General features: G+C 40.4%; 1 protein-coding gene and 1 pseudogene across 1 annotated transcript; one reads left to right on the forward strand and one right to left on the reverse strand.

Annotated features, from left to right (window-relative positions):
• Positions 1-589: 589 nt before the first annotated feature.
• Positions 590-12,740, reverse strand: LOC125897581 (spartin-like; annotated as a pseudogene).
• Positions 12,741-26,923: 14,183 nt separating this feature from the next.
• Positions 26,924-109,186, forward strand: LOC125896839 (exostosin-1-like). The gene is made up of 4 exons (XM_049589724.1): positions 26,924-27,468; positions 29,071-29,579; positions 30,723-31,474; positions 109,097-109,186. Exons 2-4 carry the CDS (start codon positions 29,286-29,288, stop codon positions 109,119-109,121), a joined length of 1,071 nt encoding a protein of 356 aa, XP_049445681.1. The 5' UTR covers positions 26,924-27,468; positions 29,071-29,285; the 3' UTR covers positions 109,122-109,186.
• Positions 109,187-144,179: the final 34,993 nt, after the last annotated feature.

Genomic DNA, 144,179 nt, shown 5'->3' on the forward strand with positions numbered 1-144,179 from the left:
GAGGATGATGATGAGGATAGATGTAAAGACATTTATAAGAAATAAGTTGACAGTGGCTTTTAATAGGTTATCATCTACTAAAACGATTACTTTGACATCCCTGTACTCTCTATGAAGCTTCTCTCAATTTTCCACCAAATCTCCTTTATCATTTTATACCTTTCAATACTGATGCTGCTACTTAATTCTTACACTTGAAAGCTTTCATTTTATTCCTCTATGGTCTAAATCCTTGCTGAGAGTCAATGTTTCCAGCTACATTCAAACTGGATTTCTGTCATGGAGCTTCTTAGCAATCGAATTACAGCGGAAAGAGAGACATCCAGCGGCCTGAAGCTTTTCCCTCCTGAGACTCCTCAATTCAGCACTGATCAATGTGGCGTAACCGGCAAACTGTCCACACATTCAGTCAAACCATCCCTCCAGGTGAGAACGGATGGATAAAAAATAGGAGGAGCGGGATGTATTTATGCCTTACAGTAATGTGTTGACACAGATGGATACAAATAGGTGTTGATTACAGCTCGCCAACAGCTTATTCTCATCTGTACGTTCTCTATATTGTTGATTTTCAGCCAGTTCTCAGTGTTTAGTGAACTGATGCACCTGGTTAGGAGTAAACAGAAGGAAAGAAAGAGTAAAAGAGATGTGGAGTGGGATAATAGAGACCGCAAAATAAAAGCAGATTCAGTGCTCCTGCTGAGTTTATTAGCAGAGCACACCTGTTCACAGGCTACAGCAGGTGCCTCTAGCAGACAAGGCCAGACTGAGCGTAAATGTGTGGATGTGTGTGTGTGTGTGTGTGTGTGTGTGTGTGTGTGTGTGTGTGTGTGTGTGCACACTGGTCCAATCACTATGACCGTCTGCTACCAAACACACCCATTTGTCAAGACAAACGAGCGACACAGGAAGGAAGGCAAAAGCTGCGGCCAAAAAAAGAAGGACAAAAAAAAAACCACACAACACAGTGTACTTTATTACCTGGAAGTGGGAAAATGAGTTTTGTCAACAAATGGGCCATCTATTTCCCCTCACATCAATGGACTCATGGCACTTGATTTATCTTCTCCGTATTGGAAGCAATGGAGTGAAAAAGAGAGTGAGAGCGATGAAGGTGGAGACGATGGGCTCCTGCTGCCTTTAAGTCTTGTGGGAAAAAGCATTGCAACAGCTAAAATGTCTCACAGAGTGCACATCAGTTAAGGGTGAAGCTCTGATCGGAAGTATTTCAAATCAGGGCCTCTTTAACCACCCTAAACAAGTCGAGCAGCAAACACAAGCTCTGTTCTCGTGGCGGCAGATGGTGGAGCTTTCCATCCAATAAAACGTATTTTCATTGCACACAAAGCCTTTTTTCTCGCCTGCATTCAATTGGTATTTTCTGTGAATTCAACTGTGTGGGGAGAGTGCCACAAACGAAGAAGAAGCACAGTTCAGTTGCTCGGATTTGCACCTGTGTGTGCAGACATGCCGCTCTGTTTCTCATGACTCTATGGAGCAACGTGCGCATGAACAGAGGTTATGTGACTTTATGATTCAGCCTCCTCAAGCAGGAGAAATGAGGATGTATTTTTAAAAATCTTTTTATACAAGGAACATTGTGTCAGAGTGATGACCCATATCCCTCTGGCTGAGAAGTATTGAATAACATTCATAATCTTGAAAGGCAAAGAAGTTATGATTGTGCTGGTCATTAGCAGCATGATGTCCATTACACATGAACACTGAATATATGGAATAAAAGTAAATGCCATATTTTAATCACATTTTATTCCTTTTTTTTTCACGCCAAATGGAGTTTGACGATAGACTGTAAAGAAGAAGATGGATTGTGGGCTACTGTTTTCGAGTTTGGCATTTTGGCTTTCGCCAGCTTGGTTTCTTGGAGCCACATGGGACCATATTAGGACAATATGGTCCTGACCTGATAGACATAAATTCACATACATAGCCAATTGTTACTAATATCTCTGACCAGCATTTTGCATAATGTCTTAATTACTCCAGAGGGGATCTTCTGATTTAATACAGGCTTGACTTTGATATACAGTCACTTTAAATGTAGTTTTATACCTAGGTTCGGGAACAATGACCATGCCTCAAACACATCCCATTTCCGCCCAATAGTATTTAAGCACACCTGATGCATTCTCTTTCCCTCTGACACATTTCTCACATCCCACCCACCCAATCCCATCTTGCCTCTTACATCTTTTTTCTCTGCTCCTTTCTGCCTACAGGAACCAGCTGGGGCTCTATCTGAAGCCGAGCTCACGAAGAGACAACTCCCCCACTCAGTCTCACTCCCAGGATCCCTCCTGTGTTCCTGCCTTTGACTCAACACGTTCATCACTGTGCTCGACCCTCAACCCTTCATCCCTCATCCACTCGACCCTCAACCCTTCATCCCTCATCCCTTCACCCCACATCCCTCAACCTTTCATCCCTCATCCCTTCATCCCACATCCCTCAACCCTTCATCCCTCATCCCTCATCCATTCAACCCTCAACCCTTCATCCCTCATCCCTTCATCCCACATCCCTCAACCCTTCATCCCTCATCCCTCATCCATTTGACCCTCAACCCTTCATCCCTCATCCCTTCATCCCTCATCCCTCAACCCTTCATCCCTCATCTCTCCATCCTTCATCCCTCCTCCATTCGACCCTCAACCCTTCACCCCTCATCTATTCGACCCTCAACCCTTCATCCCTCATTCCTTCATCCCTCATAAATTTGACCCTCATCCCATTCATTAGTGAATGACAGTTACAATGTGTTGGTTGGACCAGGGATACTGTTATCTACTGATGAATCTGTCTTTTTTTTTTTTTTACAGGGACAGCTCACCCCAAATTCAAAAATACATATTTTTCCTCTTACCTGTACTGCTATTTATCAGTCAAGATTGTTTTAGTGTGAGTTGCTGAGTGTTGGAGATATCGGCTGTACAGCTGGCTGCATGCCCTCTGCCAAATATAATGGAACTAGATGGCACTCGGCTTGCGGTGCTCAAAGCGCCAAAAATTACAATTGAAAAACTCAACAGCAATGTCTCTTTCCAGAAATTATGACCCAGTTGGGGGGAGTTGGGGAGGGTAGGCATTGCTATGCCACTAGTCTGATTGACAGGTCGCCATGGAAGCGACTTTTCAATTACAAGGTAGCCATGTCCTAAAGCATACCGTGCTTATCATCTATGTTACTATAAATGGGAACATAACTGACAAAATGAACATTATGCTGTACTGAAGAAGAGTATAAACTCATTAGGAAAATGTTAATATTTATGGTACCAGACACATTCTGGTTTCTGTTTGTAGTCTGAGTACTATTGACTGGTCACCTTTGGTTCCCTGCAGATGAACAATCCATGTGGAAAGCAAGGAGGTGTAGTACTTGGCTGAAATGCAATTTCAGGACCCACTGGCTATCCTCTGACTACTATTAACTTTATTCTAATTTATCTGCATTCATATGGTAAATGGTCAACACATTCTCACTCTGACCTTGTCACATATCGACGTTCGGTCATGGATCGTCCACATCTATATGCAACCAGAAGGTACCCTGGATGCATTGGTTGTTGACATTCTGGGATGCGGTGTCAAGTTCTGTCTGTTACAAAATACTTCTACTACAAAATCTTTGCGCTGGCTACACCAGATTGACAAAAATATAGGCTGTTGCTTGTTGTTGTTATTGTGAAAATATTCACTGAGGTACAAATGTAAAACTCCTTCCCAACCAATGACATTTTCCCTGCATCTGTCCCATATGAGATAGACAGATGGCCATCAACCGCCTGAGGAGAGTAAGCTGGAGACTGGCCGGCTGGAACCATAGGCTGTCTGAGAGTAGACCTCTACTACTGCACGCAGGCATACCTCCTACAGCTCCTGCTGCCTGGCCATTAGCAGAAAGTAGGTTTGGAGGAGCTGGCCTCTCCGGCTTGTTTATGGTGTTTATATGTTTTAGATATGTCTGTAGCATTGGAGCCAGACACACTGCTAGTGTTCAATGTAGGTGCAGATCCAAGGTCTGAACTGGTCTCCAGTATGGCCAGGCAAGTGGTAATGTTGTTCAGCGTCCTCTGCATCTTGTGCTGCATCTGTCTGGCTGATCCCCAGGAGCTGCTGACACACCCTCTCCCTGTGATGACACATTGATGGCCCTGAGAAGGTGCTGCCACCCTCGCTTGTAGAGCTCTCCCGCTTCATCTGCTGCGAGTCCTTTATTGATGCACCCCAAGCCATCTTTGATCACCTACGTCTGGCATTGTTTAGCTTTTCCATTCCCTCACAGTGAAAGAAAAACTCAGAAGAGCTGCCTAATTAGCCATTTAGCTAACCTTTAGCTTGTCAAAAAGGATCCTTCTTGCTGCTCTATAGAGTTGACTTTAGCAAAATCAAGCAGGGTCATTTTCTCATAGACTTCTATACATTTAGATATTCATTGTGAAACCAGTGGAGTCGCTCCCTGTTGGCCATTATAAAGAACGCAGGTTTGAGGCACTGATGCACTGGCTTTACTTTCAGACCCAGATGCTACGTCCACTTCTGTTACACAGTCTAAGGGTTTGACTAGTGCTCTTTTCATTGTGTCTTCCTGCTGTGCTCTCTTCTACAATGGTATAGCTTGACTGGAGAGTTATTGCCAGCAACTTATTATCTCAATGAACCAACCTTTATATTCACATAATAGTAGTGGATGGAAATTATCTTTTTCTTTTGCTAACTTTCTGAAATTTCTGTTAAAGTCTGCACTACATTTGGATGGAATCTTGGCTTGTGTTGGGTTAGCGAAGTCAGTTTGTACAATGCTTTCAAGTAAAGTTCGACTGCAACTAAGTTTTGACTCACAAATTTGTATTTGTCACCAAACCATCTGGCCAGTTATGACCTACCTCTGCTGAAACGCATCTAATGCAAAAAAGAGCTTCACATTTATGCATTTTCCCATCACCACTTTTGCAAGTACCACAAACAAATTTCACTGTGTCACTTTCTGTTGTGACCAGTAACTGTATCCACATATTAAATTGTAGACGCGCCTCTTCTCTTGCTTTTTTATGTGCTTTAATGTATTACATGTGGATCGAGGTGTAGGTGTTCTGTGCTTGATGTGTGAAGCATCATTGAACCTTTTAAAAAGCCCTTGAAACCAGTATTTTTTTTAAACTTTTAATCACTGAATACTCAGTGTTTCACCTTCTTCACCCTCTGAAAGCTGAGGTGAACTGAACTTTTCACAGAAACTGCAAAGTTAGGTGTTAGAGAGGAAGCAGAGGGGGGAAATGAGAGAGAACTTGAGAAGGAAGCCAATTATGGGGAATTTTAGTTAAAAGGTAGTTTCAGGGCCAGAACTGATGCTCATTTGTTTTTAAGACTAATGAGTGGTTAGAGGGGCTGAGGTTGGAGATGTATTGTGTTTATGTTCATTTATTCTGCACACCTCCGCTGGCTCTGCAGCTAGTCATCACTTTGTTCTGCTCACTGATCAATAATTTTACTTCGTTAAATTACATTTGCAGTATGAATTACATCAAAGGTAACAATATATGAGGCTTGCATTCATGTGCATTTAAAGAGTTTTTCTCACTGTGTGATATCAGTGACAAACAGCAGAGCAATTTCTTTTGTTGTTTGTGCAACTTGGATCGTATTGTTGTCAGTATCCAAGCTACAATGACTGTCACTGGATCTGGTCCATGTCCTGGTATAAATATAATGCTCTGATGCATACAGAACCTTAAAGGGAAATTACACTGTGTTCCAAATAGAATGGTTTGGATAAGGTTTTTCACCTGCTCCAGTCACCTGACTCCCTCGTCCACCTGCTCACTTGTTCCTATTTTCCAAGGGCGCAGGTTTTGTTAAGTACTAAGGGTGACATGTCCCCTCTATCCCTCCTGAGATCTACCCATACAGATTTCCCTCATCAGCCCTGCAGCACATAACTGACCTATTTCCACTCACTCCCTGTCAGATCGTCGAAGTTGCAATGTTGCTTTACTGCCTTATTTGCCTTCAAACTTTTGTCACCTTAACATGGACCTCTACCTCCCTGGAAGCATACACCGTCACTGTGGCATAAATTCACTGAACTCTAACAGTGTACCTGCAGACAGAGGGGTCTACAGTCTGTGTTTGAAGGATATATCCAGGATGTCAAACTGACTCAGCAGCAACAACAGGTTAAAAAGAAAAAGATAGTTAGAAGCTAAAGCCGAACTATAGGCTACAGATCACAGTGTAAAAGTGAACCACCACATCACTGCTGATCTCCACAGAAGACAATGAATATAAAGGGAAACTTTACTGATATTGAACCAGCTGTGTGGCATCGCAGTGTGTGCAGATGAACAGGGTTTGGCTTCTCCCCTGTGCAGCTGCCAGCACCCAGACCTCTGCCCCCACGGAAGGCTGAATATCAGTAAAGTTTCCCTGCTTCCCTTCACTGGTTCCTGTACAGCAGGGTCGGTCTTTATTCACTGTTATAATCATTAAAAAGCAAAAGCAGCATGTGTATACATTCAGTAGGCTATATCTTCAGTAGCTAGCTAGCTAACCCTACACTTTCCAGGGTTTGATTTTGGTTTTGGAACAGGGAAGAAACGTATATCTTTTTCCAGCCTCTGCAGGTAACGAATATCATTAATACACGACGTGCCCCAGGCACAACATTTAGCTCCAAATCCACAAAACCAGCCTGAAAATGAAGGAAATCTGAAACGATTGCATTAGAGTCAATGGAGCACAGCTGTGTCATTGTCTGAGCTGGCGTGATGCTACATTATGATTGGCCAGTCCGCATCTGGGGGTGGGACTTAGCGAAGGTTCAGTTGTGTTCACACAGTAAACAAGCTAAAATGCTACGCTCCCGGGATGATGACATGGATCAGGACAGAATTATCAGTAGGAACTGCACTAAGACTGCAGTGCAGAGTGGCGGCGATTAGAAAGACATATGGGACTCACATGCATGCACTAACTTGCACACACTGCCGGACCATCTACTATAACAAACAAACAGATGGTCTGGTCAGGACGCCTGTATTAATGTTGTGAATGTTGTATATGTCTTAGTCTTGGTACGTCTTGTAAAATACTATAGTTACAATTTTAGTATACGTACATAGCGTGTGTGTGTGTGTGTGTGTGTGTGTATGTGTGTGAAATAATGTCAAGTATAAGTGGTGTGGATTCATGTGTCACGTTGATCAAGATAATCACATATTACAGTCAACATCAACGTCATGATGCATGCTCTCCTGAATGCCTGCTTGCTCCTCATCAAATGGATTACCTATACTGCAGTAAATTATCCCTCTTCACACACTCACTTGAAAATGTATGAGAACGTCACTCATTTGGCTTCACATAAATATTTTACTCCGGTTAGTCACTGAGGCATAGCTCCGGCTATAAATCAAAACTTGTGTGTGTGTGTGTTTAGCACTGAATACATTAAGTATGTATTGCGTGTGTGTTTCCGTGTGTTTGTGAGCCTGCTTTTAAAAGAGAATATTAAAACATTAAAGTTGACAGAATGACAGAGTGTACAGTGCAGGGTGTTGTGGATAATTGAAATGCCAAAACCTCAAGATGGCCGCTTCATTTTAACATGAATTTACAGCTTCCATCAGAAGCCATTAATGCTGAAAATATTTTATGAGGATGCCGCGGGGGAATTTATTTATCTGAGCGAATATTCAGTGGATAAACCAGTCATCTTGATGCTGACAGAAACAGGGTCTCACTGTTTTTGCTCAGACATGCATCAATAGAGGAACAGCAGCGATGGACAGTTGGGATGAATTTCACCTGCACCATTATAGTCCCTAATTCTGCTTAACCAAATACTTTCTCTTAGTGACAGTAAATAGTCATGATGATGACTCTTTTAAAAATCATTGAACTGCTTCTTTTTTTGTGGAGTGCACTGGGCCTATGAAGTGGAGAATGGTTAGGCTACCTACCAAAGATCGGTGTTTAGTTAATCTCCATATTTGACTCCAGTGATTAATTTTTTTCACACAGTGCGTGACCAAATATGGACACCTAGTCATTGAATATCCCATTCCAAAATCATGCTGCTTCAACAGCCTTGCTTCTGGAAAGGCTCTCCAAGATATTTTAAAACCTGGCTACAGGGATTTGTTCCCATTCAGCCCCAAGAACATTACTGATGTCAGCCTATAAGACTCTCAGCTGGTGTTCTAGTTCATCCCAAAGGTGTTGGATGGAGTTGAGGTCGGGGCTCTTTGCAGACCAGTGAAGTTAATCCACCCCAAACTGGGAAAATCATTTATTTATGGACCTCTTCATACACAGGGACCTTGGGCCTCATTCACAACATATGCACAGAAATATTTTTACTTGAAGTGCACATGCAATATTACTGTTGGCTTCATCACATATGCGCACTGGTCAATTTTGTTCTTACCGTCGTGCACATGTCAGTGAGTCAGAGTCATTCTAAACTGAAAGGCATGTGCTGGCTTGGTGCACTCAGCATACTGCAATCCCTCATTTCTCTATATAAGAAAATGTGTTTGCTTAGAAGTGTATCATGTAGAAAGGGGTGACGGTGTTTCACTTATTAGTGAAAGTCTTGACAGGTCGGAAACAGCTGATAAGCAGTTCTCTATGTTGGTCTCTGAAGATGCGCTCTCTCTCCTAAAGGCACAGGCTGCAATATCCTCCACCAAGGCTGGATATGCCATCTTAACACCTGCTTGGAGGTAAATCAGAATCTTTGATGTACCTTTTATATATGCACAATTTCATGACACCAGAAATTGGTTGAAGTAGCCGATCGTCATTGACCAAGTAAATACGAACAAATAGGGCTGCCCCCTATGGGGTGCCGTTTGTAAAGTGGCTCACGCTGAAAATAACATCAACATTTTGCCACATTTAGCTTCAAACAATGTTTAAAAAAGTGTTGTGAATTTTTTAACGTCACCTTTTACCACATTTACAGCAATATTTGTTAACTTAAAAATATATTAAATAGTTAAATCTAAATATTAAATGTGGAACCTAAATGTTAAATGTTAAATCTAAATATTAAATCTAAATCTAAATCTAAATCTAAATGTTAAATCTAAATCTAAATGTTAAATCTAAACCTAAATGTTAAATGTTAAATCTAAATATTAAATATAAATCTCAATGTTAAATGTAAATGCTAAATCTAAATCTAAATGTTAAATGTTAAATCTAAATGTTCTGGGTGAAACTAAATATTTAGCTAATATGCATATTCACACTGCTGGTCACCGAAAGTACCAAAATAAAAGCTCGAGATGGTCAGACTGTGTTTATAGAATCAAATAATGAATTAAAACCAACTTATCGGGGCAAATGGACACTTGAACATACATTAGCGTGATAATAACTACCTAAAATAACAAGAAACGTGTTTGGAGAAATTTTATTTGATGTGTACTTTGAGTTGTTGTTGTATTTAGATTTAGATTTAGCATTTGCATTTAACATTTAGATTTAGATTTAATATTTAGATTTAACATTTATATTTATATTTATATTTAGCATTTAGATTTAACATTTAGATTTAGATTTAACATTTATATTTAGATTTAATATTTAGATTTAACATTTAGATTTAGATTTAGATTTAGCATTTAGATTTAGATTTAGATTTAGCATTTAGATTTAGATTTAATATTTGGATTTAACATTTAACATTTAGGTGCCACATTTAATATTTAGATTTAACTATTTAATATATTTCTAAGTTAACAAATATTGCTGTAAATGTGGTAAAAGGTGACGTTAAAAAATTCACAACACTTTTTTAAACATTGTTTGAAGCTAAATGTGGCAAAATGTTGATGTTATTTTCAGCGTGAGACACTTTACAAACGGCACCCCATAGCCCCCTGACAAAGAATTTTCCTAGTCGACTAATAGTCGTCATTTAGGGCCATTAGTCGACTAGTCGCCCGCATGTTTACGATATTAATTTAGTTATTAAATGATATATTTTGGGCAGGGCAACACAATGGTTTGAGTTGAAGGTGTGAGAAAGAATAGTATCAGTAACATTGTTAACACTGTGCTACATTACAGAGAAATACAAAACCATACTAATGAACCTTCATTAATATAGGCCTATATTTTATCGACAAGTGCACGTCACACACTGAGCGAGCCGCCTGTTAATGACGCTGTCGGCAAAGCAGTAATGATTGTACTAAGTGGCTAAAGGGCATGTAGCTACTTCCATGTTTCAGATGATACGTCATGTTTGTAGCTGACCAATGAAGATGAGTTTACATATCACCTTGGGTTCGACCTTCACCTTCTCAAAATGATCCCGCACTTTGGATTTCCTGCCCGACATGTTATTACTAGCCTGTGGAATAACCACAGGTACCAGCCTTGTAGATTAGAGGCCGTACACATGCTGCGCCTTTAACCGCCTGGAAAATGCGAGGTTGGGTGCTGGGTGCTACTATTGTGCCTTTTTTGTGCCAGCTTTGCTGTAGCATTAACGTTTACGTGAACTGGAACTGCTGTAAGGTGCATGAAAAAACAGTTCCCAACCAAACATACATAAAGGTATGTGGACCAGGGTGTCCACTTCCATCTCTGTCTGTCACTGTCACACCAGTGCTGGAGCTAAGTACATTTACTCAAGTACTGCGCTTATGTACAGTTTTGAAGGCTGGTTTCGGAGGCTTGTAATGAAGTCACCTCATCTGATGATGTTGATAGGCTGTCCTTCATATCTTGTATCTCCATGTTCATGTGATCAGTTGCTGATTGGGTTGCAGTCATGTTATTTGCAATTTCACACCACGCTACCTGTAGCTCTGTTTTAAGGCTGTTGAAGTCCTCTGCTAGTGCAGTTTTAATTTCTTGCCTTATAATCCAAGAGATACGTATCTCCCCTTAGCGATGAGAAAATATCTGTCTTAATGTCTTCGGTAGATATGCTTCCACTTTCTGTATGTGTTGGCGATGGCTGGTCCGAGTTACCTGAAATTTGGGTAGTTAGCCATGTAGCTAGCCGACATTACTTGCGTTATCTGACATTTAGTGTCTTTATGCTGGTCTCAATGAACTTTCAAGAAGTCTTCCTGTAATTTTTTTTTTTTCATTTTGGCTCACTGTTGTCCTGCTGGAGCTCTAAAAAAGACGTCTTACTCTATACCCTGCTCACTCGCGCCATTACGTACAGTTATAACATACCTTTTGTTTATATTTCCATTTCACGCATCTTTATACTTCTACTCCATGTTATTTCAGAGGGAAATACTGTATTTTTCTCTCCACTTCACTTATCTGAAACTAGTTACTTTTAACATTTAAAAACAAATGATGTGCTTATATGATATGATGCAGGACTATACTACTACTCTCCTCCATAGCATACATATGATCTAAAACTGGGTCTACATTAAAGAACTAGAACATTACAACACCCTTAGATGTATGTGTTACCGGTAGAAACAGAATAACATAATGTTCTATGATAATATAATACTTTGAAAGGAGCCACTCTGTAATTCAATTAAGTATTTTTAGACTATAATACTTGTACTTAAGTGAAGGATCTGAGTTCCACACTCATGACTGCGACACACACACACACACACACACACACACACACACAATAGTGTCTCTAATTCTCCTGAGAAGGAGAATTAAATCTTTTCTAGCTGCATAATGGAATACCAACACATTCTCTTTGTGCTTTATGAAGAAGGACAGGAAAAGAAAGAGAGAAGCGGGCAAAGAAATAATCAAACCAACAATAACATTCTACTGGTAAAAGGGAGGAGGGAGTCAAAGCAAGAGACACATAAATTGAAAAGTCATGTGACAGAGGACAACAGCACTCATGTTCATTCCTGAACAATATCTGACTGCCATTCCAACACATTTTATTTCATTTTTTCCCAGGGAACACAACAGATGTGCCCTTATCAGTTATATGAGTTATATCATCTCTGCAGAGGTAGAAAAGAAGAGGACATTGTGTAGTGGGAGCGAGGATGGTGAAATGATTCCCTACAGGGGGAAGTCATCTCTTCTGTCTATTACATGCCATCTTGTTCCAATGGTCAAATAGGACTCCCCTTTATTCCAAAGAACATTATAAGAACTTCAATTTGAGATAAGCTGTGAGCAGCTTGGTGCTTTTTTAGACGCAGCCAACAGGCCTTTGAAATGATACTAAATCAAGTCAGTAAGGATTACAGTTCAAGGTGTCTGTTCGAGGGAAACTCTATCAAACGTAAGTATAGCCGGTACGTCACTTTTTTGAATGGCTTTTTTTTTTGCATAAAAAATGTGTAAAACAGCCATTCACACAGTAACACAGGGGTTCAGATGCTTCTTCCATCCATCCAGGAGGCATCCTGATCAGATGCCCGTACCACCTCAACTGACCCCTTTCTGTGCGAAGGAGCAGTGGCTCTCCTCCGAGCTCTCTTCAAATATCCAAGCTCCTCACGTTATCTCTAAGGCTGAGCCCAGCTACCCTTCTGAGGATACTCATTTTGGCCGCTTGTAACCCGCAATCTCATTCTTTTGGTCACTATCCATAGCTCATGCCCATAGGTGAGGGTTTGGACATAAATGGATCAGTCAGTCGAAAGCTTTGCCTTCTGGCTCAGCTCCCTGTTTACCGCAATGGTCCAGTAAAGTGCTTGCATCACTGCAGATGCTGCATCAAAGCGCTGATCCATCTCATGCTCCATTCTACCCTCACTCGTGAACAAGACCTTGGGATACTTGAACTCCTTCACTTGGGGCAGCAACTCTCGCAACCTGGAACAGGGCAACGTTTTCAGGCAGTGAACCATGGCCTCAGACTTGGAGGTGCTGACTCTCATCCCGACCGCTTTACACTCAGCTGCAAACCGCCCCAGGGCATGCTGGAGGTCACGATGTGATGAAGCCAATAGAACCACATCATCTGCAAAGATCAGAGATGTTACTCTGAGGTCACCAAACTGGACCCCTTTTTCCCCCCCGCCTGTGCCTTGAGATCCTGTCCATGAATATCATGAATAGAATTGGAGATTATGGACAACCCTGGTGGAGGACAACACCCACTGAGAATGTTTGACTTTATGTCAAGTATGCGGACACAGCTCTCACTTTGGTTATACAAGGACTATATGGCTCGTAGCAGCGACCCTGGTACCCTGTTTTCCCGCAGTAATAACTTTCCACAGCAGTCTAACCACTGCACCACCGTGCTGCCAGTAATAACTTTGACATTGAAAATATATATATGGCATAAAAATGTATTTATCTTAAATCAGTTTTATTGAAGCCTTCAAGCCTCAAGCTTATAGTATTGCAGCAGTGGTGTGAAGGACATTGTTGAGTTTACTTTACATGCTTTAAAACCCAATGTCAATCACCTGCACTAACACACAGGAAATAAAGGATTAAACAGTGATGGCTTGTATTTCTCACAGAGCTGAAAAAATCTCACCAAGCTTGCGGACATGATGCTGTCTCCATAACAACGGCCCATGCTCGCCCCGATGAGGTGTTGTGACATTACAAGCATCCTCTGACATTTCACAGTTTGGGCAAAAGGTCAGGAGTCCTGGGCTGAAGAAGAGGAAGGAAAAATAGAGGAGAAGAAGAGAGGGACAAGAGGATTCCTGATTCTCTTTATTCTGAGTGCTGGAGGCTCTCCCTTTTATCGATTGACCCTAATATGTTTCTTCTACACACACACACACACATATACACACTCTGCCAGTGAGTGGTGGTGACACGAAAAATCAGTTTGCACTACAGATGCATTGAGGCACTACAGGGTGATGCATTTACCTCACAGCTTCCTGTGACTCTGAGACTGACTGAGGCAACGCTAGACTATAAAGACAGATATTATCAGTTCAGACCCATTTAGAAAGGCTCGAAACTGAAGGTTGTATTATCAGGAAACATAAGTTTGGTGTCACTGTACTACCATGCCTCGTTTAATAAAGGTGAGCCATGAAGGGGCCAACAAAGAGAGTTTTCCTATATCTATTTCCTGTATCTTTTTTGTCTTTTGTTCTGTATGTAATGTCTTTGTCGCACAATTAATAGCATAGTAGTCCATGGTTAGACATTTAAAACTAGATTTAAAAATCCAAACGAGTCGATTAGTATAAAAACAACAGGGCAGACTGAGTACATGTGCATGCATGTGTCTATGTGTGTATGCAGGATTTTCCCACACATTCATTTCTTTGTGGAGGCCCACCATGATCAAAACATCTGCCGTATCTGACGTATTGATTTTCTTATTTTTGGAGCTGGGCGACTCAGAATGATACACAAGAACTGGCATGTATTTTACATGACTGAAAACAAGTCTGTACAAAGTTTAAAATACTCAAATTACACACACAAAAAAAATATGTTTTCTCGCAAACTAGTCATACAGATTGCTCATATATCCTGATAACGATAAAAATTTTTCAAAGGCATCGGTGCCTGACATTTTTCTTTCTCAAGCTGGCTCACTTTTTATGTTTGTCTGAATTAATTTCAGTATAAACAGGTGAGAATTCTGGACTTCTGTACAGGCCTTTGGGCTAATTGGATGGTGAACATCTGGTTAGATGTCACTGGTTTGTAGCTATTTTTAATTTAATTATATGGTTTAATTATATGGAATTCAGCCTATTTTTGGTGTCCCCGAAAACTGCAGTGAAAGTAAATGTTCTCCCTGTGTCAGCGTGGGTTTTCTTCGGGTACTCCAGCTTCCTCCCACAGTCCAGACATGCAGGTTAATTGGTGACTCTAAATTGTCCGTAGGTGTGAATGTGAGCATTATTGGTTGTCTTTTTCTATGTGTCAGCCCTGTGATAGTCTGGTGACCCGTCCAGGGTCTCGTAGATCAAAGTCCTGTGCTTGTTTGACCCATCCACCTCAACTCTCACTGTGAGTGGACTTTTTTACACTTTATCCCAGTCAACATTCGTATGTGGGGCCCATGTGGGTAGTAAATGAGCTAAAAAAATGGGCCCTATATGAGACTGTCCATGGGTTCCATAATGGCACCATGCCAGTTGCCCACATGGTTACCCAAGTGGGTATGGGCCCAAATGGGCATCTTATCTTGGGCCTACTTGGGTAAAACCACCCATGTGGGCTCTTGGCATTGGGCCACTATGGAATCCCATATAGGACCCATTTTTCAGCTCATTTACTACCCACATGGGCCCCACATACGAATGCTGACTGGGATACTACATGGTATGACTTCCTCCTTTGCTCCCCTAATAATTCCTGCTGCCACTAAAGGTTGCTGACCAACAAAAAGTGTAAATATGGGTCATAATTGCCACTTGTAAAAGTGACCTATGTGGTTGTATTTTGGAGGAGGACAGAGGATAGTTTAGGTTTTACCTGCCTAAGATTTAAGATTTTCCATCATTTCTGCCACCATTCAGAATCATTGGAGGTGAATGAATGTGTGGCAGTCAAAATGTAAAAAACAAAACAAAACAAAAAATATATTAAATTCATAAACTGTGTCCTGGTTCTTGTGGATAATCCATAGACCTCAGTGTAAACACTTTTAACTGAAGCCAATTCCCTCTAAACACAAATTGTCCCTAAAATAATGATTTGAAAAGAATGAAATGCTCCATCCAGTTTGTTTTGTTATTTTTGCAGGCAGCACTCACTTTATTTGACTGCCCATTATGTCATCCTTTGTTACATCAGTGTTAAATGAAGTGTGGTTTTGCTGCTGTCTGCAGACTGTTGAGACTATCTGGCAAGATGCAATCATGCTGTCTCTCTGTCACCATCTTTCTATATCCATGACTACTAAGTTTGGAAAAGTAATGGCCATTAACGCAATAAAGTGTGAACAGTGAGCACACACCATTACAGTCAGTGTCGAGTCTGCATTTTTTACTACCATGCAGCAGTTGACGGGTTTAATGTAACTAGGCTCAAGAGAGCAGATGACACATGACTGCTCACTGTTCCTGTAGCACTGCTTTCACAAAAATGTCTCTATCAGTTTCCTCTTGAAAAGCTTGGAAAATACCTGCATAACGCCTAATTACCTTCAAATATCTGAACAAACTTAATTTGCTGATAAAGAATGAATTGCCAAACTTAACTTTTGGGCTCATTATAGAAACTTTCTTAGTCTGAAATCCTGTCTTATCTCAATTAAGGATGACATTTAGGATTTGTGGTGTTACAGAAACATGTTTCCTAATTGCATTTAGGAAAAATCTTATCTTATCGTAGAATAGATATTTGGCAGTTAATGAGAACTGTCCTAACTCGGGGATTTCCCAGGTTAGGAATTCTACATTAGGATAGACCCAGTCAAAACTCAAATTAATTAACTAATTTGAATTAATAATTTATTCAAATCATTGATAAGGAAAAGGTGGGGTTTTCTCTCCTCCACAGACACAATTAGTGCCTTTGACTTCTCATAGCTAAAATTGAACATCCGTCTTTTTTGTCCACAAAAGCAGACTAGCTAGCCAGTGACAAGTGAGAGCCGACGATATTAGCTTGTGATGTTTGGTGAAAAAAACAAAACAAAACAAAAACATTTACATTTCTAGTTGGGATTTCTTAGGTTAGGAGGTCTCAGATAAGATAGGACAGAACCACAAGTTTAGGAATTGCTCCTGTAATAGCAACATAGGACTTTTGCCATCTTTGAAACTTAAGATTGGACAAGCAAGGATATTTTTTCTGTAATGATGCCCCAGAACTCCTAAAAGAATTGTAGAAAGTTTAAACATCTACAGTTTCATGACTGCTGAAGTTTGAAAGCTCCAGAACAAGTAAATACTGTAAGTGGACCTTGCTGTTTCCTGGGTCAAAGATCAAATACACTGAGCCTTTTAAAAGGGAAAAACAATGAATGAATTCCATAAATCTCCACTCAGGATGGGACAAGGATGAGACAAGTCTATAACAATTACACAAATAAATATGTTGTTCCTTCGATATTCTCAGTCAATTCCTTTTTCATTTTTTACTATAACTTTGTGCTGTCTTTGCTGAAACTGTTACCATATTCTAGAAGCATGAGACAGATAATCTGAAAAAAGCCCAACTCAGACCAAAGATACATGATTCGACAAAACTGTACTAGAGCATTATAGAGAAAAGTAACAGCCTTGTGAACTGGGTGGTCTGAGCTCGACTCAAGCTGGCTGATGGCGTCACCTGCGATTAGCTTGTAGTGAAGTCCGCTGGTCAAGTAAGATGACCGCAGATGGTGTGTTTGCTAGCTGTGGCTGCAATGAGTGTGACTGAACCCAAATACAGCACTCAGTGACAATTGGTAATGACTTTTATTCCTACACAGAATAAACGGGGACCTGAGCTGATGAAGATATTCTTGTGACAGTTCATTCTTTGGGCTCAGAGCACACACAGATTCTTGGTTCAGGGGCCAGGGAATGGACCGGGACGAACTCGAAAGCAGGACCACGAACAAGGACGTGAGTCCTCAGACCCGAACAGTTCGGTCTTCTAGCAGGCAGAGGTGACAGAGAGGGGCTTACTGATGGCGTGGTCAAGAAGGGGAGGGGTCCAGAACCAGAAGAGCAGTTCAGCAAAGCAGCAGAGCCAACAAGGGATGAGCAGCAGCAGGCAACTGACAAGTAGGTGGGAACACTCACGTTGAAGTGTCATCGCAGGAAAACACCACACAGCCACAGGCAGATGGAAGCCAGAGATGCTGAGGCAGAACTCGTGGTCGGGAACAGAAGGCTGGTGAGTTTACCGGGAAACAGATGATGTAAGCAGGTCAGAGGCAGGCAGGTAAGGAGTGCTGGAAAATCTTGCATGTGTGTGAACAACAATCTGGCAAAGAGTGTGTGTGCTGGAGAGCCTTAAATACTAAACTGGCTGATGAGCTGCAGCTGTGGAGGCAGGTGAGTGGAATGGGTTGATCGGGTGGGAGTGGCTGGCAGGTAGAGTGGGAAAACTGGGAGAGCAGGGGAGCAGAATGCAGGCTGTGACAGCGGCAGGTGCTCCATCCCTGCTGAGCCCTCTGCTTCCGTCCTTTCATTATGCCAGTGCTGGACATTGCTGCTGCTGCTGCTGGCTGTATGTGCTTATGCCCCCTCTACACACACACATTGTGACTGACTAATTGATTGGTGCTGCTTATTTATATTATTGTGGCATATTTATCATGAATACAGTCCATCTGATGCTTGTTTTCTTTATTTTTTTCACAGTTTCATCACTGCTACAAATGCAGCTGTAGCCAGTATCTCACTATCACTATCCTCATCCATATTTTAAGATGCAACACAATATATTCAGCCACAAAATAAGCCTGAAAAGCTGGGAAATTAGAGCAGGTGTACAGAGAGTTGTTGCATAGAAGTGATACACCATCTCATCTAGTTGCATTGGTGTGAACCGACAGGTTTTTAGGTTTCAAGTAGCTGCCTATTTAAGGCCTTGTTTACACATATACTGATACAAATAAAAACTTATTTTTATTTATCTCATATCAAAAAAAATCTGTGTTTACACAATCAGTTGTGAAAACGATATCCCTGTTTAAAAGGCAAAAACGGCAGCTTTTGCTGCAATTAGCATGCCAGGCCAGTAGGTGGCGATACACCATATGTCAAACACCATAGAAGAACGTTCTGCGCATGCACAGTGATTTGTTTTCCTGTTGGCGCTAGTGATAAAAACAATGATAAATTTTAACCTTATGTAGCATAGTTAGCTGCTACGCACTTACTAATATTGGGCACAGCAAACGTCTTTGTGCGCCGATGTAGCTGTGATGTTGATGCAGCAGTGCTAAGTTCATTTGTAAGCTCATCAGTAGTCCCAAAAATGCTAACAAAACATAAGCAACCCGGCATATATCCGTCATAGTTGTTGTGGTTCCTGGGCGCCTAATGGGCATGCGCAAACTGGGTTGCAACGTCATCGTTTTCCAAAATCTCCGTATATCTTGTTCACGTCTCCATAGAAACGGATATTTTTTTAAAAACTTTCACTTTGGAAGCCGTTTTTGAAAATCTCCGTTTTCGTCGAGAAAAACGCTGGTTACATGTAAATGATAGGTGCAATTGTAAAGAGAAATACCCGTTTTCAGAAATATATGGAACTGTATAAACTGGCCCTAAGCTTGTCTTGTCAGAAATCTTTGGTCTGAACTGGGTATTAAATCATGTCCCTCCTCGCACCTCTAATGGCATTGGCTAGAATTAGATCACGGCAACAGCCAATCAGAACGGAGGAGTCTCTAAATAGCTGTCAATCATATCAGTCACTGCCTGCGAACTAGGAAGTGCTGATTAACTATGAATCAAGACTGTGTAACTGAATTGTCTATATCTCACCATAAATGTTATTTTAGTGTACTGTTTAGCTGTAAATAAGACAGTTGGTCCGGCTTGTGGGTGGTGTGTGGTACTTCCATTTAACTGTATCCAACATGGCTCCCTAACAAACAGTCTCATTTTACAGCTAAACAGTACACTAAAATATGTTTCTGAAAATATATGAGCATGAAATAGGCAGTGCAATAACAGAATCTTGATTCATATTTGATCAACGCCGCCTAGTTTCACAGTTTGACCACAGATCAAGTGATTGACATGACTAACAGCTGCTTTAGAGACTCCTCAGCTCTGATTGGTAGTTTTCTTTCTCATGCAGTAAGGCCATTAGAAATGCTACAAGGCAATAGAGTCTGTCTGTCTCCTTTAGTGCTGTGATTATTGACAGTTTCAGCAAATATAAAAAAAATTGTTTTTTATATAAAAGTTACGAACTGTAGCTTTGAATAGTTACACTGGATCAAAGAGTGTGGAGCCTTCTTGTCTCCTTCTTCTTTTATTTTTAAATTGTTGTGTGTACTTGTCTAGTCATTGGGCTCTTTGTTCATTGGTTGGTCATGTTAATGCATTAATATAAATGGATATCAGAGGTCAAGTCAAAACCTCTTGAACATGACCAACTCACCCACTCAGATATGATTTATGCAGCTTGTGATGTTAACTGCATCAACATTTGGGCTCGTCATTTAAAACTGATTTTGGTTCCACCATGAAAACATCGCCGGCCACTGATCCACCATGTGTCGCTTCATGCACTTCATGTAGATGAAGTACGCTTTTAGCTGTTCTGTCGGTTTGTTATGATTCTCATGTGGATAATAATTACAGCCTCACTTTTTTGTTTTGTTCGGCACCAGATGGTCGGAAAATGTGGATTGTTTGAAAATTGCACTGCAGCCTCAAATCCTGAGCTGGAGCATCTGAACAGAACAGGACTAGATTATAGCAGCTAGTGGCCCAGCTGGCTTCCTGTGTGTGTGTGTGTGTGTGTGAGAGAGAGAGAGAGAGAGAGAGAGAGACTGGGAGTTTGTGTGTGTGTTACACTATGAGTTAGCTCGAGTCATTAGATGAAACAAACAATCACAAGCCAGACCGGAGCTATTGATTTTTTATTTTATTCAAGTGTGTGTTGGAGTGTGTGTGTGTTGTGTTGTTGGTGGGGTAGGGTGGGAGGTGGGAGGTGGGGGGGTCTACATGTGCACTCAGCCGATGATGTGACTCAGTCAACATTGTTAGCATTTAGATGACTCCTCCACATGGCATACTGAACAAAGATTTAGACAGAGTCAAATCATTTTTCTCTCACACCCAGGAATCACTTCTTGGGTCGCTGATTATCTTCAAAACTATTCAAACTTTTTGTTTTAGTCATTGCAACATGATTTAAAAACTTCACTTTGTCCTCCGGTTGGTTGCAAGAAGAAATTCACCCATAAAAAAAGGATTTCACAAAATTCACCTTAGTATTAAATTCCAGTTTTTATTTATATGATTTTTAAAAAACAAGTCCTTAAAGCCAATTAAGTCTTAATTAACAAGTATTTAGATCCTTTACTTAAAGGAGTGTGTGTGTGGCATTCAGAGCATAACATCCAGAGTCTGAGTCATGGATGTATAAAGACAACTAGATACAGCATTGGAGGTTGGGTCCCGATCATTTCTATGAAAGCTGCTCAGTAACGTGCAAGAAGCCGGAAAAGTCTGACTTCCCGGATGTAAAATTACCCGAATCTTCCACATCCTATGGCCCACAGAGCAAGTGCACCTGAGACTTATGATGGCCAAGTGGGCAACTTCCACTGGCCGACGTGGCTTCTTAACTTCTAGCTAAGCACTCTGTTAATCTGAATGGGGATAAAAGTGATTTAATTGTGTGGCTCTTCTAGACTTTCTAAATCTTATTGGACCAAATAAATCAAATCCCAATAGTGGAATGAATCACTTCACATGGGTTTGTGACACTCAGAAAAACGTATCCGTTGATTCCCAGACGTTTCTTCCACAATGTTTGGAATGTCTATGGGCTAATAACTTTATAGGCCAAATGGCATCATGTCACAGACCCGGATGTTGTAATTCCATGTATAGCTAAAACCATTCTCACTCCGATGTCATCACATATTGACATTTGGTCATGGACTTTCCACGTCCAGACATGACATGCAAGGTACCCTGGGTGCATTGGTTGTTGATGTTCTTGGGCGCCGTGTCAAGTTCTGCCTGTTACATGCATTGTCTTCTTTCAAAATACACTTGTGTTTTCACAGGAAATGTACTGTTTACATGAAGTCTCTTTCAAAGTAAATGCACTTCATCGGTAAAACACAGCAAATGTTTTTTTTCCTCCAGTAACTGACGCATGTGGTTGGGTTTAGGAAAAAAAGAACAGGGTTTGGCTAAATCTTATTGGACACAAACACTGCTCTCCCAGGTGAAAGTCAGTGGTTGTTGGATCCATCCACCACCCCTCCTGCCCACTTTACTTGAACTTTCACCACGTTAACTTTCGTTATTGTCTTGCCACGTTTCCCTCTGCCCGAGCACTGTTGAACTATTATGGTGACCGGCCAGGTATCATACCAATGTTTTTCATTGGTTTCTGACGCCGCAAGCCACTGGCCATGTGCCGGATTTCGATGACTTCGGAGTGAGACCAGGTTGGTTTGGCCACTTAGTAAAATTGGCTTCAAAGCCTATGGGGGCTTGTTCTGAGCTGGGATGTCTGCACATAGCTCTCAACAGGGAGGCAGCTGAGCAAGGGGCTTGCAGCTTATGATGCCAACAGTGTGAACTGCAATATCAATGGCAACAGTGCTGACAGAGCTAACGGTGTTAACTTGGTGGGGAATCAAAAGGTGGTTGCTATGCTTTGGCAATGATACCTTCCCACCACTGTGGGTCAGATCGGGATGCTGCTATCAGTGAATAACATGGACCCCCATAGGTGGGGAAAAAAAGATACACAAAACTATAGAAACTCAGATTACAACACACACAGAGGGAGCGAAAGGGTATTGATACCACACTGTGTAATACAGTACAGTAGTTAATTGAATGTAGGCTATTTACAGTAGTTACACACCATGTTAAAGCTGGATCAGTCTCATCCTAAAAGCTGGTATAGGAGAGAGGAGAGACTTTGCCAACAGTCACCTGAATGATCCCATAAGCCTCTAGATTGATGGTGAAAATGAGGAAGTGGAGGAACTGAAGCGACAGACTGAGACTGAAAACAGATCAAACTTTTGCTCCCTCTCTGCCACTGCTCTGCGACCTTTTCAGATTTATCTTCCCCCTAATCGACCATGAAGCCATCAACACCAGCCGATCCCTCAGTTATCACAGCACAGGTAAATGAAAACAAAACGGGAGTGCAGGAGAGAGAAAGAGACTGGGGATGCTTTAGACAAATGTGGAGCTGTGTTTCCCTATAACCCAAAGTCATGTCTATGGATTTATTCTGCTATTGTACAGCCAGAGATTAAAGATAGGAAAACCTTTCTATGGTGCTGTTTTTTGAGACCTTTATGGGTTTACCATTCCTCAAGCATTTGAAATGTAGGATTTATACTCCTCCCACCTCCTGTGAGTGGTCCGGTTTTGGCACCAGCACAACAGAAACACATAAAACTGTACGAGCAGGGAGATTTAAAGCCATAGGTTCAGAGGAGCAAAAAGGAAACACAATCCAATCTGAAATTAATAAATGATTTTAAAGCCTGATCACAGTCTCATGTAAAGACAGTATCAGGAGAAGAGAGAGGCTTTAGTACAGTCATCTGTACAGTATCTGTTAACCTCCAGGTGAATGACACAACTGAGAACACAATGGGCTGAGGCTAGACACAGGACAGGTCAAGTAAATCTTATTTATGGAGCCCAAAATGATTTCCACTGAGGTCAAACCAGAGCTAAAATGACTGAATACACGTGACTAAACTTTTCCCTGGATTTATGTCTTACAGTTGGGTTCATATTGTAAGAGCTAGAATATTATCCCGTGCAATACAATAGTAAGACACAGGAGATAAACTGAAGCAGATTTCAACTGTGTGGGTGATACATCGTGTATGTGCATTGTATAATAAATATTTCAAATCAAATTCTTACTTCAGAAATTTCAAGACAGAGATGACATTTTTCTAAGGCGCATATACTAAAGTCCAGAGTTCTGCTATGAGTTGTACACAGTGATGGAAGAAGTGGTCAGATCTTTTGCTTTAAAGGTATGACATGCAAAATTGTTGGCTGCTGTTAAGTAAACACGTGAAAGTGAAAGTAAAAGCAAACCTCAGATTAACTCTCATTTAGCGTTTTGCTTCACTTTGTTTGCCTTTTTTCAGTGCTGTGTCTTTTGAGCCACTCTTACACTACCTGTGAAAGGTGTCACACAATTATGCCACCTTGCCGTACTGTACATAAGGTAAGATCGCAGAGAGGTGGGACAGAGTGGTCTCGCCTCTGAGCCAGGAACAAAGGCAGTAACAACCCCAAAATGAGGTCTGTGTAAAACGTAAAGCCAGAGAGTCGTGACCAGGGGCAGGGACGTTGGTGACTACATCGCGGGAGATCTGAAAAGCAGCTGTTACCAATTAGCAGCTAACTCAAAGAAGAAGAACGGTGTCTGTAAACGTCCACAAATTGGGAAAACAATGAGATTTGGGAGCTCCTCACCCTCTGTGCAAAGGGAGAGATTAGCCACCATATAACAGAGAAGATAAATGATTGTCATTGCCATTGTTATTGTTTATAAAGAGCTGCTAACGTGTATGTTTTATGCCACACTAGAGGCCAAAACTGTAGCGTTACGTCATGCCCACTGTGCCTCTTTTGATTGCAGGATGCTGGGATGCAGTGTTTAATCACACACTGCAGTGGTATGATGCCGCTGTTGTTTGGTTCTGTGTAAAAATGCAAAGGAGGCATAAAGAAGGGACTTTGTAGTGGCCCAAAAGAGCGATGTCAAAGGGCTTTGGATGCATGGATTAGAAATACTGATGTGCAATGTGTACGTATCACTTTAATGTTTTAATTACTTTATATACTGGTGGGCAGCTTATGGTTACTTAAAATAATACACCATAAGTTTAGCTGATATTTCATTTTAGTAATTTGAATCTGCAAAGTAACTTAAATTAGCAAATAAATGTAGTGTGGTAAAAGTAAAAGGGAGCATCAAATAGAAATACTCATGTTAAGTGCCTGAAATTGTACTTAATTGCAGTAGTTAAGTAACCTTACCTTTCATAAATGTCTCTGTCATCATTTAGCTATAAAGCATCACAGGCTGACTGGATTAAATAATAACGCTGTTTGCCAATGTCACCTTATGTAACCGATGGACTCTAGTGTTGTCCGCATTGTGTTGCTATGAAGAGGCCCAAACCTTGGATATCTTTAGAGGTGATCTCAGTTTATTCCTGACAGCTGACAGCAAGTGGCAAAAACAAAATCCTCCATCAAATACAACCACACAAACTCGACCCCCTACACAAAGTTAGCACAAAATGAACTTATAAACAGCTAAACAGCGCTAAAACATGGAAATTACCACAAGAGCAATATTGCTTACCTCTCCCTACAACAGCAAAAGGGGCAAGGCAAGGCGGGGACACCCCTTTATAGGTGGAGTAACCCCAGAGGTGAACGCAGGGGCACAGAAACTGAGTATTAAATGTTCCACATATTGAGTACAGAGGCCTAAGTGTGCGTGTAGGTGATAACAACTGAAACAAATTTGGTGTAATTATAATATTACAATTGTACATCTGCCTTTGCACCTCTTCTTGCCTGTCAGTGTATAAGAGGCCCGGTGCAGATTAAATAAGAGCATAAACAGCCTCTGCAATGGCTGATGATAACTACATGGGAGATCAATGGTCTGTCTCATTTTTAAATGCTTTCAAAAAGTGTTGTGTTGTGCAGTATACAGGATGATTTTAGTCTAAAACATCCATCAAACTATGGCTAATACTGAGAAGTGCTCGCTCTTGGTGTGAAATCGATTGAATTGTCAGGTTTCTGTAAATTAAAACAGTATGGTCCTGCTCTATATAAAAACTGCCCTGAGATAACTTATGTTATGATTTGGTGCTATATAAATACAACTGAATTGAAGATGAGATTTTAACGTTTAAGGCAAAGATTTACTTTTGAAATGGCCATGTATTTTCACACAAATCTCAGTTCTTTCACTACAGCAGCTGTTTGGATCTGAGCAACACACATAACACAATCTGAAACCAAAGTGTGGGCTGCAACTGGACCACAAGATGGCGCTGTTTGCTACATGATGCGTCCGCGTGTGTCTCCACAACATCTGTAAACACCCTCTTTAATTTATGAGATAATGACATCTATTTAAATCACGAGCAAATTAATTTTACACAGTCAGTGGCTTCTGTACAAATAACAGCAACATGACTGAAGGGCAGAGAAGAGAAGTGGTCAGAGTTGATTCATTCGGGCCCAGCATTTGAATCATTAACACATTTAATGAGCTATGGCTTAATTAAAAAGCGGTTTAGGTTTGCAAAAGAGTCAGTTCACTAAACCCTGACAAGCCACGACAAATCCCTTTAACATCATTTGCCACCGCATCACCAGAAGCCTTAAGGGGAGACTGCGAAATGTTATCAAGTGCAGCAAATGTGACAGGTTTCATGTAAATCAGCAAACTTTCCAAACAGCCCCAAAGTGCGGAGCGACAGCGCCAAACTCCATTAGAAAGCTTGTTAATTATGAGCCACATAACTTGGCTGATAGAATAACTAATGTTCATACCTTGGGAGTGAATTTGCATGTATTCAGGACATATGATGCACCAGGCAGAAATCATGAAAACAAACCTCAACTTTATTTACTAATGGGAAGAAAAGTCATTTTAACTCTTATTGTAGCAACTACGAGCTACAGATGCATTTCAAAGTGTGTTTTAAAGTCATGTTTTACACCTTTTTAAGATCATGTTTGCCGATTACGCACACGAATGCCAAATTTGCAGGTTTCCTAATGGAGTTTGGTTTGCAAATGAAACACAGGGATGCCACAGTGAGTTCCTGGGTGCTCTTCTGGGACTTCTTTTTGACCTACCTAAGCAATGTCTTATGGCCACCTTTAGGACTTCACCTATCATTAAACTGATGCAATCAAAGCTCCCAGTGCAGCCTGAGAGATGCTGAATCATGGCGAGCTCCCACACCTCACCATCAGAGCCAACTGACGCCCCATGCATGCTCCGATCCCCCCAGTCTGCCAGTTTGCTGCTGTGTTGCTTATCAGCGCTGCTGCTGCTGCTGCTCCTGCTGCTGCTGCTGATGTTACCGGATGCTGCACGGTGGCGCAGCCCAGATCCAAGTGAGGATGTGAGGATGGAAACGTGAGGACAGCGGCTCTCAGTCAGGAAGGAATAACCCCAGCATGCACTTGTGGTGTTAATTTGATCCGCTGGCCTCCTTCAGACCATGAAGTCGCTCCTAAATGGATTTTATTGAAGCGCGTCTCTCCGGATCAGGTGCGCCGATATTTCCATAACTTACCTGGGATGGTGGTTTGTGGTTATATTTCACGGGGCGCACAGGTGGGAGTGTGGATTTAAATTCCCAAACTAACTTTGGATCTTCTCTTTCTGGATTTTTTTTTCTTTTGGAAAGGGGGATGGCAGCTCGTGATTGGAGATGCACGCGCCTTGTTTAACACATCAGTAAATCCTGGATGGATGTTATCACGGCTGTTTGGGCAGATGATTCCGCGTCTACATTCACACCTTGGATACCTGCCGCGCTGACACATAGCGGTGTGCTCGCTCGGTCGGAGTCTCGTGCACGTGAAAATCACTCCGTGGGCTTCTCCAGAGGAAAGTTTGTGACTGGGACGCGGTGGAGGATGAAGCCAGCGCACCTTTTTGGGATCCCTCACGGACGCAGAGCTCAGTGACTGCTCATCACACGTGGTTTTAATTGAATGTATGATTTGTGGATGGATTTGTGAGCAGGTGTTTCAGAGCTGGAGAATGTGTATCCGAACTGTGGAGTCCTGCTCGGGCTGGAGGGGAGAGCAGAGGATATACACATCCCTTCCTGGGACCACAGGTGTTTCCTGGAAACAGGTAGGTCACAGTGAGAGGAGTTTGGTGATGGCTTTTCAGTTGTGGACTAATGTGAGAAAACCGAGCAAAAAAATACAAAAAGATATATTTTTTATTTGGAAAATCCTGATATCGTTTGCAAGGGGATGGTTTTAATTGCATAAATAGCCAACGTGTAGTTTCCCGTACGGAGCTCCAAACTCCATTCAGAAATCTGCAGTTTAATGCTGCACTGCTTATCAAACATCTAAAAGATATTTTTCATTCCGCACTTTATAATGCCTTAAAATGTAGTTGCACTGATGGAAATGTAGGAATAAATTCACTGTCGTATTCACACAAGTTAAACCAGAAACATGAAGCACTGTGAGTTGTTTGGAAAAGTTGCAGTTTTGCAGAAACAAAGTGCTGTGCTTAGTCATATTAGGTTAGAGAAATAGAATTATTAAAAGGTAAATAAATGTTTAATTGCCAAAAGTGTCAAAATGTGGACAGACCCACACAGTATACAACTGGGCTGGACAGCCACAAAAAGGTTGACAGGCACAAAAATACAAAAAAATAAAATAAAATAAAATAAATCACTTTATTTAGAACATCTATGCACATGCTTTGTCATATTTTGTATTTTCTCTTTTTTTCTTTTTCACAATTGTTATTTTTTATCTTATCAATTCATTTGTTTTTATATTTTTAATTTTATATATAATTTCTTTTTAATTCAGTTTTCTTTTCTGTATATAGGTGTGTCTTTTGCACATTTGCGTATGTTCTGCTATCACACATTTGTGTTTGAGGATGTTGTGATTTGTACAACATTAATTTGGACAGGTCATTGTGGTTTGGTAGTCCGGCCTCTGCCCTCTATTAGTGGCACCAGCTGACTGATTCATCACACCTGGTAGAAATCTGTGTGTATCTGCTCTGTGTCAGTAGCACTAACAGAGGTCAAGGACTGAAATGTTTGCTGCTGTTTTTATTCACTTTTTTTTTTTACACTTTCAGCACCTTTATTTTTGTACACTGATGACGTGTTTTTGCACTGATCTCAGCCTGTGAACCTTTTTTTTGTGGCTGTCCAGTCCAGCTGTATTGGTGTGCAGGTAACTCCTCTGCTGTCCTGTCTTGGTTGTCCATTGTACCGACGCACCCAAGATTAACTTTTTTGTTGCCCTAAGTAGGCGCAGTTTCACAGCAGCCCCAAGTGTCAAAATGTTAAATAACAGACCGGTTGAAGTGCTTTATTTCTCACTGAATCATTGAAAATGCCTCACTGACTTAACACAATTCACAATATTAAAATGTGATAACATAATAAAGGCTCAGAGGGATCAACTTACATTTAACACCTATGACCATTTGCGTGTATGTTTTTTATTGTTCTTTCTACTTACTTTGTCACAGACACAGAACATAAAACCTGGAGTCAGTCAGCAAAATGCACGTGCACTCTTTTTGTGCATTTATGTGACTCTCTGAATGGCCACTAGAGTCAATGTGGACCACAGATGATCTAATCTGACATAATAAAGTGTCACTTTGTTTTAATAATCCTAATTTGATCTTTTACTGTTTTCATTAGTTAGTTGATTTATGTGTAATTTCTATGTTTTTTTCTTTTAGTGACTCCAAATCCCAAAATGTCGAGCTGTGGATAAAGAGGCCGCCCCGTGGGTCGAGCTGACCTGTGTCTACCTCCCTGCACCTCCTCTCCTCATCATTTCCTAGCTCCTCGTCCTCCCCTTCCCCTTTCCTCCCCCCTTTTATCCTCCCCTTATTCTTCCTCCTATTTCTATCCCACCACCTCCTCCTCCTCCTCCCCCACCCCCACAGCACACATGCAGGCCAAGAAGCGGTACCTGCTCGTGTCTGTGGGGGCCGGTCTTCTCTTCCTCGTCTACCTGTGGGGTCTGCAAATTGGGGAGTTCCAGCAGCAGCCATACCAATACAACCAGTTTCCCCAGTACCCCCAATACCACCAGTACCACCAGCAGGAGTACCAGTACTACCACCAGAGCCAGGACGTGTACCAGCCCCAGCCCCTGCCTCAGAGAAGCCCGTCCAGACCGCCCAGGCACTGGCCGGAGTCGACCCAGCTGCTGGAGCCGTACCTGGAGGGAGGAGAGCAAGAGGTAGACTGCTGTTTAAATCAGCACCTACCTACATGGGTGCAGATCCGATGACAAGTTTTGCATGCGTGCAAATCATGCCCATAGAGTGCTTGAGATTGCCAGCATATTTCATGATTTCATAGACGCTCATCACCATCACCACGTCATTCAAAAAGCACTACACAGAGAATCATATGCTTACCTTTACTGTTTATTTTTCTTAAACAGCCAATAGTACATGGAGCCAGCCATCACCCTCCTTTTCACTGCTTCGCTGTTAGTTAATGCTACTTCTTGTTTCAGGGTCTCAGGCATGTTATGTCCACTCACGTTCTCATCTCTTGCCTCTCACAGATTCCCAATTCTCCTTATCATCTTCCCTTTTTTTTCTAGTATATGGGACTACTGTATACATTTGTTCAATTTCAATCATTTAGGTTATTTAGAATTGGGGGGGACAATTTGTGTTTTTCAGAAATTGGGGGGGCATGTCCCCCCCCCCGGGATCTGCACCCATGCCTACCTACCTATCCAAATATTTTAATCTATGAAAACAGCCACTCCCACAACACTCGAGGCAGTCTAACAAATTGTATTCCTATGGAGTTTAAAACATGCTTTTTATATCAGCCGCATGTTACAGGTTGCAAGTCTCGCTGAAATTAAACCCAGTTGAGGGTTTTACTCCAATTCAGGAAATGGTCGCTAAATAATTTGTAGGTGTATAAATGCCTGATGTTTTATTGTCTGTCTGTCTTTTATACGTTTAATAATTCTGTTGGAAATACATAAATATCTGCGTCTAGATTTTGATCATGTAGTGCTGTTTTCTAGACACATGCAACCTGTGACAAAGTACACGTTGCTCTGCCTTAAAGGGTTACAAGCCAGGATGGTTGAGAACATTGTGCTTTAGGGGAACCAAAGACAGTCACCATTCATCTTCTCATGTTATCAGAGACACTGCAGCTGAGTCATGAAACAAAGCAATGAAACCCCAGGTTAGACTGATTTCCTCTACTGACAGCATGAAGTAATGTTTTAGAAACTTCACCACCCAGAAATCTTGTCAGGTGTTATTTGTGCTCTCACACAGATGTAAAGAATCGATATAACTGTGCTGTATGTTCAGTTGTCCTAACTGTGTGTGTCTTGTGTGTGCAGGAGGACAGTCCTCAGCTCCATCACCAGCACACCTCGCCTCGCGAACGCCGTGCGATCCGCGACAACATCTACAAGAACAAGCGCTGCCGCATGGAAACCTGCTTCGACTTTGCTCGCTGCCAGTCGGGCTTCAGGGTTTACATCTACCCTCCGCAGAGAGGGGACGAGATCTCAGAGACCTACCAGAAGATCCTGTCGTCCATCGAGGAGTCTCGCTTTCACACCAAAGACCCTACTCGGGCCTGTCTGTTCATTCTGACCGTGGACACGCTGGACAGGGACCAGCTTTCAGCTCAATACGTCCAGAACGTGAGGCTCCGGATCCAGAGCCTGCCCACGTGGAACGATGGCAGGAACCACCTCATATTCAACCTCTACTCTGGCACCTGGCCGGACTACACAGAGGATCTGGGCTTTGAGGTGGGTCAGGCCATGCTGGCCAAAGCCAGCGCAGACGTGGTCAACTTCCGACCTAAGTTTGATATCTCCATCCCTCTATTCTCCAAGGATCACCCGCTCAAAGGAGGGGGCATAGGTTATCTGACGCTCAACGATGCACCGCCTTCCAGGAAGTACCTGCTGGTTTTCAAAGGGAAGCGATACCTCACTGGCATCGGCTCTGAGACAAGGAATGCTCTGTATCACATCCACAACGGGGAAGATATTATTCTGCTGACCACGTGTAAACACGGCAAGGACTGGGAGAAACACAAGGACTCTCGCTGCGACAGAGATAATGAAGAATACTCAAAGTAAGATAAACTTTTTGATCTCTCTACCTTGTTCTTCGCTGCTTCTCTGTCTGCTTTTATTCCCACTTGAAAAGACGGTCAGTGCTTTGAAGATCTATCAGTTAAGAGGGTTTATTGGTGTTTAATTCAGCCCATATGCACACTCTCTGCTGGTTTTAGGAGTTCTCACTCTTTCACTCGAAGTCCCTGTAGTTTTTGTGCTTTTTGTCTCTGCAGAGTTGGTTGTTGCTGGTTTGTCAGACATTCTGGATTTTAGCAGACATTAGCCCCGTGGCAGTTATCTCATTATTGGCTCTTCTTTGCTGTTGGTTGTTTCTGATGCGTGTGTGTTACACATCATTACAGATCCTCACAAGTGCTTGTTGGGCTTGTGGGCAGGAATGTGCACCTTACTGCTGTCAATTATTTTAAATTTGGTTTATTGGCTGAAAAGTCTCCCGCTCGAGAGTGTTTGGGACGGGCTGCTGTGCACGAAGCTCCTCTTCATTTGAATGAAACAGGGCGGATGCTTTCATGTACACACAATTGTCATGGGAGTTGAGCGTCACTGTTGTTGTGCTCCTGAGACAAAATGCTACGAAAAATGCAAGTGTGTGTGTGTGTGTGTGTGTGTGTGTGTGTGTGTGTGTGTGTGGAGTGCATAAATATGTGCGTGTGTGTGTGTGTGTGTGTGAAAGAGAGGGGGGGGGAGGCGGGAGAGCAGAGAGGCAGTAGCGGTTAAGAGAAAGAAAGTTTTGTCAGCTCAGCAGTTGGTCGAAAGAAAAGTGATCTGAGCCGAGAAGAGGAAGTTCACTTTTTGAAAATTTTAGCGAGCGCTGACAGGCAAAAGACAGGAAACCACTGCATGTGGAGTGAAATGGGAACAACATTTAAACTTTTCCTGCTTTTTCTTGGATATCTCACACCAACATCTGTTGCATATTTTAGGTTGCAGAGAGCCAAACGAGAATTTACCCTGCATGGAAGATGAATTCTTGCGATATCACCATATCAGGCAAGAATCCATCTTGTCAGGCTTCAAAAAATGTGTTTATGCCAGCACCAGAAGTGGTTCAAACTAATCAGTGCCCCGTAAGGAGCTACTGGCAGCTAGATGCGTGGCTTAGGTGTGTGACCAGACTGAGAGGCAACTGTCTGGCTGTTCTCAATGGAAAATATATTTTGCTGTTCCTGACTGGCCCATGATGGACGATGATTGACATCGTGATTCATCCAATCACCTGCTATTTTTTTTTTTTTGAAAGTGCCTGCCCTTTTCTTAACTGTTTCCAATGACGCCTTCTTGAATAGTTCTGTGTAACAAACCATCTGGGATATGAGCAGCCACTGACATTTTGCAGGAAGTATCTGTGCACAGTGTAGTCTGCAAATGGAAGGGCAGTGACACATTTTCATTGACTACGTTTACAACGTGCACAAAATATTCCTGTTTTTCCCTTATTCCAAAAAAGACAGTATTCCTAGTAAGCTGTCTACATGGCTAATGAGAATGAATATTTCACTAATATTCCTGTTTACATGCAGCTGTACATACTCCGATGACTGTGCCCTAACATGTGGTTTATCACATCGAATTATGGAAAAGTGGAACGGCTGGAGAAGATTGTGGCATTTTGCTTCTTTGCATCAAAATAGTTTTTTTCAGAGTCTGTGGACTTGTTCAGCTATGCAAAAACAGCTTCCCTCTTTTATTACTTCACCTGCCTTCTTGAAAAGGTTGCTGTTTTGATATTTGCACATGTCCAAAAACCTGTTGATATCCAGGTCTTGCATAATGTTTAAAAGAAAGTGTGTTTCTCTCTCTGACAAGAAATGTGGGCTTTTCTTCTGGGGCATGCATCTCTACATCAGCCTTGCAAAGTGTTGCTTAGTTGGTTTGTGTACAACACACAGAGCAAGGCCATGTGTTGTCCAAAAATGCTATTAAAACCTGAATAATACAGGCATATCCCAGATGGAAAATGTATTTGGGAAAAGGCCTGGTTCTGGATATCCACACAGAATATGCTGTTTGCACGACCTGCAACAAATTCATATTTTCTCATTTAAAATAATAGTGGAATATTAGTGTGAATGTAAATATTGTCATTGTTTCTGCTCGGTTCTAGCACATTATATCTAAAGTGCAACAATGACTGTGAGGTTCAAGGTGTTTGAGAATGAACAGTGTAGTGCCGAAAGCCCTTTTTGTATTATAGGCCAATGCAGCAGGACAACGATCCTAAACATGCAGACAAGGCAACAAAGGGGTTTACAGGGCAAAGCTGTTGACTGTTGACTTGACGAAACTCGATCTGAGTGAGGCAAAGAGTCTCTACAGTGCCACTCTGGCAGAGCCTTTTGGGGAAGACACCAAGTGTTTGAGGGTTGGACACTTCAGATGCAAAGTGTTAAATGTAACTGGCTATAATAACTCTCCAGTCACCAGTAAAATATGAATCCAGCTGATCAGTATCTAACTTTAAACTTGCTTCAACTTGATGCAGACTGCATTGTGAGTGATTCAGCCACTTCTCGTATCCTCTTATAAAAACTCTGCAGGTAATTAGACAGCAGAAGAAGATTAATGTTATTAATCTCCAAGGGGAAGTTCAAATTTTTCACTCTTGTCATATACACACAGCCCTGAAATACACACACGCACAAACAGGACCTATACATGCATTAAATTGAGAGGCGTCAGGGCAGTTGGGGGTTCGGAGCCTTGCTCAGGGTCCCCTTGGCAGTGCCCAGGAGGTGAACTTGCACCTCTCCAGCCACCAGTCCACACTCCCTGCATGGGGACTTGAACTGGGGACCCTCCAGTCCAGTTTCAGTTTCATGTACTTTCCTAAATTGTGTTTTCTTAGACCCCCATCGTGACAATCTGCTCTGATTAATTGCAGCAAAGTCAGCGTTCAGTATGTTTGATCGATCATTGCCACCTGCTGATTAGTATCAGACATATCCCTTTGTCATCTCGGGATCAACCTGGCACCTCTGCTCTTTTTCCTCTTCAGGTTATTATCATATTTACTATAATGTTAAATTCCATTAACGTGATAATTTCCTCTGATGTTAGCTCTGATTTAAAACCCCACAGTCACTGGCTGCATATAATTCACAGCCAAGTTTGAAGTAATATGACCTTAATTAAAGTTTATGTTAATTTGTGTGAATACAGGGCCACATTTCCTCCACTGTTAGTTTGATGTGGGTGTAAACACCTTCGAATTAAAGCTAAAAGTCAGCAGTGAAACCCCACTGTTATTGTTTCTTTTAAAACCTAATGTGCTAATGTGTAAAAACTGTCTGACTGCTAATGGACTGCAGTGTGTGTCTGAAAGTGGAAGGGGTGTCTTTTTATTTCTGTTTACACCACAGGCCAGTGCCAATATTTTATCAGTGGCGGCTCATATGCTGTGAGGATACATCTCCACAATTCTGTAACGTGCAACTTTTTGAGATAAAACACGACAATAACAAATAGGGAATGGAATATGTAATCCTGTGTGCCCTGAAAACAACAACTTGCTTTAAACTCTCTCTCAAATCAGTGCATGTTAGGACATTTTATTGCTTATTTTCGCTCTCTGTGTCTCGTATTAAGAGAGCTGTTGCTGTTAATGTGAGTATGACATTATAGCAGCAACAGCAATGAAGGAAAGCTTTTTTATTTAACTGCAACTGTCTGTATATTAACAGGCGGCTGGAGTGCATAAAAATGTACTCTCTGTATTAATGACTGTGGCTGGTAAAACCGATGGTTTTATGAGCTCTTGGTAGCAGCTTTTATGGCGAAGAAAAACTGTTTTGGTTTGAGCAACATCATTTGTGCTGTTTGTGTTTTGCAGAACTGAAAAAAGAAAATCCGACCGTGATCACCGTCTGCTGCATAAACCACAAAGAGTAATAATCAATAGAGTACATTAATGAACAGAAAGTGCTTAAGAGGCTCCCTCGCTAAATAAACACTACATTAGTCCAGTCTGTGGCTCAGTCTGACATTTGCCTGATATCCAATAACAAAACCTAAAAGCTTGTTCTGACAGAGGCATTGAGTTTAGCTCTCAGTGGTGCTTTCATTTCTCATTTCTGTTTTCTCATTTGTCATTGAAGGATATATTTCATGGCACTCTGAAGGTTACAGTTTTTCTTACCTTTTTTTTTTTTTTTAAATAGAAAATGATTTCTGAAGCTGATGAATTATGAAAAAAGCAGAAATTGATTCACTGTAAATCATTAAGTTGTAATTTGTTCGGTTCTTGAACAAACTTTTCCATCAGAGAAAATGAAGACAAACCAGATGAAACTTCCAGCTCTGCTTTGAACATACTGTGACGTTTGATTTCTCGCAAATGGTTGCCAACAGCGACGGTTAATGCTGTATTGTCTCCCAGTGCTGTAGAGCCACGGGTCTGATTGCTGCATTAAGATTAAGATGATCAGACTGAACGCTTATTTCCACCTGGACACAGTATGCAGACTTCTGGGGACTCATTTATAACACACTGCCTAGGATCCATACTAAAAATATACTCAAAATGTTCGTAAGAATGGCTCAAACTTTCTCTCATCACGACTTTTGCACGGGAAGTGGCGTACACCTCTTTCAGGCCTCGTTTTGTGCGTACGCAATGTTTTTAAATGAGACCAGTGGTCATGTTCGTCATTAAGAAGCACAGATTTAAACACAGTAATTTAATATAAGAATTAACAAATGAATTCAACTACAAATAAGTACTCTGCAACAAGTAGTTCTGACCAGGCAATGTCATTTGACAACTAGGGATTTACAATGTGATCAAATTAACATGACAGCTTCACTAAAAACAACCCATCATTTCCATGGCAACGATTTACCTTTACACAGCTGAATCAACAACAAGTGGGCTACAGTATTTATAAAGTTATGATAAATATAGCTAATTACTTCTGCTGTTCTTAAAGTAATAACCTCTTAAAGTAGTAACCTACATGACTCTTGTCTTGCAGACTTAAGCAGATACTAGAGAAGCAGAGGCTGAAAGATCAGTTCATACTTTCATATCATGATTATCCTGGTCAAAATAACTGCAATTTATCAAAAATCATCAGAATATGCTTAAAGCTCTTAAAATTGCACTTTACCTTAATTTTTGTTGAGAAATAAATATTTTTATTGCATCACAGATAGGACAAATCTTTTTTTCATTAACGTCTTAAAAAGCCAGGCTTTTCAACTATTCGTGGCATCTTATCTTTTCTTATCTTTCAGTTTGAAATATGCCCCAGTTTGATGACGATTGTTTGCATTCTCTGAATCTGGTGCGTATGCAGCCTGTCTTTGCAGAGTCTCTTTTATTGTTGCTTGTCCAGTCGTCTCTTTGGATGCTGCAGGACACGATATTCACGATTATCCCGATATTGAAAATTCATCACAGTGAGCTTATTGCGTGTCTTTCTTTATTGTAATAGATAATAAAACTGTGTATCAACCGTGGGCGGATTATGAGACAATGGGCCCCTGGATGCAGATACGTAAAAGGCCCCACTACTTCTCCTACAGTACATAGGAGCAAGACACACACACTTTGTGGTGGTTTGACCTCTGTTTTGTTGTTGTTTTATGTCTCTTAAAGGGAAATTTCTGTCATTTTTTTGGATGTTTTGTGTCTCTTGTGGTTGTTTTGCCAGTATTTTGTACTTATTTTTGTCTCTGTGCTGTTCTTTTCCATCTGTTTGTGCCTCTGTGATTATTTTGGGTGTCTTCCTGGATGGTGTTTTCAGTTAAATTTTGCAGATGAAGGCCAGGGGGCCCCTGGGCCTGTGCCTGGTTGGCCTGTTCAGGATTCTATCCATGATATCGACCCATTCCAAGTTCATACTATAAGCGGCAAAGCGAGCTCAAAGGTATGTCAGTGAATCTGACTTTTCCAATAAGAAGTTGATTACATATTTGCAATTCTTTGCCCATCACTGGTCATGATGTAGAAAATAATGTACTATTAAACTGAGGGAATGATTCATTTCGATGGATTTTCTCCCACAAGGACAAAAGTTTGTTCCTGAGAGTTACATGAAGTCTCACCTCGTCTGTCTGTAAACAAAGCAGCCTTGCAATCTTTTGAATCTCGAGGTTGTGACTGAGAAAGCCTTCGTGTCTGTTTGCTGCCGCCTGCTCTGGTGTTTTACACACAGCACGTCGATACAGACATCACCCGGTGCAGTCGAGGGGGGATCCTACACAGCGAGCCTCCCTGATGGGAACAGAAACCGACGAGGATCTTGAAGCCTCGGGCGGTCGATAATTGCCCTCCAATTGAATTAAGCTGTGAATGAAGGGGATAGATAGAGATCTCACCTCCCACTGAGCGGCGCTGGATTGAACTCGGGCTGTTTTACTGTACATAGATAACAGCTCGGCTTCACCAATTAGAGCCTCGCTGTACAGAAGTGTCTCTCCAAATAATGTTTGATACCGCAGGCTGAGGGCTCAATTCACAGAGCGGCTGATAAAACACTTAATTCAGTTCGCTGTCACGTCTTTCAGGACAGCTTTCATGGTAAAATAGAGAAGGGATGAAGAGAGAGTGTAGAGGATGGTCAAATGTGATGAGAGGTGTCCTGCTGACTGTACAGTAAATCCATAAACATCTCCCTTCTTCTACTTTTCCTCTCTGCTCATCGACCTCCTCCTTTTCTTTCTCTCTCTATAGGACCTTGAAGCTATTTTAGCTCCTTCTTTCCTCTTCCGCGCTTCAACTTTACTTATAGGCCCCGTGGCAGAGCTGAAACAGATGGCCCTTTAAGGCCACAGGATGTACTTTCTGCAAAGAAATTTAACGTTGCCAAGTTTTCCTGAAAGTCCTCAATGCATTTTAAAAGTTTTACAAAGGTGGGGTACATTTTTATTGATTGAAGCAAGTATAGTGAGTTTCTGTATCTTTGTATGTCACACTGACAGACCACAAGATAGATAGCTTTGTTAGATTGTTCTCTCAGCAAACACCATGAATTGATCAGAGATCTGAGGATTGAGATAGCAAAAGAAAAACATTCATCATATTGTTTTTATTAACTGATTTTTTTGTTTTGCCACTTGGGGGGCTGATGAACTATAAAATTAAGGACAATATGTCATACAGTGGCCAAGTACTGAACGTAAGTACATGTAGGTATTTTGAGGTACTTGTAGTTTACTTAAGTATTTCCATTTTCTGTTACTTTATACTTCTACTCCAACACATCTCAGACGCAAATATTGCAGTATCTTCTCTGTAATTGTACAGGCCTTGCAACGGGAGCCTCTGCTTTGCCCCCAAATCCATTTTTTTAATGCCAAAAATAATGCCAAATATCCATGACAGTTCATCAATCCATTTTCAACCACTTATCCAGGTTGTAAGGGCAGCAGGCTGAGCAAAGTATTTCAGACGTCTCTCTCCCCAGCAACGCTTTCCAGCTCCTCCTGGGGGATCCCGAGGCGTTCCCAGGCCAGATGAGATACGTAATTTCTCCAGTGTGTTTTGGGTCTGCCTTGGGGCCTCCTACCAGTGGGACGTGCCCAGAACACTTCTAACAGGAAGTGCCCAGTAGACATCCTGATCAGATGCCCGAGCCACCTCCACTGACCCCTTTCGATGCAAAGGAGCAGCGGCTCTACTCCGAGCCCCCTGTGGATGTCTGAGCTCCTCACTGTATCTCTAAGGCTGAGCCCAGCCACTCTACGGAGGAAACTCATTTCGGCTGCTTGTATCCGTGACCTCAGTCTTTTGTTCACTACCCAGAGCTCATGACCAAAGGTGAGGGTTCGGACGGAGATGGACCCAGAAATTGAAAGCTTTGCCCTCGGGTTTAGCTCCCTCATCACCACGATGGTCTGGCCCAGACAGCCAATCTGCCAATCCATCTCACGCTTCATTCTACCTTCACTTGTGAACAATTGCCCAAGAATCCATGACAGTGTTTCCTCTAGATTAATTCGGCAGTGGAGCACGCCATACCATGAGCTGCTGCAGCGCACCACTGTGGGTCCACACTGAATGAAGCAAGTGTATGTAGTCAGTTCACATGTCTAGTAACAGCAGAACTGTCGAGTGTCTATTATCTAAACTGCCAAAGTCAGTGAAACAGGTGGCGTGACGATAACATTGTTGGAAGGCTACCAGTTACAAACAAGCTCTGTTTTGAATGCTAATGATGATGTACGTGCAGATGTTTCCAGTTGCCTCCCTTTCAGTGCTGCTAAATTTGTGCGAAATTTAGTCTACTCTTATCTACTGTGGCTTTGCATGGTGGTGGTGTGTGGCTGTGAGTCACTCATCAGGATAAAGAAATCAACTCACCAGTGTGTAAACTCTCCTCCTGGCAACTTCTGCTAGCTAGCTGCTAGCCAGGTCAACGTTTTCAAATGTAAACATCGGTAAACAGCAAGGAAAGATGGAGAAGACTGACACAGCCAAATTAGCATCCTGCTAGTCATTGTACAGATGTTAAAGATTAAACTGGACGACTTTCATGCTGCATCAGTACCAGCTCAGTGGCCTAGCGGTAGAGTGTCTGCCCTGAGACTGGGAGGTCGTGGGTTTGATCCCCTTTTTCTACAAGCAGATCTGACAGAGCAGAGGACTCTGGGAGAGAAGGATAGGAACACTATGGTGAGTAAGATCTGGTGTAATGGTGGTATTGTGAGGTGTTGTCCTGTTCCTTCTGTGGATCACTGCTATACACCGTTCAGAGGTGGCTGCAGTGCCCATGTTCAGGAGGAGGGACCATGCGGCCATCTTGTTGGGGTTGAGATGTGTGGACAGCTTAATAATTCCACAGCCATAAACTATGACTTACCAGAAGCATCCAGAAACATGGACAATTATAAAGCAGCAGGCAATATTGTAAGAAGACACAAAAAATGACTAAATGACAGTGCACACGTTAAAGGAGCTGATGGGATCACATTTCACAGGAGATATACTTTGTATAATTACATGTGATGAGCAAATAAATGTTTGATTGATTGGTAACATGCAGAAGGATTAGGTGTTTATGTGGTTTTAGCTGAGCTAGACGAGAGAACATTTGGTTAAAACAGATCAGTAATGTTTTGCCCTCACTGTTCTCACTGTGTTGATTAAAAACTCAACTCCTCGCATTTTCCCCTGGTGTTCTTCACCACTGTTTTAGAAGAAGGAAGTAACATGAGTAACAGGCAAACCAGTTTTAACGTATTTTCTTTTTGAATAAGTGCTTTGCAGTGAATCTAATTTCTGTTAAGAGTTTTTCTGACACCATGAAAAGTTGACTTTCAGAGATAGTTATCACAGTCACGCTACAAACATATAATGATCTTGTAGAGCGTGATATATTGCTGGAGATAAAACTACCCAAATGTATTTCAAGAAATGAAAATGAACACAACCTTATACATCTATAGCAGTAAAATGTGGCATACAATGGTAATACTTACATACGTTTACTTCAGTAAGGCTCTGAGGGCAGGATATTCACATGCAGTGGAGAATTTTCACACTATGATATTTCTACTTTTACTTAAATGCAGGATCTGAATACTTTCCCTGCCACTGATGTGAGCTAACACTTGTTTATTGATATTTTCCACTCAGTGCTCACACAATCACTTTGTCATCATTTCACATAATGTGTTTCCATTGCTAATTATTTCATAATAAGCAAAGTAAAGACACTGAATGAATTAGTTATAATGCGCTCTTTCTAATTTGATGCGTCCCAGAATGCATAAAGATACTCAGATGGAAACACAGCTGCTGTCACATCTGTGGATGTTTGGCAGCTGCAGAATTCAATATGTATGACGGGAGAAAAGGGTCTGACAGCATTAATTAGAATGTCAGCTGTGGTCATGTGGGTGGCCGGCGCTGTCGTTGTGTAGTCGCGTAAGTGCAGTGTGTATATGTGTGTGTGTTTAGTTATTTTTTCCCGGCCTTGTTGTGAGATGTTCTATTAAAGCACATCAAAAGTCAATGTCCTCTTTCCTTGTTGGCGCTTATCTCCCTCACTCCCCCATCCTCCTCTCCCCACCTTCATGTCTCTTATTCTTCTCCTCATCCTCTCCTCCTCCATTCCCTTATCTGTCCTCGTCCTCTCTCCCCTTCTCCTTTTCCCTCCTCTTCTTTCCCTCCCCTTGTCTGTCGAGCCAAACTAAACCGTGGAAAAGCTTTTCCCGCTGTCTCAGTGCATCTTTGATGCAAGTCATGATGAAGAGCACCGTGAGGAATAATAAGAGAGTCTGCCAGAGAGAGACGAATTCAGGACTTTTAGGGAACTTTGATGTGTGACCGATTGAGGAACCTAATTACAGAAACAAAAAGCAGGATGAACCAGAACTTAATATGTGTTTTAGTGTGTGTTTAGGTTTCTCTTGTTAAGGATATCTACATACTGAATATACCAAACACTGCACTATCCCCTATATACTGTGTTTTTATTTATTTATTTATTCCATTTTTTCCAGTTAAAGGGACCTTTTGTGTGTATAGTTTTCCTTATCTGGATTGAGGATTCAAATATTTAGGGTGTCATATGTCATACAAATATGTGTTTTCAGACTCTATGGAGAAAACTGACTTCTCAAGGTTTATTTTACGGCTGCCCCTGGCTAAGAATTTTCCTAGTCGACCAATAGCCATCATTTAGGGCCATTAGTCGACGAGTCGCCTGCATGTTTACGATATTAATTGAATTATTAAATTATATATTTTGGGTGGGGCAACACAATGGTTTGAGTTGAAGGTGTGAGAAAGAATAGTATCAGTAACATTGTTAACACTGTGCTACATTACAGAGAAATACAAAATCGTACTAATGAACCATCATTAATATAGGCCTATATTTTATCTACAAGCGCTACTCAATATTTAAGGCATTTTAATACATTTTGTATAACATGAATGTTGGTAAACTGATAACTTTGTCAGCAGCAGAAATATTTAATAATGTGAAGTGAGCACATTTTTCACCCCTATATATATTTTGAGCAAGATTGCAATCAAGGAAAAAGCCTTTAGGTAGCTGCTAAGAAACGCTTGAAATCTAAAACTTATTTCTAAAGCACTCATATCTTTAATGAATTTACTGAAACACTTCACTGTTGTGCGTAGGTCTGTCTGAAATGGTTAATTCAGTGTTTTCCTCTTTGGATATCAAACAGCACTCAGCTGCAGGTGGCTGAAAGAAATTAGTCACAACAGTACTGGTCTTTGGCCCCGGCTGGCCACTTAGTACAGTAATAAGTAATTCAAATGAAAGGCAGCAGGATTTATTAATAACAGTCATAACATACACCGGTATACAGATGAAAAAGTTGTGCTATGGAGCTGCTGTGTGTTTGCAGAGATGATTCTTTACAGGATATTTAAGAGTTTCTTTGAGGCCTTTAAATGTCTGCAGATTTCGCAGCCAGCAGCTGAACTCATCAATACATCGAAGGCTTCTGCCAAGGCTGGTTGGAGGGTAAAAGGAAGCTCTATTGATCAGGTTTGACTTGACCACGGCAGCCAATCAGCAGATGAATAGAGGTTAATGGTTAATGGTCCTGTGAAAGCCAAACATAGATTGGCATTTAGTGCAATAAGGCCTTGGCATTTATTTCGGCTGACCCTCTGTCAGTCTTAACGGGGAAAAAGAAGTTAATGTATCAAAGGGTGAGCAGTCACTGTGAAGATCACAAACCGGGATTTCAAACATTTGTTGGATTGATTCAATTAACTTTCTGTTGCAGAAGTGCACAGAATAAATGAAAGTATTAATTTAATAAATCCTTAACCGCTGTATATGAAGGTTGCATATAATATTTACCATCTAAAATCATCAATTCTTAAGATGACTTTAATGCACAAGTTACATATTACTTTGTGGTTGGAGCAGCAGATGTTTAGATATAGTCAACCAAATGAGTGAACGCTTTGGGACACATTATTTTTTAGCATTGTCACAATACTTGAATGTCTAACTTCAATACAGTGCCTTGAAAAATATCTTCTAGTATTTGATAGTACTTACGTGATTAAAACCTGTAAAAACACTGCATAAATCAGTTTTAAACATTACAAACCAGTGTAACTCTGAAGCGGCTTGTTGCAGACGGGCTTTTAAGTACGGTGGCTGATGCAAAAACACAAATGGCCCTATCTAGAGCCAGTGTTTGTTTCTGGGCTACTGTAGAAACATGGCAGTGCAACATTGTGATTCCAATAGACAAGGACACCCTATGTAGACATTAACATCTCATTCTAAGGTAACAACAACACAACAATTCAGGTGATTACACACTGGGGGAAACATACTTGTTATATTATATATTTCTTGCGTCTATATGGGACAGGCCTTTAACTCCTTTTGCACAAAACTCTTGCTCAACAAAGATGTGATATACTATCAGAATTGGTTTTTTTTTTTGTTTTTTTTTAACCCGTATGTTAACCTGGAAATCCAGATGCCCCGCTCCTTGCAAATTCAAATTTGCACTGTACGGGGATCAGGCCTCGACAAGCAGAGCCTGGACGCCATCGCCATCAGACCAATCAGATCAGTCTATCTGACAGAAGCAGGCTCTGGGCGGGTGTAACTTGATGACGACAGCGCTGCGCAGTAGTAAAAGTAGTAGCAAAAGTAAATAGTCAAGATGGCAGCTGCCACATCCATTCAATTTAGCTTTGGAGGAGACGCTAAGCCAGCTACACTTATCTTTTTTCTTGAGAGAAGAACAGAAGACTGCCCTAGAAGCCTTTGTTTCCATGAAGGGCGTTTTTGCCATTTTGCTGACGAGATACGGCAAGAGCATAATGTATCAGTTAGCCCCACTGGTCGGCAAACAAATCGGGCTTAGTGCAATGAATACGTCACCTTATTTTTTGCTCTGATTGGCCATCGTGCTATCCAGTTGCGTGCAGCGGCGTTTAATATGCCTCGGTAAGTACCGCTCCTTGGGTAGGAAGGGTGTGTATCGGTGAGGACCAGACTCAAAATCTTTCTAGATTTGAGTCTGGATTTCCAGGCTACCCATATGTAGTTTACTTGTATACAAAACATGTCAATTATTAATCAGTCATTTGATCTGTGATCAGCCATTGCCGGTAAATCTGAACGAATTATACTCTTGTGCTCATAGTTTCAGTAAAATGGACTGAAGGATTAGAATATGGAGAATCTAACTGAGAAAATTCCAAAAACCAAGAGGTTCTGCAACGTACACACACTGCTCATACAGGCAGTGTGGCAGACCATAACTGCCGTGAATTCAACGTATGCTCTGAACTGAGGCAGGGACACGCTGTGTATGGCGTCAGTGGATAAATACATCAGTCCTTAATATAAGTCCTAAATCTGGTCTTTTATATTTAAGTTGTCTTGGCAATATATTGTATAGGTCACAAAATATTAGTGTCTTTGTTTCAGTCTTTATGTTTCCTTTACAATTTGGGAACACAGATTCAGTAATTTTTTGGAGAGCATTCACAGATGCAGTTTGCTCAGTTTTCATGGAGCTGTAAATGTTCAAAGTTTTTGTTTGTTCTGAGCACATTTAGGACCTCTCCTCAGAAGTTGGAAATCAACAAGCCCTTTGGATGCTCCTCTCGTGCAGTCCTTTTCTGTTACTTTGCTTGATCTCTCCATTTCAGAATAAAAGTTCACATTTTGAACCACTTCTCTCCAAGAAACTGTGAGTGCCCTTTCCTCACCACATGTATTTGACAGTCATAAAAGCACACGCTGGAGGAACAATCTCTTTGCCAGAGAAAACAACAACATGCAACGCTGTGCTGTCTGTCTGCAGAAAGGATGTCATTTCCTGCAGCCGTATGAAGTGTCACCAGCCCTCTCACTCAGCCCTACATCACTTTCTCTTCTTGTGTACCCAGAAAACGAGCCAGGAACACAATTCAACTCAATCACTGTTTTTTTCTCCCCCTTCACCGCTGTCTCATTTCCGCCCCTCTACCTGCCGCACTCTAATTTCTCTGTTGTCGTTTGCTGCCTTCCTTTCTTTGCTCCCTCTCATTCTCTCCGTCCATTTGGCCGAGAGCTGACGATCAGTTGAGTCGAAGTAAAGGTGTGTGGGTCGTTGCAGGATGTTTGTCATCCATCCATCGCTGAGAGAGACAGAGGACAGAATTAGAGAGGCGGTAAAATAGTGAAAGCACTGCGTGGCAGGATGGATTGCAGTGTGAATCCATCATGTTCTCTCTCTTTCTCTCTCTCTCTCTCTCTCACACTCACACACACACACACACACACATACAGAGGTTTTATCAAAGAGAAACAAGGAAGTGTTGTTCTGCTGTGACTTTTCTTTTGCTGCATGTCATCGTGCATATTTGTCACTTTGGAGCTGAGACAAATGGTCCAAATACCAAAGATTTTCTTCATCATCTACAGCCATAGATCCTAAACACTCATGTGCTACACATATGATGCGCTATCTTTTTATTTTTTTGTTTCTTCAGGGGCCCATACTGGACAATTTTAGCTGGTGTTAAATTTAGTACTGTTGTATTGCAGCTCCCTGAAGCACTCTTTGGAAACCTGCATGCATTTCTAGAGTGAAAGATAGAAAATAACAAAGTACTCTTACTCAAGTACTGTTTGCACAAATTTGCAAATTTTACTTTACTTGAGTATTTCTTTTTTATTTTACTTTAAACTTCTACTCCACTATCAGGGCACAATCCAATAAGGATTGGCTAATTTTGTGGAGCAAGTAAAATGCCATGTTGGGTTCTGTAAATCTAGCAACTGGCTTGTTGGGGTGGTGGTTAAAAAAACACAGAAGCCATCTTTCAACATTGACATGATACGTGGTCGATTGCCGTTATAATTTTACAGCGCTCGGTGGCATTAGGGGGAAATGTGGCGGGACAAGAAAGAAAGTTAAGGCAGGGAAAATCTGAGTAAGGTGGACGGGAGGGGTGGTGGATGGGTCCAACAAACACAGACTTTCACCCTGGAGAGCGATGTTTGTGTCCCGTTAGATTCTAAAGCCAAACCCTGTTTTTTTTTTTCCTAAACCCAACCACATACTTTTGTTGCCTTAATTTCAACCATGTGTGCTAGCTGTTGAAGAGAAAAATGTCAATTTGTGTTGTTCTGAGGTAATGCATTTATTTTGAGAGTGTATTTTGAAAGAAGACAGTGCATGTACCGGGTATAACTTGACATGGCATCGCAGAACGTCAACAACTAACGCACCCAGGGTACCTTGCACGTCGTATCTGGACGTGGAAAGTCTATGAGCAAACTTTGACGAGGTTGGAGTGAGAATGTGTTGCAGAGACACTACATCCTTTTTTTTATAAGCTGTAGTTAATACAACTGTTACAGGTTAGTTTTTATATTAGGATTACATAAAAACATACAATATGTTAGCACTATACATCATTAAAGACTAAACCAGTGGTTTCTAACCATTTTGGCTGGTGACCGCTTGCAAAAGAAAAAAAAAGTGTCCAGTTGGAGCCCCTCAGCCTTTAGATGTCTGTGAGGTGTTACTGTAGCTGTTCTACCATAGACACATTTGTTCTCTTAACATTAAATAACTGTTCTCATTCTCCAGTATTTCACCAAAAACATTAAGATCAAAGAAAAGAAAAAGAATAGCATCAAATGTGTTTTCTTTCCTGTGCCATTAATCATCTCACAACATTAATTTTGTGACCCTTTTGAGGGGGCATGGCCCCTAGATTGAGAGCCAGCTAACTTATGTAATGATGTCATATGCATTTGACTGCAAAACAAGTACTTTGACTTTTGATATTTCAAGTACTAATAATTTTCTTTTACAATAGGATTTTGATTGTAGGACTTTTACTTGTATGGAGTATCTTTTTCATAGGGGTAAAAAGCACGTTTGAATAGAACCACTGAACCATCTCATTATAATTTATTCACATTATTGTATTGATATCATAGCTGCAATCTTAATGATTTATTACAAATTGAGAAGTCCAGGAGAACTGATCTGCCCCCACAGTGGTTAAGGCTTTGTTACGTTTAGGCACAGAAGTGGTTAAGATGAGGTTATTTGAGTTTTAAAAGAGGGTAAGGAAAAGATGGTGGTCATGGTTAAAAGCATTAATATGTACTTTAGGAAATGGGATATAAATAGCAGTTTCTGTGTCAAAGTGACAGGCTTTGCCTCTTCAAAGAAACATATCTTACCATATTTTGGTGAAAATATGAGTGTTTGACACATGGCATTAATGTGGATTATACTTCAAGTGCGGTTTGAGAAGTTTCTTTGGAAATTCGGATGCTTCTTGTCCTTTTTAAAATACCAACATAATGTGAGATGATCACAGGGGGCAAGTGTTTGATACTCAAAAGATCGATTCAAGGCGGATTTTAGGAGTCATCTTTGGATGCTGGATTGATCAGTCAGTTTAAACGCACATGAGTCAGACCACAGCCTTGTTATTGTAGATACTCTGGACAATATGATTCTTCTTACTTGGGTCCTACTTTACAGATTTTCTCTGCATCTTTACACTGCCAACTCTGCTGCAGGAAAATGGAGACCAGTGTCATTTCCTTCTATCACTGGGGAGTTGATCAAAGCAGAGGGACTGGCAGTTGGACTGTTGTGATTAAAGTGATGCAGTGTTTTATGTGATGAGTGAAACAACATAGACGACTCTTGTTAGGGTGCTGATGTTGCTGTGTTTATTTTTCATTGCATTGACTAAACTGCAGCGTATTGTCATTGCAGTGAGGTCAAGGTCTGGTCAAGGTCTGGTGTTAAGCTTGGTCGGTTATCGTTAAGGTTAGAGCGAGCCTGTAGAGAATCAATGTAAGTCGATGCAGTGTCCTCGACACAGTGTCCTGTGTGTGAAAAACATGCATCCAATCACCGGATTTAAGATAACACTTTGATGTATATAATCTGTGTACACGTGTGAATTCGTACAAAACCTGACATGTCTGGCACTACAACTTACACCAGTGGGTGCTGTCAGTTTTCATTAGCCTAAGGCACACACACACACACACACACACACACACACACACACACACACACACACACACACACATACAAACACCCTCCCGCAGGTGTAACCAGCAAGAGTCTCTTTGCAATTAATTTGTTTTAAGGAGCTTTATTCTGTTTGTCTTTGATTTGAACTCTGAAAACATCGCCCGCGGTCAAAATTCCCTGACTGCGCTGAAGTATCCTTGAGCAAAACGATAAATGGCCTCCAGCTCCAGGAGCTCTTTGTGAATGACCTCTTTGGCTTCCTGTAGAGAACGGCATTTTGATTTCTCGTGAGGATTAATTAAAGGTCACATTATTCAGCTTGATCTCATGCCACCTCTTCCTCTTCTGGCTCATGGGCTGTTATTATAATGACGCCGGGGGCAGCTGTTAGCATTGTACCTTGATGCAGAAGGGGTTGGCAGTTAGAAAAACATCATAGCTGATGTTGGTCATGTCATTTGACTCATGTGATGACTTGACTTGTGAGTGCTGACTTTTACTTTCACATGGGACACAAACACCAGTCTCCTGGGGCAAAGTCCTGTGCTTGTTGGACCCATCCATCTCCACTCCCACCCATCCTTAGTGGATTTTCTAGCTCTTTTTACTACATTTGTCGCCCTGATGGTCTGGCCCAGTATGTCTTATACAGACGCTAAAGGGTGACAGTGACACTAGAGACACCCAATTAACCCAAGCAGCAGATTTTGATGCCCTAGGAGTCAGACTAGGCTACCTGTATTAGCTTTCACAAATTCATCACCACTTTTGGTTATTATGAAAATAAATCTGAACTTTGATAATTCCAGTTTTCCCAGTTGTTTTTGTATTACACTTAATTCTAAGAACAATTCCAACAAGTCCTTTAATCCACACAATCATGAGTCGGTTTCCACCTTCTCATATGACCCAAAGGAGAGTTACCTAAAATATCACCCCTACCAGTGTTATACCTCAACAGGATAGGTCGTATTTGACTGTTGGCCTTTTTTAAATCTGTCATCTGAAAAAAATTATAATGCACAGAAACCTAGAACACGGATTCTGATGTGTTTTATTCTATTTGTTGAGAAAATTTGCAAGATGAGACAAAATGTAAAGACAGATTTCCTCCTTTGCCTCTCTCCACTGGAGCTAACCTATCTGGCCGTCACCACTCCCTCCCTGTCTTTGATTTGGCACCAGAGCTGCATGACGGGGCGGAGCTGTCCTCCGTCTGTCTCCACATTCTGTGTGCAGACACATTATTTTCCTCTTCATCATCATCCACCTGAATATTACTATCTGACCTGTTGAAAGTAGATGTCTGAGTTATGAAATGATTCTGTGCACCCTGTTCTTCTGTCTTGCCGCGGCTGTGTCCCGCCGACACATTTTCTTCACTGATTCTTGGTCAAACGTCTCTAAAGGCTCTGACGGATGCCAAAAACACAGAAAATCTGACCTGTTCTGAAAATTTAAATGACGGACAAAAGTTTAGTAGCTACTCAGTGTGCAAAGATGATTGACACAATGTGAGGTCGTATTTATTTTTAGATGTGCAATAATCTCATAAGAAAAAAACTGACTCTGTGTGCAAAGGTCTTTACTGATCACTGTTTTAAACACATGGTTAACATTGTGGAAAAACTACCTGGCTAGGTTTAGGGAAAAGATCATGGTTTGGGTTAAAATGAGTGTTTGTTACCAAGGTAACATGACATATTTCACTTGATATACGACACATGATATACATTAAATCGTCAAATTAACTAGACATTGATATTTAGTTTCACACAGGCCGCAAACAGTTTTCTCCTGGAAGTCCTGTGTTTGTTTGACCAATGCATCCACTCCAATGTCCTTCCTATGCAGACTTTGTCGCTCTTTACATTACGTCACCTTACTTCCTCCTTTGATCCTGTCATAATTACAACAGTCTCTAGAGTGCGCAGCCTAACAATAATGTTAAAATTCCTTGTAATAAGCTGCTCATACAAATGACCCATGTGATTGTATTTTGAAGGGCAGTCTCAAGAAGACAGTTATTGTTCTGCTGTTTAGTAATAATAAGATTTTGAGACCCTAGCAAGACTATGTTTATGGGGAATATTAAAGGGCGTATTGTTTTAGATATAGTATTTATATTACTTGGTACCACAGAATTATATGTTATGTATTTATTGTGAGGATAGAAATCATGCTGATGCTTTTAAAACTGGAAAGAAATAATAGAGAAAAAAGTAAAACATTAGGTATTTATTTAAGTTATAAGGGAACTTAAAATTGTTAAAAAAAAGGTTATGAGGGGAATTGTTTTATTATAATAAAAACAAACACATTTTCCTGAACTTGGGTAATAAAAATTATTTTAATGTTATTTATGTTACATATGTTGCCTGTGTTATATATTTTATATTTATATTTGTGCTGCTGCATTTTTTCAATACGCTTTCAATTTATTCAGTTCTTTAAAGATCACAATAAAAACCTCAGTTACATAAAACATTTTTATATCCTTAAATATCCTGTAAGCTTACATCTGTTTGTTTTTTTACAGCGGTTTTTCCTGGGTAGATAGTGACGGTAAAATCCATAAAAACACTGGATTAACAATTAAACAATAAAAAAACAATAAAAGATTTATTGTCCCATTAAAAAACCTGCTGCTTTGTCCATATTTTTGTCTGAGAGAATCACTCCTGTGTGCGCGCACACACACACACACACACACACACACACACACACACACACACACACACACACACACAGAGGCAATGTGGGATCAGCTTAATTAAAAAAACGTAGCTTGCAAAGCAGGAGAATCTAAGCGTCACGATGGGAGTTTAGCAGTGAACCGCCACATACAACTGTCTCTCATTAATGCTGACGAACACACATATATAAATATACAGTATGTTTACAAACACACACACAGCACCTTGTGCCGGAGGGAGGCGACCGTTTAATAGTTTCAGTATCGCCGCCATAAGCTCTTCTCGCTCCATAACTCTGTCAGCAGGGATTTACAGCTCATTGGCTCTCATTATGAAAATGTGATATTGCACTTGAAACCCCTCCGGCTATTCTTGGCCTATGGACTTCTGCAGTGTCATGGTTTAGAGACGGAGGGGAACAGAGCCAGCAGACTCCTCATCCTGCAGGTCCAGAGAGGTAGAGACGCTCAGTTTATCCTCATTTTTATTCTGCCGGGGAGTTTTTCCCCACATTTTTAGGCTTTCAGACATGTGGTTGTTTGAGGACACGGTCTTGAGTGAGTTTTTGTTTTCCTGATTGTAAAAGCAGGGGGTGTCTCAAGTGTGTGTTAACAGCACATACTGTTATGCTGATTTCTAAGCTTAACTGGGTCATGCACAATGATTTAAATGTAGGCTGTGTATTTAGTCATCATAATTTAGCAAAATGTGCATTAAGCTGTCGATGGGATTCGACAATTTTGTTTATAGTTTATGAACTACTTTGTTCCCAGTAATTCTATGGGAGTCAATCATAACTGCTTTGCTATAAACATCTTGGCTGGGGTTTTTTAGTCTACAGTTTTTGAAATTTAAAGGACAGATTTTGGGTGAAATATTACTTTAACTCAGCAGTTTTGTTCTCAGCATCATTGAACCTTAAGTGGCTAAGTTTACAGACAGGTGAAGCTGCAACTAATGATTGTTTCCATCACTGATTCATCTGCAGATTGTTTACTTGATTAATCAACCATCTATTTGGTCCATAAAATGTAAGAAAATGGTGGAGATAGCCAAATGGGATGTTCCTATGATGAATAACTTCCCTGACCAGTGGCAGCTTTCGGAAATTTGGTGCACTAGGTGAGGCTCCCCCGACACCCCTGAACAATAAAATAATATGACAGTATATATACTGACAATACTGATACCAATGGTTAAAATAACAATTTAAGCCAATAGCCAGTACTGATGCTTTTGTATTGATGTTTCCTTTGTTTTTTATGTTGTTATCTATTCGTCTTTTATGCCAGAGGGACACAGAAATCTACACTATATAAAACATAAATGAACAGTGTTAAAATCATCAGGGTCCTTCATTAAACTACCTTTGAATGAGCACAAAGTCAGTAATACACATTTATGAAACAACCTATTAAATAACCTTCTTTCACATGAAAAAAAACATATTTAAAAAAATAAGCAAAAAGTCTTTACTCTATATGATATGTCATCTATTTTATAGTGTTCTGAAAACATCAACACATTTCTCCTTCAAACAGCTGGATTTATTCAAGTTTCTCACCAAGAGCTACAGTTTACAAGATTACATTGAACACATCATGAGAATGTGATAATTTACCTTCGCCCAATACTGATTTTTACTGAACAGAGCTTGAACACTTCACAATGTAAAACAGGCAATCTCCCTGAGCTGTTAGTTGCATCCACTGGCTGCTCTGAGGTAACGATAACTAGCTCTCCTCCTGCTGATTTCATGTTCTTTCTCTCCACATCCACTCCTGCGTTTTAGAGTTCATGTGACGTCAGATAACCCGCCCATCTCCCCCAGAGAGCAGTTAAAGTGTAACGAGCAGGGGAGGGGGACCTAGAAAAAAAGGCCTCTCTATTATTTATTGGGTTTTGTTATGTAGTTATGTCATTGTGGCCTTATGTAATATTTCAAAATAATAGTAGTAGTATTAGTTAAACAGTAAAAGAAAACATTTTGATTTTTTTTTTTCTTCCCTCATTTGTGGCGCCCCCTATGGATGACAGGGTCCTGAGCATTTGACTATACTCCCCACACAACGGGCCGGCACTGTCCCAGACATTTCCAGGAGGTTTAAACTAGCCGTCTGGTCTACAAATAAGAAAACACTCAAGCTCAATTTAAAATATTTAAAATATTGCATGAATAAGAAGCACCATTTGAAATTGTTAATCACATTTTTAAAACCCAAACTGAATTTGTAAATGCTGCTGAAATGTTTGGCACTTTGCACTGTGCATAATGAACTTCACACATTATCCTACCGAACTCACTCAATAAAAGTTAACAAACAACATTTATTGAGCACAATAGTATCCTGGGGGAAAAAAAAAAGTTTAGGAAATCTGCTGATTATTAAGACAGAATTTTCAGTGGGTGGCAACAATTGCATACAATAGTAATAATTTAATAACTTAAACCGACTAGTATTTCTAGTGCCAACTAATGAGGGTTTAGCAGCGATAAATCAACTGGTAAGTAATCACAAAGGTCTCTAGTGTCAGTAGCGACAAAAAAAGCATATCAGCTGCACAGACGTGTCAGCCCCACACATGTATGACTCACACACTGGAAATGGAGCTGGACAGCGTCCCTGTGAAGTGTGTGTTTGTGTGAATGTGTGTGTAAATATGATCAGAATAGATGAGCTCTTATCTGTGTCTCTCTGCGGGCAGATAGAGCTGGATCACTGCTGCTTATCACATGCTTATACACTCAACAGCCAAACACCATGTTGCTTCTATCCTTCCTCCTCTTCCTTTCTTCTCTCTCTTCTTTTTCCTCCCTCATATTTTCCTCTCCTCTCCTCTCCTCTCCTCTCCTCTCCTCTTAGCGCCTTGTTCCTTCTTCTTTTTTCACCTTTCCTCTTCTCTCCTCATTATTCTGCCCTCTTCTTTTTTCCTTTCATCATTCCTTCTCTCCTCCTCCTTTTCATTTTCTTCTTCTCTCCCCTCTTTATACTTCTTCCACTAACCATCTCTCCTTCTTTTGTAATTTTCTTGTCCTCTTTTCTCCTCATTTCCTTAACTCCTTCCTTTTTATTTCATCATTGCTCTTTTCCTCTCCTTCCTCTCCTCTCCTTCCTGCTCTTCTGTTCCTCATCTTTCCTTTCCTTTTCCTGTCCTCTCCTCCTCTCCTTCTTTTTCCTACCCTCTTGTTTTCTCCTTATATTTCCTTCCTTTTCTTTCATCATTCTGTTTATCCTTCTCCTTAATTTTCACCTCTCTTTTCCTCACCTCATTTCTTTTCATTTTGTTTTCATTCTTCTCTTCCTCTCCTCGCTTCTTACACTCATATTCCTCTTATTCTCCTCACAGTTTCCTTACATCTTTCCTTGTTTTCCTAATTTCCTTACCCTCTTCTTTTTTCATTTCCTTTATCTTTCATCATTTCCTCTCCTCATTTCCTCCCCTCCCCCTCCCCTTTAAGTTCCACTTTAGGTTTTTCCTCTCTTGTTTCACCTCTTCTAAGTCCTCCCATCTCATTTTCTTTCCTCTCCTCCTCACCTTGTTTCCTTTCTGTTCATTTTGTCTCATTGCTTTTAGTTCCCTACCCATTTCCTTCCATCCTTTATCCTTCCCTTTTCACCTTTTTTCTTTCCTTGTTTCCTGCCCCCTCCTTTTAAATTCCTCTTCCTCTGCTCTTCACCTTGTTTCTATCCTGCTCACTTTCCTCCTTTCCTTTATTTTCCTTTCATCATTCCCTGTCTCCTCTGCTTGTTACTTTGCCCCCTACTCCTTTTCATTTCCTTTCTTCATCTCCTCTCCTTCACATTCCCTTCTCACCTCTTCTTTCATTACCTCCACTTACCTCTTATTTCTTCTGTCCATCTGTCTTTCAGAACTTTCCTCTCCTCTGTCCTTTCCTACTCTTTCTTCCTGCTTCCCTCTTTTCTTTCAGCCCCATCTCCATTTACTTACCTGCTCATTTGTACCTGCTCACAGTGTGGGGTCCGGTGTCGGTCTTGTGGCGTGACAGCGCTGTTGAGAGCCGGTCATTTCAAGGTTGGGATCAAACCAAAATAGGGCTCTGTGATGATTTTGTGTGTGTGTGTGTGTGTGTGTGTGTGTGTATATATGTCTGCATGATGCCTGTTAGTTCATCCTTACATGCTGAGTTTGATGTGCCTGAGGCGAGTGCTGCCTGCACACGCACACACACAAGACACACAGAGTCATAAATATAGAGCAGAAATAGCCTTGGGGTTGGTGAGGTGAAAATGGTACGAGGCCCTTTGACTCCTGACAGCAGAACATTGTAACAGAACATTTCTGGTCCGCCTGCCCTCGTCTCTGTGATATAAATGTTTGTATTGTAGTAAAAACGTGTTGTGTTTAGATATGCTTCCTCTGCGCCATATTACTCATGATGAATTCTTTATAGCTGTGGCCCATTAATGTTGATGCTCCAGTGGCCCAGCTGTGATAGATTTTTCTAAATTTCATGTTTCATGAAGGGCATATAAAATATGTTGTCTTATTTAGACAGTAGTCAGTAGTATTAGAATTGCACATTCATGCTCAATAAGATGCACTGTGGTTAGTGTTTGTGGCGAAATGCTAATTTGCAACACTTTGCTTTTTAAAAGTTACAATACATTTACAAATAAATGCACAAAAGCCCATCCACAGAAGTGCAGGTGTGTCTACTGTGGTATTAAGTGTGAGAACAATGTCGTTTCTCTATTAGCCATGATTTAATAAATCTATTCAGAACATTAAAATTATGTTGCATGTCAAGTCACTTGGTACACAGTTTCATAGTTTTGCTCCTTTAAAGCAGGATTTATACTTGCGTGTCAGCTCTATGCAGATGCTACACCGTAGCCTATGCACGTGGCCTATGCTGTTGTGAGCATTTATGCTTGTGAGATGGTGTCGATGGGATTTCTGTGAAGTGCTGTAAAATTGTGTTTCAAAGCACACACTAAACACACATTAAACATGGCTTAATAGAGACAATTTCAAACACAAGTACACTAATCAGCTTCACTATAACTCGCAGCATTCACAGACAAAGCACTTGTGTTAATCCGGACACATTTTCCCCACAAATACAACACGCTAATGTTTTCAGCACAAGCCTATGGCATTTTACATTGTATAAATTACCCTAGCGGCTTGCGGACTTTTCCTCTACTCATAAAGCCATGGACAACAGCAACATTTAACAAAGGTAGCGTTACAAAATTTGGCTCCATTACAACTCACAGGGTTCACCGACAAAACAACTGTCTTATACTAAACAACAAATACAACATGCTAACGTTGTTAGCACAAGCCTATGACATTTTACATTGTATAAGCGGAGGATTCCTTCGCTCATATGAAGCCAGGATAAATTTGGAAGTATAAATTCCCAAAAGATAAATGACACGCAGACTTAAAATGCTATTTTGTAGGGGCTTGATTATATTCACATGTTATTTTTACTTATCTGTAAAATAAAAGTAAATAAAAGCTTTGTTTCCGATGAGGGAAATGGTGTCAGCTTACAAAATAGACAGGAGGTCTACGTCGCTGCGACTTGTAGTTACATTTCTGGGGAGGTGCACATCAGACTATGCTGTAGGTCTGGCCTCGATTTGACGCAGAATTATAAATCCTGCATAACAGACCCACCAACCCTGTATCCCTGGAGCTGCTAAAACAGGAAAAAAATGTCAATTTGATGGAAATATTATCAAACTTGTCATATTCTTTCTGTTTGATCACATTTATCGATTTGTAGGTATGTTATGTTTTTTGCTTCTTTTCTTTTTTTTCCCCCTGATTCAAGTTTTTAAACAAGTTGTTCACTTACACATATTACCCTCACTGTTATGATACAGAGCTGGCTCAAAATTGGCAATGAATTCCCATAAACCTTCGAAAGTATGATTCTTTTTGGCTAAGTGGTGGCAGCAGAAACGACATTCAAGATTCAGCAAATTCAAAGTGCCTTACAGACAGCAGTCCAACATAATTACATACAATACATCATACACAATGCAGCACAGTATTCACATTTCCTACACTGAAGATGCAATGACAGGAGGCAAATTTTCATATCAACATTTTCAAGATGATATGGTGAACTTGGTAGATAACATCTGCTTATTTACACATCAAACAGTTATGGAACAATTTTTTTTTTTTTTACATCCCTTTGGATTCATGCTTGTGTTAACATTCTCTTTCAGTTCTGTATGTGGTCTCCACCAACTCCAGGTACATATCTGGTACTTAAGCTGCTAAATGCTCCACTATGTTCACCAGCTAACTGTGTTTGTCTGCTGTCAGTGGGATTCTTTAGAGCTTTTTCTCTGAAAACAGTTGCCTGCTTTTGCCACAGATGGCGCCATAGAGCAGCGAGAGTGAGCAGAAACAGAAAAGCTGTGGGCCAGAGAGCTAAATAATGAAATGAAACTCACTACAAAGCTTCGTAAAGTTGAGACCTGCAGATTCAGGTGATAGTTGTCTGTAGGTACATCACTATTAGCGACCCTTTCATACTGTCATTTGATACAGTGTTAAAAATATCACTTATAGATGATTTAAATATAAAAGGTCCAGTGTGTAAGATCAAGTTGCATCTAGCGGTGGAGTTGCAGAACTGAAACTTCTCCTATGTGCCAAGCCTGTCGAACTACTGTGTCTGAGAGAAATGGTCCTATGTAGAGCCAGTTTTTGGTTTGTCCATTCTGGGCTACTGTAGAGTAACATGGCAGACTCTATGTAGATATAAACAGCCCATTCTAATGTAATGAAAACTCAACGGCTCATACTTTTTAGGTGATTATAAACTCATGAAATATACTATGAATATTATATATTTCATTTCTTCTAATAGTGGCACCTAAATCCTACATCCTTTACCGCTATGTGCTAATATCAGGTGAGATCTGATACATTATCTGAATGATGCAGCTGCATATTGAAGCCACAACATGAAAAAGGAAAGCAAGATATGAAATTTTGGTGCCGGTATACACTGTGAAAATAAATACATCCAGTAGGTATGGAAAATTGATTAATATTAAATATGTAGTCTACTGAATCTCGAACTTATGGATCAAAATACTGGTGGTACTCATTTTAAAACTATATTCATAAGATGAAATTATTGATATGATATGGTTGGACATTTAACTGGCAGAATACAGCGCCTGAAAATAACAATTTTTCCACAGCAGACATTTTGACGTGTTATTGCAGGAAATACTGAGCACCTTCAACCGAGGTGAGCCAGCTCCAGGGTCTCTGTACTTGTGCATGCTGGCTCAGTGGAACACTGAATGAAACCGAGCCATCATTAATGAAATTTGCTTCACCTGTGCTTTCCCTGCTATGACAAGTCAAGATGTCTGCCGTGAAAAAGATCTATTTGGGTGTCAGAACTCACTCGGAGTCACTCGCACCAGTGCACCCATGTAATTTCTCACATTCAGGCGCTCAACAGATGTATGAGCAAAACGCTTGGCTGTTGAGGCGGCTGTCTGGAAGGAAAACAACTTTGCAACAACTAGCAGGCTGAAGTGAAAAGACCATACAGAGTGCAGAAAAAAATGATTAAAATTTAGTTCTTATAAGTTTATCATGTCTTGTGTCCATGTTTCTTGACAAACATGGTAAACCAGCAATAACTTCAGTGGAAAAAGGACATGTAGAAAATGTAGAAAATGTAGAAAATAGTTTTCTTAGATTTAATCCAAGAGAATCCAAGAAAAACAGCCCAGTATTTATTGATTTGCATCAGGATTTGTTTTAAAATGCGTTTCAGTTTCTGTTCTGTACCCTGACTCATAAAAGTAAAGTATTCCTGTTGGTGGTTATGCTGCTGTGTTGGCAGATCTAACCTGTTGTAGTAATTGACTTGTGTTATTTTTAATGGAGCCATATGTTGTTCCTGCTGACTGCGGCACACTTGAACACATCACACACAAACCGTGCTGCTGCTGCTGCTGCTGCTGTTTGACACCTTGTCAAACAGCGGCAGGATATTTTGTGTCGGTGGCTACTTCTCAGACTGAAGTTCTGCAGCGCAACTTTTGTTTTCCCTTCAGTGTTCACAGAAAAGAAACTAATAAAGAAAGAGAGGGACGACTTCTGACCTCTGATATTCTGCAACCGCAAAAAATAACCACAGAATATATAAGACATTTACAGCTCACTGAGGCACGACTGACAAATAAAACATATAAATGAGACTAATGAGCATCAGTGAAGCACAATGTGTCACTTTTTTTCCTGGTTTTTGTTATAAATGTATGTATAATTGAGTGTCTGAAAGCCTCAACCAAATTTAAATGTTATATGCTTCAATAATGTGGCAGTGTATTTTCGACAGGGTTATCATACTGGATGTTATTGGATTTTACAGCCTCTACAAGAATAGCATTTTTAGTCTTGTGTGTGATTTATCCTGGCTTCATATGAGTAGAGGAAATCTCTGCTAGCCACTATGCTAATTTATACAATGCAGAATGCCATAGGCTTGTGCTAACAATGTTAGCATGTTATTTTTGTTTGGAAAACATGTTTAGTATAAGACAGTTGTCTTGTCAGTGAACCTTCTGAGTTGTAACAGAGCTGAATTTTGCAGCGTTACCCTTGTTAAATGTTGCTGTTGTCCCTGGCTTCATATGAGTAGAGAAAAAGTTTGCTAGCTTCTAGGCAAATTTACTGCACCTCTTTAACAAGACAAATGTTGTGGGGTTTGGGAATCATCTTACAGTCGGACCAACTGTCCTTCAACACACGTCATTGCAACAGTAGTGTCTGCCTATGTATCAGAATTAAAAATGGTGCAATTTTTTAATTATTATTATTTATTTATTTGCAACAAATTCCTTATGTTACGTTTTTGTCTGAGCCCCAAAGTTGGCTATAATTTTGTAAAAAAGGAAGTAGTATTTAATTGTAGATTCAAAGGAAGGTATCTGGAAAGGACAGCATGACTTGGTACTAATTACAGGGAAAATTGAGATGGTGTTTAATTGATCAGAACACTTACAGTTAATTCATTCAAATTAATTGGCTGCATGAGAGAGTCTTTTAGTCGGCCCCAAGCAAGCCAGCATAACATGCAAAACTGTGAAATTAGTCTGCAGACAAGTGTACAATTCAACATGTATTCCACTATTAAAGAAGTAATGAATAAATATCTTTTGGGGTTTAAATGAATTATTGATCTGTAGAAGTTTATTCCAGTGGAAATCAACAACTGCTTATTAAGAAAACTTAATTAAATTTCCTTTTAACTTGTAATTTGTATTGAACTGCTTCTTTACAGGAAACATCTTCTTTGTTTACTTATCAGAAAAGAACATACCCATGAAACAAAGTTCCCATTTATTTTTCATTTTGATTCAAAAGTAAAAATCAAAAGCAATATCTGAAGTAAACTGAACATAGAATGAGTTTGCCGCAGGCTTCCAAACCTTCTCCACACTTACGCCAAGAATGGAAAGTTAACCAGAAGCCACACAAATCCTTTCTTCACAAACCTCTAAGTGAAAACACCTCAGTGAAACCTTGTGGCGACGTTTGTGGTAAATTTCTGCCATTTGTTTTGAAAGCAAATATGTGACTCTCCGTCGTCTCCCTGCTCACGGAGCCTCACGTGTGTGTGATGTGATGACAGCAGTTTGTCTTTCTACTAACTTCTGTTTTCAGTCGTGACCTGCTTTGTGTATGTTTGTGTGTGTGAGAGAGCACGTGCGCACACCATCACCACCGTCTCCTGTGACCCCGTCTGCCATCTGCTGACAGCTTTCTTGTTGTTTTGTTTATTTCCCGTCGCCATGTATTTGTTCCATATGCATATGCATGAGCAAACAGGCACACACACACACACACACACACACACACACACACACACACATACACTAATGCAATTTTCTCTCCCCTGCACAAGCGATGACACATTCCCCTTTGAGTGCTATGGCTGCCGATTGGAAACTCAGACACACTCTCAGAAGTGAGCGTTCAAAGTCGTTTCTGTTTGTAAACGCTGAAGGCGAATTGGCCACGGCCGCTTCTCAGACGCTCCGTGTCAAAGCTGTTGGAGGGCTGGAGAATAAGAAAGCAGTTTAATCGAAAGTCTAATCTCCATTCTTATTACCTCCTGCTTCTCTTTTTAACTGTGTGTGTGTGTGTGTGTGTGTGTGTGTGTGTGTCAGATGGGCTCTGACAGCTCAGAGGGGTGTTCATCTCCACTCCTGTCACATCTGCACTGTCACACACTTACACTCATTGGGTACCTTTCTACCCATATGAATACTTCATAAATGTTTGCATGTATTGCATGATACTTATTATCATTATTATTATTACTTATTCATGCCAGGGAACCATTTAAGTTTCATTTGTATTATTATGCTGCAAGTGTTAGTGTTTTTGAAGGTACTGGTATGTAGGGTTATAATCTGAGAGGAGAGAATTAAAACAGCTGGGGAAAAGTGATTGCTAATTTGTTACTAGCATTGTTGTCTTACAGAAGGATGGAAAAAGTGCACTTTCTGACCCAACATCTGCAAATATATTGTATGTAATATACATTTTCTTCATTCCAAATATAACTGACTGGTCCAAATATTCAATGCTATTTTAGCCCGGTCACCAACTCCTCAGAAAATTACTTCACTTTCCTTGGCTTGTTAGATGTTTACATCTCTTCAACAGACACTTTTTTTTTTTTTTTTTTACCTCAGCTCTCTGCCGTTTGGCTCTGAGCAGATAGTGTACAATCATTTTGTGTGCTGGGAGTTGCTGTCCACAGATTCCTGTGGGGAGGTGGTGAGAGCCACTGGGGCTCAACCAGATGGTGTGGAGGACCAAAACAATAAACGGCTGAAGGCTGCACGGAGCTGCAGGCTGCACTGTTGATTCTCAGTGGGATCAGCAGGACCAGAAACCTTTTCACAGGAACGGGAGGCATTTAATTCGATGTTCAGGCTGTCACTGTTGCTCAAGGAATGTTTGGGGCCAACCAAGTCACCAGAACAAATGGTGGCTTTGTTTGTTTCTGCAAACCACAGATAGGTAACATTGTACATTGTTATGTAGAGGATACCTTCAAAGTTTACATTCCTTTATGTAACAACACTGTGGTTAAAGTGTGGTTATGTTCAGGCACAAAAACCAGCCTGTTATGATTGGGGACAGGTCATGGTATGGCTTAAAACACCCGCATTTGGTGCCACAATGGCCACTGGAAATCAAGTGACATCCTGCTAAAAAACACCCATGTTCAGTTGCACCAAAGTTGCTGGAAATACAGTGATGTAAAGTGTGATTATGTTCAGGCACAAAAGCCAGTTAGTTACCACAATCACCACTGGAAATGAAGTGACAACCTGCTAAAGAAACCCACGTACAGTGATACAAATGTTGCCAGAAATCCAGTGACAACTTGCTGAAAAACAACCACGTCCAATGGCACACATCTTGCGGGAAATGCAGTAATATAAAGTGTGATTATGTTCACGCACAAAAGCCAGTTAGTTACCAAAATCACCACTGGAAATGAAGTGACAACCTGTTTAAAAAAACCCAAAAAAAAACAAAAAAAAAACCGGACAGTGATACTAATATTGCTGGAAATGCGGTGATGACTTGCGAAACAGCACCCATGTTCAGTGTAACAAACGTTGCCGGAAATGCAGTGACAACTTGCTAAAAACATCCACGTCCAATAGCACACATGTTGTGGGAAATGCAGTGATGTAAAGTGTGATTATGTTCATGCACAAAAACCAGTCAGTTATGTTTAAAGACAGATCATGGTACGGCTTTAAACACCCACTTTCAGTGCCACAAATATTGCCGGAAATGCAGTGGTGACTCGCCAAAAAAACCTTGTGTTCAGTGGAACAAACATTGCTGGAAATGCAGGGACATCTTGCTAAAAACCGGCCATGTTCAGTGGCACAAACACAGCTGGAAATGCAGTGATGACTTGATAAAAAACACCCACGTCCAATGGCACAAATGATGCTGGAAATGCAGTGATGTAAAGTGTGATTATGATTAGGCACAAAAAACAGTTATGATTAGAGAAAGATCACAGTGATGACTCGCTTAAAAACCTCGTGTTGTTTCTTGTTGTTCTTGAACACTGGTCTGCAGCTTGCACCTCACTTAGGTGTCACGCCATCTTCCACTGCCTAAACCACCTGATGACAAAGTCATCTCATATACATGTAATCAGAGCTGTGTAACTTCTGTTACATGTGAAACATCTTTAGTGTTGTTCCTGTTTCGATGTAACTTATGTCTGGTACAAAAATCTAGAGACATATTCCTTTTCCCTGTGTGTTAGATTTGAAAGAAATTCTATGGTAAATTACATGAAACTACAACCTGGTTGATTTTTGTGAAATGAGGGATTAGTGTAGCAGACGCTGAAAATCATATGTTGTTGCTAGATGACAGGCGCACACACACACACACACACACACACACACACACACACACACACACACACAGACACACACACACACACAGACACCTGGCCTGCAAACACAGCACGTCTCCAAAATGATTTTCAAGGTGGTATGATAAGCACGTATTTAACATGTAACAATTGGAAACAAACGCTGCGTGCACCCAATTTTTTTTTTTTTTCCATCACAGTGTTGACTCAGTGATCCATCACACACACAGTGGTCTACACCTGGTAGTAAATATCACATGTCTGATATGATCAACTCAGCTCAGTCTGTGACTCCATCTCTCAGAAACAGGTTTATTGCCAAGTAGGTTTTCATTCACAAGGAATTTGCTTTGGTGTTTGGTTCATACAATGAACACATTAAGCAGAAATAAAAGCAAAGTATTGTGAAAGTCAAGAACATAAATATAGAATGGAAAAATTATGATGAAAATTTGAAGAAGACACTAGAATAGTGCACAAACACTGATCAGGAGATGCACAAAAGTTCACAGCAGAGAATGTGCGCAAAGTACAAGATATGCGTCAGTGTAACCTTCTGAGACAGATGTCTATGGGGGGTATGAGAGTCCGTGTCTGTGGGGGACCCGGAGCTTTGGTTGTGATTGAATCTGAAAACTCTTTACTACCACACGGATGAGCATCGGTGCCAGCTGAGCTTCAGATCATAGATTCCCGAATGTCCAAATATGTTTACATCATCCCAGTCATCCTCCAGTGTGTCCCAGGCTTTAAGCTACGAAACCACCTAATGGGAATCAGATGGGATACAGGCTTACTTTAAAATTCTGTGAATGCTTTTTAAAAGCATTTCTCTGCCATCCGTCCTCTGTTGATATGAGCTGTAAGTACACAGTCTGACCCTGTGGTTTCACAGATATCGAAGTTTAGCAGCTTAAAATTGTGAGAAACGCTGTGAGGAAAGTACGAGAGGCATAAAATGGAAATTGGAAAGTGTCAGTGTCAGCAATGGGATTGTATTTACATGCACACACTCGTACAGCACAAATAGCCTGGAGTCGTGTTTTGCCTTGTATCTGTGCTTTCACTCTAAACTGGGCTGCCGAGCTGCTGCAGGTAAAAGACTGTGGTTGTACTGGTTTTGCTGGACACCCGACTATTTTGGGTGCCCAACTGTCTGAAAGTAAAAGTACAACCCATTTTTTGTAACATGTAAGATGGCTGGCAGGAGAAAATATCTGGTTCTTTCATAGAGTACTTCAGTGATTTAGTATTGCACTTTTTGGAGGCCTTACAAGAAGAAATACAAGAAAAAATGATGATGAAAATTGGTCAAACTCCAACATCAGTAGCTCCTGCATTTTCTATAATGCAACTTGATGGCATCTTCTTAGTAGATCCTCCCTGGCTGTGCCTACATCCTTCAAACTCCCTGCTTTCAGTATCTAATGTAAGCTTTCTGTTAGAAATTATTTGTGTCCAAGCCCAGGATGTCTCGTGTATGGACTATTTCTGTGACTTATTTTAATTGTCCTTTTTTTGCAAATCATTGTCCCATCTAGGATAAAAGTTGATCAATGCATCAGTCAATCAATCATCAGTGTTACTGTCTTAGACTTAACATAGCACCCTAAGATCCCTAAAACATGTTACACAACTCTGTACACAAGCTAAAGTAATACTAAACTTCAAGTTTTAACCTGGCATTCACACCGGGATAGTCCGGGGGACTCGGTTCGATTGGGCGGGTAATGCCGAAAAATTTCACACCTTCATTTGGTTCGGTTCACTTTAACACTGTACTTTTTAAAGCGGACCAAACTGCCTGGATAACGTCACACAGTTACAACAGCTACTTGTTTGGGGGTGGTATTGCCCGAAACGACCACTGACCAGGAAGAAAAAAGCATGATGAAGAAGAAAACCTGGCTCATCGATTGGCCAGGACTGAAAGCAGAAATCCATTGTGGGTAGCCACAACCAACTGCGATATATAGTCCTCTGACCATATCAGTGAGCGTCTGCACCTCCTCACTACTCCATATCTACCCACAAGACATTTTCCAACTTTACTTTTCTTACCTCTGCTTCTTCCGGTTCGCGCTGTTGGCTTTATTTTTTTTTCTACTCAAAATGCACTGTGCTCATTTGTTTGGTCCGCACCAGAACCTAACTATCCGTGGAAGCAGACAAGAGTTCGTTTAAAGCCGACCAAATAGCGCCAGTGTGATTGCCTCTGAAGTGACCCATTGGAACATCAGTTTATGAAATTAGTCCAGCAGTGGTGAAGCACTCTACAGGCGCTCTGTTTTATATCCAAGTCTTGCTAAGTCAGAAGTCTTGGTCTGAACTCTTGCAGACTTTTTCCACATCATTGAAATCCGCTAAATATCAAGCCATGACACTGATAATCTTTTATGTAAGAGTACGACATGCTTTCTGTACTTCAATATTACTGGCACTCCTCTCTTCAACTCTCAAGATTTCAGAAAGAGACTTCTTGTTAGTGAGACGGAGACAAGAAAACAGACAGGAACAAGTGAAAGGTACGGGAAAAGATTTTATTTCTCTGTAGGATCCGTTCCATAATGTTGTAAGACACTCATAAAAACAATCTGAGCCTGTTAGTGGCAAAAACAAACAATTTTAGTAGACGAAAATTGAAAGCGGGCACCTGCCTCTAGTGGTTACATTGTAGCCTGTAGGACCAGTTTCAAAGGTGTTGTTCATAAGAGTCACTTAGACACAAAAACCTGGAAAAATAGTTTCCAGGTTGTAAAATCCTGAAGTTCCCCTTTAAGAGTACTAAACAAAGGATAGACTAAACTAGAGAATATTTAATGTCTTTAAACTAAATTAGCTTACTCATGTACAGTACAAATTTGGAAAGTGAGGAAAACTATAACTCCTAAGGGGCACTGCATTGAGAATAGTCAGTCACCTTAAAATGGCACAAATAGCTAATGGAGATGATGCTTTGTATAATGTGATGCTGTCATTTTCAGATTCTAGGTCAGAGATTCTGGGATAAATTCATTAACTATGATGCATTTTTCTGAGTCTTGTAGTACTAGTAGTCCACTTTTATGTCTTGAATGTCTCGTCTACAACAGGTTTGAGACGCGCCCTCGTTGAGGACATGGCTCTTCTTATCCTGAAGCCTCAGCGTTGCCAGGTGTACAATAATTATCATATTTGTACGATAATTTGGCCCTCTGTACGATCAGTAATCCCAAAAAAGGCCAAATGTATGATAATTTGACCAGTTGTTTCTTTTGTGAGCCCTGAAGACATCTGTTCCCATGTGACATGTTTCCAGCCAATCGCACTTTGCTTAGGAGGAGGAGGAGGAGGAGGAGGAGGGACTATATTTAAGTAATATCACATGAGAGGGAGTGATGTACTGTATATCGTCACGGCTGTGATACGGTCGTAGGCAAGAGGCCGCAGGAGTGACGATATGCAGTACAACATCACGACCTCGAGTGTGATATTGCTTTTATACAACAGTTCAACAACAGCTTAAACAGCAATGCTGAGTAAGGAAATGTTAACAAAAGGTGATGAAATAAATTAAGTATGTTATGTAGCTCCGCGAAAACAAACATTTCCCCCAGTCCGCTGCCAGGCAATGCAGCACACATGCCAGGAACTCACAAGCTACTTTGTATTTACATTGATCTGCAACTGTGTAACTTTGTCCTGTTCGGCTGATGAAACGTTGGCAAACCTGGATGTTGGCACGGCCGGATTCAGCTTCCACTCTCCCTCATCCTCATCAGTACCTCATCAGATGATAATTGATAATTCTTGACCGTGTTCGCTTCATTTTTGCTCCTCTCCAGTTTGTCGAGGTCGGCTGATGTTACACAAACACACCTGGAGGTCTGCACAGAAGAGTCCTGGCTTTCCTTTTCCTTGTCCTCTCCTGACGACCACTCATAATTTAATCCAAATGTAATTTTGGGGAAAATATCCATCTTCTTGGTGTAACGCTAGTGTCAGTTTGTGTCAATGTAGCGAGTGTGACAGCTGGTTAATTAAGGGTTGTATTTATATTTATAACACCTGTGAGCGGAGTGTTTTTACTGTTACATGTCCCAGTGATGATATAGCCTACTCTATATCAGCACTCACGGAATGCCTCTCGTCCAATCAAATTACTTGGTTGAAACTAACTGTTGTATAATTGTCTATAGCGCATCAGTAGGATTGTTATTTTGGTTACCTGGCAACACTGTGAAGCCTCCTTAAGAAATCTGATCCCGTTTAATTCGGTGATAAGAGCCTCTTGCGACCGCATGCCTTTGCTGACATCAACCCCAGCAGGATTTGAACCCTTGATCTTCTGCATGGAGGACGAGTGCTCTAACCTCTACACTAGGGAGGCCTCAGTTTTCTGATTTTTGTAGAGTCCCATATTTGCTTCAGCTCTGATTTGTATCTTTGAATGGTTTCTTCTCAATAGGAACATTCATGGAGGCTCATAGATACTATAGTATTAGAGGCATTGGCATGCTTCAAACAAAGTGCTTGTTGAATGGTTGGACAGGGTCTTAATCCCCCAACCCTCACACCTTTGAGCCCTAACTGACCATTTCAGTGTCAGAAATCTGGTTGATTTGGGTTGTATCAAACAGTGTGTTTGTTTTTTAAAAACACTGTAAATACGTGTGTTGAACACTGCAGCTTAACGCAATAGTTTGGTTGATTAATCCAGGAGACTTCCATCAGAGCAAGAAAACTCTCCAGTAGCTTTGCCACTTTACTACTCTACTGTGAAAGGGTTGATATGAATCAGAATCAGGATTTAGCTCTGAAACAGTCAAAAGATCAGTGACTACTTCCCTGTTAAAGTATTGATGGGTTTAAAACCATGCACACATACACATGCATACACAAAGTCTGGGGCACACACACACTAAAACACAGACAGACACACTGCTCTGGATGTGTCTGTGTTTATGTTGTCCAATTACAGGCCAGGATCAATGGCCTTGTCATGGTGCTGCAAAAGGTCGCTTATGTGAGTACACACACACACACACACACACACACACACACACACACACACACACACACACACACACACACACACACACACACACACACACACACACACACACACACACACACACAGACACACACACACAGACACACACACACACAGACACACACACACACACACAGACACACACACTCATACACATACTTTACCGCCATCCCCGGCAGTGCGAGGTCAGGACCATCCATCAGGGTTCGTGTAGAGTTTTGTTCAGTGTCAGAGTAAAGATCAGCCATCTCACCACTCGCCAGGCTGACTTCTTAAACGCCCCTAAAAGTGAGGAGTGTTTGCCTACCCCTAAACAGAGACAGACAGACACACACACAGACACACACACACACACATAAACACACACAAACAGAAATAAGAGACAGTAGAGGAGCAGGGGGGAAAGAGGTAAATAAATCAAGTCAAGGTTGTGGCCTTCCTGTGTTTAAAATGATGCCTGTCTGCTGCATGAGGGGAAGAGGTGAAAACTTTTAATGCATATGAGTTGTTTATCATTATGGCCCAGCACCTCTGACACACTCCTGAGTCCCTGTCACACATTCACTGCAACCCTGCGCTTAAATAGACATTTCCCAGAGAAGCTGTATGTGAGAATGCAAATGTTGGAATCAGTTGGGTTGGACATTAAATGGACTGTACCCTCCCGGCCTTCCAGTAAAAAGTCAGTATAATGTCCGATTGTGAATAGAGGAGGTATTTGTCCAGAGAATTCACAGCGAGCAAGTGAGCGTGTTGATGACATTTCTATAATGCGACTGGCATGAAACAGGAGGAATTCAAACATCTGAGGGTGAAACAGAAGGGTTAGTTACACAAAGATACCAAACAAAAATGTCTAACTGAGGAGACAATGACTTTAAGAACTTCTCTTGGTAAGGGCCATGATGTATTGTATACCTGGATACAGCACTGGAGGCGGGGTCCTGTTCATTTCTATGAAAGTTGCTCAGTGGTGCATGAAGTGAGACATGTATAGCTGCAGATAAGTTCTGCTTGTAGCACACATGACACACTCCTACAAACGGCGCCAACCACAAGTTCAAGACAAACTCACCACCCTGACGGCTACCTGAACCCTGCTACAAAGCTACACTGTAGTAAATACACAAGACCAAATGTAGCAATAATCCACTTTCTAATTGGTATATAATTTATAATTCATAATACACGAAGACATGATTCTCTATATAAGTTACGAGATGTAACCCTTCCCATTACCCATATTCTAACCTTAACTACCTCTATTTTAATGTAAAACTTCATAGTGTAGGTTAGCGATTGCTAAAAAAATAGCATTAGCATAAGTAACAAGATGTAGCCCCTCTGTTACCCTTACCCGAACTTTAACTACATCTCCTTTAATGTAATACTTCATAACTTGTGTAAGCTAATCGCTAACTTACGTAAGCATAAGTAATGAGATGTAGCCTTCCCCTTACCTTTACCCTCTCTTTGAATGTAATACATCACAGTGTACGTTAGCTAATCGTTCACTTAGCATTAGCATAAGTAACAAGATGAAGCCCTCCTGTTACCTGTACCCTAACTGTAACCTCTCGTGTAACGTATTAGCCTACTTTAAAGCTAGTGTAGTGGCTAGAGTTGGCTCGGTTGCAGTACCAACGAACAGTAAAACAACTGTGTTGCTCCTCTGTCACTGGTTTATTCAATTAAACTGACCATTTCTCTTATCACTGACAAATGGCACTTACAGCTAGCTAATCGCCAACTTAGCAATTTCGCCAGGACTTCAACTTCTGGGCCGAGGGAGAAGGAAGCTGATCGTGGACTGAAGTGTAGGTTTAGATGGGCAAATCATGTAGCTAGAGGGTGGGTCATGTAACTGCTCCAGCTGCAGTTACACCTACTCTCACAAAGGCAAAAAAGCTAAATTTCCATGGTATAAAATTACCTGGATCTTCCACATTGTGGGCCCCATAAACAATCGCACTTGACTTACAGCCAATGACCACGGCCTAATGGCCAACTTCTGATGACCGAACAACCAACTTCCAGTTAAGCGCTCTGCTAACTGTAACTGGGATAAAATGATTTAAGCATGGACCTGGATCTCTGGGCATGCTCCAAAGTTCATATGAGAATACAATATTATAGTGTGTGTGTTTGGGATCGACAGAGGAGGTGAAAGGAGGTGAAGAGTAATGCTTCAAAATGCCTCTCCAGCTGTGGGTTGGGGAAAATGGAGCTAGCTGTCATTTGCATTTGTAACTCAAGGACAAGAGTAACATTAACTGAGCGTAAGGGATCACTCTGATGGCACACACACAGTCTTGTTTTACTATACAAATGAGGACCCTGTTCTGGCTTTACTCAACCTCTAACATTCAAACGCTGATATCCTGAAGTTTAATAAACTGCAGCTTGAAGCTACACCTGAGCTAAACGTTTGATTAGACAAATATTGATAATACAACAATGACAAAAAGGTGCTATTATGCAAAACATGAATAAATTATGTTAAAAAACTGTCCCAAAAACATATTTAAAGCCATGTGTGGCTGCTTTATGATCAGTGTGAAGCAAAACAATAATGGGATTGCTCAAAATGAGCCTTTTGTTTAAGTGTTGAAACACCCACATTTACCCTTATTTATATTAAAAGACAAATCATTAACATATTTTTTGCTCACTCAAGAGCACTGACTGAGGTAGAGAGGGTTGTTCTTTAATCACAAGGTTAGCGGTTCAATTCCTGTCTCCTCTGTCCACATGTTGAAGTGTTAATAATATTTAGATGACAAATGCAGTTATCTGATTTTTTGACACACTCATATCAACATTGGTATTGGCCACAAAAAAAAAATCCTGTATTATAATTTTAATATTGAACAAATCTACAAAGCTTAATTGTTTTCATTTGTTTTCCAATATTCAGTCCTGGTGACTAAAGCATGGATAATGTTTTTATGCTTATGTTCAACCATCTCTAAGTACTCCGTTAGGGTTAGAGAAAGATTGTGGTCTTGGTTAATATATTGACAAAGTCTAGGCAGTAACCATAGTATTTGTATGGGTGTGGGGGGAACATTCACCCCATAAATCAAACAGGGCTATGCAAAAAAGAAAGTGTAATGCTACACGGCCATGCACCCCCATCTTAAATGATCATTTGCGAATGTAATCAAGTGGTCTTGTCGTACCCCAGCAGAAACCATTGCTTGACTGTTGTGGGTAGGTACAATCAAATCCATATTGTCTCTATTCCATGATTTTCCAATGTATTACCAAGTGGAAGTTTGAAGTGTAAGTATGCCATAAAAACTCTTAGTGTGTGTGCTTTTTCTGTGCAGCCCTCAATCATATGCTGCTCCCTAAAATGGCACCCAGTCATCAAAACTTTTAGAACTGCTGATCTGAGATTTTTGGTTCATAATGCTCCAAACTGATCACTTTATCTGTTAAGTTTCTAAAAATGTCTGCTTTCTAATGTCCAACTACAAATCAAATCAGAGACGCATTTTCTGTTTGGAAAAAATGATGCCAGCGAACATAATCCAGGCAGCTATTGCGTTTCCTCTAAAACATATTTTTGCTATGAAAATGAGCAGCGTATAAACATGATTTGCACGGGACAGGGTTGCAGTCATTCCCACAAACCTGACTCACCCGAAGATGAAGCAACCAATCACTTCAACACGGAGGTCACCTGGAACATCATTAGCAGTAAAAGAGGAAAACACGTCCTGATATTCTCCTTTTTGTCAGGCCATGTAAACGTTATTTATATCCCACATGATGTACTAAATGTGTCACAAAAAAGGGGCTTGTTATATACAGTGTAGTAGGAGAAACAGGGAACAAACGCTAGCTGAGCAAATTGTCTCCCTTTATTCAAAAACACAGGATCAGAGTTCAGTTAAGAAGACGACAGAGATCAAAAGAGATTAAGAGAAACAGAAAGGGAGCTGGAGAGAGCTTAACAAAGTGAACATTAAGAGGTCAGATATTGTATAATTAATCAGAGCTCTGCGAGGAAGCAACTGCTGTGTACCAGTCTCTGAGATGATAAAACATTCACGCACACGCACACTCACACACACACACCCACATCACTTCCTAATAGGTAAAGAGCACAGAGCTTAAATCCAGCGTCGTTCCTGCCTCAAGGTTTACTTTGCACCACGGACAATTTAACAGCAATTTGAACATTCCTGTGATTAATAACAGCGACCAGGGACACGAGTGTGTCTTCGTTTCCTCTGTGTGTGTGTGTGTGTGTGTGTGTGTGTGTGTGTGTGTGGTATGAGCAGACAAAGGCTTAGTCAAGGCTTTTGCTCATGAGAAATGACAATGTCTTGTTTTTCTTGCTTTGCTGACTTACATTTATAGAACTACAACAATTTACACAAAACTGTTCTTAGTTGGAATACAGTAAAGTGATAAATGTAGAAACCAGTTTTCCAGAAGAGGTGTCATCAATTTGGAGTCTTTAATATGTCAGGATACAGCCTGGGAACCGGCTGAATCTGTGAGCTCATGTTTTATTTCCTCTGGCAGATGCTCTGGTCCCCTTCTGTTCGGACAGATCTACAACCGTTTATCTAACATGGGGTGTGTTTCAGACAATGGTGGACAACTTGCAGAAACTTCGAACTTTACATAAAATACGTGATGACATTGGGCTCATGCTGTGGACATAACAGAGAGCAAAAACCTAGTTTAGTAAAGAGCAGGAATTTTTAAATATAACCAAGATGGCTGCATCTGATTCGAAACTTTTTGATTAAAGCTTCTGTATGTGACATACAGAACATTAAGACAGCAGCAAACAGCTATTGGTTGTGTAAAGATGTAGCTGAGTAATGGCGTCATGAGCTTAAAATGTAGTCACGCTCTTTCTGTTTGTTGTGGTAAGCCAGTCCAGTCAGACATGCTTATTACTGCATGTACAATAATACTTAAATTAAATGCCCAGTCCCTTTTACTATGGGGTGCCGTTTGTAAAGTGTCTCACGCTGAAAATAACATCAACATTTTGCCACATTTAGCTTCAAACAATGTTTAAAAAAGTATTGTGATTTTTTTTAACGTCACCTTTTACCACATTTACAGCAATATTTGTTAACTTAGAAATATATTAAATAGTTAAATCTAAATATTAAATGTGGCACCTAAATGTTAAATGTTAAATCTAAATGCTAAATCTAAATCTAAATCTAAATGTTAAATCTAAATATTAAATCTAAATCTAAATGCTAAATCTAAATCTAAATATTAAATCTAAATCTAAATGTTAAATCTAAATGCTAAATATAAATATAAATATAAATGTTAAATCTAAATATTAAATCTAAATCTAAATCTAAATGTTAAATCTAAATGTTTTGGGTGAAACAAAATATTTAGCTAATATGCAAATTCACACTGCCGGTCACCAGAAGTACCAAAATAAAAGCTCGAGATGGTCAGACTGTTTATAGAATCAAATAACGAATTAAAACCAACTTATCGGGGGAAATGGACACTTGAACATACATTAGCGTGATAATAACTACCTAAAATAACAAGAAAGGTGTTTGGAGAAATTTTATTTGAGCGTGTACTTTGAGTTGTTGGTGTCCTTCGAGGGATTAACAACCTAAGCTAAACTAACAACCGTCAGTTCTTAGCCCGTTTGCAGTGTCTGTAATGACTCATTAACTCTTAATCGGTCCGGGAAAAAAATATTTTTTCCAGCGGATGTCTTAGTTACAACATGATTGAGCTAGCAAAGCAGTTTTGTGTTGCGATGTGTGGTATTTATTCAGTTTTGGGAAATCACGATGTCTAGAAAGCATCAGCGGCTGCAGCAGCAGCAAAGCTATCAGGACGTCATCTGTTAAATGTCTCCCATTGTCGGATACGACATTAAATTCTCCAGTTAGCTCAATCATGTTGTAACTAAGACATCCGTTGGAAAAAATATTTTCTTCACGGACCGTTTAGAGTTAGTGAGTCATTACAGACACCGCTAACGGGGCTAACAGCTAACAGTTAGCCTCGCTAATCTACGATAACCATGTTATTAATTTCAGACCGTGATAGTAATGTTTGTTCAGTCATAGTGTTTATAGGCTTTACAAACACCAGATTAGTCTAAACGGTGATACAGTGACGTGAAAAACGTGAGATGTGCATATATATATGTTGCTAAACTCCGCTGGTTTTCTACCTGGAAGTATTTGTAAACAACAAGGTGATTCCCTCAGAAGGGACACTAACAGCTCAAAGTACACATCAAATAAAATTTCTCCAAACACGTTTCTTGTTATTTTAGGTAGTTATTATCACGCTAATGTATGTTCAAGTGTCCATTTCCCCCAATAAGTTGGTTTTAATTCCTTATTTGATTCTACAAACAGTCTGACCATCTCGAGCTTTTATTTTGGTACTTCTGGTGACCGGCAGTGTGAATTTGCATATTAGCTAAATATTTTGTTTCACCCAAAACATTTAGATTTAACATTTAGATTTAGATTTAGATTTAACATTTAGATTTAGATTTAGATTTAATATTTAGATTTAACATTTATATTTATATTTAGCATTTAGATTTAACATTTAGATTTAGATTAGATTTAATATTTAGATTTAGATTTAGCATTTAGATTTAGATTTAATATTTAGATTTAACATTTAGATTTAGATTTAGATTTAGCATTTAGATTTAACATTTAACATTTAGGTGCCACATTTAATATTTAGATTTAACTATTTAATATATTTCTAAGTTAACAAATATTGCTGTAAATGTGGTAAAAGGTTATGTTAAAAAATTCACAACACTTTTTTAAACATTGTTTGAAGCTAAATGTGGCAAAATGTTGATGTTATTTTCAGCGTGAGACACTTTACAAACGGCACCCCATATTTTACTAGCCCGGTGTGGCTACACATTTTGACGACTAAACGCCTGTCTCAGTTACAGGCCTGGTCTGGTTACCAAGCAGTTATTTATATAGATTTTTTTTTATGTCTAAAACCAGATTGTTGACTACCCACTCAAGCAAACATTAGTTAGTTGTTTAGATTGTGCCTACAAATATAAATATTATAACCTTTGTCAATATGGAAATGTTACACACTGTTAGCTTGGTTTATTTCATTTTATTGAAACCATGAGCACCAGAGAAGGCCGTAAATCGTTCAGATTTACTGGCATAACGAAAAAACAAGTAGTGACTCCCTTCTTCTGTAGCTGTAATAAAGTCAGAGTATGTGCCCATTCCTCAATTACCTGGAAAGTTATTTATATTCCTTTAGTCTGTAAAGGTCCACCGATCCAAAGAATCAAAAGTGTTTTTCATAGAAATTCATCGAAGTTATGAATATTGTTTTAACAGGATCAAGTGGTGTTGTGTTGGTATGCCGGGTGCAGTAAACAAAATGTCATAACACAATACATGGCTATACATGTCTCACTTCAATGACACAAATTGATCATATTTCCCGTCTTTGCTGAGCAACAGCTTTGTGTGAAAGGAATTAAAGGCCTGTCCCAAATATAAGCCTGTTGAGTTCAGTGATTTCAGCAAATAATAGCCTGAGCTACTAATTGAGGTTTTACAGTATGTATCCCACTGACTAGCTTATTTCTTCTGCTTTGCGTTGTACTCATACAGTGGTTACTGATAATATTGGGATGCCGTTGTTACAGACATGTAGCACCCACCCTCAGGTTCCCCCTGGTTGACAACAACATTTCGGTCAGCACTGTTGCTATTGTTTATCACTGTTTATGGAGTCAGCACCATTAGCTTCTAGCCGCTGGCTCAGTCACTTTCATGTTGAGAATCGTGTCTGGACAGCTCATAGTCAAAGCTTTGACTTTCCCATAGAGCCTCTTGAGTACTTCAAAGTATGATGGCAGAAATGACAACACTCTTTCACAGACATATTAATACTACAATGTCATCTCTGCATGCTGTGGTCTGTTTATATCAGTTTCTCAGTGCAACATTACATATTTCTTTGCTCTAGTCAGTTGTAGGTCTGTCCAGCTGTGTCCATTTTGAATTTTGGTCTACAGCCTTTGGAAATCAAAGTAAACTGGGAGGTTCAAGGCTAACTTGCCTTTGCGAATGATAATAAAATTAGCTAATGCCCAATTCCTGAGGTCCTGTTTTTTTTGTTTGTTTGTTTTGTTTATTTATTTATTTTTGTCTAGATCTTTGTTTTGTTGTTGGATCATACACAACGCTTCACATCCGCTCCACAACTCATTTCAACTCCTTCCTTCAGGCCGTAGATACAGGGTCCCTCGGGCAAGAACAAACTTAGTCAAAAAATCATTCATTTCACCTGCCATCAACATCATCAACAACTGACAATGAAATCTTTTAATGTCCTCACTGTATTTATTCTGTATTGATGTTCCATGTTTAAACTGTGTTTTAACTTGTTTTTTTTTTTTTTAATTCTATATACATTTGTGAGCATGTCAAAGATGAATTTCCATTGCTTCCTGCAAGGGACAATAAAGGTTTTCTGATTCTGATTTTACTGATCAGTCTCTAAACCTACAATGAAATGCAACAATTCATGCAAGAATACAGAATGAAGACAAAACTCTCTGCACTCCGATGCCTGACCAACCCTGTCAAGATGGTTGACTGTTGGTCATTTGTGCAATTTTGTCTGTCAAAATTCACTTAAGTTGAATTTATGCAAAGGATTTGCACAGATTTACTCTGGCCATGCAAACTCTTGACATGAATTGACTTTGTCTCAACGGATACTCAACAACTCAAGAGAAGACTGAACTTTGATCCTTTGTGAAAACGTAAAACAAGGAAAACATTCTCACTGAACATTTCTCGCTGTATCATGACAACAATGTTGCACAGAAAAAAAAGTAGGGGTAAGCTCTTTGGATAAAAGAAATTACACGGCATATGTTAACCTGACCACCTCAGCCACTTTCAGCCACCTTAGACAGCACTTCTCACTAATTACTAATGCTGTCTCTGTCTACATTGTACTTCATATTGTGCTTCTCAGGTCTCTAGAAAGGCGGGTAGATTCACTGTAAGAAGTTTGAGTGGGCTGCTGACTAAAATGTTTATTAATCAGTTAGAGCGTGTATGAGCAAAAAGTTTGTATCTCATCTGTCTCAAGACTATTTTTAAGAGACAGGAAATGCAGGTAGAATGTAGGACATCTACAACATCCCCCGACCCACCGACTGTAATAGACTGTAATTTCACAAAAGATAGAGGACTCTCGAGTAAATAGGCTGAACACTTGCAGTGGCTGAGAATATTAACTATCCTTTAATGGAAACCCCACTCTGTAAGTAACTGTTTAAATTGATGATTTCAGCAAGTGCGAACTGCAGCAAAGGTGCAGTTGTGTGTTTGTGTGTGTGTGTGTGTGTGTTCCAGCCCTTCTGACAGCAGCATTTTCTTTTGCCCAAAGCGAAAGTCTGTAATGTTTTTTTCACCTCGCCACCTGAGCTGTTTGCCTCTGTAGACAACATTAGTTTATGATACAGTGATCCTTAATTGTCCACCCAGGTGGGCTATTTATATCCCCAGTACTATAACAACACAGCTGTGGAGTTCGATTAGATACTAACTTTCAGCTGATTAATATTCACTGCAACAAATCAAATGCGAAACCTGTGGAAAGTAAATCTTACTGTTGTTTATGGATCAAAACAACATTTATTCATTACCAATAAGTGTCAAATGTGGTAGCACTTTGCTTACAGTGTTAATTCACATTTTAGGAATCTTTCCTGCTCTATGCCATGTCCAGGAAATCCCAATGTGGTCAAATGGAACTATACTACTAATTTCTATTGCTGTTTTTCTTTTGTTGGTTTGGGTGTGTCTCTGCTTTCTAAAGGGGCATTGTGGACTTTTCTTTTTTCCTTTTGTTGTACGTGTTCATTTGTTGGCGACAAAGCCAACATCAAGAGGACTGGATGAGTAATCGGCAGACTTTAATAGGCTTAGACACCTGTCAATCAAGCAAAGTCAGGCCAAACTTTAGATACTACAATAAATGCAAATCATCAAAGATACCATATTTGTTTCACTTATTGACAGCAGTACAACTTGTAGCCTTGCAGTTGCTTTATCAAGGTTTTAAATTTAAAACTATTTGTCTCTGATGTATCTTCCACAATGCAGGTGAATGCAATTTCTTTTGCGGCGTTCAAAGTATTGAAAAATGATGTTCAAACAAGGATTAAGACTTTACAGCTGCGCTGCTGGCTCTATTAACCCTTCTCCTCCAACATGGAACTGGTTTTGTTCTGGGTCTTGTTCCTAATTTAAACCATTTAGCACATTTTGGCCAAGAAAATGGTTCAGAATCCCAGAACTTGGTTCCCAGCTGGAACCAAAAAAAATGTCAGGTTTCCTTGACCTGAAATGCAAACCGTGACAACATTAGTGGCCTTGTCATTGTACAGGTTGGGAAAAGAGAATAGGGTATTGCATGTCTAAGTCTTCTGTGTCTTGTAAACATTTTAATTGGTCCATGCTAGGTTTTTTGGAAAAAAAGAAGCAACTATTTAACAACAGACCAAAAGCTCACAGGTAATCAATGCAATCTGCCATTTTGCTACTATTGATTACTTCTGTTGTGCATTGGGCAATGTTCTCAGTTGATGACACATCCTTGATTACAAAGGTTCCTTTCAAAACTGATGGAAACACGGGCTGGTTCACTGGACAGCTGGATAACATCAGTTTCCAAGAAAGATGAATGAAACTAACTATGCTAATGTTAGCATGCTAATATTGATGATTGGCAAGTATGATATTAACCATTTCCACAATCTTAGTTTGTATGTTATTATGCTAACATTTGCTAATTAGCAACACAAAGCACAGCTGTGAATGATGGGGATGTCATTGGTTTTGTTGGGAACTTTGTGGATCACAATATTGGCAAGAGTTTGCTTCGATGGTGATGCTGGCTGAAATGTTAAGGGATCAGTTAGGCCATTACAATTCATCCTGGGGGGAACAAAGATGTCTGAACAAATATTCTTTGCAATTAATCCAAAGTTGTTGAGACATTTCACTCATGTCACAAACATCAGCTTCATGGTGGTCCAAGAAAAGATGTCAGGGGTTCTCAAAACTCATTATGATACTTTTCTGGCTTCATAAGTAAATATGTGACCTGATCATGGCACTAGATGAAAAGGCAAAAGATTACCAAAGTCCGTATGATTCACTCTCAGGGGAATATGAATTATTATACACATATGATTATTGTCACATATGTATACTGTCAGATATTAATATATACTGTCAACATACTGTACCACAATAGCCAGAATTATAACTATAATATTATTACTTTCATTAATGTTGTTGTAAGCTACTGTCATTACTGTGTGTCCTGCATCTCTCTCTGTCTCTGTCTCTCTTTCTGTCTCTGTCTCTTCCTGAGGTTTCTACCATTTTTTTCCCCTGTTAAAGGGAGTTTTTCCTTATCCGCTGCGAGGGTCCAAATGACAGAGGGATGTTGTATGCTGTAAAGCCCTGTGAGGCAAATTGTGTTTGCGATATTGGGCTTTATAAATAAAATTGATTGACTGATTGAATGTCTGTAGCAAATTCAATGGCAGTCCATCCAATATAGTTGTTGGAATGTCAACCTTATGGTGGCATTAGTGATAAAGTCCAGGACTGGGATTCAGCCTCTGGGGACCATGAATGTCTGTACAAACTTTTGTGCCAATTTATCTTGTACATAGTGAGATATTTCACTGTATAGGTGAAAACTTTGACCTCATTGGTGTTCTGTACCCAGTCATAAGAAAAGATGTTGGCTTTGTATAGTTCTGCAAACCATGGATACTTCTACATGTTCTTATCATTATGTGGCAGATACGTGGAAATTTTACATTTCAACAACATTGTCATTATCTTGTGGTTCGGTTTAGGTCCCAAAAATAGCTTGCTTATGGTTAAGATCACGACTTGGCTTAAAATACCCTCTTTTGCCAACACAATCTCTGGCAGAAAAAGCAGCAATGTCTCAGTAAAAACCAATCGCTCTTGGTGGCACTGTCCTTGCCAATGGGTTGCTAAATAGCCGATGAAAACACACTGATGGGTTGCTACGAAACACACAATTAGAGCCTACAAAGCTACTACAAACACAGCAGTTACTTGTTAAAACACAAGTGTTGTTGTTGTTTGTTGGTCTCAAGCAGTGGTCTGCAGTTTGGCAGCCATCTTGCAGGGCTTTCCCCCTAGGTGACACGCCATCCACCATCCTCTATTCACGGTTTGCTGAAATATATAATGCCAACATTTTCTTTCGATGACTGGGGTGTGGTTGTAGATGACAAGTGAGGGGCTCACCTCAGTTGTCAGGATTTATCCTCTGGAAAACATGAATGTCTGCACTAAATTTCATGGCAATTCATCCATAAGTTGTTGAGTCTGGACCAAAGTGATCAACCGACAGTCCTGCATCAGGTCGGGTACCTGCGGGTAACTGACAGGTAACCTGGGTGCGGCTTTGACATAGACATAATGATGGGTAACGGGTTGGTTGTGGTGCTGAGCTTTATCGGTATGGGCGGTTGCAGGTTTTCAAAAATGGTCCCCTGCAGAACTCTGGACCAACCTGCAGACATGTACGTCCATAAAAAATTCAACAGCAATGTTTATTTCAAGAAAATAAGCTCCCAGTTTCTCCACACATCGTCTAAAAAATTCACTGTGAACAGACTTTACAAGGAAATACTTTCTTCTGAAGAAATAATCACACTGAAAATTGAATAAACCACTTCAAATAATCTTTATGAGTGAACCCTTCCATGATCACAAAAGATTTCTGCAACAAAAGTGTGACATCTTATCAGTTTATGTCAATCAACAGCAGCAGATTGTGGTCTGCCAATATTTCTTTCCAATGGCACTTTGAATGAAGTTTTAGAATGTGATCTGCCAGGCCCTTGCAGCACTTCAGAGTGCAATAAAAAATACTGACATAGAAATAATGATAACAGATATTTTGCTGAAGCTGATTCCCGTTTTGAATAAAACTCTTAAAAAATGCCCAGATCAGGCAAGAAAAACAAACAACATTAAAAGAGAAAGTTTGATTGTGAGAGTGAAGGCAAAGAGGTTAAAAGGTGAGGATTGGACAACGAGACAGCTCTGTCTGGCTGTCTTCCCCTCACCATCCAACACCCCCACCTTTGTCTTATTTTAGCCTTCCTCTATCCTGCAGGCTCTCCGTGTCTGACTCCGGTGCTCACTTTCCCTGTCTTTCCCCACGATGCCGACAGTCTCTGAAGTTCATTTATTCGGATCCTTCTTTTCTCCTCTCTCTCTGTTTGACTCGACTCGTCTCTAGTCAGATACCTAACAGGCTTTCTAAGAGTTGCCTGAAAGCGAAAGTACCACTTTTATGTCCTGAGAGGGAGAAAGAGACAGAGATGAGAAGACAGACAAAAGCAGAAACCGATGCCTTGCGGGAGTTTCCTAACATTGCTCAGCAACAGAGTGTCAGGAATATCTTTCGAGAGTAGCGCCTTGCAAAGCCGAGCTGAAATGAGGAGTAGGAATGTGTGCATTTAGAGTGCATACAGTATGATGCATGTGTGTAATGTTGGGTCGTTTGTAGCTTTGGAACCACATTCTTGTACTCAGACGTTGATCTAATTTCTAGTTGTGTCAGTTAACCAAAAGAAATGCATAAAAATTAAATATAAATGCATTAAAGACGTTTTCCTGCATGATCACACTTTCAAAATGAAATGTTTCATGAGGATGTCCGACCTTGAGTTTCGTCTACTGCTGTCCTTGCTGTCTCTGCTTACCTGTTGACATCACATCCTGTCTCCCATATCCCATTTCTTAATTCAGGGCTATTGTGTGATTGATGTTTTAAAAGCAGGAGCAGCTCATTGTTTTGCATATATTCATTTTCAGTGATGGAGCACAAGGGTTTGTATTTCCTGCTTGATTTGTATGTAGGGCCCTAATGGACTCAGCCGTGTGTGTGTGTGTGTGTGTGTGTGTGTGTGTGTGTGTGTAAATCTATATGTAGCTGATTTAAAAATGCCTCCGGTAGCTAATACAGACGCTAATGGCTGAAATAATGATTGTTGCAAATGGAACTGCCGAATCCTGTTCTTGTGTAAGGAAAGGAGAAAGACTGGTGCTGTTACTGTCTGTGATACAGAACACAGAGAGCAGAGAGCAGAGTCAGTCATTACAACTTGATCAGTCTTTCATGTATGAATACACTGTGTGCATTACAGCTTCATTTACAGCCCGCACTATGGGCTCATAGTGTGTAAACAGGAGGTCATATCTTAAGAACAACTTTAGTGGGAGTTAGTGAACAGTTCACTCTTCTCCTCCAGTTAGGGGGGAGCAGATCCATAACTACTACTGATACTAAGCCTTGTGCTGAATATTGATACTAGTGTCAGTAGAATCAATCCCTAAACTAGAAAAGTGCACTCAGTAGAGTGCGGATCTCCAGCAGGCGGCCAACAGGGTTGATCACAGTCATTTTAGACAAGTCTGTTCCAGCAGATGCAGCCTTACAGGCGTCCCAGAAACTACTACACATACAAGCCTCATCTGTTTTTGAAGGAGCCACGGTGTGTTAAGCTGGATTTATACTTGTGCCTACGCTGTAGCCTACTCGTGGCCTACGCTTATGTGAGCATACCTGTGAAGTGGTGCTTCTGTGTCACTCTGCAGCTACACCTCCAAAACACTAGTAGGCGGCAGACGTTTCTGTGACGTGCTGTAAAGTTAGTTGATTCAAAACTCTCTGAAAACACATTAATCATGGCTTAACAGCAACAACACAAGTACACAAATCGGCTTCATTATAACTCGCAGTATTCACAGACAAAGCACTTGTCTTTTGCTGGATATATTTTCCCCACTTATACAACATGCTATGTTTTTAGCACAAGCCTATGGTATATTACATTGTATACATTAGCCTAGCGGCTAGTGGACTTTTCCTCCAGGGACAAAAACAACATTTAATGTTAGAAGAAGGTAACGTTACAAAATTCAGCTCCATTACAACTCACAAGGTTCACCAACAAAACAACTGTCATATACTAACTAACTAAACATTTTCCAAACAACTATAACATGCTAACGATATTAGAAAAAGCCTATAGCATTTTACACTGTGTAAATTAGCCTAGTGAACAGCGGAGATTCCCTCTACTCATATGAAATCAGGATAAATCACAAACAAGACTTTGTGGAGACTTTATCATTTTCACAATTATCTGTGAAAATAAAGTAAATAGTGTATGGTACGGTGTAGGATCTAGGCCAACACAGAGCCTACGCTATATGTACGGTGTTGATTCAGTGCAGAAGTATAAATCCGACTTTAACACATTTCTGAAAATATAAGTACCCCAGTAATTATAACGAGGGGCTGATCGCTGGCGCAGTAGACTTGATTATAGAAAACACACACACGACCAAACGTATGATCCCCTCAAGGTTTATGCCTGGCAGAGATAAAAACTGGAGGACTGGAGATTCTCTTGGTGTGCATGTCTGCAGCCATCACACTGTAAGTTAGAATAATTCACACAATTAACTAATTTGTAATTTACCACTGTAAATCATCTTGTATCATGCAAATAATCATGTAATCAACAGAGAGATACATTCTGAATGTTTGTTAATAAATACTGTTGGTACTGGCATTGATATTAGTGCTTCTGGCTGCAGCATGACTTGATAACAGATCAAAACAAAATTCTGTGGCACTGCTTCCCTCAGTAACTACAATCAAAAGCTCGGACTAAGTAGTCCACAGCTTGTTCTACTTGGAGCTCACATATTAAACAGCAACATGCAGCTTTTCATACTGCAAAACAGTGAATAAATAGCACAAAGTATACTGTGTGTTTCTGAGGCCTGTGTGTGATGTCGAGACGCTTTGGGACATATAAGCATGCAGTTTGTCACCTGCTACAGTCTAGTAATGGTCTCAGCTGTGTGCGACAAGGTGAGCCTGGTGTCCACAGAGACACAAAGGCAGAGAAAAATGACAACAAAGGAAACCAGGAAGTTAAACAAATGAGCAGTAGAAACTGGAATCATCAAGTGCCACAGAGCTGTCTGATTCACGGTTAATCATGACTTATTGCAGTTACTGTAGCTCATAACTTTAGCCAGTTATAAAGACTCAAAGAACTGCTCTGACATATAATAAATGCTTAATTTCTGAAACGGAATAATGCCAGTACTTCAGATTCTTCTTTCAAACACTGTCGTCACTTTGGCATGGAAGTATAAAGCATTATGAATGCTGAATTTATAATGCATTATGTAACCACTTATAATACTTTATAAACCTTGTTATAAGTTGTCATACATGATTATAAACATTTATAACGACGTTTATAAAGCCTTATAAATGCGTTATAATGTCTTATGAATGTGCTCATAATGCATTATAGACCTAACCCTCAAGTAAAGTGTTACCGTAAATTCTTGGACAAGAGGCAACATTTTGGGCTAAACAATGAAACCAACGTGATGGTGCCAAAAACTGCTGTTGCTCGAGTGGCCACTTGTGGCTGACTCTAAAAGCGAGTCAATCCCCATAGACCCTTATGTTAAAATGCCTAATATTACAGCAGAAATAAACATGTTTATAGCCTGGTACAATAAAACAGTTTTGGTCTCTGTAGCTAATTGTCGACAACTGTACGACAACAGCTCCACCCTCTCTTCCAAATATGGTCACTTGTGGCTCCAATCTAAGACTGTGATGGCCAAAATGCCAAACTTGAGGCTACCAAACGGGAGTCCACAGTATTTTTATACAATCAATGTTCATGGCTTGGAAATGCATGATGAGAAATGTTTGCAAACGAACTTTTGAACCTGCAAATTACTTTGCTACTTCTGCTCCATAAGTACACAACAGTTAAGGAGTCTGAGTGAGTAAAAATTCCCTGCTCTGTGAAAAAGATCTAAAGATATTGTGGAAATAAACATTTTACAGCTGTTTGTAGTTTACCTCACAGTTTTTATAAATTGCAAACTCAGAAGAAAATGAAAAGAAAACATGGATTAAAAAATGTGGAAATTAGTTTGACTCAAAAGGGATGACTACATGTGATTTCAGTTGGACTCTAACTTTCAAACTGATGATATAAGAAGGATTCAAGAGGGACATTTACACCTGTTGAGTGCTGTATGATATGCAGTAATGGGATCAACACACTTTTGTTAAAAGAGGTTGATCTGAAAAAGAGTTAATGAAGCCAGACTGTTCAGTGTTGTTTTGATTTTTCAGGGGGGACTGGCTCTCGACCAATGAGCCTTAATGTTTCAAATCACGAAGAGGTTTTTCTCACCGTGTGAAAAGATTTATTCAGCTATTGTATTGCACTGTATTTCTACTCCACCATGACCAATACACTGCCCTCATTCTTTCAATATTCCATTTTCTTTTTGCCTTTTGTATTTGTTGGACACAAAGAAACAGAGGCCAACCAGAGAAGAGAAAGACAAGGGAAGAGGATAAAAGAAAAAGGTGAGATTACAGACAGTTATGCCAACCAGGGGTGAGAAAAGAGGGCAATGGCACAGGCCCTCCCTGAAATCTGATTGGTCCCCCTTATTAGTTTTATGGACCAAACCAACTTATAAAGCGTAGGAAGGAATAAAGTTGTTGGAAAATCAATTAAATGACAAAAAAAGACACAAAACGGTCACAAGGAGACGCACAGAAAAACATTACAAAGAGACAAAACAACCGCCAAAAGAAAAAAACAACTGCAAAGTCACGGAAAAATGACTGAAGAGATTCAACAGATTACAAGGATACACAAAACAATCACAAACAGACACAAAACAGAGAGAGAAAAAAAAAACACAGAAAAACAACTCTAAAGATGCTCATAACCAATATGAAGATATGCAAAAGAACCACAAATAGACACAAAACTATCAAAAAGAGCCACAGAGAGAAAAAAAGTCACAACCAAGAGATGCAAAACAACTACAAAGACACAGAAAAACAACTACGAAGAGACTCAAAACAACAGATATGCAGAATGACCACAAAGTGACCCAAAACAATACAGAACGCAAAGCAGATAAACAACTTAAAAAAACAACTACAAAGAGACACCAGACAACGACAAAGACACACAATGACCACAAAGAGAGAAAATGACCAAAGAAACACAGAAAAACAGCAATAAAGAAATTCAAAATGACTATGAACATATGCAAAAGGACGACAAAGAGATATAAAACAATTACAGAGACACCAAACAAATACAAAGAGAGAAAACAACCACAAGTACAGAAAAACTATGATAAAGAGACTTAAAACAACCCCAAAGACAACGAAAAAGACTAAAAAGAGACTCAAAATGACTACAAAGATGTGCAAAAGGACCATAAAGAGACACAAAACAATCCCAAAGAGATGCAAAACAACTACAAAGAGAGGAAAAAAACAACCATAAAGAGAGAAAACAACCACAAACACACAGAAAAAGACTACAAAGAGACTCAAAATGACTACAAAGCAGTGGCGGCTGCTGGTCTGTCAAACAGGGGAAGCTCACTTTAAGTTTACATCATAAAATTTGTCATATTGTAGCGAGGCAGTAAAGTATAAAAGGAACATTTAATTGAAGCCATTTTTCAACCACACACATGCCACAGAACCACAGCAAAACACACCTCAGAGATTTTCAGATGGGTTAAACAGTGAAAATGAGCTACATCACTGATGGAAATAAGGAACTCTGAACGGCACTCTGTCAGAAGACTCCACTCGCAAATATCCACATGGGACTGAGCTCGAAATGCGACGATGCCGGTGTGTATTTCCAAAGCGCTGTCAATCACAAGGGGGTTCAGCCTTTTCGACAATTCCTCCAATCATCATGCATACACCGAGCGTCCTCTCCCACCTACCACTCCATTAGGTCCCAGGGAAGCTGAGCCTCCCTGGAAGTGACAGTTTTGTCACATTTATCCACTGACCGTCTCGCTTTGCTGCATGAAACAAACCTGCTCAGCACTGTCTCATAGGAATGCTTGGAGGCTCTGCGTCCACCGTGCTGACACGAGAATGTATGACAGGCAGGTCGCGTTTGAAAACTGGTGATGATCACAGTCATGATGTGAAACGCATCCTAGCGCATGTTTAATGCAATGTAAATTCTTATTTTAATGTAAATTCAATAGTGCATATTTGACCATTTCTTCTATGAAATTTTAGGGGAAGTTCTTGTTGTCTCAGAGCAATCACCCCTGCTACAATGATATGCAAAAGGCCCACAAAGACATAAAACATTCAAAAAGAAATGCAAAACAACTACAAAGAGAGAAAACGATCACAAACACAAAGACAACACAACTACAAAGATATGCAGAAGGACCACAAATAGACACAAAACAAGCAGAGAAACAACTTAAACAACTACAAAGATGTGCGACACATGACATCATGAAGAGACACTAAACAACTACAAAGAGACACAAAACACCCACAGCGAGAAAAAACAACCACAAACACACAGGAAAAACAATCATAAAGAGACACAAAACAAAAGAGAGAAAAAAATCCACAGAAACAAAACAACTACAATGCAAAAAATAACTTAATTATAAAAAGTACAAAAATATGCAAAAGGACTACAAAGAGACATAAAACAACTACAAAGATATGCAAAATGATAACGAAAAGAACAGCTGAAAATGAATCATGAATAAATTCCAAACAGCCACAAAAAGAAGCTAAATGGCCACAGAAAGGTGCAAGTTGCAGTACACATGTCTGTGTCGAGGGGCCCATTGTCATATAATCCCTCCACAGCTGTTGGCTAGTTGGCGGCACAAATTGCAGCTATTTGTTAATGTAATTTCATATGAAATGTTTTAAGTTCTTTATTTAGTTTTTCTTTAATGCACTGAATAAACAATGTAACTTTGAATGCACAGTTTATAATGGCCCAACCAGGGCTTTCAATGTGAATCTTAGCTCAGTTTTACTCATTTTACAAATGTGAGCCCCTCTACTAAAGTTTTTTGATCCGTGCATCCCAGCCAGGTTGATAAACTGTCCCACTTTAGCATATCTGAGTATCTGAGCCCAGACATGGCCGGCGTCCATGGACCTGCATCGACCCACCGCATGCAATCGACCCCAGCCACAGTAATGGAAATGGCTGTGTGTGTCTGGGTGTGGGTTTATGTGTGTGGGCGGGGTGGTGGCGGCTTGGCGGAGGCAGAAATTAGTCACCTTTGCTGCTGAGAGAAAAAAATAAATAAATAAAAATAAAGCCAGAAGCTAATGGCACTCCAATTAATGCACTGGTACTGTAGTCTGAGTTTGTGCTCGCTGCCTGTTTAGTCTATCAAATGTTCCTGCTCTCCCGCTCTGTTGCTCTCTCTGCTGAGGCCAGTGGTATTTGTGACAGAAGGAGGTTATTATTATTGTAAGCAAAGAGCAGCAGAAAGATGTGAGTGAAAGCAGAAAATAAGAAATGAGAAGCAAGGAAAATGGCTAAATGGATGTAAACAGCTTTTGGCTTTACTCTTCCTCTGCTGGTCACAGAAGTGCCAACTGAAGCTTTTCCATGAAGCTGTAACTTTAAAAGTGCAGTGATTTTCAGCACATTTATGTAATAATAGTCCGGGCATATGAGTCGCCCAATGTGGCTCTTTCTAAAGGAGAAAAAGGAGGTCATTGACAAGACTTCCATTAGTTGGTACATTGTTCATTATCTGTTCATTTTTCTCTCGTGTTGGCCGGCATTTTAATCTTTGCAGTAATCTCTTTCTCTACTGGGAGAGGAAGGTGGGAATATGAAAAAGGTCTGGGTTCTTGTACCTTGTCATTTCCACTGCGGCACTATAATGAGAAAGAACATGACATGACGAGAGAGGCAGCGCTACAAAAAGGTGGAGGCATGTCATGAATATTACACCGTTACACAGAGACACCCCTTCCCAGCCAACACTAGAGGAGAATAGAATTAGGGCATGAAGAGAATATGTACAGAGAATCTTCACTGGGTGGGCTAGGTTTGGTAATTTAAATCAAATGTAAATCAAATTGTACAGTGTGTCAGACATTTATACGCTTTAGACAAAAGGAGTAGTCCACATCATGAGAAATTTGCTTTCTTGCTAAGCATACAGACATAGGAGTGCTATCTATCTTATCTTACATATCTACTGTAGTACGAATTCACACTCTTTCAGTGGTGTCACACCTTAAGTTAGTCACACTTAGGTGTCACCGCAGGCCAGCATCATAGCTTTAGTTGCTGTTGTGTATTCTGTTCAGACAGTTAGGTTTCATCGGTTGTTTCTATTTTCATAGAGGTGTGGGAAAAAATTAATTCCAAAATGCATTGCGATGCAAATGTGGTCAGTTCAGCATCGATTCACAAATTGAGCATAGCATTAGTTCAGGCAGGACACGATGTCAAGCTCAGCTCACATCCCAGCTACATCAGCTGATCTCAAACAGCCAATCAACTGATGGAGCAGCTGATTGATGGAAGGGAGTCAGCTGATAGATCACATGATTCCTTTCTATGCAACTAATTGGCAAATCTCATTCAGGGCGCCCTATTTAAACTGCTCTGGTCTGCCTACTGTTGCTGCTTCCTCTGCAAGCTGCGTTGCAACGTGCCTCCACCCCAGCTCCTCCTTTTCATGCTGTGTCTGACTTATCAATGTCATTTCTGTTTGGGGGGGGGGGTCTTTGTTTAACACTTTTTAACTTTCATGTTCATGTTCATGTTAGTGTTTAGTTTATTTACTTTGGGATTAAAGATTTTGAATAATCATCTTGAGCATGGCTCAGTGTCTGATGGAGCTTTGAAATAATTAAACCTTTAAAGCCTGAGATTTGCTCCTAAACAGATTTTTGAAAACACTTTTTAAAAACGTGAAAAGACTGGGAACCTTAGAGTAGTAAATAATAGAGACCCTTGAACTGTTTTTCACCACTTCTGTGTCTACGATTTTTTGGGCCCCAACTCTATATAAGATCTAGAGCTGTTGAGTTTTGTTGTTGTTGTTTGAAGGCATGAATAAAAATCACTGTTCTGTTGCAGATGGAGAAGAACTAGATTGATTTTTGGGCAGGTCAGTGTCCTCTAGCTCTGAATCATACTGTGGCTCAAACATGCACGGCTGTAGCATCCATTACATGCTACAATTAAAAGAGGCTGCAGCTGTCCTACGGGTGGGTGTGGCTTCAGCACATTCAGCATCTCAGTGCAGACAATACTGCTATTTTTCATGGTTTTGAAATATAATTTGTTTGTCTTGGTGACTTTTTTAATCTTATAAATTTGGCTGGGTGCTTGACAACACATTTCTCTGTGGTTTGACAAACTCATTCCACAAATTTATTCTTGCTCTACCCAGACTATAAGCTTTCTGCAAGCCTTAAAGTTATTTGAATAGTCATTCATAAGAAAATGTAAACATTATATTTAAAATATTTAAACATTAAGAAAAGTACATTTAATATTGTAGCATGTCTTCTCTATTCAAACAATGGCTCCCTCTTAAGAGTCTGTGTCTGTGCTTGGTGCGACAATATCAGCATAATTTTCCATTAAACATTATTATCTTAGCTTTAATATTATAATCCAATTCATAACCATATCCACTCTCAAGGAGTGCTGAATAAAGTTTTGGTGAGCAGGCATATGGAGAACAGAGATGTGAGGTGTCAGATACATGGGAAAAAGCTGGCAAATTGGTTTGTAATTAAGGATTTCGAATTCACTCATCACTTGTGATAATTTAATGGCGCTCTGTGGGCTTATATCCTGTTTAGAAACATCTCTAAATGCACAGCAGGATGCTGCAGATTCTAGAGATTATTTTTACAAAATCTTGTGTTAATAAGTTAGTTGAAAATGTTTTTATCAGCGTAGGAAAAAACAATTGTTGATCATCCCTTTAATGGCTGATATACAATCACATTGCTAATCAGCACAAACCTACTGTGGTACGATGATTTATAACCTCACTGTCACTGCCACTGTCACTTCACATTCATGAGGCAACATTGATCTTTGAGAACCCATTAAACAGCTGGTTTTACATATCATAGCTCACCAGCTACAAATTGCGTATATTTTGTGTGCCATCATATACAGTAATCTTTGCCCTTCAATACGCACATTGATTCAGTTCCATCTCAGTTTGTTTCAGATGCTGAATCCTTAATGGGAACTCACAGCTTGCAGCAGTAAATTCAGGATGAAATAGCCCAAAGAAAAGACTCTGTATCCTCTGTAGACGTTTTCAGACCAGCCCTTGAGGACCATTACGTCCAATCAGACAAATGACAACATTGAACCAATGAACAGCAACGAGACGGGCCCCATTTAGCGTAATGAATATCTACACCGTATCCGAGCCCTGCAGACCGATCCCTTCAGCCCCATAACTAATTGCTGAATGTTGATTTTTGTTGTCTGGAGTGAGTTAACAGGAAATCGAACAGACGAGGTGGCAGTTCGTTAAGAGATATCAATACTGATCTCGTTTGCATGGTAACTAATGAGGCGAAGCTTGGGGCTCTTTGTTACTGGATAAGTGGAGGCTGACAGGAAGACATATTAACTTATAGCTTCAGCAACCCAGTTAGAATAGATAGAATAGAATAGAAGGGTTTAACCACCACTACATATACATATTAAAGCTTCAGTCATATGTAAGTTTTAAACTGTTTGACAATGTGAATGGTTATAGACGTCCATACCTTCTAATTGGTGGTTTTGTTTCCAGTAATGTCACATACAGTACAGGCCAAAAGTTTGGACACACCTTCTCATTCAATGCGTTTTCTTTATTTTCATGACTATTTACATTGTAGATTCTCACTGAAGGCATCAAAACTATAAATGAACACATGTGGAGTTATGTACTTAACAAAAAAAGGTGAAATAACTGAAAACATGTTTTATATTCTAGTTTCTTCAAAATAGCCACCCTTTGCTCTGATTACTGCTTTGCACACTCTTGGCATTCTCTCCATGAGCTTCAAGAGGTAGTCACCTGAAATGGTTTCCACTTCACAGGTGTGCCTTATCAGGGTTAATTAGTGGAATTTCATGCTTTATCAATGGGGTTGGGACCATCAGTTGTGTTGTGCAGAAGTCAGGTTAATACACAGCCGACAGCCCTATTGGACAACTGTTAAAATTCATATTATGGCAAGAACCAATCAGCTAACTAAAGAAAAACGAGTGGCCATCATTACTTTAAGAAATGAAGGTCAGTCAGTCCGGAAAATTGCAAAAACTTTAAATGTGTCCCCAAGTGGAGTCGCAACAACCATCAAGCGCTACAACGAAACTGGCACACATGAGGACCGACCCAGGAAAGGAAGACCAAGAGTCACCTCTGCTTCTGAGGATAAGTTTATCCGAGTCACCAGCCTCAGAAATGGCAAATTAACAGCAGCTCAGATCAGAGACCAGATGAATGCCACACAGAGTTCTAGCAGCAGACCCATCTCGAGAACAACTGTTAAGAGGAGACTGCGCGAATCAGGCCTTCATGGTCAAATAGCTGCTAGGAAACCACTGCTAAGGAGAGGCAACAAGCAGAAGAGATTTGTTTGGGCCAAGAAACACAAGGAATGGACATTAGACCAGTGGAAATCTGTGCTTTGGTCTGATGAGTCCAAATTTGAGATCTTTGGTTCCAACCGCCGTGTCTTTGTGAGACGCAGAAAAGGTGAGACGGATGGATTCCACATGCCTGGTTCCCACTGTGAAGCATGGAGGAGGAGGTGTGATGGTGTGGGGGTGTTTTGCTGGTGACACTGTTGGGGATTTATTCAAAATTGAAGGCACACTGAACCAGCATGGCTACCACAGCATCCTGCAGCGACATGCCATCCCATCCGGTTTGCGTTTAGTTGGACCATCATTTATTTTTCAACAGGACAATGACCCCAAACACACCTCCAGGCTGTGTAAGGGCTATTTGACCAAGAAAGAGAGTGATGGAGTGCTGCGGCAGATGACCTGGCCTCCACAGTCACCGGACCTGAACCCAATTGAGATGGTTTGGGGTGAGCTGGACCGCAGAGTGAAGGCAAAGGGGCCAACAAGTGCTAAACACCTCTGGGAACTCCTTCAAGACTGTTGGAAAACCATTTCAGGTGACTACCTCTTGAAGCTCATGGAGAGAATGCCAAGAGTGTGCAAAGCAGTAATCAGAGCAAAGGGTGGCTATTTTGAAGAAACTAGAATATAAAACATGTTTTCAGTTATTTCACCTTTTTTTGTTAAGTACATAACTCCACATGTGTTCATTCATAGTTTTGATGCCTTCAGTGAGAATCTACAATGTAAATAGTCATGAAAATAAAGAAAACGCATTGAATGAGAAGGTGTGTCCAAACTTTTGGCCTGTACTGTATAATATTTAGCTTTAAAGGAACACTTCACCCACCTAAATAACCATTTGTATATCGATTACTCACCCTGCCTTATGTTGAACTTGTGGAGAAAACGTTTTTTTCTTGCATGCCAGCAGTGAACGACGAATCCAAAAGTGGAGAAAATCCTTGATGAACTGAACAAAAATGGGACTGCGTTTAACAACGGCAAAACTCCTGCCTCAAAACATGCATTTACAAACTCTCACGTAACTTGAGCAGTATAATCCAAGTCTTGTTTATTCAGTCGTATGCTCAGTGCTTCTCAAACAGCCCGCAATTTACAACAAGGAACTGAACTGCAAGTGAAATTGATCAGTGCTCTCTTCAATGCCAGACTGCATTGATGAAAACAGTAATTTTACCCTGCTGCCTTGATTGGTAGTTTGTTTGTGGTATTGTGTGACTTTGGTGTTTAAAGGGTTTGTTTGAAGGGTTTGTTTGAATTTGTCACACAGTAACATAACCTACTGATTGCTGCCGTGGGAGACCAGCTCCCATGTTTCGTGAGGTACTCCAAGAGTTGTTTGAGAGTTTAACAGATATTTTTGATATAGTTTTGCTGAAGTTAAGCACTTCATCCACTTGTGATTCAATAACAGTTGTTTCACTAAAGAAACACAAGTTTTCTTCAACGTAACATGGGGCAAGTATGTGATATCATATAAATTAGGGGTGTCAAACTGAATAGTTCATGGGCCACATATAGCCTAATTTGTTTTCAAGTGGGCTGGACCAGTAAAGCCACTGCATAATAACCTATAATAACAACTCCTTCAAATTTTTCCCTTTGTAAGTGTAAAGAAAATCATTATGAAAACGTTCATTCATATACAAAATAAATGATGAACAGTCTGCGATATCCTCTAAAAAATATGTGTAAATTCAACAGTGTCTCAGTTTTTCCACATTCAGTCTACTGATCACTTTCATTACGTTTGACTTTTTTCAGAATTTTCCTGTGTAGTTGAAGCTCTCAGCAGCAGGGTTCCACTCATATTGTTTTAAGATAGAGGTCTGATTGGATTCTTTTGTACTGAAGCTGCTGGTTGAGAATATTTTACACAGTGTTCAATATCTTTAAATATGACCACAGGAAGCATTCATTGTAATTTAAATCTCCCTTGAATCCTCTCAGCCTTCACATGTGTATCAACATTTGATGCAATGTCATCTAGTGGGCCGGACTGGACCCTTTGGCTGGCTGGCTCTGGCCCCCGGGCCATATGTTTGACACCCCTGATTTAATGGTCATTTGGAGAGAATGAAGTATTTCTTTAAGGGCCTCTTTCATATTAAGTTCTAGGTATAATAACGTTATTATCTCAAGGGAAATTTGGTATGCAGGCAGGTATTGAACACATAAGATGTCACAGAAAAATGCAAATGGCATTGAGCAGTAGAAATCTACTGTATAGTCAGAGACTATAGATAAAATGGAGGTACACTTAAACATGATACAAACCAGCTCTAAATCAAACCAAAGATAGAAACACTACCACAATCAGTATTAAATAAAAATGACAAAACTGAAAAAACAACAACAACAAAAAAACCCCACTGTACTTTAAGTCCACCTACTGAGCGTTTTTGTCAACTACTATAACTTTCTGTTGGCAACAGTAGGTGGGGATAATGAATGATAATATGGTAAAGCAGTAGTTATGTCAAATATGTTGTAAAGTATGTTAATAACCAATAACCATTAATTACCAATATCCTGTTATTGGCTTATAACTAGATAAGTGTACCAAACCATTCACTACTAAGTCCTCAAAAAGGGGACTTAAAGTAAATTGCTATTAAGGAAAGACACTGATTTGTTCAGAGGTGTAAAACATATACAGAAGCAGCACAGAAACAATCAAAGAGAAAAAACATCTTCTCAGAGTGCTTGGTCCTGTACGTTCTCTTTCTCCATATAACCACCTGTCCTCCCTTACTTTTTCTAATACCATTATCTCGCTGAAGAATATCCCAGTTTGCATTATTGTCTCGATATGTAGAGAAATAAAGCACAAACTCTTCAAACAGCATCTGTACACTTCAGACCAAATCCTTTTTGACAGCAGAAAAAAGTTCTGTTGTGTCTTTTTTCTGCATCTTTGCTGTCAAAACTTTACTTTTCTTTACCAACCATACCAACATCCTGTAAAGGCAGCTCACGAAAAACAAGCTCTGCTCTCCTCCTACCATCCTTTAAAAGAAAGGTTTTCAGATTTCCAATTTTAACCTGACATATAAATGAACAATATTATTAAAGCATGCTGTATTTGATCAATATGGGACCACAGTTTGATCTAACCAGGTATTTAAAACCGCACACTGGCCAAAATGCCAATCAAAAACCACACTAGCAACACTTCAGCAATCTGCCTGGTCTCTTAACTCTGCTGACTGAAGCTCCCAGAGGCCAAACTGCCATCACAGAGCTGCCACTATTTAGAGTACAGTTTTACAGAGAGCAACTTTATAGCACCTTTGTTCATTTCTCCTTAATGTCTTCCTAAATTTAAAGGTGCGGTGTGTAGGATTTAGGGAGATATGTTGGAAGAAATGAAATACAGTATAATCAGTATGTTTTCTTTAGTGTACAATCATTTGACAATAAGAATCCTTGTTACCTTAGAATGAGTGCTTTAACTACACAGGGAATGGGTTGTGGTAAAAAGCTCCTGAAAGTCCGGATCTTAAGTTACTACAGGAAAAAGGTGAGCAGGTGCTAGGCTAGTGGTCTCCAAACATGCTGACTTGTGCAACCCGGTCTCACTCTGGCGCTTGGGCAGTGACTTGCAGCGTCAGACACCGGTGAAAAATGCTGTCTTTTAATGTCGGTATATTAGCATCAGTGGGAAACGCAGCAGGACAAGGACAAAAGTTAAGGCAGCAAAAGTCCAACAAGCACTGACGTTCACCAGAGTGGTATCCATGTCCCACAAGACTAAAAGGGAAAAGTGAAAGTGAAAACCCGGTTCTTTTTTCCTGAACCTAACCATGTGATTTTGTTGCCTAAACACTTTCCTTACAGTGTTTGTTGTTGAAGGAAAAAAAATTGTTAATTTGCAGTGTTGTACTGACGTTTTGCGTTTATTTTGAAATAGACTGTATGTAAACGTTAAATTTCCTGTGAAAACAGAAGTGTATTTTGAGAGAAGACAATGCATGTAACAGGCAGAACTTGACACGGTGTCCCAGAACATCAACAACCAACGCACCCAGGGCACCTTGCACGTATCTATTTGGACATGGAAAGTCCATGACCAGAACGTCAACATGTGACGAGGTCAGAGTGAGAATGTGTTGAGTTGTTTGTAAAACTCCCTTATTCACTGTCTTTACCAGTATAAATCACTGGGTCCATTTGTTTTAGATAATTCAGCTCTGGGTAAAACCTCAACGATGAGCACAGAAGGAATTTTAACAAGGTTGCAATGTGCAAACGCCACCACTAGATGCCACTAAATCCCCCTAAATCTTAAACACTGTTACTTTAAAGGTTAAACCTTTTATTAGATGCCATTTAACACTTACTAGAGGGGAAGGGAATTGGGTAGCTGATCACGTGTTTTTAACTGAGGTCTTTTGTATCTTAACAAGATCCAAAATTTAATCTGAACAAGATTAGATTTTATGAACACACATTTCAGCACAATCCTTTCAGCACCTTTCATCATCTTTAAATCAACTTTTTTTTTTACTACTTATATCAAGGAGTCCCAGTTTACATAATACCAACAGAACATCAAGGGAATAAGATGTTACGTCCCAAATCGGATGTAGAGTGTTCACGCTAGAAAAATATACTCAAAGCAGACAGATGCATGTTAAATAGGGTTGATTTCGAGTGTGCTGTAGATGCACTCCTACGATGCAATGCACAGGGGAAATGGAGAAGCAGCTCACAGCTGAACAAAAATTTAAATAAATGATGGGTGGAGGAGAAACAGCTGCAGAACTCCTGGAAAACAAACACTATAGGCATTAAATCTTAGGAAGATACATTTTATATTATATCATGTTAGTATGAGAATACACACTGCTGTAACATTATGACTATTAGTATGTAGCTTGGATTTGAGATGTTGTTTCAGTTTGTCTTTAATAAGTCAATTAAGAGTGTTGCACAATGCTGAAATCACTGCCTGTGACGACATGTAGCCTGACGATTCATAGCGCAGAGACCAGCTGTCCCACCCCGTCCTCCTGAGCTTTACATCAGGATGGGATTGGACAGGCATGCACGGGGACGCTGGGGAACACTCTAATGTTGTGGAGATCTAACTGACAGCAGGACAGCCCTACTCTACCTAGAAATCCCTGAACACAGTCAGCAGCACTTAGCCACTGTTTTATTTACATGGCCAGCCCTCATGCCATAATATTAACCAGCCTTCGTGTTGAATTAGTGACACAGGGTCAGGGCTGTGCTGGGTCACCTCCCAAACGTCTAGTTGAAATTGTATTATTTTTAGTTTCTATCATGGCTACGGAGTATATTTGCTTTTGATTGGCTGGCAAGTTAAAATCGGATACCAGGAGTCCTTAATATTTAAAACAACTGTCTGAATCAGTGCATGAGGTACACTATATTAAACTGCAGGTAACAATGGCAACAGAACTATATAATTTACCAGTGTGTCAGACCGACCACAAAGAAACTTTAAACATGGATGAAAATTTGAACACAGCTTCTCTTTGTGCCAGTGAGAAGTGGCCACATATGCAGTATGTCTAATAATACACTCTGGTAGACCTACACTCTGAGAAATAAGGGTTCTTTCATAGTTGGCTGAGGCTTTACCCAGAACCATTTGCCTCTAAAGACCCCCTTTTTGCTTCAAGGGTTCTTTGTGAGACTAAGAGTTCTAAAGAGAGATAAAACCCTTGGAATATAAATGGGTTCTCAGAAGAGCCCTACTGGGTGGGATCTTGTCAGCACCTTCAAAAGGTGGAACATTTCTTAAAAGAACCCTCAGAGAGAGTTCAGGGTGAAACATTTCATAGATAGTTCTAAGTATTACCCTTATATTGGGCTCTAGGTAGGTCCAGTTGGACCCTTTAAAGAAGGTTCTACCAGGGACCTAATAGGGTTCTCCTATGGGGAAACTTAAAACCACTTTTAATGGAAGTATGTCTAAGTCTCCCTTGTGAAAATAACTAAAGTTGAGATTTTCTGTTCAGTTGCTTTTTTTTCAATATTGCAGACAAGCAAATGTACACAGTACGATAACCATCAATATCCTGAAACAGGTATACTGTTGCAGCCCTAGTCCAATGTCAACTTAATCATGTAATCAGAAGATATGATTAACAGCAGCTAGTTTAGATACAAAATCTCTCAGGGCCGACAAGCTGGGCAATTCTGCAAGTAACTAGTAAATAAGGTGCACACTACCTATTGTAACTACCTTACACCACCAGGTGTTACAGTTCTACTGGTTCTCCCATTAAACCACTGAGTGCTGTCTGCATGAAGTTGTGTATGGGCTACCCCAGACAATGGTACCCATGAATGTGGATTGTGATTTGATGCCTTTGTATCTCTACAGTTGGCTGTTTCACCTCACTATTAAACTTTACTACCATCTACTGGAGTTTAGGGTGTAGCCCAGGGGTGCCCAAATACTTCTCAGTGGAGGGCCAAAAATGAATCAGGGTGGAGGGTCACGGGCCAAAACTAAACATTCATGTTGCAGTGCATTTAATTAAATGACTATGATATATATATAAATGAGACCTGTTCTCTTACCGACCATAGCCGGGGCGCCGTCGGTCGTGATGCCAGATAGCTTTTCCCACTTTAAGCTGTCTATCCATAACTCGCTATACTGCCATAAAAACATCCACTCCTTTTGTTGTCCCTTTCAGTGTTTCAAGGCCCGCGAGTTCCTGACACACTTCAAAGTCCTCATTAACGCCTCGCAGGAAGACGAGCAGCTGTGCCGAGTCCGATATATCCGTGCTTTCATCACACGCGATGGAGAAGGCAGAAAATTGACCTGCTTTCTGGACAATTTGGCCCCGAACGTCTTCGGCCATATCCTCCACACGGCGGGTGACGGTGTTCCGTGACAAACTTATCTGGGAAAAAGCCCGTGTCTGATTTGGGCACACGGTGTCAGCAGCAACTGTCAGACATTGTTTCACAAAATCACCCACAGCAAACGGTCGTCCGCTTCTGACAATGATGGAGCTAAGCTGATAACTTGCCCGAGTGGCATTCTCTTGTACAGTTGACGGCTGGAGTAGGGTACGCTGTTTGGAGGTTAACTTTGATAGCAGGTCTCCAGCCTTCACCTTTCTCTTGTCTCCGGTGTATTTTGAGAACTGATGGGAATGCTGGGTTTCGAAGTGGCGACGGAGATTATATCCTTTTAAAACAGCGACTCTCAGCTTGCATATTAGACATACTGCCTTGGAATCAATTTCAGTAAAAAAGTACTCGTGTTCCCAACAATTTTTAAACTTTCTTTTGTCAGTGTGCCAATTCCTCACACGCTCCATGCCTCCATCCCAGCATCTTCTCCCTCTCTGGTCAGTTCCGGCCGGATTTGAGCTGACGGGAGCTAAACAGCGCCACCCTACCCTCAATGTAACACAATGCTGATTTGTGGTCAGTAGAGGAAGTGCAACAATAAATAAATATTTAAAGAGATATTCCGACTGCTGGCAGCGGGAAAATAATAATTATTTAATTATTGAAAATTTGAGCATGGGCCGTGGGCCAAAACTAATCGGTTGCGGGCCAACTTTGGCCCGCGGGCCCCAAATTGGGCAGCCCTGGTGTAGCCTATGGTAATTATATTGCCATGGCCAAATGCCCTATCTTCCAATGTCAAGTAAATGGAACAATAATTTGTGTATCCACCCTGTGATTTGGATTGACTCCAAAATTTATTTGTTCTTTCTTGGCCAATGCTACATCCTTTCACCAAGTTTCAAGAAAATCAGGCATAAATAAACCAGAACAGAACCTCTTTGGCAAAGGTAACGGTGTTTTTACAAAATAAGGAATTGAAATACAAAATGTCAGTAATGAATCGACTGATACACAAAGTAACAGTCTGTTATACAAAACACTAAAGTTAAATACAAAATTAAAGACTGAGGATTTCAATGTAAAAAAGACAGGTATCCAGTATAACAGGCTAAAATACAAATCACAGAATTGATTTACAAATAACTTGCACAATAACAAAGAAAATGCAATTTCACATCCTGTCATGGCATTGTTCACCCTCACTTCTATTCATTTATTCTGACACTTTTTTCTTCTTGTTGATCTTATATTCCAAATAAGAGAACAGAGGCAATAGTTTTAGAGTTTTATTGAGCTGTAGTAGTGAGCTGATAAGTTGAGATGTATATAAGACCCTAGAGAAGAGATGCTGAAGAGAATTTCCATAAGAGAGTGAGACTGAAGACGGAAACAATGTGCATCTTTAGTGCTGCAGATTAAACTGTCATGCCCAAATCCTTGGCTATCGTCATCTGAGGGGGATTCAGGGTCTAGCCTTGTTGGGTTTGACTGTCTGCCACTGGAGTAAATCTCAGCGTTGAAGAGCTGACAGATGGTGACAGTAACTGAGGCATTTTGGTTTGGAGTATATCCGAAGGGCAAAACATCCAGATAAAGTTGTTAGTGCCAAGAGCAATTTTATCTGAAACTGTGGTTGTCAGCAGCGTCTTTACAGCCGGGCTGTCTGAATGACTGAAAGCCCACAGCCAGCTCAGGGGAAGGAACTGTTCCGGATACATGCTTCACGATGTAAAGATGTCCTCGATACAATACGCTACATAAATTACAACATCAACTATTTGCCTCATGGGTGTTAATCATGGCCCGACCCTCAGCCTGAATTAGAAAGAAGTGTCCTGACGTTAGAAAGAGACAACACAGCAGCTGATACTTTTTATTTTCCCCAAACTTTTCCCAAGATTTTCCTACTTAGCATTCATTTAAACTCAGGGTAGAGAGCACAAATTCCTGTTATAGTATAAAAAAAAAAGGAACTTTTTATGTCACTACAAAGTCTTTATGAAGTGATGCCTGTTAAGGCTGCTTCAGGCAGACAGTTTGAGTAGTGCTGGATTAGCTGGCATGTCAGCTGACCTCATGTAATTGCCGTCTCATATTGGGCGGTCTGTTTAAGCTGTCAGACTGGCTGCTCGTTCTCTGCTGCTGCTGCCGCCAGTTCATTCACACCCAGCAGCCGTCTGTAAGCTCTGTTTCTTCATGGCTCCCTATTGGCACTCTGCATTGATTTTCTCCTGCTTCCTCCCTCAAAATTGTTGTTTTTCCTTCAGCAGGGAGAAAAACACACATGACAAAACAGTCCAACAAATCATCATGCTGTACCTAAATGACAAAATTCTGTTGGCTGTGTCAGTGCCTTGCAATATGAACCGTATGACAAGTAATTTAAATACTTCCGTCTGTCACTGCTGCCATGACAAAGGTTTAAGGAACTAACACTACATGTCATGGTTGAAATACACCAGTGTTGACTGTAGTGGGGGACAGGACAAGAAGTGGGCTTTCTGGTGTGCACACTTTGTACTCCCTCATCTCAAGTCCTGGATTTAAAACAGCAGTATTTTGCAGCGATATCGATGCATTTCATTTATGAAATTGCCATAATCAGTGGGTTTGCTTGTGGGTGAAAAGTAGAACTTTGTGGCAAGTTCAACTTCGGTGAAATTTGACTTGCAAATTTGTTGCCGTAGGTGTGTTGACAATGCTGACTTTTGAGGGAACAGAGAGCCAGTGTTGTGACAAATAGAGCAAGTGCTCAGAATCTCCTGCCAACACAATGTGTGCATTTACAGTTCATTTAAGAGGGAAAAAAATATTCCTTAACAACATTTATAAAGGTAGTAGCACATTCTTATAGATACTTCCGTCCCCACATAATCAAATACTCTACTTTTAACTTCATTTATAGAGGTAGTAGTCCATCCTGACAGGTCCTGACCATAGCGTTAGTTCAGGCAGGACACAATGTCAAGCTCAGCTCACATCCCAGCTACATCAGCTGAGAAGAGAGTCAGCTGATAGATCACATGATTCCTTTCTATGCAACCAATTGGTGAATCTCATTCAAGCCACTCTATTTAAACTGCTCTGGCCTGCCTACTGTTGCTGCTTCCTCTGCAAGCTGCTTTGCAACCTGCCTCCACCCCAGCTCCTCCTTTTCATGCTGTGTCTGACTTATCAGTGTCATTTCTGTTTGCCATTGATGCTCCTCTGTCTCTGTTCCCAGGGGATCTTTGCTGCTGCTCTCCCTGCCTTAGGCTTTCCAAATAGGCCCTTAGAAGGGCAGAGAGATTTGCTCCATCTGCCTCAGGCACTCCATGTACGCACATGGAAGGGCAGAGAGGTTAGCTATCTCTGCCTCAGGCTTTTCTTGTTTGGGCGTGGAAAGGCAGAGAGGTGTGCTAAGGCTTTCCATGTAGGACTGCCAAAGGGCGGAGAGGTATTCTAATCCACCTTAGGCTTTCCAAATATGTGTGTGAAAGGGCAGAGAGTTGCACTGTCTCCACCTTAGGCTTTATGAGTAGGCATGGGAAAGGCAGAGAGGCCCCAGAACAGAGCAATACTGCCAGATATAATACTGCAAATGGAAATTAACTTTGCTTTGACTAAAGTGGTCCGGACTGAGCTACTAGTAGGTCATTACATCAGGTTGCTCTATTTGTCAGAACACCAGAGAGACTAAAATGGAGGAAACTATTGTAGCTCACTGTATTAGCTTTGTTGCTCCATCCATTTTTATCAAAACCTCCTCTGCAATAACTGCTCCATAAAAGAGGAATGGTTTGTAGACAGTTATAAGACAGAAGTCAGCGGTACAAATAACCATTCTGATCGGTATGAGCATATTATCTCATTAGTGATCCAACTGATGAACTTCGCCTTTATGGATTGAAAAGATGTAAAATCCTGAGAACTGCCAGGGGGGGAGTAAAATACAGCTCACTCACTAATTACAGTAGTTCGGCAACTAGCCCTGCCAGTGATCACCTCATAATCAAGCTTCTAAAACCACATATTTTGCAAGACATATGGGTGTACTTTGCTACTTTCTGGCATGACTGGGACTTAAGACCTCAGACTTTTTTATGTGGTGGACTAATAATGTCATACTACTCTTGCCTTTACTACTGAAAGAGGACAGACTTGCAGACATGAACTATGTCCATTTTAAGTGTTTGAACAAAACTGACATAGTCCACTCAAATGTCTTAAGAGCATGGGTGTCAACCCAAAAACCACAAAATACTTCTAACAATGCACAGCAGCAGAAGGAAAGGAACGTATTTCAGCCCTACAGTAGGCTTTCCTCAGTGTTACTGGGACATTTGTGGGTGTGACCCGTATTAACCAACAGCCTGGAACTTGCCAGTGATTACCAACCAGCTAATATAGATCATCAAAATAACATAATCAAAAATGCGACAGTTCTAAAAAAAAAAAATTGAAAATTTATGCAATGAGAAAACTTGCAACTTGCAACAAGTGACCAGTTGATTTACACACTAACAATAGAAAATGCATGTATACATACGCCTAAAAACCCTGCCATATGCAGAGGAATATACAGGTATCAGTGGCCGTACACATGCCGCATCGTTAGCTGCCTGGAAAACACAAGGTCAGGCGCTGAGTGCTACTCTTGTGCTTTTTCTGTGCCAGCTTTCAAGAGTGTGGCAGTAGGTTGCCTTAACTACCACCGCATCATAGCCTGTTTACCTGAAATCCTGTGTGCAGAGCCAGTCTTCCTCCAGGCACTGTTTGTACATAGGCCAATTGTCCATTGGACAGATATAGAGCTCTGGGTAGCCCTGCACTTAAATCATCAACTTCTCCTCCATATTTATCACTGACTGATATTTGCAGATTAAGAGAAATATATCTGTCAGCTGTGATTGGTTGTTCCTAGTCACATTTCATGTGGTGTGCACTGCTGCGTTCCAAAAGTTGAACTCTGTTTATCTCAGGGTACAGCCGTTGTGCCCTGAAAAAAAGGTGCTTGGGAACGTGTGTGCTTGGCAACAGTGTGGCTCTGGTGTTTTAGCGTGCCTGCCATGCATCTACATTGAAAACAATGAATTTGAGAGTGCAAAAAATGCGGCATGTGTACAGCCCCTAAGAGCTATATCCCCCTCTTTTTTTCCTGGTTGTTTACAGTGAACCCACCTATCAGCCAAAAAGCCATGGGAGTATATGGGGTAGTATAATTCCTTCCGTTTTGGTAACCCAGCCATCTATCTAGTAGTACACCCACCTCATCAGCTACCACTACACCACTTCAGATACATCTATGTCAGTAATATCCATCTGTATTCCAAAAAACCCCCAGCAATTCATTTAAGCCCCCAAAACGCTCAGTCTGTAAGTGGTGTATCCAGTAGGCCTCTCTTTGGAGATTTTAAGTGTTTGAACAAAAGACCAGTGCTGTGCTGCTTTTTAAGCTTTTTAAGCTGGAGAGAGTCTTAAACAGCCTTAAGTCAGGACCACGACTTAAAAGAAATGACTGCCATTCAGTTTCTTTTAGATTAAGTTGCTGTAACTGCTCCAATGTTGCCAACACTCAATCAGCTCCTTTTGTTTGTAATATTAATATAAAGAGGGTCCGCCTAGCTGGATTATTGCCAGAAATCATGCAAACCACCAGTTCTTCCTCAGTATATTTAATGTGCTTAATTGTTAGCTGTTGGACATCAGATTCTAAATTTTAATGTTGTTGATGAACGATCCCCTGATTTATTTTTCTTAAGTTAAACTTCAGTAGAATGTTGGACCAACTGAGAGTATCTTACCAGCCATATAACGTCAGTACATTAACCACTCTGACCCATCTAAACACAGTCACCCTTTCAGCATCCCGACTCTGCCATCCACAAGATATTTTGTTATTGTTTCTCTCTCTCTGTCTTCGCTGCCTCTCTTTCTGTTGCTCTCTCTCCCTCTCTGATGAGAAGCGACAGGAACGAAGACAGTCAGGATAGATAGGAGCCGACATGGTGAAGATGGCAGAACTGTGATGTGAGCCTATTACAGCAACAGCAGCATGCACAGGCAGTGATGTCAGCCTACCATCCTCCTGCACGTCCTCCTGCCCTCTCTTCATCCACCTCTAACGCTCTCCGTCCGCCTCTCACCTCTCTCTTCCTCCTGCTCTTCCCTTCATCCCGTTCCCTCCATCCATCACTGTAATACACACAGAGGCTGAGAGTTAAAAAAATAAAAATAAAAAAAAAGAGCCTGCTGCTGTCTGCAAGTACCTGCTGTATCTGTTGTGAATCATGTTCACAGTTGTAGGATGAGATATCGCACGAGCAAATGGGACTGCTGAGATTAGCATTATTGGATTAACAAGTTGAGCAGAATGACATGTTTGTGGATGGAGATGAAATACCTACACAGATCATTTAAATAAATATGCAGATGATGCTGCTATATGCAGATAAGACAGATAACATTCCTCCCAACATTATGGCACAGAATCCAAAGGATAAAAACAGGAGTAAAAGGCTTAATAAAATTAGAAAGACTAATTAATTTTGATGAGTTTAGCCGTTGTGGCCAAGCTGTTAGGAGCTTTAAGTTCAGGATCTTTTTTTTTGCCGGCTTGTTGTCTTTAAGCACACATTGCTTGTGTATGCCTTTTCCCTCACTAGGAATCATCTCAGGCAGTGTGCAGTATTGTTTTTCACTGATGCTACTCGTAGCTTTTGCCAGGATTGCTTAAGATAGCAGAAAAAGGTGGAGTAAAGTGGCTTTTACAGTTGCTGGATGGTCATGTTTTTCTTTTTCCAGAAAGGATATTCAGATACACATTACAGGTTCAGGCTGAATGTAAATAGGTGGACATGTGCTAAATTTCATTTGTTTACGTTCAAAGCTTCTGTTAAGGTTTTTTAATGACTAAAAATTTTCCTAGTCCACCAATAGTCGTCATTTAGGGCCATTAGTCGATTAGTCACCTGCATATTTATGATATTAATCTAATTATTATATCTTAATGACAAAAACTGTCTGTGTGTGTGTCTGTGTGTGTGTCTGTTCCACGTTTTTTTCTCCTCACTGACTTGGTCAATCCATGTGAAATTTGGCACAGTGGTAGAGGGTCATGGGAGGATCCGAATGAAGCAATATTACATCAGTTGGCCAAAGGGGGGCACTAAAGCAACTGATTGAAATTCGCAAATGTAAATGGGCATATCTCATGCCCTGTATGTCATAGAGACATGAAACTTTGCACAGAGATGCCTCTCCTCATGAGGAACAAATTTGCTTCAAGAACCCATAACTTCTCGTTATGTAGTTATATTTTCTGCCATTTTGAATTTTTTGAAAAACACTTCAAATCGATCTCTTCCTAGGATGTTTGACCGAGCTGCATGAAATTCGTTGAACATAATCTCGGGACCAATATCTAAAGTTCCCTCTTGGCAAAAGTTGGAAAACTTACTAAAACTGAGCTTCTATAAGGCAATGAATATTGCGGAGGGCGTGGCTCATCACATAAAGGTGTATCTCAAGGGTTTCACCGATCACCACGCAACTTTGTAGGCATATGACCACACATAATCTGAGGGGACCCCTCCATTATTGACCCCATCAAACAAAATGGGGGCGCTAGAGAGCTAATTACTTATCTAGGCCTAACCGCCATATCGATTTTTACTAAACTTGGTAGATATGTAGAACAGGACGCCTCAAGATGACTGGAGAAATTTAACTCTAATTGGCAACTGGGTGGCGCTATAACAACAGAGAAATGCTTAAAAATGGCTAAAATGTGACCGATTGCTGTGGCTCCCCCTGTGGCCCAATGTTTTGTTTTGTTTTTTCTAATTTTTGGTATGACTAAGTCATGGTATGGTATGCTATACATAATCACAGAAACTGTCACCACTCTTGTGCCTTTTTTCGTTGTACCTCATGTTTTCCAGGGGGTTAATGATGCAACATGTGTACGACGGCTAATTTCCAGGGCTGGTACCTGCGGTTATTCCACAGGCTAGTAAATAACATGTCAGGCAGGAAATCCAGAGTGTGGGATCATTTTGAGAAAGTGAAGGACGAACCCAAGGTGATATGTAAACTCATCTTCATTGGTCGACTACAAACATGACGTATCATCTGAAACATGTCAGTAGCTACATGCCCATTAGCCACTTAGCACAATCATTACTGCTTTGCCGACAGTATGGTTGGTACATTTGCTTGCCTTTTTTTCTGCGACTAAGCCACCAAAGAATTTTTTCCGACTAATGACCTTTCTGGTCAACCAATGTTTGGTCCACTATTAGGGGGCAGTCCTACCAGATACAGATTACATGTCAAATGTAAATAGGGAGAAGACAGAGTAGTTGTGCACACATCCAATCCTGTTTTAGGTCAGGTGCTGGATAATAGGGGTCCATGCAGAAAGAAGAAGAAAATCCCCACACTTTTGAAGTTGCCTGAGGAAGACCATTTGGGTCGAAACGTTGCTTTTTTAGTCATTAAAAACTAAACTGGGAGCTCTAATTCAGTGTGTGGATTTTCTTCTTCTTTCTGAATGTAAATAGGGAGACATGTACTGAATTTCATTTGTTTACACTGAAAGCGTCTGTTGAGGTTTTCAAATGGACTTTCAAGGGGTGGCTTTAACTGCCCAAGTCCCCAGCCTTTTTGTTATTTCTTAATAAACAAATCAGAGACTGACTAACCTAGCATCAACCTCGGCCTCATTTCGTCACTGATTCCAGTGACCCCGTCTCAGCCTCCCTCTTCTTTGTCCCACTGTACTTGATCATAACGGTAAATGTCAGAGTCCGGGGGACAGAGAGTATTTGCTTGTGCTGTAGTAGTTGTTGTGCTCTAAATATTTTTTATGCATTGCTTGTCCTGCCACAGTGCATTGTGCTCCGGTAATGATGAATGATCACAAAGAATTCCAGGCAAAAATGGGGCTCCTGGAGTTTATATCATTGTTGACTCTCCTGCTCTCTCTCTCTGCACTGGCAGAGTCTATTTTAGGAAGTTCACCTGAGTTATCACAGTAATGGAAGAGCACTTAAGACAGCAGCGGGGATTCTCCTGAGAGAGCTGAAGGGAAATCTGTGAGTGCACGTCAGGGCACAAAGGACTCATGACTCATGAAACAGGTGCAGTGTTAAAAGTGAGTTTGTGAACTGTTCGTCGTGGTCAATTATTATTTTTCAATACAGCAGCCAAGCTGACATTTATTTATATGCAAATGTTGCCGATTGTGATTTGAAATAAAGTAAACTTTTTCATGGTGTTGGCATGGTCACCAAAACTAAATGCATGGCATTCAGTGGGTGAATTTATTCCTCCACAGCTGAGCAATATCAATGCTCATGTCAGTTAGGTTTTTGTATACTTGCCAAACATCACTGTCACACAGAAATGCAGAAAACATGGTCTCCATCAGGCCTGTCGAGACATAACATCATTCACACACAACTGAGCCATGTTAATAACAGCTCAGATTATTTTTCTTAAATTTTGCTGTCACATCACAACTTGATTATTTTTAGTAATCAGTTTGTTTTCCTGTGGTCAGAGGCCATTCCTCTCATTATCACCAGAGACAATACAAATTGCTTTTCTCAAGATCACTGAATAGAGCAGGAAATTTATCCGCGGTTGTGGCTGCAACTTCTGTCTGTGTCATAGGCCCGAAATAAATGTGTTGATCAGCTGTGATTGCTCCCTCTGACACTGTCAATTACTCTTCAGTCTGTCTGCACACTGGAAGCTCTGACAGGCTTACGAGGCTCTGCAAAACCATCAATTTGATATCCAGAGATAATGAGATTATGCTGATTTTAAGATAATTTTAGAATAACCGAAAGGCATGGTTATAAAACACCAAAATTTGTCTGATTGAATGAGCCACACACACACCTTACAAATCAAAAATTATTCTGATCATCACATTATGATTGCTTGTTTTTGACCTGAAGAAATAACTATTACCATGTATAAGAGAAATTGGATTAAAGCTTATTTACTGAATATTAAGACACAATGACAGAATTTTACAGATTCCGGCACCAATTGTCTAATGTGGTTGACTGACACCTTAAAGGGATAGTGCACCCAAAAATGAAAATTCAGCCATTATCTACTCACCCATATGCTGACGGAGGCTCAGGTAAAATTTTAGAGTCCTCACATCCCTTGTGGAGATCGGCGGGGGGAGCGGCTAGCACACCTAATAGCTGACGGCACTCCATACTAGACGTTCAAGAACACAAAATTGAAACCACAAAGTATCTCCAACATGCTCATCCATAGTGATCCAAGTGTGCTGAAGCCCCGACATAAAAAGTTGTTTCGAAAAACGTCATTTGAACTCTGTTTTTAGCCTCACTGTAGCCTGTAGCTCTGACTGCTTCTCTGTGCTCCACACTCACGTGTGCGCACCTGCACGAGACCAGCGAAAGCATGAGCTTTGCTCACCCGTGTTTACATCACGTGACACGTGCACCGCAGGGGGAGACAGCAGTAACCACAGTAGTGAACAGATAATTTGCACTACAGTCTTTTAGCAAAGGACAGCCCAACATGTCTGAAGACTTTGAAATTGAGGAGGAACAGCATTTCTTTGTTGAGCCGTATTTGTTTGAGCCTGAGTATACAGACGGAACTCAGGCTACTGGACGAAGCAGCCGCCGCAGCTCATGAGCCTTAGCTAGCCGCAGAACACCGGAGTCGAGCACTGGGAGCCTGGTGGTGTAGTTGTTTCAAATGCAAAGCAATGCCAACGGATGAGCAGTCTTTGCTGCTCAAACTGGGAATTGGCGATGCCTGCACTTGACAATCTGGACATCAGTACTGACGAGACTGCTGCTCTTCAGAGACCGTGCATCACCGATCATCCTGAGAGCACACACGTGAGTGTGGAGCACAGAGCAGCAGTCAGAGCTACAAGCTACAGTGAGGCTAAAAACAGAGTTCAAATGACGTTTTTCAAAACAACTTTTTATGTCGCGGCAGCAGCACACTTGGATCACTACGGATGAGCATGTTGGAGATATTTTGTGCTTTCAATTTCGTGTTCTTTGACATTAGTCTGGGCGCCGTCAGCCATTAGGTGTGCTAGCTGCTCCCCCCGCTGATCTCCGCAAGGGATGTGAGGACTCTAAAACTTCACCAGGGCCTCCGTCGGCATATGGGTGAGTAGATAATGGCTGAATTTTCATTTTTGGGTGCACTATCCCTTTAAGTCATTACACTGCTGGGGGGCGCTGGGACAAAATTAAGCTGTGGGCCCCTGTTGATTCCTTCAGTGCTCTCTGTGCCTTGTGCATGTATTGTGTTGCTCTAATGTATCTATCAGGGGCAGACTGCACAACAGACAACACATGTAGGCTTCATTATATTTTGCTATTACTCCAGATTTTCTGCATCAGTTAGATTTGTTTAATGACTACTTTATTTAGGAACATGCACCATTCAAAATATTAACTTAATAATAAGGTTAGAATAAGGGTAAAAAGTTATGTTTTATGAGGATGAGACAATCCAAAGTCATGCAGGGTGTCAATACTCAACCCCTTTAAGGTATCAACTGAAATAACTCAGTACTAAGAAGCATCAACATGTCTCCCTTCAAACAATACCCACGTTAACTTCTTTTTGTGTCCAGATCTTGAAAAAAAATGGCAAAAATCCACCAATTATCTTCAGAATTAAGAATTTAAAAAAAAGTGGCATTGGCAACATTAGCAATGAATATAATCCAAGGTTTTGCAGAATAGGGTTGGTAAAAATAAGGAGTAGAGGAAAAAAATTGATTCAGCTTTGTAATTTCCAAATACACATTTTAATCTAATTTTTGGTACTAGAATTATAAAATCAATTGCGTTTTTGGTCCACTAGATGGTGCTAATGTTTTTATTCCTGGTGCGGTCATCAGAAGTCTCAGTCAGAGGTATGTGGAAGGAAGTTCATCAAAACAAAGATGGAGGCACCGAAGAAAGAAATCAGAAACAGGCCTTTGGCATTTAAATCAAACGTCTGGACTTAATGAGACTTATTGGATTATTGACAAACATGAGGGCTCACCTCACACTCCACCATCCACAGATAGCGTTAGCCTCTGACAGCCAGGCTAATGCTAAACCTGCTCTGCCGAAAAATCAACCAACACTGGACACACTCAGCTTGACAAAACTACCATCCAACTCTGAGAGAGCAAAGAAAACAACACAGTCCATCACCAACTTCATTTGCAAAGATCTGCGTCCATAAAACAAAGGCTTTTGTTACATGCTAAAAACATTCCGTCGGTATGTGACTCCGTCCCGATGTTTTTTCACCAACGCAGCCGTACCCAAGCTCTACAGAGAAGTGAAGCATAAAGTTGAGGAATCTTTGAGCACAGCAGGAAGGGTGGCATTAACTTGTGACGCCTGAACTTCAAGGTCAGTAGATTCATATGTGAATATAACGACGCATTATCTCACAGAGGACTGGTGACTGCTGTCTCACATTCTCCAAACTAGAGCAGTACATGAAAGTAACACCGGAGCAAACACTGCATACCTCGTGCAAAATACAGCACAAGAATGGGCGACTGTGGTTGTAACAGACGAGGCTTCTGACATGGGTGTTGCCATTCACTTACACACTTAATCTGGCCTCACACAGGGCGTTAAATCTGCCAAGAGCTCAGTTTGTCAGGTGTATGCAGCATTTCTGACAGGTTTTATGACAGTGTTGGTCAGTCTGTCTGCTTTGCATCACAGTTTGCTGCAATAAATGAAACAGACTGAAAACTGTATCCTATGAGGTAAAACTGATGTTGACAGAGCGTTCATTTGGGGAAATAATTTGCAATATATCTCAATATATTGTATCACACTAGTCAGCATATCGCAATAATATCGTATCGTGACCTAAGTATCGTGATAATATTGTATTGCGAGTCCCCTGCTGATTCCCACCCCTAGTAAAAATGCAGCTTATGTGACAATGGTGTGTGTATCCCAAACAAATCTGCAATAAATCAGATTAGTACAGGCAGTTGTCCACAGTGCCTACAGTCCACAGTGAGGGATGAGAATCCCATGAAATGTCTTATGTCAAAATATAACTTGATTTATTCAGTGTTCTCAAAACTCAAATATCATTAATGTAAATGATCCAGAGCTCTGAACATTTTCAATTTTCTTTGCTCGCAAAAAAACCCCAACCCTTCTATAATAACAGTGTAAGCAGGTAACTGACCACATTGATTCAGAGCCCTTAATTGATTCCACATCTAATTTGCTCGTTTGTTTGTGTTTGCACATTTGTTACGTGTGCCTACCTGTTCTTTGAATTAACATTGTGGGAATCGGGTATATTTCTTGCTCTCCACTGAAAACACACTGATTAATGAGCAGACGCCACAGTCCTGCAGGGCCATAATTCATAGTAATTCATAATTCATATTTCGCTGAGAGGATTTTTGTGGGGGCTTTGTGAATGCATATTAGGCTGACGCTCGCTCTTTGCTTATATTTACTGCTCATGTTGGACTGTCTGGCTGTAGATGCTGTTTGTATGTGCGTGTGGATGCAGTGAAACTACCGGCCACTGTCTGTCTCTCCCCCTCATCCTGCGCGCACTGCCAACCAGAAACTTCAAGCAGCAATCCAATGTTGGCTTAACTACCATGGACAGTGTTTTTCCTCATTGAGAGTGAACATTTTCTCTCCCCTGCCCATTCTGTCTCTCTGACAGCCCTATTTATTGGCCTCAACAGCTGAGGGAAGGATTATGGAGGGATACAAATGAGAAGAAGCACACAGAGCATCCTGCTGGGACTTGAACCCAGGAAAAAAAGCGAGTTTAAGCTCTTCCAGGAGGGGGATTGCCTTTGTTTTGCAGCTACATGTGACTTCTGCTCTGGCATGCTGCACAAAGAATTCTAACACAGAATATTGATACTAAAAAGTAATACTTAGACACAAGTGTTTGTCTTGTAAAGAAACAAAGACAGTAACGTCTACCTTATGCTTCTTAAATTGGATGATTATCAAGTCCAAGTAAGCAAGCTTAACTGACTTGTAAAAGACAGAATAACAAAGACGTTTTCTCAGAGCTAAGGATGTGGTTTGAGCTTGACGTCGTGTCTACTCCTGTGAATGAGAGTCATGATTTCATGGGCTGTAGTAATTAGAACTGTCATCATTTTGGATAACATAAATGATTAGCACATGATTTATTGTATTAATAACTGAAATAGCATGGACTCTGCCTCCTTAGCAATTTGTTAGCTATGTGATTTTTTTTTTTTTTGCCAATATTATAGACTGTTTTTGTTTATAGTTTGCCAATTAACATAATGGCAGCAGCCCATGCAGTTAATTTAAATTATAATGAATACTTAAATCAAGGTAAAGCTGCCAGAGATGGAAAAAATATGGCATTTATATATGTAATAATTTTTGGAGAGACAGTAGCATGAGTCATCATTCTAGGAGAGGGATTCTAATATAATGTGATGGTATGGTATAACCATAAATTAAAACCAATCAATCTGTTTGGCAACGATACTGATGGATCTGAGATACTTTTTTTACTTGTGTATTTACACTTTTTACAACTTTATTCTTCAACTTGACTACAATTCAGGAGGAAAATTTGGTACGCCATCACATTTTTATCTCTGTCAGGCATGAGCCTAAACATGTTGATACGTTTGGTCATGTGTGTTCATGAATGTTCTATGTGTCTGATTGCACCTAATTTCACAAACTACTAGACCAATCAGCCAAAAAGTTTGTGTGCACACTATGATTGTATGCTCAAGGACCTCTCGTGATTGCGGTAATTCATACTTGTTGGAAAACCTGTTTTATTGACAGTTTCATTCTGTCATTTTAACTGCTGATTCCTCACTCCACCGCCTGCTAGGGGCTGCAAATGTTGGGGTAATCATCTTAGCTATAAGCATCAAGTCTTACCGTCTGTTGCAGGCCACATCTTGGCCTTTGTTGTGGCTCAAAATCTGACATTCATGGAAAAATTTGGTCTCATTTTGTACTGGAGCATCTGCAGAATTATTCTTGGTTTTGTTTCGTCTGCACTGTATCATACCACACCAGGGGCATTTCAGAAGCAGAGTGGTTTACCTGCCTAATTTTGTAGACTTTCAGATTTTGTTGATTTGGTCATTTTACCTTGATATTTGTGCTTCTGCTATACATACGTCAGTAGACCACAGGTTCATGGTTTCTTTTCATCTGTTTTAATTGTGTTTAATGTTTTATCCTACATTATTGCGCTGTTGCCAACAGATACAGTTAATACCAATAAAAGTCCAGTTATAAATTAACCTGGAAATCCAGATGCCCCGCCCCCAGCAAATTCTAATTTGCTCTGCACGGGGATCTGGCTCCAACAAACAGAGCCTGTTGAATTGCCTATTGGACCAATCAGATCAGTCTGTCTGACAGAGGCGGGCTCTGGGCGGGCATAACATGATGAAGACAGCACTGCACCATAGGAGTCGAAAAGTAAACAGCCAAGATGGCAGCTGCCGAAGGACCACGTCCATTCAATGTAGCTTTGGAAGAAACGCTAAGCCAACTACACTTATCTTTTTCCTTGAGAGAGGAACAGAAGACTGCCGTAGAAGCCTTTGTTTCCATGACTGACATTTTTGCCGTTTAGTGCAATGAATACGTCACCTTGGTTTTTGCTCTGATTGGCCATTGTGCTATCCAGTTGCATGCAGCGGCATTTAATATGCCTCAGTTAGTACCGCCCCTTGGGTAGGAAGGGTGTATCGGTGAGGGCCAGACTCAAAATCTTTCTAGATTTGAGTCTGGATTTCCAGGCTAGTTATGAATGACATAGTTCAGACATTTCTGACTTGTCAATATCACAAGTTTTGCACACAGACATGTTAAAGTAAGCTAAAGAGATACATTTACACTCAAAACAATGTATTTATGTGACAGCCTTCTTTAATATTCCTAATATGAAAAACACAGTGCTCCTGTGCTACTCTTTGCGTCCTGTATATCCATATAATGAGGCTTTGTTTTGTTTTATCTGCACAAAGCCATGATTTTTTGTGAGCTTTAAGATATCCTATTGAGTTTTTGACCTCCAGAAGAAGCATTACAGTCAAGTTAAAGGTTTCATACTGTTCCACTGATCAACAGGTGGCAATAATGCTCTAAGATGGCAGTCCACCAGCTCAGGCAGGGAAGAAAAACAGTGCTTGCTTGTGAACATGGTTGAAAACAAAACAAAGCAAAGGAAAAGTTGGATTTTAAATTGTTTTGTGATGAGGGAAATGCACTTGACATGTTTGTTCAACCTCAGCAATACCTACAATACATTTTGGTGAGTAATTCTTTTAAACATAACTTTTAATTGTTTCCAAGGCAACTCCACAGTGCCTCTTTAATGGGCTAAATATGCCTAAATGAAGTGTATTAGGTGAACTGCAAGGTTGTGATTTTCTCATCTCCATCTATTGAAAATATTTTTACTGTAATGTTCAGAGATGGATTGTTAGTGGCACATTGTGGCTTGTGCAGTTTTGGAAGGAGAGTTTATTTTTGTAACTTACAAAATTCTGCTGTAGTGGACTTGGTGTGGGCTTATGGGAAAATGTCATGTAACGGCTGGACAAACAGAAAGGGGACACAAGGAATGAAGTAATCCCTGGCTTTGCAGTGCACATGGAGAAACATGTGAATGTGTTGGTAAATTAATCCCATCTCTCTGTCTGTGTTTCTCAGTCTTGCTGAGAAGAGACCAACATCTGCTGTGTGAACAAATTTATGTATATCACCACGTTGGCAGGTACTGTGTCATATATGCATGCACTTGTATGTGTTACAGGCCATGATGTAGCTGCTTCCCACCTATCAAAGCAGTGCTTTTCACACGAGTGGTCAGTCCTTTTTGCACAACAAGATGAAAGTGGACACAACGAGTCCTCCATGAAAAATAGAGATCAGGAAATGCGCTATGAGACAGAGGATCTCTGAAACCCGGTCAGGAGTTTATTTATTTACTAATCTGTCTCAACTCTGTGAATTAATCACGTGGACATAAAAGTAGATAACATCAGATGAAACAAATAATTTACACAAGTGTCCTCTCAGTCTGTCTCACTCTCTTCTTTCTGTTGCTCATTTCTCTCCTTTAGTGCTTTGCGATGATCTCGCCCCGTTATCTCTGTCTTAGTAAAAAACTGTGTGTCGATTAGATTAGATTTTAATGAGGTAAGTCGAATTATTGCGACAGTTACAATCCTTTTTTCCATAATGCAATATGTATACAATTTCTAATGGTGTTTGCATTTTGATGTGGATGTAACCACTACATCCATGTATTGACCTTTCGCTAAGCCCCGCCCCTTTGTGATGGTCCGACAAGCTGTTGGAGCAAATATGGGGCCCACACTGTAACTAACTGCACTCCTTGAAGAAATATTATCATATTTTTGGACAAATGAAAGAGTGATTCCTGAGAGAAGCAGACAGAGGGGTCTATAGTCTGTGTTTGAAGGATATATCCAGGATGTCAAACTGACTCAGCAGCAACAACAGGTTAAAAAGACAAAGATAGTTAGAAGCTAAAGCGGAACTATAGGCTACAGATCACAGTGTAAAAGTGAACCACCACATCACTGCTGATAGACACAGAAGACAATGAATATAAAGGGAAACTTCTCTGATGTGTGTTTGGCTTCTTCCCCGTGCTGCTGCCAGCACCCGGACCTCCGTTGCAAGACTAGCAGGGATCTCCTGGGGAAGTCAAACATATTTCTTCTGCACACACTGCGATGACACACAGCTGGTTGAATATCAGCAAAGTTTCCCTGCTTCCCTTCACTGTTTCCTGTACAGCAGGGTCGGTCTTTATTCACTGTTATAATCATTAAAAAGCAAAAACAGCATGTGTATACATTCAGTAGGCTATATCTTCAGTAGCTAGCTAGCTAACCCTACACTTTTCAGGGTTTGATTTTGGTTGTGGAACAGGGAGGAAATGTATATCTTTTTCCAACCTCTCCAGGTAACGAGTATCATTAATACACGACGTGCCCCAGGCAAGGAAATCTGAAATGACTGCATTGGAGTCAATGGAGCACGGCCATGTTGTTGTTGTCAGACCCTGGTCTGAGCCGGTCCAATGCTACATTATGGTTGGCCAGTCTGTGTCTGGGGGCGGGACTTAGTAAAGTATAGAGGTGTAGCACAACTTTCTCACAAGATCAAATTTCATATCATATAATCTATTCATCACTATTTTACACTTGCAAACATAACCTGAATAACTCCACATTATGTTCTCTCAATGCAAGAAGAGGCTATTGAAAGTTAATTCTTTACCAAAAATTGCAGTAACTTTGAAGCAAAAGTAGCAGACAAATGGCAAGGCAAGGCAAGGTAAGGCAAGTTTATTTGTAGAGCACAATTCATACACAAAGTAATTCAAAGTGCTTCACAGAACAAGAAAATGCATTAAAATCACAATACAAAATAAAAACATAAATAATCATTATAAAATTAACTTTAAAAGAGAAGAGGACAGATGAGATCCTTTCAGTCAGGAGTCAGTGTTTTGAGCCTAGATTTGAACATTGTCAGAGTAGAGGCCTGTCTCACATCTTCAGAAAGACTGTTCCAGATTTTAGCTGCATAAAACTGGAATCCTGATTCCCCATGTTTAGTCCTGACTCTGGGCACCAGCAGGAGGCCGGTCCATGAGGTCCTCAGAGTCTGAGATGGTTCATATGGCACTAACATGTCAGAGATGTACTTTGGTACTAGGCCGTGGAGAGACTTGTACACAAGCAGAGCTGCTTTAAAGTCTATTCTCTGAGCCACACGAAGCCAGTGTAGAGACCTGAGCACAGGACTAATGTGCTCGTACTTCCTGGTTCTGGTCAGGACCCGAGCAGCAGCATTCTGGATGTACTGCAGCTGTCTTACGGCCCGTTTGGAGAGGCCAGTGAGCAGGCTGTTACAGTAGTCTAACCTACTAGAGACAAATGCATGGATAAGTCTCTCCAAGTCAGGTTTAGACACTATACCTTTGATTTTGGCAATGTTTTTTAGATGGTAAAAAGCTGCTGATGTTATTGATTTGATGTGGCTGTTAAAGTTCAAGTCTGAGTCCATTATTACCCGAGATTTCTACCCTGATTTGTAGGTTTTAGAGAGAGAGACTGGAGGTGACTGCTGACACTTTCTCTTTGTTTCTGTGGACCAAATACGATGACTTCAGTCTTGTCTGAATTTAGCTGGAGAAAATTGTTTTGCATCCACACACTGACCTGTTGGATGCAGTGACAGAGTGAATCCACTGGTCCATATTCACCTGCTGTCAGTGAGACATAGATCTGAGTGTCGTCTGCATAATTGTGGTAGGACACATTATTACTTTGTATTAACTGGCCTAAAGGCAGCATGTAGAGATTGAACGGAAGGGGTCCCAGGATTGACCCTTGGGGCACCCCACAGGTCAAGGCCATGTGGTCTGAGAAACAGTTACCAATTTCAACAAAGTACTTCCTGTCTTCTAGATAGGACTTCAACCAATTTAGGGCAGTGCCAGGGATACCCACCCAGTCCTCTAGTCTCTGTGAAAGGATCTGATGATCGACAGTGTCAAAAGCAACACTCAGATCTAGCAGGACTAAAACTTTGAGACTTTGCTGTCAGCTCTACTCCTTTTCACTCCAACCTGTAGCAATCAGTGTGCAGCTGACTGACAACTGGAAGTAAGGTTCTTTCTTTGAACTGTTCAAATGCCTGACCCACGAAAAAAACTTTTTGAAGACACAGCAGAGCAGACGTGATCCAAAATCACGATAAGTTTCTAAATTCAGATTCTTATGACATCTTTATGTGGTAGATTTAAAGTGCAGTTTCATAATAATACATGTCTTTAATCTGCTGCCCAAACAATGTGGTAATTAAAGCATCCCACATTCAATTTCACAAGCTATATATGGCTCTTGAATGTTGCTTAAGAGAGCGTTTTTCCTTTTCTTCCTTCCTCCCTTTGATAACCTGCTCACACTCACTGGACTACTTAGACAGCTACTGCTCGTTCATTCATCAAGCTGCTCCTTCACCAGCTTCCAGTCCTCTCTGGCATTACCAGCCTTGGCTTGTAGATTACATCATGTTTGCTTCATTATCACTCAAGTGTGTCTGGCTGGAGATTTACTACAAAGTGTAATTAGTACCAAAGGCAACAGCGTAGGGCCCAGCTTGATAAACCATGTTGTGACATTCTCAAAGGACTAATACGTCTTCTCAGTTCATTCCGTTGCTCTTCAGACTCTCTCGTCTGCCTGTGTGTTTAGACACCATCGCCTCCTGTCTGTCTGTCTGTCTGCATGTTTATCTGCACTCTCTTTCTGTGTGCGTGCGTGTGTGTCTCTCAGGGTTTCTAAAAGGGACTTTGATCATTTTAACAGCCTTATAAAGCTGACAGGTTTGCCAGAGAAAACGTCTTCTTGTACCAGAGTAGATGTTGGAGAAGTGACGTTGAAATGACCTGACATTTATGGGGTCGCCAAGGACTGGGATGACATGCGAGCCAGCTGGGGGTAGAATGCTTGTACACAAAAAAAGTGAATTCAGTCTGTAAAAACCAAATGGAGGTGCCAGTCACTTAGTCTTTGAAAGTTGCATTCATAATATAACGATGGGAGTCGAATTTCCCAACTTCTGTTCTTCTGAAACAGTCAAAACAATCAAATCACATAGGCCTATTGAAATAATTCATTGTCAGTCATTTAAGTATTTTTTTCAAGCACAGATGCAAAACTTTGGTTTCAGATGTGAATTTTTTTTATACTTCCGTGTCTGCAATAGCTATAGCTCGAGACATTTTGTTTTCAGGTTGTCGTTCTGTCCGTCTGTCCCATTCTTGTAAAAGCGACGTCTCAAATATGCCATGAGGGATTTTCCTCAAATTTGGCACAAACATTCATTTGGACTCAACAACGAAATTATTAGAATTTGATGGTCAAAGGCCAAGGTCACTGTGACCTTGTCTATCTCATTCTTGTGGACGTGAAGGTTGAAGAACACCTTGAGGGAATCTTTTTCAGCTTTGGCACAAACGTTCAGTTGGCCTCAATGATAAACTGGTTAGATTTTGGTGGTCATAGGTTGAAGATCAAGATCAAAGTGACCTTGCATCCGTCTCATTCTTGTAAATGCGCGATCTCACAAACACCTTGAGTGAATATCTACAAATCTGGCATAAACATTCACTTGGACTCAACAATGAAACTATGCAGATTGCCATATTCAGCCTTTTTTTCTAATGAAATTGCAGGGGCAAGTGAAAATTACAAAAACAGTTGTGATGCTGTCTCAGGAGTGTATTATTATGAGCATTCAGTGTTTCCCACAGAATAAGAACGTATTTGTGATGGCGGGTGCGGGGCACCAACAGCTGATTGCCGACAATCAGCTATTGGTGCCAGTCGACGCAGTGCTAACATACCGTCTCCATAAGCCACTCTCCTCCTGCCCGGTACCACAACCTGACGCAGCTAACGTGATCTCTTCCTTACTTGTCATATTTTGTGGCTTGGGCAGAAGCCGTTAACCTCACATTAACGCCAACTGTTGTTAAACCTGTGAATAACCATTGAGTAACATTAGCCATGTGATGCTAACAATTAGTCCTATCACTCTGTGTGTGTGTGTGAGACTCTGTTCCAGGCACAGAGCTCTGGTGCTGCAGCAGTAGTCTTATGATGAACAAAGAGAGGGAGAAGGGCTGAGTGAATCAATACAACTCTACAACAAAATGAGATTTTATCCATTTGAAGTTGTCAAATTTGCGGTAAAGTTGCAGTGATTGGACAAATTTGCAAGGTTGCACAGAATTCAGAGAGGCTGGCTGAATTTGCACTAATTGTTGATATCACAGCATCCTGAAGGGACTGAAAATAAGGACTGGGGCTGCTGTGGCTCAGGAGGTAGAGTGGGCTTTCCACTAATTGGAAGATCGGTAGCTTGGTCCCCTCCTCCACGAATACACATGATGAATTGTCCTTGTGCAAGACACCAAACCAGGTTGCACACAACAGGCTGCACCTTGTCATGTAGCCTCAGCCACCAGAGTGTGTGAATGGATGACTCTGACATGTAGTGTTAAAGAACTTTGAGTAGACTAGAAAGGCGCTATACAAGTGCAGGTTCATTTACGATTAGAGCTGAAATGATTTATCAGCTATTCAATATGTTGATTGATCAATTGTCAAAAATCAAATCAAAGTCAAACATGACTCAGTTGGAGCTTGCAGATTCAGTTGTGATGATCTGGTGCTTCTCTCTGGCTTTTAGACTGTTGGTCTGACAGAATAAGTAACTTGTAAATTGTGATGGGCATTTATTAACATTTTGTAGAGAAAACAATTATTGATCAATCAACACAGTAATTGGGATATGAATGGATAATGAAAATAGTTGTTCGCCGGAGCCGTGGTTAAATCTTTAGCAAAATGGTAATACACTTCTTCAGCTGCTTTTCTTGTCTCCTCTCACATAATATCATCCTTTTCGTTTGTCTTTACATCACACAGATTTATAACTCTGACCTTCATTATCCTGTCTGGGTTATTCCAGTTGCTCACTTGACTTCCTGTTTGTTTACAGACTAAATTAATAAGTTCTGCAGAATATGACTTTTGATAAATTGAAACAATTATTAAAAAGTCACACCGCAGTCACTGAATACTGTTTAACTCTGTCTGGGGCACTTTGCTTTATTAGGCTTTCAGCCGTCAGGCCAGACGGTCTATCAGTCTCCTAACTCTCTGCTCCATCTTCTGTTGACTGACTGACAGAGTGTAACTGTGTGTCAGAGGGAACGCATGGCCAGCCAAGCATTGTGTGCCTGTTGAGGGTGAATGCATTTGTCTGTCAAGTGTGCGTTCAATTGTGTATTTATTTGAGTGCGTGCATGTCCAGGAGAGAGAGGGGTGAAGGCCGAGCTAACTCAGGGCAATGGAAAGTGAAAAGCTTACAGAGCGTAGGACAGCTTTATTATGGTTACACACTGAGGGAGAGGCGTGTGTTGTTGTGTGTGCAGCAGTCTTGCCTTTGGGTAGTTTTGCCACGGATCAAGGTTTTGGTCTTTCGCTGGAGGCCAGAAGAGTTAACGATGCCTTTAAGAGCATCAAAATATCCACAGAAGTATGAATCCCAGCGCGGCTGTATCTGAGTGTATGTTCATGTTGTCTCTTTGGATTCTGCATGTGAAGCTGGCCTCTGGCTGTTCTCAGCAGCCCCTCAGGGTTTTCCTACAGAGTGAACGCTGTCCGTCCGTTTCCTTCTACCTCAATGTCTGCTCAATTGCAGCTAGCACCTGTTTACCTGCATTTACAGCTGCACCTGTGTTCTTTAAAGAAATTGTAAGATTTTTTGAGGGGAAACACTTTGAAGTGAATAGATACATTTCAAGGAAATCACTGCCTAAACCCACAGTAAGGCCTCACTTACAATACAAACCAGCCAATGACAGTATATCATGCTCTGATCGTAATAATTATTGTGCTTTTAGTGTCATATGCGCATCACTGGAAGTAAAGTGCAATAGTTTTGTCAGTTTAATGACCACGGATGGTGATGTCCGGCGGAAGCTTTTATGATTAAAGGATACTCTGCTTATTCATTTCAACCACTTCTCTATACATACAGAGCTGTCACGCCATCTGTTTCTGCAAAACCTCAATTTGGTAGTCTCATTCAGATATGCTGTCTCACTGCATCAGATCCACCTTCTGAAAGAATGTATTCTGTAATTGTAGTAAACACAAGCCTATTGTGACAGTGATGTTGCTCATCCCGCGTCTTTGACACATTAAAATCTAAAAGGACTCAATAAACTCACTATCAGTTAGTCTAGGGGTTGCACTCTATTTTCACTGTAATAATACATTGTCAACAACAAACCTGTGTTGAAATCATAGAAACAGTAGCCCCTAAAAAACCCTTTAACAGGGAAAATTGGTAGAAACCTCTGGAAGAACAACTGAGGAGGGACCCCTCTTCTGGTAGCATATTTGTTATAAGTATATATTGATATATGATAGTATATGTATGTGACAATAATCATATGTATATGATAAAAGTAGAAGTATGACTAATAATAACAGCAGCAGCAGGAGGCATAAGGGAAGACCACTGCAGCAGCACAACAATGTCAAACAATCCAGGCACTGCTGCGATATGAGTTAACCTGCAAGACAGTGGAGCACAAAGGCTCCGGAGAAGAGGCCGAGTTAGCCATATGCAGTAATAGGACATGAATGTTAGCAAATGAAAAAGAACCAACTTTTCAGAATCTGGGAGTGAGAGAAGGAGAGAAGGTGCTCATCGTATTATGGTCAGTCCCCCGCCAGATTGGGCCTCTGTCAGCCTAACTAGGGGCTGGTCCAAGGCAAGCCTGAGCCAGCCCTACAAGCTTGATCAAAAAGAAAAGTCTTTAGTCTACTCTTAAACATGGAGACGTATCTGTCTCCTTCTGCATTGTGTGACGGTCCTTATTTTGAAAGTACTTCTCATGTCACACAAACCACTGAGAGTGAAACTTGTCTTGTGATGTTATTATGATAGTGTCTTTGATGTGTCTGTATTTTTTGTTCCGATGCTCTGTGCAGCTCTGACACCTGTCCGCCTGCCTGCTCTCATTCCTTTCTCTCTGTGGCAGTGGTGTCAGCGGGGCAGCACAGAGATCTCCGAGGACCGCCAGTAGACAATAACCTCATATTTTAAAGGTTCATAAAATGTAACCAAATTCATAAGTATGTAGGATATTATTAGAGACATTCATATTATGTTGCAATGTCTGCTGTGACAGCAGAAACTGTGTTTACTCATGTCAGTGGTGCTTCCAGGGGATTTTAATAATGCTGTATAGACTCATGTCAATGAAGACCCGATTATGTTTTTATGTCCAGGGGACATGCTGTGTTGAAAAAAATATTTTCACTGGTGGCCGCCATTTTCTTACTGTATATATTATATATCTTACACAAGATGACAAGATCCTGTTTTGGTCATAGTTTCAGTATGTGAAAAGAAAACATAAAAGCTCTTCTCAGACACAAAGACAATAAGCATATTTCCCAAAATGTTTAACTATCGAATTTATACAGTAACTTATTTAAATTCTTATGGATTATCCACAGAAATTCTGTTTCTATGGAATTATCACACATTACAATCACATACATTTGTATTGTGTTTTGTACAAAGACTGAAGGCAAGATAAAGATGCAGTCTGTGGTTTAATAAATAAGGTTTTCAGATTTGGGATTTTATTTGTTTAATTTTCAGATACATTTTTAACAAGGTTTAACGTCCATGGTTCAAGGCTTCTTTATCAGTACCCATGGGTAGGTTTGTTCTGCAGATGGAAACCTCAGCATTCCAAAACAATGACAATGAATGTCATGATAAAGTGCTTCCACATACACACATACATTCACCCCCTCACTCCAAAGCTTAAGTACCAAGTATATCATCTTGTGCGAGCTTTGTTCAATAGTGCAATAACTGCAGGTACAAAAGGATCTCTGTATCGCTTTGATCTGCACTTAGAGGCCGCAAACTGAAGGCCAGAGCGAAGAACAGTCCTGAAGAACAGAGCCCGCCTCATGCTGCAGCTGAAGAGTAAAAAACTGATAGGCTGAGTCGTGACTCACCTATAAGCTTACGAGCCCATCTGACAACTGGGTTAAAGATTTTTGTTTTTTCAGAGACAGGTTACCAAACCATGACACAGATACTCCTCTGTCATCTGTTTCCTCACAGAATAACAACCAAATGAGTTAATGATCCTCGACACTCATGAGCTCTATAATACACTAAAATAAGACCTTTTACACAGGGAAACTGAGTGTGTCTAAGGGCTGTACAAAATCTTATAAATATAAGTAAATCATGTGCACAGGGTTGTTTAACTGTGACAACAGAGCTGTCAGTAAAACCTCTCACCTAGGTAAACACTTGTGTATACGAAATAAAATAGTGTCATCTTGGCTACAAATGTGCCTCCTGAAACAGCCAATATTCTAAAAAATAAAGAGCTCACAAAAGTCACTTTCAAGTGCCTTTAGATGGCATAATTTGGTTGCAGTTAGAATTAGATACATTATTCGAGCCATATAAAATGAAATACCAGTGTAACATTACAATTTTTCATAACACTCATTTTGTCAGGGACCCTCTTAAATAACTACCTGTGGGTCCCAGGGACCCATGACATTCAAACCTATCAACATCACTGTAGTGGTGATGTACATGATGTGATAAAGCAGAGTCACCATTTCAAGAATTTTAGCTCAGTCAGGAACACTCCAGTCAAAGAAAACTTCCAAGTATTATATTTGGTGATATGGCTCAGTTCTGGAGCCTTTCTGCCTTTCCGCGGGCTTACGTAGAAAGCCTCTTCCATGTGCCTATGTGGAAAGCCTAAGGCAGAGAGAGAGCACACCTTTCCCTCCTTCTGCATGCCCACGTGGAAAGCCTAAGGTGGAGAGGGCACACCTCCCTGCCCTTCCACGTGCTTAAATGGAAAGCCTTAAGGCAGAAAGAGCACACCTCTCTGCCCTTCCATGCGAAAAAGGGGAGAGCCTGAGGAAGAAAGAGCAAACCTCCCTGCCCTTCCATGTGCCTACATGGAAAGCCAGGGAGAGCAGCAGCAAACACCTCCCGGGAACAGAACAGAGCAGCATCAATGACAAACAGAAATGACACTGATAAGTCAGACACAACATAAAAAGGAGGAGCTGGGGTGGAGGTGGGTTGCAAAGCGGCTTGCAGGCCAGAGCAGTTTAAATAGGGCGCCCTGAATGAGATTCACCAATTGGTTGCATAGAAAGGAATCATGTGATCTATCAGCTGACTCCCCTCCATCAGTCAGCTGCTCCATCAGTTGATTGGGCTGTTTGAGATCAGCTGATGTAAGCTGAGCTTGACATTGTGTCTTGCCTGATCTAAGGCTATGCTCAATTAAAATCTGATTGGCGCAGGGGAGGTATTTACACATTTTTAATTGATCTGATCAGCTTGGCTTAATAGGACTACTAAGAGACCTGACACTTAATTTTGGAGATGGGTTCTCATCATATAATGACTAAGTTTACTGTGTCTAAACCGCTAAACTTGTGTTTGAAGGTTCACTCTTGATCTTGGACATAGCAGTAGGATAAAAAAAAGTATTTTCATAAGGTCTATTTGCTTGTTTTTTCTGGAGCTTTCAAGATGTAGCAACAGTTAATCCATTTTTAATGACAAGTAAGCAAACTCCATTTGCTATAAGCCACAAAAATGTAACAGAAAGCTTTAGGAGAACCAAGTAAACTAACCTCATGATAAGATTTTTGTTTTGCCAAATACCCAAACCTGAACCCAAAATTTACTTTTTTTTTTTTAGATCAGTCAAAATGTCATTACCTCAAAGGCCTGTGGTCAGTTTGCCATGTTTGTGTGAGGACAGGAAGACAGAAGTACACAAGCACACATAGACAGGTACCCCAAGTGAGCAGTACACTGCTTTTTAAAGAAAATTCAAGTTGGAAGTTGTATGTGTAAAGATGAGAAGTCTGATACACTTGTCGCAGTTTCACTTGCAACTATAACTTTCGTGATTTGATACTAAAGTAGGAGACGCAGCAGATAAAGTTTGTGACAGTTTGAGGTCGCTTTGTGGTGACACAACTATGAGTTAAATAGCTGAGTACGCACACAAACTTCTGCAGGCTCGTTATATCTCCATGTTCCTCTTGAGAACCTTGATGTGCTAATTTGCTACTAATAACTTCCAACCACAGGGCTGTATGAGCTCTGGAAGCTTATTTTTATAACTTGTGCATGCAGAGTTGTGTACTGTCAATCTAAATCATCACTGACTGATCACCAGGGTGTTTCCTTCATCTTAAATTTGGAAATGTAGCTTATACTGTATGAAAGCTGATGTAGGATCTGTGTGGTAATTACTTTGGAAAACTTTCCAAATCTTAAAATAGTTCTTTAACAAGTTGTTACGGTATCAATACAATTCTGACAGCTGTATGTTAACGCTGCAACTAGCAATTGCTTTTTAATTTAACCAGTTATTTTCTTGATTAATTGTTTGGTCTCTAAACTCAATCTTTATTATGCTGCTTCACAATAAAAGCTTTCAAATAAACACATAATGAAGGACTTTTAATGTGAAGAATTAATGGAAATTAAATGTGTTGATCACTGAATTAGCATGATGTTGTTCGTGCCTATTCCTCAATAAAAACAAGTCCACTAATACCTAATACAAAAAATTTAGCATAGCGTTAGTTCAGGCAGGACACAACATCAAGCTCAGCTCACATCCCAGCTACATCAGCTGATCTCAAACAGCCCAATCAACTGATGGAGCAGCTAATTGATGGTAAGGAGTCAGCTGATAGATCACATGATTCCTTTCTATGCAACCAATTGGCTAATCTCATTCAGGGTGCCCTATTTAAACTGCTCTGGTCTGCCTACTGTTGCTGCTTCCTCTGCAAGATGCTTTGCAACCTGCCTCCACCCCAGCTCCTCCTTTTCATGTTGTGTCTGACTTATCAGTGTCATTTCTGTTTGTCATTGATGTTGCTCTGTTCTGTTCCCGGGAGGTCTTTGCTGCTGCTCTCCCTGCCTTAGGCTTTCCATGAAGGCACATGGAAGGGCAGGGAGGTTTGCTCTCTCTGCCTCAGGCTTTCCTTGTTTGCACATGGAAGGGCAGAGAGGTGTGCTCTTTCTGCCTTAAGGCTTTCCATGTAGAAGCATGGAAGAGGCTTTCTGCGTAAGCCCGAGGAAGGGCCATACCGCCAAATATAATACTGCAAATAGAAATAAAGTTTTCTTTTACTTAAGTGTTCCTGACTGAACTATACTAATATAATTTGAGGGAAAACACTTCCAGTAAAATAACAGTGGACTTGAGGTATGAATAAGTCTGCTGCTTCTAACTGTCATCACTTAAGACAAGCTGTCCTCATCTAAAGACACAAGTGGCTCTGTTGTAACAGAGACGCAGATCCCTGACGTGCTGGGCTGACACTTGGAGTCAAACCGAGTCAAGCCAAGCCAGCACATGTGCATAGAAAAACCCTATAAGACAAAGTGTTCCAGCTGTGAGTCTTGTTTAATCAATTGTCTTGATAATGCCCACATGCTGTCTACACCAGATCCAAACTCAATACGAGCCAAGCCTTTTCAGCACGATGTGGTTCAGATCAGATCCTGATGCGAGCCGATGTGTCCTGGCATGATTGGATGACAAAAGTTGCTTTGAAAAGACAGGTGCAACCGTAGCCTCAGTTTCTTTTTTCTCACCTAATTGATTAATATCTGCATGAATTCTTATATTCTCAATAATTTTTAGCCTCAGTTTTTTCTACAGCTGTTGTTTTGAGCACCCTTTCAATACTGTATAATTTAGATATTTCTTCTTCATTTCACACTCGTGTCTCTGCTGATACTGAACTACTACTATTACTTTCACTTTCTCTCCATTTGTTCTATTCTTAACTAAATTCCAAGCTTTGGTTGTATCATGTTACTGTTTCTCTGCGCTGCGATGACCCAGATTCCCCACTGGGATCATTAAAGTTTCATCCTTATCGTGGCTGCAGTAATGTGTAAGATTTACCTAATGCCTTTTTTTTTAAGCAGTGTGTGTGTGGGCTCTATCTATGATCCCAACCCATTCCCTCAGTGACTCAGAGTGGCTACTCGACATGACTTTGCTGAATATTATGCATATTTAATAGGGTATGCTTTCCAGCTAAACTGACCCATTAGGATGAGTTTTGGTTACAGCTCATTTATGCCCTGATGTTTCTTCCTGTGTGTGTGTGTGTGTGTGTGTGTGTGTGTGTGTGTGTGTGTGTGTCTGGAGCCCTCCCACCTCCTCGCATACCCTCCTGTCCTTTGCCTATCTGCCTATAATCAATCTTTTCTGGTCTCAGTGTCATTTGTCTAATGTTCTTCATGGTTCTTTACCGTAAAGGCCTTGTGTAAATCACACTGCACCACTGACAGTTCAACACACACACACACACACACACACACACACACACACACACACAAGCACACAAACAAATGTACAAATGTAATGAGGTGTATCACTGACTCTAGAGTTGTCTGTCATGCCCTTATCCATTCATTCACTCATGACAGGTCCTAGTACTGTATCGATTGGGTTATATTTAATTTCCCCTAGTTCCTCTGTTTCTTTTGCTTCATACTCTTTACCACCACAAAGAAAAAAACAATTTCCTCATCATTAATTCAATAATATTCACCTAATCCTGAGTTTCAGTTGACTGGCCCTCACTGTTACCTCAAAGTAGTTTTCCTTTGTAATGAATTCCCATGTTATGTTAGAAAACAGGTGCATAGGATGGCCGGACAAAAACTTCTGTAACAACTTCCATTCTTATGGTATATCTCTTAAAAAATATATATTTCATCAGTCTGATAATAAGTGTGACACATGTTATGGATTGATTGGTGACTCATCCATGGCACTATGACACAACATGTCCTTGATTTCCCATATTTAGGAGCAGACCAGCAAAACTGTCTGTTTTCCAGCTCTTTTGCAGTGACGCCAATTGCAGTGACGCCAATTATAACAACTCAAAGTACACGTCAAATAAAATTTCTCCAAACACGTTTCTTGTTATTTTAGGTAGTTATTATCACGCTAATGTATGTTCAAGTGTCCATTTCCCCCGATAAGTTGGTTTTAATTCGTTATTTGATTCTATAAACAGTCTGACCATCTCGAGCTTTTATTTTGGTACTTCCGGTGACCGGCAGTGTGAATTTGCATATTAGCTAAATATTTAGTTTCACCCAAAACATTTAGATTTAACATTTAGATTTAGATTTAGATTTAATATTTAGATTTAACATTTATATTTATATTTATATTTAGCATTTAGATTTAACATTTAGATTTAGATTTAGATTTAGATTTAGATTTAATATTTAGATTTAGATTTAGCATTTAGATTTAGATTTAATATTTAGATTTAACATTTAGATTTAGATTTAGCATTTAGATTTAACATTTAACATTTAGGTGCCACATTTAATATTTAGATTTAACTATTTAATATATTTCTAATTTAACAAATATTGCTGTAAATGTGGTAAAAGGTGACATTAAAAAAATCACAATACTTTTTTAAACATTGTTTGAAGCTAAATGTGGCAAAATGTTGAGGTTATTTTCAGCGTGAGATACTTTACAAACGGCACCCCATAACTGTTAGCATCACAAAGCTAACGTTACCCTAGAGTTATTATCAAGTTTAGTGACAGAGTTGAACCAATTTGTTGTGTGATTAATGGCTCGGCCTCGGATGCTAACAGGTGCTGGCAAAATATGACATGTATGAGATCACGTTGTGTCATGTTAGCTTGTGCTAACCAGTGCTAACCAGTGAACAGGAGGAGAGCGTCTTGCGCGACTGTCCTTCAGTGTCCTTCGATCAGCTGTTGCAGAGTCTAATTCTGTGGGAAACAGTAAATGCTCATAATACACTCCAAACTGAAAATTCCATCACAACTATTTTTGTTTCACTTCCCCCTTTAATTTAATTGCAAATGAAGGCCTATAAACATTGTAACATTCATCACTTTTCTTTTTTTTTCTTTTTTTTAGAAAAGCTGACGTGAAATCAGACATTTCAGGCTGCAACAATTCCCAAAATCAGTCTGCAAAATCCTGGAGGGACTGATTACTTAAAGCTGAAACTGTTCTTGTTGGCTCTTGTTGTCACAATAAGTAACAAGTTACATTTGGATTGAAACCAGTACTTTGACATTTTAAACTTGTTTTTTCCTCTATATTGTTTTTCTTGGATTCTTGTTTTCCACCTTTAAATGCTGTTTCTGTCTCTTTAGTGAAGTCTGCCCAGAAAAAAAAAGTTACCTGCAGACACTGGTGCTTTGTGTCATGCTGGGTAGCTGCTGAGTTTAAGTTGAATGTCTGATAGGTTTTCTTTGCAGCTACAGGACTTTTGATGAGATTTTGTTCTGATTTTGTCAGAAACAACTCGGCCTGTCAGGATGGTTTAAGATTGAGATCACAGGCTGTTTGAAAATGTAACCCTCAGTGGCCCTGGAGGGGCTAACAACATTGTAACAGCATCCAATTTTGCATTTTAGTGATGAATCTAGGCAGCATAACTCTGGATGATCAGTTTTGAGGAATAATGCTGCTGTGGTGCATTTCTGTGGCTCAGAAATCAGAAAGAGCTATTTTAACTTCAGGACCATGACAGTGTGGGGTTGCCATGCTCCCATGCCCTTGGTGTTCCTCAGGGTTTTACTCAAGAAACCAGACAATGAAATACTCAACTGTTTCTGTAAATCCAGCTGAGCGCGAAACAACCTGAGGCTCCTAAAAATACAATATAACATTACACAACCTGGGAATGAGCACAAATTCAATCATATGAAGGTATGAAACAACCTATAATAACCCTTTACATGAAAAAAAAACAGCCTCAAAAGCCTTTTTACTATATATCATTATAAATAAACTGTCAAGGGTTGTGACAATTGCAAGTAAAATCGCTGGCAAGCCACAAAAGCCCTTGACCCAACTATAGAGGCCCTCTGGCAAGTAAAAATATATGTAGTGCCCTACTGATTTTAGTTCATACTGTAGTACTTGGATATTTGTATTGTAGTTCTATCCTTATGCTGATTTTGTGAAATACCAACTCATTTATTACTTATCTCTTTTGATTTCTGCATTAATATGGAAAAATGTATATTTTTGTTAAGGTTTGTTTGTTTGTTTTGTTCATTTGGAGGTAGTCAAATATCCCACATTTAGAGCAGACCTTGAACTTCTCATGTCCGTTTTGTGTATTGGATAGACAGGTGTCAATCAATCAAGTTAGGGTGAGGATCGTGACCTGTCGGATTCTGCGAAGGGCGGGACTTAGTTCAGACAAGACGAGACGGAGCGCGGAGAAACACGAGGACAGAAGGAGAGCATGATACGCTCTTTTAAGTTTGTTGTAGTCATCATAAATGCAGTATTTTGTAAGAAGTAAGACTCAGCGGGATTGTGACTGTGTGTAACCTAAACCGGCGGGAGTGTGAACTGTATTGGGAGACGTTCAAGTGAGTATTGTTGCTAAATTAACTAATACTGTTAGCACGTGAAACTGAGTTAGGCCCCATTCAGATGTAGCGTGTAAAAGCGCGTGGAAAACGCCAGCTGTGCCGTTTCCATCCTTTTGTCCCAGGCGCTTCGGAGGTTGCGCTACTGTCGCGCCTGCCGTTACTAAGCAACCACAACCGCCTGTCACTCACAGAGAGAGTAAAAAAGTTACGAAGTTTACAAAAAAGTTAAATGGATTTCCAGCACCATAAATCCCTCACAGCAGCTTTACTGCTCGATTTCTTTGAGGAAAAGAAGAAAAAAACTTGTCGTGTCTGGATGCATCCTATCCTTCAAGCTTGGAAAAAATACGAGAATTATAAACTCCGAGCTGATAATTCTCCAGGCATTGTTCCTTCTGTTGGAGTCAAAGTAGTACGACGAAGACAGGTCATATAACTCTGGGTATCCCTGGACAAGAATGATCAGTCGCTCCTCCATTGCTTGCTGCCTTTCACACCACCGGATGTTGTGAAGTCCGTTGGACAGAAAGGAAGAAGCAAGTCCGTGGAGCTGATTGGTTAATTCTTATCACATGACATGCAGTGCGCTTGCTGCATTCGAAAAAGTTGAGATTTTTCCATCTCTGTGCGCTGCGGACACGCAGGAAAAACAGGCACGCGCAGACAGCATGCCGTGCTGCATGCTGTATTGCTGAGCGGCTTGAATGTCTGATAGGCTTTGCAGCTAAAGCCTGATTTATGGTCCTGATTTTGCGCAGATACTCGACTGTCACGCTGGTTGCTGTGACGCCGCTGTTTGAAATGTAACTTCTCCGTCACTCCATTTCATCGCGGTGCAATTCACCACCAGAGCGGTAGGGGGCTGCATTCCTTTCCTGAATGGTTATCGTCGTCTCTAGTTGATTCTTTGTTTAGCTTCCTGCTTTTCTGGTCACAGTGAACAGTGGTGACCGAGAGAGAGAGAATCTTGCTGGAGTTGGAGTTGTTGGATGTCGAAGAAAGTATGCTAATACTGCAACATCTACATCGCAACAGAAGATGTTTAAAGATGGCGGGGATGGCGCAATCTGGAAATACGCCAAATATGCCAACGAACATGATACCATAGACTGAGGTAGAAAATCCCGGGTATTATCTTTTATTGCTTTTTTAAATTTGTTTTGGGGGTTTGAAATAAATTAGGGATGTACCGAATATTTGGTAACCGAATATATTCGGCCGAATATTGCAAAAAAACACACATTCAGTATTCGGTGGAATAAGTTAAAAGCAAGGCCGAATAATAGTGGCGTTTTGATAACGCAATCAAACGGCATGCCGTGATGGTAACGCTAATGTATTCTGTCAACACGGCGCCATCAGCTTACCCGGCGACGGAGATGTCGGCTCCAATAATATTCTCTTCTTGGCGTCATGACTGCCCAGAAGTACCTGAACAGCCGAGCCAGCCGAACACAGGTATGTGACGTGTCAGAGGAGAAACGAGCCTTTCACATTTCTCTCTTTCCGGCAGGTAACAGCCCACAAACCTCACCGCACTTTAGGGACTGTTCATTGCTTATGAAGGGACTTGTCAGAGGAGGAAGGTGGCTGGTTGATTCTTATTTTATTTATTTATTTTATTTTGATCCCCCCTATGTTCATCACTCATTGATGCTGTTTTTGAAGTATGAATAAGTCAGTAAGTAATTTATTCCATTGAAATATCATTGATGTATTACAGAAAAGTGATTTATCTTTTTATAAATGACAAAAGGCACATCTGCCTCATTTTCGCTGTGGTAGCGTGATACTACTCAGAGCCATGATATTTTCATTGGTATCACACAGTGGGTCCCAATTTTGGTACCGTGACAACACTAATCTGGAGGGGGTTCATCTGCAAAAAAAAAAGTAAACAATGATATTCGGCATTCGGTACTCGGTATTTGGCCAAGCATTTAATAATATTTGGCTTCGGCTTCGGCCACAAATTTTCATTTCGGTGCATCCCTAAAAAAAACATTGTGATATTTTTGCAATCAGTCTGTGTGTTTGAGGGTGATTCATGTGTAATAGTTATGTAAGCCAATTCACGGTATGGTGATTTGATTTATGTTGAACATTAAAGGGCTATAGTTGAGTAAGTATTAAGCATGGGAGTTAAAGCTCACACATACAGCATAGCTATATTATAAGCTAACTGGGCCTCTTTGTACCTTGGTTTTGAATCATATTTTTGTACACAACTCCCAGTTTTATATTTGTAGCCATCACCTATTCCTCTCCCATGCAAAACGGTGTTTAAAGTAGAGTGTGTAATCACAACGTTTGTGTTTAAATTAGGAATTGAGTGAGGGGGCTACATGTATTTAAGAAGTCCTTCATCCCAAGTGCCATCAATATCCTTAAGTCAACAAAGTGACTGAGTTTTAAACCACAGACAGACGATGAGCTTATTTAATGTGTTTTGTAATGACTTTGTATGTCTGTTATTTAATATTGCTGTGAAAACATCAACAGATTTCTCCTTCAAACAGTTGTATTATTAGTAGTCCTGTCAAAAACTACATTTTACAAGATTACAGTGAACACATAATGAGAATGATTATAATTTACCTTCACCCAGTACTGATTTTTACTGAATAGAGCTTGAACGCATCGTAATGTAACTCAATGCAATTTTCATTAGCTGTTAGTTACGGCCAGCGGCTGCTAACCGCTAACGTTAACTAGCTCTCCGCCTGCAGATGCCAACAGTGATTCGTTGTTCACAATGTAGCATTGTCAGAGAAACAGGCAGGTCCATCCTCTGATGCTACAATAGTGAGTTTACTGCGTCTTTTCGTCCCAAAGGCGTCCCAGGAAAGAACTCTGTTCATCCCAAACACGTTTTCTATTGTCCCAGGAGAAGGGGATGCCAGTTGCTACTAGCCATCTCATCACACAGCAGTGAGATCACAGAACTCATTTGCCAAACAGTCATTGTATCTTCTTGTACCTGCTCATTAATTTGAATTTTTTGCCATTAGTCTCGAGCCCTGCTTTTAAGTCTGCACAAAATTGATATGACACAACAGAAAACATCGACCACTGCCATGGATGAACGTCATCTTATTTAACCAGCAGGCCAACGGCAATCAACAAGGCAAATATCAGCCGATACCGGTGCTTCCCTCAGTCCTATACAACACACAACAAACAAAAAAAAAGAAAAACACCTATCTACATTCTTCAAAAATGTGAACATGAGAAGCTTCACAAATGTTCTGATTGCAGGGCATATTTTGTTCGGATTTTACATTTTACTGGCCAAAAACTGGTCAGGCCAGCTAAAAAGAACTGGCAAAAATGCATACACACTCACCCACCAACCCACACACACACACCCACACACTCACACCGTGTCATGGCTGGTGTCTGACATCATTAACCATAAAGTTAAAGAGTGTCCCAATTAGCTCTGGGCTGCAGAGGAGCCTCAGTGTTACAATGCGGTGACTCCCCACTCATTAACCTTTAGAAAAGGGCCAGACAGACACACACACACACACACACACACACACACACACACTCATACACACACACACACACTGAAAAACAGTGACCACAGGCAACCATGCAGATATTCATGTACACGCATTAACAAACACATTAATCCTTGAAATGCACAGAGAGGGTTGAGTCCTTCATTATAGCAAATCATTTGGAAACAATGACAGCGGTGATCTCTCACTCTTATCAGTGCAACTGTTATGGCTTAATGTAACTGAGACTCTGAACTTGCGTGATGAAGGTGCTTTGTGGATCATTTTAGCCAATATAGTCCCGTCTATAATTGTCAATTTAACAGTGAGAACATGGTGTAAAGCTATGAGGCTGTAGCTGAGATGAAGATTGATATTTGTTCTTTACGTTGATTAAAAAGAAACAACAATGGAAGACCGAATATTGAGAATAGAGGTGTGTGTTCTACAAAAATTCCCCAAGATGTCAAGGGGCTCTATGTGTTTGGGGTAAGGTGGATGTATGATAGGTGTGGGTCTTCAGTTAAGTGTGCTTTGTAGCTTTTTGGAGATGCCAGAAATAACAACAATTGGATGGATTGCAATGAGATTTTTTTTACGTGGTGATGTCTGTGGGTGTCAAAGGATGAACCCCAATGACTGGTCAAAGTTGTCCCTTATCTAGTAAACTATCTTAACATCTACTTCAACTATTGGGCCAAAATTCTGTACGGAAATTCAAGAGTTCCAGACAAACATGGCAACTTTTCCTTTGCCATGAAGTTGATTTTTGCAATCCTAGGCAAAATATCTTGACCATGAAATCGAGTACGGACATTCATATTTCCCTGTGGGATGAATTACAAAAGCTTAAGTTATCAGTTTTCATCTACTGCCGAAATGTTTAATTTGAATATTACAGTTTTTCTTCATTGCCAAGACATGCTTGGCATCCATTTGATCTTTATCATCACCTTCCTAGCACCACAGAAGTCTTCTCTTACAACTACCCTGTTGGATTAACTGTGAAAACATCTATTTACAGCTGATAGAAATGACTTGTATGATTATAAATCTCTCATGCACCTGTGTGAAACTTCCCCACACAACTCTTCAATCAGCAGTTGTGTCTTATCCACCTATAGAAGGTGCCTTCTTTGTGTTGCTATTTGCAATCAAGGCTCAAAGAGGACAAAGACATGTAAAAATAAATAATGAAAGTACTAAAATGAATGAAGAAAACTTTTGTGGAAAGTGTCTCTCTTTTATTTTTACAGCATTTCAAAAGGGTTAGAAAGTGCAGGTGCTGGGAGCAGCAGGGGTTGTCATCTCTAGTAGAATCATCTTTGGAGAAAGGAATACAATTTATGCTGTGATATCCTCACTTGTCTTTTTTGGCACATACTTTAACTTTGTAAAGTGCTAACAAAGGGCACAGGCACAAAACCAGGTTGAACTGGTTTAAATTCATCACTTAATTTTGTATGTTGTTGTCCATTATGTAATGATTGATTAAGACAATGTATCAATTTGACCAGAAGTTGTGTTGTTTGTTGGAAATATATACTTTTTCTACATGTTTCTATCGATTTGTGAGTGTTGGAGAATTTTGCAAACAAAATTTTGGCTACTTTCAGTTTAGGCCTGTGTGTGAACTGTTATGAAAATGTAACTTCTGAATCAAAAAAGTGCTCAAGCAAATGAGCAAAACCGTGTGTTGTTCAGTACCTTGGTTTAGGACCAAAAAATTCGAAACTAAAGACATTTCCATCAGCCTTTGCTTTGCTTTGAATGTAGTGCTAATTAGCAAATGTTAGCATGGTGTTTTGACACAAATAGTGGGTTCACACTCTTCGAGAATCTTTTCCGGCAGTCACTTTGTCAGATTAGGCAATTGTAGAGTCATAAAATTGTGCTGTGACTTGGCCAACAGACTACATGTTGGTCCACAATCAATCTTCCCTGGTCGTCTTTCACGACTTGCGTGATGTAATTGAATTAATCTCCTATTTTTATTATCATTTTTATTTCAGTCACTGTGTCTGTTAATGTCCCAGCCAAAATGTTATTGTAGTAATATAAAAAGCGCCACCAGATGGCAGGAGCGACATTTGAAGCACTGCATGCAAACTATGCAAGTCACTGAATCCTCCACAACAAGTTCCTGCCAATGTTTCACAATAAAAGTCTACTTAGAAAATGAATGGATTCTCTCAACCAACGTTATAAGGCGCTTTTAATTTGAAACAGATACAGGAAGTGTTGAGTTTGAAATTATGGCATGTTGCATTAAAAGTAAAAAAAAAGCAGATTAAAAGTAAAAAAAAAGAATTTTTCCCTTTTTACTCTGTCGTGGTAACATCCCTAGAGGAAATATCAAAACAGCTGGGCTGTTGTTACTGCACAGTTTTCTGTGGTAGCAGATCGCTTTGTATTTCTGTTGTTCAAAGTGACAGCTGTGATGGGAGCAGTTATAAAAAAACAAAAAGAAAATCAAATGTGATAGACTTTCACAACGTCCCAGGCGTGGCATCGGTTGTTGTCTACTATGACAGACTATACAAGATAAAATGATGGATTATCGTGTACACCACTCATTGTTGTTCATAATCTGACACTGTGTCGGGCTATAATCTGCCTGATATCCATAATGCGAACCTGGTATAATGCCCTGCTCAGGTGCAGTGGTAGGAATACTCCTGATTCCTAACACACATCTTTGGGAAACCCATGAGAACATGGAATCCACAACCCCCAGGCCTTTTAACATCATCCATCAACATATCAGTGTTTAATGCATCCTAATGAATCCTACATCACCTTGAGGGAATTGCATGTATTCTTTGGAGAAAAAAAAGTGTCCAAGAAGAGTGAACAGTAAGTTGAGTAAAATCAATATAAGACAGATTGGGATCCACTCTTATTTATCAAGTCAATCCTCCCTTAACTGCAGATTATCCCTGTGCTTCACTGTGGAGTAGGACAAATATTAGAAAAAGGTCAAATGGGTTTGATTTTCACAGATGGACAGATATTTGTATTAGGGGAGCTTGAATTGGCTATAATTAGGCGTGTTGAAAAGAGCCAAACTGAGATCCCCGGGAATCCCCTAAGCCAAACTTCTGGCAACCTGTCTGTTCAATATCCCTGACCTTCTGCCAGTTTACCACAGAGGAGATATGAAAACTGCCACATGATAGCAATCATCAACACCTCACACTGTGCTGTGTAACAGGATCCTTCTTCTTTCTGGTAAACATCTTTTATCTTCGCCATTGACCCTTGTTTCCTCGACTGTGATGGATTTTTTTTTTTTTTTCGATTTTGGTGGCAAGCGACATGGGAGCAGAGGTGAAGGTGATAAGTTATGGTTTTATGTTTTCACAGAGTCACACTAGAGCAGAAGTTGGGCTAATCAGAGCTGTATTTCAGGTTGCTTAAGTGGCCTTTTGGTTGAAGAGTTTCATGGGTCTTTTTATAACCCTTTTCAACAGGCATGTACTGGCTTGGCTTGGCTTGGCTTGGTTTGGTTTGGGCCATGAACCCAGCACAGCAGGGATTTGCATTTCCATTACAACAGGGCTCCCCACTTGAAGATGTACCTAAAACTGATGATGGCTTGTCTTGAGCGATGATGTGCTGATCCATAGCTGAAGTCCCCTGTTGTTTTTGTTGCATGTGTTTTCCCACAGCAAGGCAGGTAAAAGAGGTTTACCTGTTGGAGGTGAGCTGTTTGCAGAGGTGTAGTAAGAGTGTTTGCCATATTCTGTGGAGGCATGCGGGAAACTCAAAGATTTCTTCATGATTTCAAGGTAATTGGGCATTACTAATTTACAAACAAATAGTCATTGTGTGGGTGAAGTGTTCCTTTAAACAAATTATAATTATATATAATGCACAAGGTTTCTCCCATTTGTTCAAAGATTTTTCAGCCCTGTTCCGAATCAAGGGTGTAAGGATAGAGGGTGTTGTCTGCTGTGCAGATTGTAAAGCACCCTGAGGCAAATATATGATATTGGAAATAAAAATTGACTTGATTTGACTTGACTTGAAGAGGCAAAATGAAGCTTGGATGTAATTGACATATTCCAGATGAATAAACATGTAAAAACACCCCTGCAATTAACAAACAATCCTATATTAGCATTTATAAAATGCATTGATGACGATCAAGACATTGAACAGTATTGCAGTGGGTGAAATGTGTTCTAAACAGTTGTGTTTAGCCAAAAAGAAAAGTTTGATGTAGACCAGGGGTCAAAAGGAGATGGATCAGGTACCCCCGACTATATTGTCTAAAATTGAGCTGCACTTGAGATCATTCCCTGAATACTTTTACATCTTCTCTTGTTTGTGCTTACCTATAGCTACTAGTTAAGCAGCAGTTGGACCATTGCTAAGTCTGTTAGCATTGCCATCTGCACTTTGATCAGTGGTGTTTGAGTTGGATGGTTTGTCAGGGTTTCGTACTCAGAAAGTTAGAAAACGATCCATCGTGGCACACAAGAATATCCGTACACTTGGAGTTATTAGAGCAAAATGGCTAATATGTTTCAATAGTATATAACTGTTAGCTAGTTCAACTCACTGTTATGGATCAGTGCCTCTTCTGCCAGAGGCCTGGCAGTTTGAAGGTTCTGCGCAGCGTCTTCTCTTCTGGAAAGAGACCTCAGATGTTGTACCTGGAATCTGCCGGAGCCTCTCGTGTTCGGGGGTCACAGCCCAGAGTGCTCCGATTACCACTGACACCACTGTTGCCTTTACTCCCCACATCTTTTCTAGCTCCTCTTTCAGCCCTTGGTATTTTCGAGGTTCTTGAATGACCTGAGATTGAGAATATATATATATATGTAATTAATTCTGCCCCCTGCAGAGACTCTGTGGACCTCTTGTTGAAGATCCAGGCTGTAGGCTAGAGTCGCAAAGTCAGGAAAAGCAACAAGAAAAGAGCTCATGCAAAAGATTTAATTGATTAAAACAAGTGCAGTTTATTTAAATGAAGTAAAATGAAATGAACAGCAACGAATGTATGACGGATGTGTGCTGTGGCAGTGTTAAGCTAATTAAGCCCTAATTTACAGTATAGCAGACAACCTTCCACAGTAAACCACTGGCTTCCTGAGGTTAAATGTTCGTCAGTGCTAAGTGATGAAAATTGTTATTGGTGGTAGTTAATTTACTTCTGCTTCATTTTGGTGAGGTCAAAGAATTTAATACAAGAAATCAGGGTTCACTCTGAAACCTGAAGTTCTAATCCTTGATCGTTTGGCTTTTTTAGTAAAAAGAAGCAGTTATGTACCATTCTGCTGTCCTACCTGTCAGGGTAAAATGCTTATCACATTCCAAAGTCAAAACGACAGTAATGGAGGTTGATGACTGGCAATGGTTGCTTTAAGGATAAGAAAAGGAGGTTAGAGAACCAATCCTGAGACGAACCTGACTCAATCACAATCAGGATAATGGAGGCCAGAGGACATCTGCATGGAGATAACAGATGGGACAAAGGAGAACACAGTGTAGAGGGGACGATGATCAGACATTACAGAAGAGGCAGGGTAAAGAAGTGTATGCTTGTGTCTTCACTTTAAAAAAAAAGATCATTGATAGTCTAAACCACACAACCGACAACTGCAGTTCATTGGACAGACTTTTGTTAAACTGTCAGATTAAAGTGCAGGTTGTGAACATGGTGGCATCTTAAAACAAATCTGGTTCAACCTCGCTGATTTATCCTACGTGGCTAAAACCACATGAGGAAACAGCTGAATACGAGCTCCAGACTTGAGACTTCACTTTGAGACGTTAATATGATGAACTGTGGAATGTCAACATCCATCCTCTTACACCCATAAATCATTGTGTTTTGTGTCATTTCCTTTAGTTTGGTTCAATTATATGTTGCCTCTAATGAACCACACCTGGAATTCAGGTGTCTTTTTTAACGCCATTCCTGTTCAGACAGCATTGTTCAGAGCTGTCTGAACAAATCAAACATAAGTGATAAACTCACCACAGCCAACTAAGGGTTCGTGCAAATACATCCTAATTTTAGATATGTCACTTCCTATGTGCTGAAAAGATTTTGCTGTACCTGACACCAGAGTTTAATTTGGACAGAACAAATAAGAGACATCTAGAGACATGGCAGTCTTCTTTTATTAGCCTCAATTTAAACTTTAAGCTGGAATGGAAATTGAATTATTTCGATATGATCATTAACTTGAGTCCCAGATACATGTATATGAAAACCCTTGAAAAAGCTAGAGTGTGGACTATCAGGTGTTTTGTTAAAATTATTGATAACAAATTAATGCTCAGTGTGTTATGTTTAAACTGTATTTCATTTTTAAGAAGTTGTTGTATTGCTAGTTGTCTTTTGGAAAACATTTAAAAACAGCAATTTAAAGAAAAAACATTTTTTCTATTTCTCAGAACAAGATGCCAAAAAAGTCTTCTGATATCCATACTAAACTCACAATTGCAGTTGTGTTTACATTTTCGCAGGATAGGTTGTAGTATATTGTCAATGTTCAGTGTTTTTCTAAACACATGCAGTGACACAAGGACTTTTCTGAAAAAAAAAAAAAAACAACAACCCTTTTTTAGATTGATGGAAATATCATTTAAAGGAGCAGTCTGTAGGATTTAGTGACATCTGTTGGCGAGCTTGCAGAATACAATCAGTTGAATACCCCCCGGCTAGAGGATTAAGGCTGGGTAACATATAAAAAATTAAGACACCAGTACCAGTACCCTTAAAGTGATACAGATACCGACAGTCCTTCATTCAATGCTAGAGCTGCCCCTGACTAAGCATTTTCCTAGTCAACCAGTAGCTGTCATTTAGGGCCATTAGTCGACTAGTCCATCACTTTTTTTTTTTTTACAATATTCAATTGATTCTAAAATTACATATTTTGGGCAGGGCAACACAATGGTTTGAGTTGAAGGTGTAAGAAAGACTAGTATCAGTAACATTGTTAACACTGTGCTACATAACAGAGAAATACAAAACCGTACTAATGAACCTTCATTAATATAGGCCTATGTTTTATCTACAAGTGCACGTCACACACTGAGAGAGCCGCCTGTTAATGACGCTGTCTGCAAAGCAGTAATGATTGTGCTAAGTGGCTAATGGGCATGTAGCTACTGACATGTTTCAGATGATACGTCATGTTTGTAATCGACCAATGAAGATGAGTTTACATATCGCCTTGAGTTCGTCCTTCACCTTCTCAAAATGATCCCACACTTTGGATTTCCTGCCCGACATGATATTAGCTAGCCTGTGTGATAACCACAGGTACCAGCCCTGGAAATTAGAGGCTGTACACATGTTGCGACTTTAACCACCTGGAAAACGCGAGGTTGGGTTCTGGGCGCTACTCTTGTGCCTTTTTTGAATCAGCTTTCAAG

The sequence above is a fragment of the Epinephelus fuscoguttatus genome, linkage group LG11, assembly GCF_011397635.1.
Source record: "Epinephelus fuscoguttatus linkage group LG11, E.fuscoguttatus.final_Chr_v1".
Classification (NCBI taxonomy): domain Eukaryota; kingdom Metazoa; phylum Chordata; class Actinopteri; order Perciformes; family Serranidae; genus Epinephelus; species Epinephelus fuscoguttatus.

Coding starts and splice junctions, on each gene's coding strand:
- LOC125896839 (XM_049589724.1), top strand. CDS start 29,286: ATGCAGGCCAAGAAGCGGTACCTGCTCGTGTCTGTGGGGGCCGGTCTT. Junction 29,580..30,722: donor TGGAGGGAGGAGAGCAAGAG/GTAGACTGCTGT, acceptor TTGTGTGTGCAG/GAGGACAGTCCTCAGCTCCA. Junction 31,475..109,096: donor GATAATGAAGAATACTCAAA/GTAAGATAAACT, acceptor CTGCACTGGCAG/AGTCTATTTTAGGAAGTTCA.